Consider the following 144,179-nt stretch of genomic DNA (forward strand, 5'->3'; position numbering starts at 1 on the left):
TTATTTTTGGCTAGGAATTTCTGATTTGTAATCATTTATGAAAAAAGATTGCTTCTCCTAACCAAAGGAAGCAAAGCTGCCTATTACAATACTGTGAATTGATTGAGGGCATGCCCTAACCGCATGGAGGTGAGCACTGTTGAACTGAAACCAATATGTCCTCGTTAGTATAGTGGTCAGTATCCCCGCCTGTCACGCGGGAGACCTGGGTTCAATTCCCCGACGGGGAGACGATTCCTTTTATTCACACAATTAAATAAAATGATGTACTTAATAACATTGTAAACTATATTTGTCATTATCCTTGTCTATTACGATTGAGATAAACGTTGAATTCAGTGATGGCCAAATTGCTTACTGATGTGTTAACTAAAAGTCAGAATATGCTCTGAATATTTCAATCTGCACAGACCATACCATCAAAAACAATTTACATCTATAATCTAATGGAAAATGGAATGAAGCAGTGGGGAATCTTATGCTTCTGCTCAACTCTAGGGGCTAGATTTAGAAGTGGAGTGGATGCTTTTTGTTAGTAGTGACCCCTGGTGGTAAGTGGTTATAAGCTGCAAATGGTAAAGTGAGCTGATTGTATATATATATATATATATATACATATACATAGATAGATAGAAAGATAGATAGACAGATCGATAGATAGGTATTTATTTTAATCAATCATTTCTTATTAAAGCAGATTATTTTTGGCTAGGAATTTCTGATTTGTAATCATTTATGAAAAAAGATTGCTTCTCCTAACCAAAGGAAGCAAAGCTGCCTATTACAATACTGTGAATTGATTGAGGGCATGCCCTAACCGCATGGAGGTGAGCACTGTTGAACTGAAACCAATATGTCCTCGTTAGTATAGTGGTCAGTATCCCCGCCTGTCACGCGGGAGACCTGGGTTCAATTCCCCGACGGGGAGACGATTCCTTTTATTCACACAATTAAATAAAATGATGTACTTAATAACATTGTAAACTATATTTGTCATTATCCTTGTCTATTACGATTGAGATAAACGTTGAATTCAGTGATGGCCAAATTGCTTACTGATGTGTTAACTAAAAGTCAGAATATGCTCTGAATATTTCAATCTGCACAGACCATACCATCAAAAACAATTTACATCTATAATCTAATGGAAAATGGAATGAAGCAGTGGGGAATCTTATGCTTCTGCTCAACTCTAGGGGCTAGATTTAGAAGTGGAGTGGATGCTTTTTGTTAGTAGTGACCCCTGGTGGTAAGTGGTTATAAGCTGCAAATGGTAAAGTGAGCTGATTGTATATATATATATATATATATACATATACATAGATAGATAGAAAGATAGATAGACAGATCGATAGATAGGTATTTATTTTAATCAATCATTTCTTATTAAAGCAGATTATTTTTGGCTAGGAATTTCTGATTTGTAATCATTTATGAAAAAAGATTGCTTCTCCTAACCAAAGGAAGCAAAGCTGCCTATTACAATACTGTGAATTGATTGAGGGCATGCCCTAACCGCATGGAGGTGAGCACTGTTGAACTGAAACCAATATGTCCTCGTTAGTATAGTGGTCAGTATCCCCGCCTGTCACGCGGGAGACCTGGGTTCAATTCCCCGACGGGGAGACGATTCCTTTTATTCACACAATTAAATAAAATGATGTACTTAATAACATTGTAAACTATATTTGTCATTATCCTTGTCTATTACGATTGAGATAAACGTTGAATTCAGTGATGGCCAAATTGCTTACTGATGTGTTAACTAAAAGTCAGAATATGCTCTGAATATTTCAATCTGCACAGACCATACCATCAAAAACAATTTACATCTATAATCTAATGGAAAATGGAATGAAGCAGTGGGGAATCTTATGCTTCTGCTCAACTCTAGGGGCTAGATTTAGAAGTGGAGTGGATGCTTTTTGTTAGTAGTGACCCCTGGTGGTAAGTGGTTATAAGCTGCAAATGGTAAAGTGAGCTGATTGTATATATATATATATATATATACATATACATAGATAGATAGAAAGATAGATAGACAGATCGATAGATAGGTATTTATTTTAATCAATCATTTCTTATTAAAGCAGATTATTTTTGGCTAGGAATTTCTGATTTGTAATCATTTATGAAAAAAGATTGCTTCTCCTAACCAAAGGAAGCAAAGCTGCCTATTACAATACTGTGAATTGATTGAGGGCATGCCCTAACCGCATGGAGGTGAGCACTGTTGAACTGAAACCAATATGTCCTCGTTAGTATAGTGGTCAGTATCCCCGCCTGTCACGCGGGAGACCTGGGTTCAATTCCCCGACGGGGAGACGATTCCTTTTATTCACACAATTAAATAAAATGATGTACTTAATAACATTGTAAACTATATTTGTCATTATCCTTGTCTATTACGATTGAGATAAACGTTGAATTCAGTGATGGCCAAATTGCTTACTGATGTGTTAACTAAAAGTCAGAATATGCTCTGAATATTTCAATCTGCACAGACCATACCATCAAAAACAATTTACATCTATAATCTAATGGAAAATGGAATGAAGCAGTGGGGAATCTTATGCTTCTGCTCAACTCTAGGGGCTAGATTTAGAAGTGGAGTGGATGCTTTTTGTTAGTAGTGACCCCTGGTGGTAAGTGGTTATAAGCTGCAAATGGTAAAGTGAGCTGATTGTATATATATATATATATATATACATATACATAGATAGATAGAAAGATAGATAGACAGATCGATAGATAGGTATTTATTTTAATCAATCATTTCTTATTAAAGCAGATTATTTTTGGCTAGGAATTTCTGATTTGTAATCATTTATGAAAAAAGATTGCTTCTCCTAACCAAAGGAAGCAAAGCTGCCTATTACAATACTGTGAATTGATTGAGGGCATGCCCTAACCGCATGGAGGTGAGCACTGTTGAACTAAAGCCAATATGTCCTCGTTAGTATAGTGGTCAGTATCCCCACCTGTCACGTGGGAGACCGGGGTTCAATTCTTCGACGGGGAGACGATTCCTTTTATTCACACAATTAAATAAAATGATGTACTTAATAACATTGTAAACTATATTTGTCATTATCCTTGTCTATTACGATTGAGATAAACGTTGAATTCAGTGATGGCCAAATTGCTTACTGATGTGTTAACTAAAAGTCAGAATATGCTCTGAATATTTCAATCTGCACAGACCATACCATCAAAAACAATTTACATCTATAATCTAATGGAAAATGGAATGAAGCAGTGGGGAATCTTATGCTTCTGCTCAACTCTAGGGGCTAGATTTAGAAGTGGAGTGGATGCTTTTTGTTAGTAGTGACCCCTGGTGGTAAGTGGTTATAAGCTGCAAATGGTAAAGTGAGCTGATTGTATATATATATATATATATATACATATACATAGATAGATAGAAAGATAGATAGACAGATCGATAGATAGGTATTTATTTTAATCAATCATTTCTTATTAAAGCAGATTATTTTTGGCTAGGAATTTCTGATTTGTAATCATTTATGAAAAAAGATTGCTTCTCCTAACCAAAGGAAGCAAAGCTGCCTATTACAATACTGTGAATTGATTGAGGGCATGCCCTAACCGCATGGAGGTGAGCACTGTTGAACTAAAGCCAATATGTCCTCGTTAGTATAGTGGTCAGTATCCCCACCTGTCACGTGGGAGACCGGGGTTCAATTCTTCGACGGGGAGACGATTCCTTTTATTCACACAATTAAATAAAATGATGTACTTAATAACATTGTAAACTATATTTGTCATTATCCTTGTCTATTACGATTGAGATAAACGTTGAATTCAGTGATGGCCAAATTGCTTACTGATGTGTTAACTAAAAGTCAGAATATGCTCTGAATATTTCAATCTGCACAGACCATACCATCAAAAACAATTTACATCTATAATCTAATGGAAAATGGAATGAAGCAGTGGGGAATCTTATGCTTCTGCTCAACTCTAGGGGCTAGATTTAGAAGTGGAGTGGATGCTTTTTGTTAGTAGTGACCCCTGGTGGTAAGTGGTTATAAGCTGCAAATGGTAAAGTGAGCTGATTGTATATATATATATATATATATACATATACATAGATAGATAGAAAGATAGATAGACAGATCGATAGATAGGTATTTATTTTAATCAATCATTTCTTATTAAAGCAGATTATTTTTGGCTAGGAATTTCTGATTTGTAATCATTTATGAAAAAAGATTGCTTCTCCTAACCAAAGGAAGCAAAGCTGCCTATTACAATACTGTGAATTGATTGAGGGCATGCCCTAACCGCATGGAGGTGAGCACTGTTGAACTGAAGCCAATATGTCCTCGTTAGTATAGTGGTCAGTATCCCCACCTGTCACGCGGGAGACCGGGGTTCAATTCCCCGACGGGGAGACGATTCCTTTTATTCACACAATTAAATAAAATGATGTACTTAATAACATTGTAAACTATATTTGTCATTATCCATGTCTATTACGATTGAGATAAACGTTGAATTCAGTGATGGCCAAATTGCTTACTGATGTGTTAACTAAAAGTCAGAATATGCTCTGAATATTTCAATCTGCACAGACCATACCATCAAAAACAATTTACATCTATAATCTAATGGAAAATGGAATGAAGCAGTGGGGAATCTTATGCTTCTGCTCAACTCTAGGGGCTAGATTTAGAAGTGGAGTGGATGCTTTTTGTTAGTAGTGACCCCTGGTGGTAAGTGGTTATAAGCTGCAAATGGTAAAGTGAGCTGATTGTATATATATATATATATATATACATATACATAGATAGATAGAAAGATAGATAGACAGATCGATAGATAGGTATTTATTTTAATCAATCATTTCTTATTAAAGCAGATTATTTTTGGCTAGGAATTTCTGATTTGTAATCATTTATGAAAAAAGATTGCTTCTCCTAACCAAAGGAAGCAAAGCTGCCTATTACAATACTGTGAATTGATTGAGGGCATGCCCTAACCGCATGGAGGTGAGCACTGTTGAACTGAAGCCAATATGTCCTCGTTAGTATAGTGGTCAGTATCCCCGCCTGTCACGCGGGAGACCTGGGTTCAATTCCCCGACGGGGAGACGATTCCTTTTATTCACACAATTAAATAAAATGATGTACTTAATAACATTGTAAACTATATTTGTCATTATCCTTGTCTATTACGATTGAGATAAACGTTGAATTCAGTGATGGCCAAATTGCTTACTGATGTGTTAACTAAAAGTCAGAATATGCTCTGAATATTTCAATCTGCACAGACCATACCATCAAAAACAATTTACATCTATAATCTAATGGAAAATGGAATGAAGCAGTGGGGAATCTTATGCTTCTGCTCAACTCTAGGGGCTAGATTTAGAAGTGGAGTGGATGCTTTTTGTTAGTAGTGACCCCTGGTGGTAAGTGGTTATAAGCTGCAAATGGTAAAGTGAGCTGATTGTATATATATATATATATATATATACATATACATAGATAGATAGAAAGATAGATAGACAGATCGATAGATAGGTATTTATTTTAATCAATCATTTCTTATTAAAGCAGATTATTTTTGGCTAGGAATTTCCGATTTGTAATCATTTATGAAAAAAGATTGCTTCTCCTAACCAAAGGAAGCAAAGCTGCCTATTACAATACTGTGAATTGATTGAGGGCATGCCCTAACCGCATGGAGGTGAGCACTGTTGAACTGAAGCCAATATGTCCTCGTTAGTATAGTGGTCAGTATCCCCGCCTGTCACGCGGGAGACCTGGGTTCAATTCCCCGACGGGGAGACGATTCCTTTTATTCACACAATTAAATAAAATGATGTACTTAATAACATTGTAAACTATATTTGTCATTATCCTTGTCTATTACGATTGAGATAAACGTTGAATTCAGTGATGGCCAAATTGCTTACTGATGTGTTAACTAAAAGTCAGAATATGCTCTGAATATTTCAATCTGCACAGACCATACCATCAAAACAATTTACATCTATAATCTAATGGAAAATGGAATGAAGCAGTGGGGAATCTTATGCTTCTGCTCAACTCTAGGGGCTAGATTTAGAAGTGGAGTGGATGCTTTTTGTTAGTAGTGACCCCTGGTGGTAAGTGGTTATAAGCTGCAAATGGTAAAGTGAGCTGATTGTATATATATATATATATATATATATACATATACATAGATAGATAGAAAGATAGATAGACAGATCGATAGATAGGTATTTATTTTAATCAATCATTTCTTATTAAAGCAGATTATTTTTGGCTAGGAATTTCTGATTTGTAATCATTTATGAAAAAAGATTGCTTCTCCTAACCAAAGGAAGCAAAGCTGCCTATAACAATACTGTGAATTGATTGAGGGCATGCCCTAACCGCATGGAGGTGAGCACTGTTGAACTGAAGCCAATATGTCCTCGTTAGTATAGTGGTCAGTATCCCCGCCTGTCACGCGGGAGACCGGGGTTCAATTCCCCGACGGGGAGACGATTCCTTTTATTCACACAATTAAATAAAATGATGTACTTAATAACATTGTAAACTATATTTGTCATTATCCTTGTCTATTACGATTGAGATAAACGTTGAATTCAGTGATGGCCAAATTGCTTACTGATGTGTTAACTAAAAGTCAGAATATGCTCTGAATATTTCAATCTGCACAGACCATACCATCAAAAACAATTTACATCTATAATCTAATGGAAAATGGAATGAAGCAGTGGGGAATCTTATGCTTCTGCTCAACTCTAGGGGCTAGATTTAGAAGTGGAGTGGATGCTTTTTGTTAGTAGTGACCCCTGGTGGTAAGTGGTTATAAGCTGCAAATGGTAAAGTGAGCTGATTGTATATATATATATATATATATACATATACATAGATAGATAGAAAGATAGATAGACAGATCGATAGATAGGTATTTATTTTAATCAATCATTTCTTATTAAAGCAGATTATTTTTGGCTAGGAATTTCTGATTTGTAATCATTTATGAAAAAAGATTGCTTCTCCTAACCAAAGGAAGCAAAGCTGCCTATTACAATACTGTGAATTGATTGAGGGCATGCCCTAACCGCATGGAGGTGAGCACTGTTGAACTAAAGCCAATATGTCCTCGTTAGTATAGTGGTCAGTATCCCCACCTGTCACGTGGGAGACCGGGGTTCAATTCTTCGACGGGGAGACGATTCCTTTTATTCACACAATTAAATAAAATGATGTACTTAATAACATTGTAAACTATATTTGTCATTATCCTTGTCTATTACGATTGAGATAAACGTTGAATTCAGTGATGGCCAAATTGCTTACTGATGTGTTAACTAAAAGTCAGAATATGCTCTGAATATTTCAATCTGCACAGACCATACCATCAAAAACAATTTACATCTATAATCTAATGGAAAATGGAATGAAGCAGTGGGGAATCTTATGCTTCTGCTCAACTCTAGGGGCTAGATTTAGAAGTGGAGTGGATGCTTTTTGTTAGTAGTGACCCCTGGTGGTAAGTGGTTATAAGCTGCAAATGGTAAAGTGAGCTGATTGTATATATATATATATATATATACATATACATAGATAGATAGAAAGATAGATAGACAGATCGATAGATAGGTATTTATTTTAATCAATCATTTCTTATTAAAGCAGATTATTTTTGGCTAGGAATTTCTGATTTGTAATCATTTATGAAAAAAGATTGCTTCTCCTAACCAAAGGAAGCAAAGCTGCCTATTACAATACTGTGAATTGATTGAGGGCATGCCCTAACCGCATGGAGGTGAGCACTGTTGAACTGAAGCCAATATGTCCTCGTTAGTATAGTGGTCAGTATCCCCACCTGTCACGCGGGAGACCGGGGTTCAATTCCCCGACGGGGAGACGATTCCTTTTATTCACACAATTAAATAAAATGATGTACTTAATAACATTGTAAACTATATTTGTCATTATCCTTGTCTATTACGATTGAGATAAACGTTGAATTCAGTGATGGCCAAATTGCTTACTGATGTGTTAACTAAAAGTCAGAATATGCTCTGAATATTTCAATCTGCACAGACCATACCATCAAAAACAATTTACATCTATAATCTAATGGAAAATGGAATGAAGCAGTGGGGAATCTTATGCTTCTGCTCAACTCTAGGGGCTAGATTTAGAAGTGGAGTGGATGCTTTTTGTTAGTAGTGACCCCTGGTGGTAAGTGGTTATAAGCTGCAAATGGTAAAGTGAGCTGATTGTATATATATATATATATATATACATATACATAGATAGATAGAAAGATAGATAGACAGATCGATAGATAGGTATTTATTTTAATCAATCATTTCTTATTAAAGCAGATTATTTTTGGCTAGGAATTTCTGATTTGTAATCATTTATGAAAAAAGATTGCTTCTCCTAACCAAAGGAAGCAAAGCTGCCTATTACAATACTGTGAATTGATTGAGGGCATGCCCTAACCGCATGGAGGTGAGCACTGTTGAACTGAAGCCAATATGTCCTCGTTAGTATAGTGGTCAGTATCCCCACCTGTCACGCGGGAGACCGGGGTTCAATTCCCCGACGGGGAGACGATTCCTTTTATTCACACAATTAAATAAAATGATGTACTTAATAACATTGTAAACTATATTTGTCATTATCCTTGTCTATTACGATTGAGATAAACGTTGAATTCAGTGATGGCCAAATTGCTTACAGATGTGTTAACTAAAAGTCAGAATATGCTCTGAATATTTCAATCTGCACAGACCATACCATCAAAAACAATTTACATCTATAATCTAATGGAAAATGGAATGAAGCAGTGGGGAATCTTATGCTTCTGCTCAACTCTAGGGGCTAGATTTAGAAGTGGAGTGGATGCTTTTTGTTAGTAGTGACCCCTGGTGGTAAGTGGTTATAAGCTGCAAATGGTAAAGTGAGCTGATTGTATATATATATATATATATATACATATACATAGATAGATAGAAAGATAGATAGACAGATCGATAGATAGGTATTTATTTTAATCAATCATTTCTTATTAAAGCAGATTATTTTTGGCTAGGAATTTCTGATTTGTAATCATTTATGAAAAAAGATTGCTTCTCCTAACCAAAGGAAGCAAAGCTGCCTATTACAATACTGTGAATTGATTGAGGGCATGCCCTAACCGCATGGAGGTGAGCACTGTTGAACTAAAGCCAATATGTCCTCGTTAGTATAGTGGTCAGTATCCCCACCTGTCACGTGGGAGACCGGGGTTCAATTCTTCGACGGGGAGACGATTCCTTTTATTCACACAATTAAATAAAATGATGTACTTAATAACATTGTAAACTATATTTGTCATTATCCTTGTCTATTACGATTGAGATAAACGTTGAATTCAGTGATGGCCAAATTGCTTACTGATGTGTTAACTAAAAGTCAGAATATGCTCTGAATATTTCAATCTGCACAGACCATACCATCAAAAACAATTTACATCTATAATCTAATGGAAAATGGAATGAAGCAGTGGGGAATCTTATGCTTCTGCTCAACTCTAGGGGCTAGATTTAGAAGTGGAGTGGATGCTTTTTGTTAGTAGTGACCCCTGGTGGTAAGTGGTTATAAGCTGCAAATGGTAAAGTGAGCTGATTGTATATATATATATATATATATACATATACATAGATAGATAGAAAGATAGATAGACAGATCGATAGATAGGTATTTATTTTAATCAATCATTTCTTATTAAAGCAGATTATTTTTGGCTAGGAATTTCTGATTTGTAATCATTTATGAAAAAAGATTGCTTCTCCTAACCAAAGGAAGCAAAGCTGCCTATTACAATACTGTGAATTGATTGAGGGCATGCCCTAACCGCATGGAGGTGAGCACTGTTGAACTGAAGCCAATATGTCCTCGTTAGTATAGTGGTCAGTATCCCCACCTGTCACGCGGGAGACCGGGGTTCAATTCCCCGACGGGGAGACGATTCCTTTTATTCACACAATTAAATAAAATGATGTACTTAATAACATTGTAAACTATATTTGTCATTATCCTTGTCTATTACGATTGAGATAAACGTTGAATTCAGTGATGGCCAAATTGCTTACTGATGTGTTAACTAAAAGTCAGAATATGCTCTGAATATTTCAATCTGCACAGACCATACCATCAAAAACAATTTACATCTATAATCTAATGGAAAATGGAATGAAGCAGTGGGGAATCTTATGCTTCTGCTCAACTCTAGGGGCTAGATTTAGAAGTGGAGTGGATGCTTTTTGTTAGTAGTGACCCCTGGTGGTAAGTGGTTATAAGCTGCAAATGGTAAAGTGAGCTGATTGTATATATATATATATATATATACATATACATAGATAGATAGAAAGATAGATAGACAGATCGATAGATAGGTATTTATTTTAATCAATCATTTCTTATTAAAGCAGATTATTTTTGGCTAGGAATTTCTGATTTGTAATCATTTATGAAAAAAGATTGCTTCTCCTAACCAAAGGAAGCAAAGCTGCCTATTACAATACTGTGAATTGATTGAGGGCATGCCCTAACCGCATGGAGGTGAGCACTGTTGAACTGAAGCCAATATGTCCTCGTTAGTATAGTGGTCAGTATCCCCGCCTGTCACGCGGGAGACCTGGGTTCAATTCCCCGACGGGGAGACGATTCCTTTTATTCACACAATTAAATAAAATGATGTACTTAATAACATTGTAAACTATATTTGTCATTATCCTTGTCTATTACGATTGAGATAAACGTTGAATTCAGTGATGGCCAAATTGCTTACTGATGTGTTAACTAAAAGTCAGAATATGCTCTGAATATTTCAATCTGCACAGACCATACCATCAAAAACAATTTACATCTATAATCTAATGGAAAATGGAATGAAGCAGTGGGGAATCTTATGCTTCTGCTCAACTCTAGGGGCTAGATTTAGAAGTGGAGTGGATGCTTTTTGTTAGTAGTGACCCCTGGTGGTAAGTGGTTATAAGCTGCAAATGGTAAAGTGAGCTGATTGTATATATATATATATATATATACATATACATAGATAGATAGAAAGATAGATAGACAGATCGATAGATAGGTATTTATTTTAATCAATCATTTCTTATTAAAGCAGATTATTTTTGGCTAGGAATTTCCGATTTGTAATCATTTATGAAAAAAGATTGCTTCTCCTAACCAAAGGAAGCAAAGCTGCCTATTACAATACTGTGAATTGATTGAGGGCATGCCCTAACCGCATGGAGGTGAGCACTGTTGAACTGAAGCCAATATGTCCTCGTTAGTATAGTGGTCAGTATCCCCGCCTGTCACGCGGGAGACCTGGGTTCAATTCCCCGACGGGGAGACGATTCCTTTTATTCACACAATTAAATAAAATGATGTACTTAATAACATTGTAAACTATATTTGTCATTATCCTTGTCTATTACGATTGAGATAAACGTTGAATTCAGTGATGGCCAAATTGCTTACTGATGTGTTAACTAAAAGTCAGAATATGCTCTGAATATTTCAATCTGCACAGACCATACCATCAAAACAATTTACATCTATAATCTAATGGAAAATGGAATGAAGCAGTGGGGAATCTTATGCTTCTGCTCAACTCTAGGGGCTAGATTTAGAAGTGGAGTGGATGCTTTTTGTTAGTAGTGACCCCTGGTGGTAAGTGGTTATAAGCTGCAAATGGTAAAGTGAGCTGATTGTATATATATATATATATATATATATACATATACATAGATAGATAGAAAGATAGATAGACAGATCGATAGATAGGTATTTATTTTAATCAATCATTTCTTATTAAAGCAGATTATTTTTGGCTAGGAATTTCTGATTTGTAATCATTTATGAAAAAAGATTGCTTCTCCTAACCAAAGGAAGCAAAGCTGCCTATAACAATACTGTGAATTGATTGAGGGCATGCCCTAACCGCATGGAGGTGAGCACTGTTGAACTGAAGCCAATATGTCCTCGTTAGTATAGTGGTCAGTATCCCCGCCTGTCACGCGGGAGACCGGGGTTCAATTCCCCGACGGGGAGACGATTCCTTTTATTCACACAATTAAATAAAATGATGTACTTAATAACATTGTAAACTATATTTGTCATTATCCTTGTCTATTACGATTGAGATAAACGTTGAATTCAGTGATGGCCAAATTGCTTACTGATGTGTTAACTAAAAGTCAGAATATGCTCTGAATATTTCAATCTGCACAGACCATACCATCAAAACAATTTACATCTATAATCTAATGGAAAATGGAATGAAGCAGTGGGGAATCTTATGCTTCTGCTCAACTCTAGGGGCTAGATTTAGAAGTGGAGTGGATGCTTTTTGTTAGTAGTGACCCCTGGTGGTAAGTGGTTATAAGCTGCAAATGGTAAAGTGAGCTGATTGTATATATATATATATATATATATACATATACATAGATAGATAGAAAGATAGATAGACAGATCGATAGATAGGTATTTATTTTAATCAATCATTTCTTATTAAAGCAGATTATTTTTGGCTAGGAATTTCTGATTTGTAATCATTTATGAAAAAAGATTGCTTCTCCTAACCAAAGGAAGCAAAGCTGCCTATAACAATACTGTGAATTGATTGAGGGCATGCCCTAACCGCATGGAGGTGAGCACTGTTGAACTGAAGCCAATATGTCCTCGTTAGTATAGTGGTCAGTATCCCCGCCTGTCACGCGGGAGACCGGGGTTCAATTCCCCGACGGGGAGACGATTCCTTTTATTCACACAATTAAATAAAATGATGTACTTAATAACATTGTAAACTATATTTGTCATTATCCTTGTCTATTACGATTGAGATAAACGTTGAATTCAGTGATGGCCAAATTGCTTACAGATGTGTTAACTAAAAGTCAGAATATGCTCTGAATATTTCAATCTGCACAGACCATACCATCAAAAACAATTTACATCTATAATCTAATGGAAAATGGAATGAAGCAGTGGGGAATCTTATGCTTCTGCTCAACTCTAGGGGCTAGATTTAGAAGTGGAGTGGATGCTTTTTGTTAGTAGTGACCCCTGGTGGTAAGTGGTTATAAGCTGCAAATGGTAAAGTGAGCTGATTGTATATATATATATATATATTACCTACTGGCGGTCGCCAGTAGGTAGTTATAGTTAGGACCACGTTTCCATAGGAAAACCTCAACATTCTATTTTGAATAACTTTTGCGCCGGTCGACGAATCCTCGCGAATTTCTCAAAATAGGTGGGGCGCTACGCTCCGCTCCTACCCTGAAAGTCTCGGGGGGATCCGTCAAGCGGGGGCTGAGATAAAAGGGGGGCCCCAAAACGCGTTTTTCCCATGCATTTTTCCATAGGACCTTTAGAACGAGCTACAGCCCGAACGGCTGAACAGAATTACTCAAAATTTGGCAGAGAGGTAGTCCCTAGGTCAAGGAAGTGCCTTTTGTAGGTTTGGTGTAAATCTGTTCAGTAGATTCTGAGAAAATAGCCTTTAAATCAATATATATATCTGAGCCCGCTTACGGTACGCTTACCGTACGCTTACGGTAAGCGTACGGTGGCGTGCGCGAGCGCGATTCTGATTGGCTCTTAGATCTTAGTAAACATTCGAATCGGCCGAAACCAGGAAGCGGCGGCCGCCATTTTGTGTATTTCACTCTGAAAAAAAAGAGTGAAAACAAGGAAAGGGGGCAATGAGGAGAGTTACAGACCCCCTAACATTTGTAAGGGGGTCAAAGAAGGACAGAAAAGTACAAAAAAAACATTTATTGATTTTTAAAAAAATCACGGGGTACGCGTACGGTAAGCTTACGGTAAGCGTACGGTAAAAAAAATAAAAATAAATAAATGAAAAGCAGATTTAAGAGTTTAGATATTAGGGAGCTCTAAAAAGAGCTGTTGTGTTTATGAAGTCATTTTTTTAGTGGTACCTACAAGTAAGTACCGATGCAGAGTCTAAGGTTCAAGAGGAAGACTCTGTTCCCTTCATCATTGAAGTGCACACCATCTCCTCTATAAATGTCTTGCATGTCATAACGCAAGTTGTTGTGGTAAATGGCACCCACCATAGTCACGGAGGAAAGCAGAAACAGATTTGTTGACGTGCTTTCTTGCTTTGTCAATCTGTGGACAGAAATGATTGGACCAGTTCCATTTTTGCCGTTGGCATATGTTGGAAAACACAAAGGCAGTTTTAGGGAAAAGTGTAAACAGTTGTGCAAAGGTGTCCTTCATAAGCATTTCCAGACCTACCCCAGTCAAAGTGCCTAGGTCATTGCCACCACAGTGCACTATTATGAGGTCAGGGTGTTGGATTTGAATGAAGGATTTCACCAATGGCATCAATTGGTGCCACTTTAACCCTCTCTGACCAATCCATTTAATGTCTACATTTGGCAAAGCAAGGTCTCTCACCATACCTGTTTTCTCTGCAAACTTTTCACTCCAGAAGACATAGCTGTGCCCTACAATCCACACTGTGAACATCTTCAAAGGAGAACTGGATGCACTCAGGAGGTGTCTTTCAGTAGAATGGCAATATGAAAAGAAAGACAGTTTGGAAATGGAGGCATACATATTTTTTTCAAAACAAAAAGAACTGATTGGCTGTTTCATACCATTCTAGAATAAAAACTAGGCTGTATGTGTAAATTAATAGAAGCATGTTTTGTATTGGTAAAAAAAAATGTGTAGCCAAAGAACAGTACTATGGATTTGCTGTTAGGTTTGAAAAGTCAAGCACTCTTGCTCTGTGGAATTGAAACATTGTTTGGCGAACTTCTGACCTAACTCAACACAGCAGTGTTCCATGAGCTGTTGCTATGGTAGCAGGCAGAAGTCAAGTTGGGGGAAGGGTACTAGGCAGAAGTCAAGTTGGGGGACTTATAGATAGATAGAAAGATAGATAGACAGATCGATAGATAGGTATTTATTTTAATCAATCAATTTTAATCAATCATTTCTTATTAAAGCAGATTATTTTTGGCTAGGAATTTCTGATTTGTAATCATTTATGAAAAAAGATTGCTTCTCCTAACCAAAGGAAGCAAAGCTGCCTATTACAATACTGTGAATTGATTGAGGGCATGCCCTAACCGCATGGAGGTGAGCACTGTTGAACTGAAGCCAATATGTCCTCGTTAGTATAGTGGTCAGTATCCCCGCCTGTCACGCGGGAGACCTGGGTTCAATTCCCCGACGGGGAGACGATTCCTTTTATTCACACAATTAAATAAAATGATGTACTTAATAACATTGTAAACTATATTTGTCATTATCCTTGTCTATTACGATTGAGATAAACGTTGAATTCAGTGATGGCCAAATTGCTTACTGATGTGTTAACTAAAAGTCAGAATATGCTCTGAATATTTCAATCTGCACAGACCATACCATCAAAAACAATTTACATCTATAATCTAATGGAAAATGGAATGAAGCAGTGGGGAATCTTATGCTTCTGCTCAACTCTAGGGGCTAGATTTAGAAGTGGAGTGGATGCTTTTTGTTAGTAGTGACCCCTGGTGGTAAGTGGTTATAAGCTGCAAATGGTAAAGTGAGCTGATTGTATATATATATATATATATATACATATACATAGATAGATAGAAAGATAGATAGACAGATCGATAGATAGGTATTTATTTTAATCAATCATTTCTTATTAAAGCAGATTATTTTTGGCTAGGAATTTCTGATTTGTAATCATTTATGAAAAAAGATTGCTTCTCCTAACCAAAGGAAGCAAAGCTGCCTATTACAATACTGTGAATTGATTGAGGGCATGCCCCAACCGCATGGAGGTGAGCACTGTTGAACTGAAGCCAATATGTCCTCGTTAGTATAGTGGTCAGTATCCCCGCCTGTCACGCGGGAGACCAGGGATCAATTCCCCGACGGGGAGACGATTCCTTTTATTCACACAATTAAATAAAATGATGTACTTAATAACATTGTAAACTATATTTGTCATTATCCTTGTCTATTACGATTGAGATAAACGTTGAATTCAGTGATGGCCAAATTGCTTACTGATGTGTTAACTAAAAGTCAGAATATGCTCTGAATATTTCAATCTGCACAGACCATACCATCAAAAACAATTTACATCTATAATCTAATGGAAAATGGAATGAAGCAGTGGGGAATCTTATGCTTCTGCTCAACTCTAGGGGCTAGATTTAGAAGTGGAGTGGATGCTTTTTGTTAGTAGTGACCCCTGGTGGTAAGTGGTTATAAGCTGCAAATGGTAAAGTGAGCTGATTGTATATATATATATATATATATACATATACATAGATAGATAGAAAGATAGATAGACAGATCGATAGATAGGTATTTATTTTAATCAATCATTTCTTATTAAAGCAGATTATTTTTGGCTAGGAATTTCTGATTTGTAATCATTTATGAAAAAAGATTGCTTCTCCTAACCAAAGGAAGCAAAGCTGCCTATTACAATACTGTGAATTGATTGAGGGCATGCCCTAACCTCATGGAGGTGAGCACTGTTGAACTGAAGCCAATATGTCCTCGTTAGCATAGTGGTCAGTATCCCCGCCTGTCACGCGGGAGACCGGGGTTCAATTCCCCGACGGGGAGACGATTCCTTTTATTCACACAATTAAATAAAATGATGTACTTAATAACATTGTAAACTATATTTGTCATTATCCTTGTCTATTACGATTGAGATAAACGTTGAATTCAGTGATGGCCAAATTGCTTACAGATGTGTTAACTAAAAGTCAGAATATGCTCTGAATATTTCAATCTGCACAGACCATACCATCAAAAACAATTTACATCTATAATCTAATGGAAAATGGAATGAAGCAGTGGGGAATCTTATGCTTCTGCTCAACTCTAGGGGCTAGATTTAGAAGTGGAGTGGATGCTTTTTGTTAGTAGTGACCCCTGGTGGTAAGTGGTTATAAGCTGCAAATGGTAAAGTGAGCTGATTGTATATATATATATATATATATATACATATACATAGATAGATAGAAAGATAGATAGACAGATCGATAGATAGGTATTTATTTTAATCAATCATTTCTTATTAAAGCAGATTATTTTTGGCTAGGAATTTCTGATTTGTAATCATTTATGAAAAAAGATTGCTTCTCCTAACCAAAGGAAGCAAAGCTGCCTATTACAATACTGTGAATTGATTGAGGGCATGCCCTAACCTCATGAAGGTGAGCACTGTTAAACTGAAGCCAATATGTCCTCGTTAGTATAGTGGTCAGTATCCCCGCCTGTCACGCGGGAGACAGGGGTTCAATTCCCCGACGGGGAGACGATTCCTTTTATTCACACAATTAAATAAAATGATGTACTTAATAACATTGTAAACTATATTTGTCATTATCCTTGTCTATTACGATTGAGATAAACGTTGAATTCAGTGATGGCCAAATTGCTTACTGATGTGTTAACTAAAAGTCAGAATATGCTCTGAATATTTCAATCTGCACAGACCATACCATCAAAAACAATTTACATCTATAATCTAATGGAAAATGGAATGAAGCAGTGGGGAATCTTATGCTTCTGCTCAACTCTAGGGGCTAGATTTAGAAGTGGAGTGGATGCTTTTTGTTAGTAGTGACCCCTGGTGGTAAGTGGTTATAAGCTGCAAATGGTAAAGTGAGCTGATTGTATATATATATATATATATATACATATACATAGATAGATAGAAAGATAGATAGACAGATCGATAGATAGGTATTTATTTTAATCAATCATTTCTTATTAAAGCAGATTATTTTTGGCTAGGAATTTCTGATTTGTAATCATTTATGAAAAAAGATTGCTTCTCCTAACCAAAGGAAGCAAAGCTGCCTATTACAATACTGTGAATTGATTGAGGGCATGCCCTAACCGCATGGAGGTGAGCACTGTTGAACTGAAGCCAATATGTCCTCGTTAGTATAGTGGTCAGTATCCCCGCCTGTCACGCGGGAGACCTGGGTTCAATTCCCCGACGGGGAGACGATTCCTTTTATTCACACAATTAAATAAAATGATGTACTTAATAACATTGTAAACTATATTTGTCATTATCCTTGTCTATTACGATTGAGATAAACGTTGAATTCAGTGATGGCCAAATTGCTTACTGATGTGTTAACTAAAAGTCAGAATATGCTCTGAATATTTCAATCTGCACAGACCATACCATCAAAAACAATTTACATCTATAATCTAATGGAAAATGGAATGAAGCAGTGGGGAATCTTATGCTTCTGCTCAACTCTAGGGGCTAGATTTAGAAGTGGAGTGGATGCTTTTTGTTAGTAGTGACCCCTGGTGGTAAGTGGTTATAAGCTGCAAATGGTAAAGTGAGCTGATTGTATATATATATATATATATATACATATACATAGATAGATAGAAAGATAGATAGACAGATCGATAGATAGGTATTTATTTTAATCAATCATTTCTTATTAAAGCAGATTATTTTTGGCTAGGAATTTCCGATTTGTAATCATTTATGAAAAAAGATTGCTTCTCCTAACCAAAGGAAGCAAAGCTGCCTATTACAATACTGTGAATTGATTGAGGGCATGCCCTAACCGCATGGAGGTGAGCACTGTTGAACTGAAGCCAATATGTCCTCGTTAGTATAGTGGTCAGTATCCCCGCCTGTCACGCGGGAGATCTGGGTTCAATTCCCCGACGGGGAGACGATTCCTTTTATTCACACAATTAAATAAAATGATGTACTTAATAACATTGTAAACTATATTTGTCATTATCCTTGTCTATTACGATTGAGATAAACGTTGAATTCAGTGATGGCCAAATTGCTTACTGATGTGTTAACTAAAAGTCAGAATATGCTCTGAATATTTCAATCTGCACAGACCATACCATCAAAACAATTTACATCTATAATCTAATGGAAAATGGAATGAAGCAGTGGGGAATCTTATGCTTCTGCTCAACTCTAGGGGCTAGATTTAGAAGTGTAGTGGATGCTTTTTGTTAGTAGTGACCCCTGGTGGTAAGTGGTTATAAGCTGCAAATGGTAAAGTGAGCTGATTGTATATATATATATATATATATATATATACATATACATAGATAGATAGAAAGATAGATAGACAGATCGATAGATAGGTATTTATTTTAATCAATCATTTCTTATTAAAGCAGATTATTTTTGGCTAGGAATTTCTGATTTGTAATCATTTATGAAAAAAGATTGCTTCTCCTAACCAAAGGAAGCAGAGCTGCCTATAACAATACTGTGAATTGATTGAGGGCATGCCCTAACCGCATGGAGGTGAGCACTGTTGAACTGAAGCCAATATGTCCTCGTTAGTATAGTGGTCAGTATCCCCGCCTGTCACGCGGGAGACCGGGGTTCAATTCCCCGACGGGGAGACGATTCCTTTTATTCACACAATTAAATAAAATGATGTACTTAATAACATTGTAAACTATATTTGTCATTATCCTTGTCTATTACGATTGAGATAAACGTTGAATTCAGTGATGGCCAAATTGCTTACTGATGTGTTAACTAAAAGTCAGAATATGCTCTGAATATTTCAATCTGCACAGACCATACCATCAAAAACAATTTACATCTATAATCTAATGGAAAATGGAATGAAGCAGTGGGGAATCTTATGCTTCTGCTCAACTCTAGGGGCTAGATTTAGAAGTGGAGTGGATGCTTTTTGTTAGTAGTGACCCCTGGTGGTAAGTGGTTATAAGCTGCAAATGGTAAAGTGAGCTGATTGTATATATATATATATATATATATATATACATATACATAGATAGATAGATAGATAGATAGACAGATCGATAGATAGGTATTTATTTTAATCAATCATTTCTTATTAAAGCAGATTATTTTTGGCTAGGAATTTCTGATTTGTAATCATTTATGAAAAAAGATTGCTTCTCCTAACCAAAGGAAGCAAAGCTGCCTATTACAATACTGTGAATTGATTTAGGGCATGCCCTAACCGCATGGAGGTGAGCACTGTTGAACTGAAGCCAATATGTCCTCGTTAGTATAGTGGTCAGTATCCCCGCCTGTCACGCGGGAGACAGGGGTTCAATTCCCCGACGGGGAGACGATTCCTTTTATTCACACAATTAAATAAAATGATGTACTTAATAACATTGTAAACTATATTTGTCATTATCCTTGTCTATTACGATTGAGATAAACGTTGAATTCAGTGATGGCCAAATTGCTTACTGATGTGTTAACTAAAAGTCAGAATATGCTCTGAATATTTCAATCTGCACAGACCATACCATCAAAAACAATTTACATCTATAATCTAATGGAAAATGGAATGAAGCAGTGGGGAATCTTATGCTTCTGCTCAACTCTAGGGGCTAGATTTAGAAGTGGAGTGGATGCTTTTTGTTAGTAGTGACCCCTGGTGGTAAGTGTTTATAAGCTGCAAATGGTAAAGTGAGCTGATTGTATATATATATATATATATATACATATACATAGATAGATAGAAAGATAGATAGACAGATCGATAGATAGGTATTTATTTTAATCAATCATTTCTTATTAAAGCAGATTATTTTTGGCTAGGAATTTCTGATTTGTAATCATTTATGAAAAAAGATTGCTTCTCCTAACCAAATGAAGCAAAGCTGCCTATTACAATACTGTGAATTGATTGAGGGCATGCCCTAACCTCATGGAGGTGAGCACTGTTGAACTGAAGCCAATATGTCCTCGTTAGTATAGTGGTCAGTATCCCTGCCTGTCACGCGGGAGACCGGGGTTCAATTCCCCGACGGGGAGACGATTCCTTTTATTCACACAATTAAATAAAATGATGTACTTAATAACATTGTAAACTATATTTGTCATTATCCTTGTCTATTACGATTGAGATAAACGTTGAATTCAGTGATGGCCAAATTGCTTACTGATGTGTTAACTAAAAGTCAGAATATGCTCTGAATATTTCAATCTGCACAGACCATACCATCAAAAACAATTTACATCTATAATCTAATGGAAAATGGAATGAAGCAGTGGGGAATCTTATGCTTCTGCTCAACTCTAGGGGCTAGATTTAGAAGTGGAGTGGATGCTTTTTGTTAGTAGTGACCCCTGGTGGTAAGTGGTTATAAGCTGCAAATGGTAAAGTGAGCTGATTGTATATATATATATATATATATACATATACATAGATAGATAGAAAGATAGATAGACAGATCGATAGATAGGTATTTATTTTAATCAATCATTTCTTATTAAAGCAGATTATTTTTGGCTAGGAATTTCCGATTTGTAATCATTTATGAAAAAAGATTGCTTCTCCTAACCAAAGGAAGCAAAGCTGCCTATTACAATACTGTGAATTGATTGAGGGCATGCCCTAACCGCATGGAGGTGAGCACTGTTGAACTGAAGCCAATATGTCCTCGTTAGTATAGTGGTCAGTATCCCCGCCTGTCACGCGGGAGATCTGGGTTCAATTCCCCGACGGGGAGACGATTCCTTTTATTCACACAATTAAATAAAATGATGTACTTAATAACATTGTAAACTATATTTGTCATTATCCTTGTCTATTACGATTGAGATAAACGTTGAATTCAGTGATGGCCAAATTGCTTACTGATGTGTTAACTAAAAGTCAGAATATGCTCTGAATATTTCAATCTGCACAGACCATACCATCAAAACAATTTACATCTATAATCTAATGGAAAATGGAATGAAGCAGTGGGGAATCTTATGCTTCTGCTCAACTCTAGGGGCTAGATTTAGAAGTGTAGTGGATGCTTTTTGTTAGTAGTGACCCCTGGTGGTAAGTGGTTATAAGCTGCAAATGGTAAAGTGAGCTGATTGTATATATATATATATATATATATATATACATATACATAGATAGATAGAAAGATAGATAGACAGATCGATAGATAGGTATTTATTTTAATCAATCATTTCTTATTAAAGCAGATTATTTTTGGCTAGGAATTTCTGATTTGTAATCATTTATGAAAAAAGATTGCTTCTCCTAACCAAAGGAAGCAAAGCTGCCTATAACAATACTGTGAATTGATTGAGGGCATGCCCTAACCGCATGGAGGTGAGCACTGTTGAACTGAAGCCAATATGTCCTCGTTAGTATAGTGGTCAGTATCCCCGCCTGTCACGCGGGAGACCGGGGTTCAATTCCCCGACGGGGAGACGATTCCTTTTATTCACACAATTAAATAAAATGATGTACTTAATAACATTGTAAACTATATTTGTCATTATCCTTGTCTATTACGATTGAGATAAACGTTGAATTCAGTGATGGCCAAATTGCTTACTGATGTGTTAACTAAAAGTCAGAATATGCTCTGAATATTTCAATCTGCACAGACCATACCATCAAAAACAATTTACATCTATAATCTAATGGAAAATGGAATGAAGCAGTGGGGAATCTTATGCTTCTGCTCAACTCTAGGGGCTAGATTTAGAAGTGGAGTGGATGCTTTTTGTTAGTAGTGACCCCTGGTGGTAAGTGGTTATAAGCTGCAAATGGTAAAGTGAGCTGATTGTATATATATATATATATATATATATATACATATACATAGATAGATAGATAGATAGATAGACAGATCGATAGATAGGTATTTATTTTAATCAATCATTTCTTATTAAAGCAGATTATTTTTGGCTAGGAATTTCTGATTTGTAATCATTTATGAAAAAAGATTGCTTCTCCTAACCAAAGGAAGCAAAGCTGCCTATTACAATACTGTGAATTGATTGAGGGCATGCCCTAACCGCATGGAGGTGAGCACTGTTGAACTGAAGCCAATATGTCCTCGTTAGTATAGTGGTCAGTATCCCCGCCTGTCACGCGGGAGACAGGGGTTCAATTCCCCGACGGGGAGACGATTCCTTTTATTCACACAATTAAATAAAATGATGTACTTAATAACATTGTAAACTATATTTGTCATTATCCTTGTCTATTACGATTGAGATAAACGTTGAATTCAGTGATGGCCAAATTGCTTACTGATGTGTTAACTAAAAGTCAGAATATGCTCTGAATATTTCAATCTGCACAGACCATACCATCAAAAACAATTTACATCTATAATCTAATGGAAAATGGAATGAAGCAGTGGGGAATCTTATGCTTCTGCTCAACTCTAGGGGCTAGATTTAGAAGTGGAGTGGATGCTTTTTGTTAGTAGTGACCCCTGGTGGTAAGTGTTTATAAGCTGCAAATGGTAAAGTGAGCTGATTGTATATATATATATATATATATACATATACATAGATAGATAGAAAGATAGATAGACAGATCGATAGATAGGTATTTATTTTAATCAATCATTTCTTATTAAAGCAGATTATTTTTGGCTAGGAATTTCTGATTTGTAATCATTTATGAAAAAAGATTGCTTCTCCTAACCAAATGAAGCAAAGCTGCCTATTACAATACTGTGAATTGATTGAGGGCATGCCCTAACCTCATGGAGGTGAGCACTGTTGAACTGAAGCCAATATGTCCTCGTTAGTATAGTGGTCAGTATCCCTGCCTGTCACGCGGGAGACCGGGGTTCAATTCCCCGACGGGGAGACGATTCCTTTTATTCACACAATTAAATAAAATGATGTACTTAATAACATTGTAAACTATATTTGTCATTATCCTTGTCTATTACGATTGAGATAAACGTTGAATTCAGTGATGGCCAAATTGCTTACTGATGTGTTAACTAAAAGTCAGAATATGCTCTGAATATTTCAATCTGCACAGACCATACCATCAAAAACAATTTACATCTATAATCTAATGGAAAATGGAATGAAGCAGTGGGGAATCTTATGCTTCTGCTCAACTCTAGGGGCTAGATTTAGAAGTGGAGTGGATGCTTTTTGTTAGTAGTGACCCCTGGTGGTAAGTGGTTATAAGCTGCAAATGGTAAAGTGAGCTGATTGTATATATATATATATATATATACATATACATAGATAGATAGAAAGATAGATAGACAGATCGATAGATAGGTATTTATTTTAATCAATCATTTCTTATTAAAGCAGATTATTTTTGGCTAGGAATTTCTGATTTGTAATCATTTATGAAAAAAGATTGCTTCTCCTAACCAAAGGAAGCAAAGCTGCCTATTACAATACTGTGAATTGATTGAGGGCATGCCCTAAACTCATGGAGGTGAGCACTGTTGAACTGAAGCCAATATGTCCTCGTTAGCATAGTGGTCAGTATCCCCGCCTGTCACGCGGGAGACCGGGGTTCAATTCCCCGACGGGGAGACGATTCCTTTTATTCACACAATTAAATAAAATGATGTACTTAATAACATTGTAAACTATATTTGTCATTATCCTTGTCTATTATGATTGAGATAAACGTTGAATTCAGTGATGGCCAAATTGCTTACTGATGTGTTAACTAAAAGTCAGAATATGCTCTGAATATTTCAATCTGCACAGACCATACCATCAAAAACAATTTACATCTATAATCTAATGGAAAATGGAATGAAGCAGTGGGGAATCTTATGCTTCTGCTCAACTCTAGGGGCTAGATTTAGAAGTGGAGTGGATGCTTTTTGTTAGTAGTGACCCCTGGTGGTAAGTGGTTATAAGCTGCAAATGGTAAAGTGAGCTGATTGTATATATATATATATATATATACATATACATAGATAGATAGAAAGATAGATAGACAGATCGATAGATAGGTATTTATTTTAATCAATCATTTCTTATTAAAGCAGATTATTTTTGGCTAGGAATTTCTGATTTGTAATCATTTATGAAAAAAGATTGCTTCTCCTAACCAAAGGAAGCAAAGCTGCCTATTACAATACTGTGAATTGATTGAGGGCATGCCCTAACCGCATGGAGGTGAGCACTGTTGAACTGAAGCCAATATGTCCTCGTTAGTATAGTGGTCAGTATCCCCGCCTGTCACGCGGGAGACCGGGGTTCAATTCCCCGAAGGGGAGACGATTCCTTTTATTCACACAATTAAATAAAATGATGTACTTAATAACATTGTAAACTATATTTGTCATTATCCTTGTCTATTACGATTGAGATAAACGTTGAATTCAGTGATGGCCAAATTGCTTACTGATGTGTTAACTAAAAGTCAGAATATGCTCTGAATATTTCAATCTGCACAGACCATACCATCAAAAACAATTTACATCTATAATCTAATGGAAAATGGAATGAAGCAGTGGGGAATATTATGCTTCTGCTCAACTCTAGGGGCTAGATTTAGAAGTGGAGTGGATGCTTTTTGTTAGTAGTGACCCCTGGTGGTAAGTGGTTATAAGCTGCAAATGGTAAAGTGAGCTGATTGTATATATATATATATATATACATATACATAGATAGATAGAAAGATAGATAGACAGATCGATAGATAGGTATTTATTTTAATCAATCATTTCTTATTAAAGCAGATTATTTTTGGCTAGGAATTTCTGATTTGTAATCATTTATGAAAAAAGATTGCTTCTCCTAACCAAAGGAAGCAAAGCTGCCTATTACAATACTGTGAATTGATTGAGGGCATGCCCTAACCGCATGGAGGTGAGCACTGTTGAACTGAAGCCAATATGTCCTCGTTAGTATAGTGGTCAGTATCCCCCCTGTCACGCGGGAGACCGGGGTTCAATTCCCCGACGGGGAGACGATTCCTTTTATTCACACAATTAAATAAAATGATGTACTTAATAACATTGTAAACTATATTTGTCATTATCCTTGTCTATTACGATTGAGATAAACGTTGAATTCAGTGATGGCCAAATTGCTTACTGATGTGTTAACTAAAAGTCAGAATATGCTCTGAATATTTCAATCTGCACAGACCATACCATCAAAAACAATTTACATCTATAATCTAATGGAAAATGGAATGAAGCAGTGGGGAATCTTATGCTTCTGCTCAACTCTAGGGGCTAGATTTAGAAGTGGAGTGGATGCTTTTTGTTAGTAGTGACCCCTGGTGGTAAGTGGTTATAAGCTGCAAATGGTAAAGTGAGCTGATTGTATATATATATATATATATATATATACATATACATAGATAGATAGATAGATAGATAGATAGACAGATCGATAGATAGGTATTTATTTTAATCAATCATTTCTTATTAAAGCAGATTATTTTTGGCTAGGAATTTCTGATTTGTAATCATTTATGAAAAAAGATTGCTTCTCCTAACCAAAGGAAGCAAAGCTGCCTATTACAATACTGTGAATTGATTGAGGGCATGCCCTAACCGCATGGAGGTGAGCACTGTTGAACTGAAGCCAATATGTCCTCGTTAGTATAGTGGTCAGTATCCCCGCCTGTCACGCGGGAGACCGGGGTTCAATTCCCCGACGGGGAGACGATTCCTTTTATTCACACAATTAAAGAAAATGATGTACTTAATAACATTGTAAACTATATTTGTCATTATCCTTGTCTATTACGATTGAGATAAACGTTAAATTCAGTGATGGCCAAATTGCTTACTGATGTGTTAACTAAAAGTCAGAATATGCTCTGAATATTTCAATCTGCACAGACCATACCATCAAAAACAATTTACATCTATAATCTAATGGAAAATGGAATGAAGCAGTGGGGAATCTTATGCTTCTGCTCAACTCTAGGGGCTAGATTTAGAAGTGGAGTGGATGCTTTTTGTTAGTAGTGACCCCTGGTGGTAAGTGTTTATAAGCTGCAAATGGTAAAGTGAGCTGATTGTATATATATATATATATATATACATATACATAGATAGATAGAAAGATAGATAGACAGATCGATAGATAGGTATTTATTTTAATCAATCATTTCTTATTAAAGCAGATTATTTTTGGCTAGGAATTTCTGATTTGTAATCATTTATGAAAAAAGATTGCTTCTCCTAACCAAATGAAGCAAAGCTGCCTATTACAATACTGTGAATTGATTGAGGGCATGCCCTAACCTCATGGAGGTGAGCACTGTTGAACTGAAGCCAATATGTCCTCGTTAGTATAGTGGTCAGTATCCCTGCCTGTCACGCGGGAGACCGGGGTTCAATTCCCCGACGGGGAGACGATTCCTTTTATTCACACAATTAAATAAAATGATGTACTTAATAACATTGTAAACTATATTTGTCATTATCCTTGTCTATTACGATTGAGATAAACGTTGAATTCAGTGATGGCCAAATTGCTTACTGATGTGTTAACTAAAAGTCAGAATATGCTCTGAATATTTCAATCTGCACAGACCATACCATCAAAAACAATTTACATCTATAATCTAATGGAAAATGGAATGAAGCAGTGGGGAATCTTATGCTTCTGCTCAACTCTAGGGGCTAGATTTAGAAGTGGAGTGGATGCTTTTTGTTAGTAGTGACCCCTGGTGGTAAGTGGTTATAAGCTGCAAATGGTAAAGTGAGCTGATTGTATATATATATATATATATATACATATACATAGATAGATAGAAAGATAGATAGACAGATCGATAGATAGGTATTTATTTTAATCAATCATTTCTTATTAAAGCAGATTATTTTTGGCTAGGAATTTCTGATTTGTAATCATTTATGAAAAAAGATTGCTTCTCCTAACCAAAGGAAGCAAAGCTGCCTATTACAATACTGTGAATTGATTGAGGGCATGCCCTAACCTCATGGAGGTGAGCACTGTTGAACTGAAGCCAATATGTCCTCGTTAGCATAGTGGTCAGTATCCCCGCCTGTCACGCGGGAGACCGGGGTTCAATTCCCCGAAGGGGAGACGATTCCTTTTATTCACACAATTAAATAAAATGATGTACTTAATAACATTGTAAACTATATTTGTCATTATCCTTGTCTATTACGATTGAGATAAACGTTGAATTCAGTGATGGCCAAATTGCTTACTGATGTGTTAACTAAAAGTCAGAATATGCTCTGAATATTTCAATCTGCACAGACCATACCATCAAAAACAATTTACATCTATAATCTAATGGAAAATGGAATGAAGCAGTGGGGAATATTATGCTTCTGCTCAACTCTAGGGGCTAGATTTAGAAGTGGAGTGGATGCTTTTTGTTAGTAGTGACCCCTGGTGGTAAGTGGTTATAAGCTGCAAATGGTAAAGTGAGCTGATTGTATATATATATATATATATACATATACATAGATAGATAGAAAGATAGATAGACAGATCGATAGATAGGTATTTTTTTTAATCAATCATTTCTTATTAAAGCAGATTATTTTTGGCTAGGAATTTCTGATTTGTAATCATTTATGAAAAAAGATTGCTTCTCCTAACCAAAGGAAGCAAAGCTGCCTATTACAATACTGTGAATTGATTGAGGGCATGCCCTAACCGCATGGAGGTGAGCACTGTTGAACTGAAGCCATTATGTCCTCGTTAGTATAGTGGTCAGTATCCCCCCTGTCACGCGGGAGACCGGGGTTCAATTCCCCGACGGGGAGACGATTCCTTTTATTCACACAATTAAATAAAATGATGTACTTAATAACATTGTAAACTATATTTGTCATTATCCTTGTCTATTACGATTGAGATAAACGTTGAATTCAGTGATGGCCAAATTGCTTACAGATGTGTTAACTAAAAGTCAGAATATGCTCTGAATATTTCAATCTGCACAGACCATACCATCAAAAACAATTTACATCTATAATCTAATGGAAAATGGAATGAAGCAGTGGGGAATCTTATGCTTCTGCTCAACTCTAGGGGCTAGATTTAGAAGTGGAGTGGATGCTTTTTGTTAGTAGTGACCCCTGGTGGTAAGTGGTTATAAGCTGCAAATGGTAAAGTGAGCTGATTGTATATATATATATATATATACATATACATAGATAGATAGAAAGATAGATAGACAGATCGATAGATAGGTATTTATTTTAATCAATCATTTCTTATTAAAGCAGATTATTTTTGGCTAGGAATTTCTGATTTGTAATCATTTATGAAAAAAGATTGCTTCTCCTAACCAAAGGAAGCAAAGCTGCCTATTACAATACTGTGAATCGATTGAGGGCATGCCCTAACCACATGGAGGTGAGCACTGTTGAACTGAAGCCAATATGTCCTCGTTAGTATAGTGGTCAGTATCCCCGCCTGTCACGCGGGAGACCGGGGTTCAATTCCCCGACGGGGAGACGATTCCTTTTATTCACACAATTAAATAAAATGATGTACTTAATAACATTGTAAACTATATTTGTCATTATCCTTGTCTATTACGATTGAGATAAACGTTGAATTCAGTGATGGCCAAATTGCTTACAGATGTGTTAACTAAAAGTCAGAATATGCTCTGAATATTTCAATCTGCACAGACCATACCATCAAAAACAATTTACATCTATAATCTAATGGAAAATGGAATGAAGCAGTGGGGAATCTTATGCTTCTGCTCAACTCTAGGGGCTAGATTTAGAAGTGGAGTGGATGCTTTTTGTTAGTAGTGACCCCTGGTGGTAAGTGGTTATAAGCTGCAAATGGTAAAGTGAGCTGATTGTATATATATATATATATATATATATATATATATATACATATACATAGATAGATAGAAAGATAGATAGACAGATCGATAGATAGGTATTTATTTTAATCAATCATTTCTTATTAAAGCAGATTATTTTTGGCTAGGAATTTCTGATTTGTAATCATTTATGAAAAAAGATTGCTTCTCCTAACCAAAGGAAGCAAAGCTGCCTATTACAATACTGTGAATTGATTGAGGGCATGCCCTAACCGCATGGAGGTGAGCACTGTTGAACTGAAACCAATATGTCCTCGTTAGTATAGTGGTCAGTATCCCCGCCTGTCACGCGGGAGACCTGGGTTCAATTCCCCGACGGGGAGACGATTCCTTTTATTCACACAATTAAATAAAATGATGTACTTAATAACATTGTAAACTATATTTGTCATTATCCTTGTCTATTACGATTGAGATAAACGTTGAATTCAGTGATGGCCAAATTGCTTACAGATGTGTTAACTAAAAGTCAGAATATGCTCTGAATATTTCAATCTGCACAGACCATACCATCAAAAACAATTTACATCTATAATCTAATGGAAAATGGAATGAAGCAGTGGGGAATCTTATGCTTCTGCTCAACTCTAGGGGCTAGATTTAGAAGTGGAGTGGATGCTTTTTGTTAGTAGTGACCCCTGGTGGTAAGTGGTTATAAGCTGCAAATGGTAAAGTGAGCTGATTGTATATATATATATATATATACATATACATAGATAGATAGAAAGATAGATAGACAGATCGATAGATAGGTATTTATTTTAATCAATCATTTCTTATTAAAGCAGATTATTTTTGGCTAGGAATTTCTGATTTGTAATCATTTATGAAAAAAGATTGCTTCTCCTAACCAAAGGAAGCAAAGCTGCCTATTACAATACTGTGAATCGATTGAGGGCATGCCCTAACCGCATGGAGGTGAGCACTGTTGAACTGAAGCCAATATGTCCTCGTTAGTATAGTGGTCAGTATCCCCGCCTGTCACGCGGGATACCGGGGTTCAATTCCCCGACGGGGAGACGATTCCTTTTATTCACACAATTAAATAAAATGATGTACTTAATAACATTGTAAACTATATTTGTCATTATCCTTGTCTATTACGATTGAGATAAACGTTGAATTCAGTGATGGCCAAATTGCTTACAGATGTGTTAACTAAAAGTCAGAATATGCTCTGAATATTTCAATCTGCACAGACCATACCATCAAAAACAATTTACATCTATAATCTAATGGAAAATGGAATGAAGCAGTGGGGAATCTTATGCTTCTGCTCAACTCTAGGGGCTAGATTTAGAAGTGGAGTGGATGCTTTTTGTTAGTAGTGACCCCTGGTGGTAAGTGGTTATAAGCTGCAAATGGTAAAGTGAGCTGATTGTATATATATATATATATATATATACATATACATAGATAGATAGAAAGATAGATAGACAGATCGATAGATAGGTATTTATTTTAATCAATCATTTCTTATTAAAGCAGATTATTTTTGGCTAGGAATTTCTGATTTGTAATCATTTATGAAAAAAGATTGCTTCTCCTAACCAAAGGAAGCAAAGCTGCCTATTACAATACTGTGAATTGATTGAGGGCATGCCCTAACCGCATGGAGGTGAGCACTGTTGAACTGAAACCAATATGTCCTCGTTAGTATAGTGGTCAGTATCCCCGCCTGTCACGTGGGAGACCTGGGTTCAATTCCCCGACGGGGAGACGATTCCTTTTATTCACACAATTAAATAAAATGATGTACTTAATAACATTGTAAACTATATTTGTCATTATCCTTGTCTATTACGATTGAGATAAATGTTGAATTCAGTGATGGCCAAATTGCTTACTGATGTGTTAACTAAAAGTCAGAATATGCTCTGAATATTTCAATCTGCACAGACCATACCATCAAAAACAATTTACATCTATAATCTAATGGAAAATGGAATGAAGCAGTGGGGAATCTTATGCTTCTGCTCAACTCTAGGGGCTATATTTAGAAGTGGAGTGGATGCTTTTTGTTAGTAGTGACCCCTGGTGGTAAGTGGTTATAAGCTGCAAATGGTAAAGTGAGCTGATTGTATATATATATATATATATATACATATACATAGATAGATAGAAAGATAGATAGACAGATCGATAGATAGGTATTTATTTTAATCAATATTTTCTTATTAAAGCAGATTATTTTTGGCTAGGAATTTCTGATTTGTAATCATTTATGAAAAAAGATTGCTTCTCCTAACCAAAGGAAGCAAAGCTGCCTATTACAATACTGTGAATTGATTGAGGGCATGCCCTAACCGCATGGAGGTGAGCACTGTTGAACTGAAGCCAATATGTCCTCGTTAGTATAGTGGTCAGTATCCCCGCCTGTCACGCTTGAGACCGGGGTTCAATTCCCCGACGGGGAGACGATTCCTTTTATTCACACAATTAAATAAAATGATGTACTTAATAACATTGTAAACTATATTTGTCATTATCCTTGTCTATTACGATTGAGATAAACGTTGAATTCAGTGATGGCCAAATTGCTTACTGATGTGTTAACTAAAAGTCAGAATATGCTCTGAATATTTCAATCTGCACAGACCATACCATCAAAAACAATTTACATCTATAATCTAATGGAAAATGGAATGAAGCAGTGGGGAATCTTATGCTTCTGCTCAACTCTAGGGGCTAGATTTAGAAGTGGAGTGGATGCTTTTTGTTAGTAGTGACCCCTGGTGGTAAGTGGTTATAAGCTGCAAATGGTAAAGTGAGCTGATTGTATATATATATATATATATATATACATATACATAGATAGATAGAAAGATAGATAGACAGATCGATAGATAGGTATTTATTTTAATCAATCATTTCTTATTAAAGCAGATTATTTTTGGCTAGGAATTTCTGATTTGTAATCATTTATGAAAAAAGATTGCTTCTCCTAACCAAAGGAAGCAAAGCTGCCTATTACAATACTGTGAATTGATTGAGGGCATGCCCTAACCGCATGGAGGTGAGCACTGTTGAACTGAAGCCAATATGTCCTCGTTAGTATAGTGGTCAGTATCCCCGCCTGTCACGCGGGAGACCGGGGTTCAATTCCCCGACGGGGAGACGATTCCTTTTATTCACACAATTAAATAAAATGATGTACTTAATAACATTGTAAACTATATTTGTCATTATCCTTGTCTATTACGATTGAGATAAACGTTGAATTCAGTGATGGCCAAATTGCTTACAGATGTGTTAACTAAAAGTCAGAATATGCTCTGAATATTTCAATCTGCACAGACCATACCATCAAAAACAATTTACATCTATAATCTAATGGAAAATGGAATGAAGCAGTGGGGAATCTTATGCTTCTGCTCAACTCTAGGGGCTAGATTTAGAAGTGGAGTGGATGCTTTTTGTTAGTAGTGACCCCTGGTGGTAAGTGGTTATAAGCTGCAAATGGTAAAGTGAGCTGATTGTATATATATATATATATATACATATACATAGATAGATAGAAAGATAGATAGACAGATCGATAGATAGGTATTTATTTTAATCAATCATTTCTTATTAAAGCAGATTATTTTTGGCTAGGAATTTCTGATTTGTAATCATTTATGAAAAAAGATTGCTTCTCCTAACCAAAGGAAGCAAAGCTGCCTATTACAATACTGTGAATTGATTGAGGGCATGCCCTAACCGCATGGAGGTGAGCACTGTTGAACTGAAGCCAATATGTCCTCGTTAGTATAGTGGTCAGTATCCCCGCCTGTCACGCTTGAGACCGGGGTTCAATTCCCCGACGGGGAGACGATTCCTTTTATTCACACAATTAAATAAAATGATGTACTTAATAACATTGTAAACTATATTTGTCATTATCCTTGTCTATTACGATTGAGATAAACGTTGAATTCAGTGATGGCCAAATTGCTTACTGATGTGTTAACTAAAAGTCAGAATATGCTCTGAATATTTCAATCTGCACAGACCATACCATCAAAAACAATTTACATCTATAATCTAATGGAAAATGGAATGAAGCAGTGGGGAATCTTATGCTTCTGCTCAACTCTAGGGGCTAGATTTAGAAGTGGAGTGGATGCTTTTTGTTAGTAGTGACCCCTGGTGGTAAGTGGTTATAAGCTGCAAATGGTAAAGTGAGCTGATTGTATATATATATATATATATATATACATATACATAGATAGATAGAAAGATAGATAGACAGATCGATAGATAGGTATTTATTTTAATCAATCATTTCTTATTAAAGCAGATTATTTTTGGCTAGGAATTTCTGATTTGTAATCATTTATGAAAAAAGATTGCTTCTCCTAACCAAAGGAAGCAAAGCTGCCTATTACAATACTGTGAATTGATTGAGGGCATGCCCTAACCGCATGGAGGTGAGCACTGTTGAACTGAAGCCAATATGTCCTCGTTAGTATAGTGGTCAGTATCCCCGCCTGTCACGCGGGAGACCGGGGTTCAATTCCCCGACGGGGAGACGATTCCTTTTATTCACACAATTAAATAAAATGATGTACTTAATAACATTGTAAACTATATTTGTCATTATCCTTGTCTATTACGATTGAGATAAACGTTGAATTCAGTGATGGCCAAATTGCTTACAGATGTGTTAACTAAAAGTCAGAATATGCTCTGAATATTTCAATCTGCACAGACCATACCATCAAAAACAATTTACATCTATAATCTAATGGAAAATGGAATGAAGCAGTGGGGAATCTTATGCTTCTGCTCAACTCTAGGGGCTAGATTTAGAAGTGGAGTGGATGCTTTTTGTTAGTAGTGACCCCTGGTGGTAAGTGGTTATAAGCTGCAAATGGTAAAGTGAGCTGATTGTATATATATATATATATATATATACATATACATAGATAGATAGAAAGATAGATAGACAGATCGATAGATAGGTATTTATTTTAATCAATCATTTCTTATTAAAGCAGATTATTTTTGGCTAGGAATTTCTGATTTGTAATCATTTATGAAAAAAGATTGCTTCTCCTAACCAAAGGAAGCAAAGCTGCCTATTACAATACTGTGAATTGATTGAGGGCATGCCCTAACCGCATGGAGGTGAGCACTGTTGAACTGAAACCAATATGTCCTCGTTAGTATAGTGGTCAGTATCCCCGCCTGTCACGTGGGAGACCTGGGTTCAATTCCCCGACGGGGAGACGATTCCTTTTATTCACACAATTAAATAAAATGATGTACTTAATAACATTGTAAACTATATTTGTCATTATCCTTGTCTATTACGATTGAGATAAATGTTGAATTCAGTGATGGCCAAATTGCTTACTGATGTGTTAACTAAAAGTCAGAATATGCTCTGAATATTTCAATCTGCACAGACCATACCATCAAAAACAATTTACATCTATAATCTAATGGAAAATGGAATGAAGCAGTGGGGAATCTTATGCTTCTGCTCAACTCTAGGGGCTATATTTAGAAGTGGAGTGGATGCTTTTTGTTAGTAGTGACCCCTGGTGGTAAGTGGTTATAAGCTGCAAATGGTAAAGTGAGCTGATTGTATATATATATATATATATATACATATACATAGATAGATAGAAAGATAGATAGACAGATCGATAGATAGGTATTTATTTTAATCAATATTTTCTTATTAAAGCAGATTATTTTTGGCTAGGAATTTCTGATTTGTAATCATTTATGAAAAAAGATTGCTTCTCCTAACCAAAGGAAGCAAAGCTGCCTATTACAATACTGTGAATTGATTGAGGGCATGCCCTAACCGCATGGAGGTGAGCACTGTTGAACTGAAGCCAATATGTCCTCGTTAGTATAGTGGTCAGTATCCCCGCCTGTCACGCTTGAGACCGGGGTTCAATTCCCCGACGGGGAGACGATTCCTTTTATTCACACAATTAAATAAAATGATGTACTTAATAACATTGTAAACTATATTTGTCATTATCCTTGTCTATTACGATTGAGATAAACGTTGAATTCAGTGATGGCCAAATTGCTTACTGATGTGTTAACTAAAAGTCAGAATATGCTCTGAATATTTCAATCTGCACAGACCATACCATCAAAAACAATTTACATCTATAATCTAATGGAAAATGGAATGAAGCAGTGGGGAATCTTATGCTTCTGCTCAACTCTAGGGGCTAGATTTAGAAGTGGAGTGGATGCTTTTTGTTAGTAGTGACCCCTGGTGGTAAGTGGTTATAAGCTGCAAATGGTAAAGTGAGCTGATTGTATATATATATATATATATATATACATATACATAGATAGATAGAAAGATAGATAGACAGATCGATAGATAGGTATTTATTTTAATCAATCATTTCTTATTAAAGCAGATTATTTTTGGCTAGGAATTTCTGATTTGTAATCATTTATGAAAAAAGATTGCTTCTCCTAACCAAAGGAAGCAAAGCTGCCTATTACAATACTGTGAATTGATTGAGGGCATGCCCTAACCGCATGGAGGTGAGCACTGTTGAACTGAAGCCAATATGTCCTCGTTAGTATAGTGGTCAGTATCCCCGCCTGTCACGCGGGAGACCGGGGTTCAATTCCCCGACGGGGAGACGATTCCTTTTATTCACACAATTAAATAAAATGATGTACTTAATAACATTGTAAACTATATTTGTCATTATCCTTGTCTATTACGATTGAGATAAATGTTGAATTCATTGATGGCCAAATTGCTTACTGATGTGTTAACTAAAAGTCAGAATATGCTCTGAATATTTCAATCTGCACAGACCATACCATCAAAAACAATTTACATCTATAATCTAATGGAAAATGGAATGAAGCAGTGGGGAATCTTATGCTTCTGCTCAACTCTAGGGGCTAGATTTAGAAGTGGAGTGGATGCTTTTTGTTAGTAGTGACCCCTGGTGGTAAGTGGTTATAAGCTGCAAATGGTGAAGTGAGCTGATTGTATATATATATATATATATATACATATACATAGATAGATAGAAAGATAGATAGACAGATCGATAGATAGGTATTTATTTTAATCAATCATTTCTTATTAAAGCAGATTATTTTTGGCTAGGAATTTCTGATTTGTAATCATTTATGAAAAAAGATTGCTTCTCCTAACCAAAGGAAGCAAAGCTGCCTATTACAATACTGTGAATTGATTGAGGGCATGCCCTAACCGCATGGAGGTGAGCACTGTTGAACTGAAGCCAATATGTCCTCGTTAGTATAGTGGTCAGTATCCCCACCTGTCACACGGGAGACTGGGGTTCAATTCCCCGACGGGGAGACGATTCCTTTTATTCACACAATTAAATAAAATGATGTACTTAATAACATTGTAAACTATATTTGTCATTATCCTTGTCTATTACGATTGAGATAAACGTTGAATTCAGTGATGGCCAAATTGCTTACTGATGTGTTAACTAAAAGTCAGAATATGCTCTGAATATTTCAATCTGCACAGACCATACCATCAAAAACAATTTACATCTATAATCTAATGGAAAATGGAATGAAGCAGTGGGGAATCTTATGCTTCTGCTCAACTCTAGGGGCTAGATTTAGAAGTGGAGTGGATGCTTTTTGTTAGTAGTGACCCCTGGTGGTAAGTGGTTATAAGCTGCAAATGGTAAAGTGAGCTGATTGTATATATATATATACATATACATAGATAGATAGAAAGATAGATAGACAGATCGATAGATAGGTATTTATTTTAATCAATCATTTCTTATTAAAGCAGATTATTTTTGGCTAGGAATTTCTGATTTGTAATCATTTATGAAAAAAGATTGCTTCTCCTAACCAAAGGAAGCAAAGCTGCCTATTACAATACTGTGAATTGATTGAGGGCATGCCCTAACCGCATGGAGGTGAGCACTGTTGAACTGAAGCCAATATGTCCTCGTTAGTATAGTGGTCAGTATCCCCGCCTGTCATGCGGGAGACCGGGGTTCAATTCCCCGACGGGGAGACGATTCCTTTTATTCACACAATTAAATAAAATGATGTACTTAATAACATTGTAAACTATATTTGTCATTATCCTTGTCTATTACGATTGAGATAAACGTTGAATTCAGTGATGGCCAAATTGCTTACTGATGTGTTAACTAAAAGTCAGAATATGCTCTGAATATTTCAATCTGCACAGACCATACCATCAAAAACAATTTACATCTATAATCTAATGGAAAATGGAATGAAGCAGTGGGGAATCTTATGCTTCTGCTCAACTCTAGGGGCTAGATTTAGAAGTGGAGTGGATGCTTTTTGTTAGTAGTGACCCCTGGTGATAAGTGGTTATAAGCTGCAAATGGTAAAGTGAGCTGATTGTATATATATATATATATATATATATATACATATACATAGATAGATAGAAAGATAGATAGACAGATCGATAGATAGGTATTTATTTTAATCAATCATTTCTTATTAAAGCAGATTATTTTTGGCTAGGAATTTCTGATTTGTAATCATTTATGAAAAAAGATTGCTTCTCCTAACCAAAGGAAGCAAAGCTGCCTATTACAATACTGTGAATTGATTGAGGGCATGCCCTAACCGCATGGAGGTGAGCACTGTTGAACTGAAACCAATATGTCCTCGTTAGTATAGTGGTCAGTATCCCCGCCTGTCACGCGGGAGACCTGGGTTCAATTCCCCGACGGGGAGACGATTCCTTTTATTCACACAATTAAATAAAATGATGTACTTAATAACATTGTAAACTATATTTGTCATTATCCTTGTCTATTACGATTGAGATAAATGTTGAATTCAGTGATGGCCAAATTGCTTACTGATGTGTTAACTAAAAGTCAGAATATGCTCTGAATATTTCAATCTGCACAGACCATACCATCAAAAACAATTTACATCTATAATCTAATGGAAAATGGAATGAAGCAGTGGGGAATCTTATGCTTCTGCTCAACTCTAGGGGCTAGATTTAGAAGTGGAGTGGATGCTTTTTGTTAGTAGTGACCCCTGGTGGTAAGTGGTTATAAGCTGCAAATGGTAAAGTGAGCTGATTGTATATATATTTATATATATATATACATATACATAGATAGATAGAAAGATAGATAGACAGATCGATAGATAGGTATTTATTTTAATCAATCATTTCTTATTAAAGCAGATTATTTTTGGCTAGGAATTTCTGATTTGTAATCATTTATGAAAAAAGATTGCTTCTCCTAACCAAAGGAAGCAAAGCTGCCTATTACAATACTGTGAATTGATTGAGGGCATGCCCTAACCGCATGGAGGTGAGCACTGTTGAACTGAAGCCAATATGTCCTCGTTAGTATAGTGGTCAGTATCCCCACCTGTCACACGGGAGACTGGGGTTCAATTCCCCGACGGGGAGACGATTCCTTTTATTCACACAATTAAATAAAATGATGTACTTAATAACATTGTAAACTATATTTGTCATTATCCTTGTCTATTACGATTGAGATAAACGTTGAATTCAGTGATGGCCAAATTGCTTACTGATGTGTTAACTAAAAGTCAGAATATGCTCTGAATATTTCAATCTGCACAGACCATACCATCAAAAACAATTTACATCTATAATCTAATGGAAAATGGAATGAAGCAGTGGGGAATCTTATGCTTCTGCTCAACTCTAGGGGCTAGATTTAGAAGTGGAGTGGATGCTTTTTGTTAGTAGTGACCCCTGGTGGTAAGTGGTTATAAGCTGCAAATGGTAAAGTGAGCTGATTGTATATATATATATACATATACATAGATAGATAGAAAGATAGATAGACAGATCGATAGATAGGTATTTATTTTAATCAATCATTTCTTATTAAAGCAGATTATTTTTGGCTAGGAATTTCTGATTTGTAATCATTTATGAAAAAAGATTGCTTCTCCTAACCAAAGGAAGCAAAGCTGCCTATTACAATACTGTGAATTGATTGAGGGCATGCCCTAACCGCATGGAGGTGAGCACTGTTGAACTGAAGCCAATATGTCCTCGTTAGTATAGTGGTCAGTATCCCCGCCTGTCACGCGGGAGACCGGGGTTCAATTCCCCGACGGGGAGACGATTCCTTTTATTCACACAATTAAATAAAATGATGTACTTAATAACATTGTAAACTATATTTGTCATTATCCTTGTCTATTACGATTGAGATAAACGTTGAATTCAGTGATGGCCAAATTGCTTACTGATGTGTTAACTAAAAGTCAGAATATGCTCTGAATATTTCAATCTGCACAGACCATACCATCAAAAACAATTTACATCTATAATCTAATGGAAAATGGAATGAAGCAGTGGGGAATCTTATGCTTCTGCTCAACTCTAGGGGCTAGATTTAGAAGTGGAGTGGATGCTTTTTGTTAGTAGTGACCCCTGGTGATAAGTGGTTATAAGCTGCAAATGGTAAAGTGAGCTGATTGTATATATATATATATATATATATACATATACATAGATAGATAGAAAGATAGATAGACAGATCGATAGATAGGTATTTATTTTAATCAATCATTTCTTATTAAAGCAGATTATTTTTGGCTAGGAATTTCTGATTTGTAATCATTTATGAAAAAAGATTGCTTCTCCTAACCAAAGGAAGCAAAGCTGCCTATTACAATACTGTGAATTGATTGAGGGCATGCCCTAACCGCATGGAGGTGAGCACTGTTGAACTGAAACCAATATGTCCTCGTTAGTATAGTGGTCAGTATCCCCGCCTGTCACGCGGGAGACCTGGGTTCAATTCCCCGACGGGGAGACGATTCCTTTTATTCACACAATTAAATAAAATGATGTACTTAATAACATTGTAAACTATATTTGTCATTATCCTTGTCTATTACGATTGAGATAAATGTTGAATTCAGTGATGGCCAAATTGCTTACTGATGTGTTAACTAAAAGTCAGAATATGCTCTGAATATTTCAATCTGCACAGACCATACCATCAAAAACAATTTACATCTATAATCTAATGGAAAATGGAATGAAGCAGTGGGGAATCTTATGCTTCTGCTCAACTCTAGGGGCTAGATTTAGAAGTGGAGTGGATGCTTTTTGTTAGTAGTGACCCCTGGTGGTAAGTGGTTATAAGCTGCAAATGGTAAAGTGAGCTGATTGTATATATATATATATATATATATACATATACATAGATAGATAGAAAGATAGATAGACAGATCGATAGATAGGTATTTATTTTAATCAATCATTTCTTATTAAAGCAGATTATTTTTGGCTAGGAATTTCTGATTTGTAATCATTTATGAAAAAAGATTGCTTCTCCTAACCAAAGGAAGCAAAGCTGCCTATTACAATACTGTGAATTGATTGAGGGCATGCCCTAACCGCATGGAGGTGAGCACTGTTGAACTGAAGCCAATATGTCCTCGTTAGTATAGTGGTCAGTATCCCCGCCTGTCACGCGGGAGACCGGGGTTCAATTCCCCGACGGGGAGACGATTCCTTTTATTCACACAATTAAATAAAATGATGTGCTTAATAACATTGTAAACTATATTTGTCATTATCCTTGTCTATTACGATTGAGATAAATGTTGAATTCATTGATGGCCAAATTGCTTACTGATGTGTTAACTAAAAGTCAGAATATGCTCTGAATATTTCAATCTGCACAGACCATACCATCAAAAACAATTTACATCTATAATCTAATGGAAAATGGAATGAAGCAGTGGGGAATCTTATGCTTCTGCTCAACTCTAGGGGCTAGATTTAGAAGTGGAGTGGATGCTTTTTGTTAGTAGTGACCCCTGGTGGTAAGTGGTTATAAGCTGCAAATGGTGAAGTGAGCTGATTGTATATATATATATATATATATACATATACATAGATAGATAGAAAGATAGATAGACAGATCGATAGATAGGTATTTATTTTAATCAATCATTTCTTATTAAAGCAGATTATTTTTGGCTAGGAATTTCTGATTTGTAATCATTTATGAAAAAAGATTGCTTCTCCTAACCAAAGGAAGCAAAGCTGCCTATTACAATACTGTGAATTGATTGAGGGCATGCCCTAACCGCATGGAGGTGAGCACTGTTGAACTGAAGCCAATATGTCCTCGTTAGTATAGTGGTCAGTATCCCCACCTGTCACACGGGAGACTGGGGTTCAATTCCCCGACGGGGAGACGATTCCTTTTATTCACACAATTAAATAAAATGATGTACTTAATAACATTGTAAACTATATTTGTCATTATCCTTGTCTATTACGATTGAGATAAACGTTGAATTCAGTGATGGCCAAATTGCTTACTGATGTGTTAACTAAAAGTCAGAATATGCTCTGAATATTTCAATCTGCACAGACCATACCATCAAAAACAATTTACATCTATAATCTAATGGAAAATGGAATGAAGCAGTGGGGAATCTTATGCTTCTGCTCAACTCTAGGGGCTAGATTTAGAAGTGGAGTGGATGCTTTTTGTTAGTAGTGACCCCTGGTGGTAAGTGGTTATAAGCTGCAAATGGTAAAGTGAGCTGATTGTATATATATATATATATATATATATATATATACATATACATAGATAGATAGAAAGATAGATAGACAGATCGATAGATAGGTATTTATTTTAATCAATCATTTCTTATTAAAGCAGATTATTTTTGGCTAGGAATTTCTGATTTGTAATCATTTATGAAAAAAGATTGCTTCTCCTAACCAAAGGAAGCAAAGCTGCCTATTACAATACTGTGAATTGATTGAGGGCATGCCCTAACCGCATGGAGGTGAGCACTGTTGAACTGAAACCAATATGTCCTCGTTAGTATAGTGGTCAGTATCCCCGCCTGTCACGTGGGAGACCTGGGTTCAATTCCCCGACGGGGAGACGATTCCTTTTATTCACACAATTAAATAAAATGATGTACTTAATAACATTGTAAACTATATTTGTCATTATCCTTGTCTATTACGATTGAGATAAATGTTGAATTCAGTGATGGCCAAATTGCTTACTGATGTGTTAACTAAAAGTCAGAATATGCTCTGAATATTTCAATCTGCACAGACCATACCATCAAAAACAATTTACATCTATAATCTAATGGAAAATGGAATGAAGCAGTGGGGAATCTTATGCTTCTGCTCAACTCTAGGGGCTATATTTAGAAGTGGAGTGGATGCTTTTTGTTAGTAGTGACCCCTGGTGGTAAGTGGTTATAAGCTGCAAATGGTAAAGTGAGCTGATTGTATATATATATATATATATATACATATACATAGATAGATAGAAAGATAGATAGACAGATCGATAGATAGGTATTTATTTTAATCAATATTTTCTTATTAAAGCAGATTATTTTTGGCTAGGAATTTCTGATTTGTAATCATTTATGAAAAAAGATTGCTTCTCCTAACCAAAGGAAGCAAAGCTGCCTATTACAATACTGTGAATTGATTGAGGGCATGCCCTAACCGCATGGAGGTGAGCACTGTTGAACTGAAGCCAATATGTCCTCGTTAGTATAGTGGTCAGTATCCCCGCCTGTCACGCTTGAGACCGGGGTTCAATTCCCCGACGGGGAGACGATTCCTTTTATTCACACAATTAAATAAAATGATGTACTTAATAACATTGTAAACTATATTTGTCATTATCCTTGTCTATTACGATTGAGATAAACGTTGAATTCAGTGATGGCCAAATTGCTTACTGATGTGTTAACTAAAAGTCAGAATATGCTCTGAATATTTCAATCTGCACAGACCATACCATCAAAAACAATTTACATCTATAATCTAATGGAAAATGGAATGAAGCAGTGGGGAATCTTATGCTTCTGCTCAACTCTAGGGGCTAGATTTAGAAGTGGAGTGGATGCTTTTTGTTAGTAGTGACCCCTGGTGGTAAGAGGTTATAAGCTGCAAATGGTAAAGTGAGCTGATTGTATATATATATATATATATATATATACATATACATAGATAGATAGAAAGATAGATAGACAGATCGATAGATAGGTATTTATTTTAATCAATCATTTCTTATTAAAGCAGATTATTTTTGGCTAGGAATTTCTGATTTGTAATCATTTATGAAAAAAGATTGCTTCTCCTAACCAAAGGAAGCAAAGCTGCCTATTACAATACTGTGAATTGATTGAGGGCATGCCCTAACCGCATGGAGGTGAGCACTGTTGAACTGAAGCCAATATGTCCTCGTTAGTATAGTGGTCAGTATCCCCGCCTGTCACGCGGGAGACCGGGGTTCAATTCCCCGACGGGGAGACGATTCCTTTTATTCACACAATTAAATAAAATGATGTACTTAATAACATTGTAAACTATATTTGTCATTATCCTTGTCTATTACGATTGAGATAAATGTTGAATTCATTGATGGCCAAATTGCTTACTGATGTGTTAACTAAAAGTCAGAATATGCTCTGAATATTTCAATCTGCACAGACCATACCATCAAAAACAATTTACATCTATAATCTAATGGAAAATGGAATGAAGCAGTGGGGAATCTTATGCTTCTGCTCAACTCTAGGGGCTAGATTTAGAAGTGGAGTGGATGCTTTTTGTTAGTAGTGACCCCTGGTGGTAAGTGGTTATAAGCTGCAAATGGTGAAGTGAGCTGATTGTATATATATATATATATATATACATATACATAGATAGATAGAAAGATAGATAGACAGATCGATAGATAGGTATTTATTTTAATCAATCATTTCTTATTAAAGCAGATTATTTTTGGCTAGGAATTTCTGATTTGTAATCATTTATGAAAAAAGATTGCTTCTCCTAACCAAAGGAAGCAAAGCTGCCTATTACAATACTGTGAATTGATTGAGGGCATGCCCTAACCGCATGGAGGTGAGCACTGTTGAACTGAAACCAATATGTCCTCGTTAGTATAGTGGTCAGTATCCCCGCCTGTCACGCGGGAGACCTGGGTTCAATTCCCCGACGGGGAGACGATTCCTTTTATTCACACAATTAAATAAAATGATGTACTTAATAACATTGTAAACTATATTTGTCATTATCCTTGTCTATTACGATTGAGATAAATGTTGAATTCAGTGATGGCCAAATTGCTTACTGATGTGTTAACTAAAAGTCAGAATATGCTCTGAATATTTCAATCTGCACAGACCATACCATCAAAAACAATTTACATCTATAATCTAATGGAAAATGGAATGAAGCAGTGGGGAATCTTATGCTTCTGCTCAACTCTAGGGGCTAGATTTAGAAGTGGAGTGGATGCTTTTTGTTAGTAGTGACCCCTGGTGGTAAGTGGTTATAAGCTGCAAATGGTAAAGTGAGCTGATTGTATATATATATATATATATATATACATATACATAGATAGATAGAAAGATAGATAGACAGATCGATAGATAGGTATTTATTTTAATCAATCATTTCTTATTAAAGCAGATTATTTTTGGCTAGGAATTTCTGATTTGTAATCATTTATGAAAAAAGATTGCTTCTCCTAACCAAAGGAAGCAAAGCTGCCTATTACAATACTGTGAATTGATTGAGGGCATGCCCTAACCGCATGGAGGTGAGCACTGTTGAACTGAAGCCAATATGTCCTCGTTAGTATAGTGGTCAGTATCCCCGCCTGTCACGCGGGAGACCGGGGTTCAATTCCCCGACGGGGAGACGATTCCTTTTATTCACACAATTAAATAAAATGATGTGCTTAATAACATTGTAAACTATATTTGTCATTATCCTTGTCTATTACGATTGAGATAAATGTTGAATTCATTGATGGCCAAATTGCTTACTGATGTGTTAACTAAAAGTCAGAATATGCTCTGAATATTTCAATCTGCACAGACCATACCATCAAAAACAATTTACATCTATAATCTAATGGAAAATGGAATGAAGCAGTGGGGAATCTTATGCTTCTGCTCAACTCTAGGGGCTAGATTTAGAAGTGGAGTGGATGCTTTTTGTTAGTAGTGACCCCTGGTGGTAAGTGGTTATAAGCTGCAAATGGTGAAGTGAGCTGATTGTATATATATATATATATATATACATATACATAGATAGATAGAAAGATAGATAGACAGATCGATAGATAGGTATTTATTTTAATCAATCATTTCTTATTAAAGCAGATTATTTTTGGCTAGGAATTTCTGATTTGTAATCATTTATGAAAAAAGATTGCTTCTCCTAACCAAAGGAAGCAAAGCTGCCTATTACAATACTGTGAATTGATTGAGGGCATGCCCTAACCGCATGGAGGTGAGCACTGTTGAACTGAAGCCAATATGTCCTCGTTAGTATAGTGGTCAGTATCCCCACCTGTCACACGGGAGACTGGGGTTCAATTCCCCGACGGGGAGACGATTCCTTTTATTCACACAATTAAATAAAATGATGTACTTAATAACATTGTAAACTATATTTGTCATTATCCTTGTCTATTACGATTGAGATAAACGTTGAATTCAGTGATGGCCAAATTGCTTACTGATGTGTTAACTAAAAGTCAGAATATGCTCTGAATATTTCAATCTGCACAGACCATACCATCAAAAACAATTTACATCTATAATCTAATGGAAAATGGAATGAAGCAGTGGGGAATCTTATGCTTCTGCTCAACTCTAGGGGCTAGATTTAGAAGTGGAGTGGATGCTTTTTGTTAGTAGTGACCCCTGGTGGTAAGTGGTTATAAGCTGCAAATGGTAAAGTGAGCTGATTGTATATATATATATATATATATATATATATATACATATACATAGATAGATAGAAAGATAGATAGACAGATCGATAGATAGGTATTTATTTTAATCAATCATTTCTTATTAAAGCAGATTATTTTTGGCTAGGAATTTCTGATTTGTAATCATTTATGAAAAAAGATTGCTTCTCCTAACCAAAGGAAGCAAAGCTGCCTATTACAATACTGTGAATTGATTGAGGGCATGCCCTAACCGCATGGAGGTGAGCACTGTTGAACTGAAACCAATATGTCCTCGTTAGTATAGTGGTCAGTATCCCCGCCTGTCACGTGGGAGACCTGGGTTCAATTCCCCGACGGGGAGACGATTCCTTTTATTCACACAATTAAATAAAATGATGTACTTAATAACATTGTAAACTATATTTGTCATTATCCTTGTCTATTACGATTGAGATAAATGTTGAATTCAGTGATGGCCAAATTGCTTACTGATGTGTTAACTAAAAGTCAGAATATGCTCTGAATATTTCAATCTGCACAGACCATACCATCAAAAACAATTTACATCTATAATCTAATGGAAAATGGAATGAAGCAGTGGGGAATCTTATGCTTCTGCTCAACTCTAGGGGCTATATTTAGAAGTGGAGTGGATGCTTTTTGTTAGTAGTGACCCCTGGTGGTAAGTGGTTATAAGCTGCAAATGGTAAAGTGAGCTGATTGTATATATATATATATATATATACATATACATAGATAGATAGAAAGATAGATAGACAGATCGATAGATAGGTATTTATTTTAATCAATATTTTCTTATTAAAGCAGATTATTTTTGGCTAGGAATTTCTGATTTGTAATCATTTATGAAAAAAGATTGCTTCTCCTAACCAAAGGAAGCAAAGCTGCCTATTACAATACTGTGAATTGATTGAGGGCATGCCCTAACCGCATGGAGGTGAGCACTGTTGAACTGAAGCCAATATGTCCTCGTTAGTATAGTGGTCAGTATCCCCGCCTGTCACGCTTGAGACCGGGGTTCAATTCCCCGACGGGGAGACGATTCCTTTTATTCACACAATTAAATAAAATGATGTACTTAATAACATTGTAAACTATATTTGTCATTATCCTTGTCTATTACGATTGAGATAAACGTTGAATTCAGTGATGGCCAAATTGCTTACTGATGTGTTAACTAAAAGTCAGAATATGCTCTGAATATTTCAATCTGCACAGACCATACCATCAAAAACAATTTACATCTATAATCTAATGGAAAATGGAATGAAGCAGTGGGGAATCTTATGCTTCTGCTCAACTCTAGGGGCTAGATTTAGAAGTGGAGTGGATGCTTTTTGTTAGTAGTGACCCCTGGTGGTAAGAGGTTATAAGCTGCAAATGGTAAAGTGAGCTGATTGTATATATATATATATATATATATACATATACATAGATAGATAGAAAGATAGATAGACAGATCGATAGATAGGTATTTATTTTAATCAATCATTTCTTATTAAAGCAGATTATTTTTGGCTAGGAATTTCTGATTTGTAATCATTTATGAAAAAAGATTGCTTCTCCTAACCAAAGGAAGCAAAGCTGCCTATTACAATACTGTGAATTGATTGAGGGCATGCCCTAACCGCATGGAGGTGAGCACTGTTGAACTGAAGCCAATATGTCCTCGTTAGTATAGTGGTCAGTATCCCCGCCTGTCACGCGGGAGACCGGGGTTCAATTCCCCGACGGGGAGACGATTCCTTTTATTCACACAATTAAATAAAATGATGTACTTAATAACATTGTAAACTATATTTGTCATTATCCTTGTCTATTACGATTGAGATAAATGTTGAATTCATTGATGGCCAAATTGCTTACTGATGTGTTAACTAAAAGTCAGAATATGCTCTGAATATTTCAATCTGCACAGACCATACCATCAAAAACAATTTACATCTATAATCTAATGGAAAATGGAATGAAGCAGTGGGGAATCTTATGCTTCTGCTCAACTCTAGGGGCTAGATTTAGAAGTGGAGTGGATGCTTTTTGTTAGTAGTGACCCCTGGTGGTAAGTGGTTATAAGCTGCAAATGGTGAAGTGAGCTGATTGTATATATATATATATATATATACATATACATAGATAGATAGAAAGATAGATAGACAGATCGATAGATAGGTATTTATTTTAATCAATCATTTCTTATTAAAGCAGATTATTTTTGGCTAGGAATTTCTGATTTGTAATCATTTATGAAAAAAGATTGCTTCTCCTAACCAAAGGAAGCAAAGCTGCCTATTACAATACTGTGAATTGATTGAGGGCATGCCCTAACCGCATGGAGGTGAGCACTGTTGAACTGAAGCCAATATGTCCTCGTTAGTATAGTGGTCAGTATCCCCACCTGTCACGCGGGAGACTGGGGTTCAATTCCCCGACGGGGAGACGATTCCTTTTATTCACACAATTAAATAAAATGATGTACTTAATAACATTGTAAACTATATTTGTCATTATCCTTGTCTATTACGATTGAGATAAACGTTGAATTCAGTGATGGCCAAATTGCTTACTGATGTGTTAACTAAAAGTCAGAATATGCTCTGAATATTTCAATCTGCACAGACCATACCATCAAAAACAATTTACATCTATAATCTAATGGAAAATGGAATGAAGCAGTGGGGAATCTTATGCTTCTGCTCAACTCTAGGGGCTAGATTTAGAAGTGGAGTGGATGCTTTTTGTTAGTAGTGACCCCTGGTGGTAAGTGGTTATAAGCTGCAAATGGTAAAGTGAGCTGATTGTATATATATATATATATATATATATATATATATATACATATACATAGATAGATAGAAAGATAGATAGACAGATCGATAGATAGGTATTTATTTTAATCAATCATTTCTTATTAAAGCAGATTATTTTTGGCTAGGAATTTCTGATTTGTAATCATTTATGAAAAAAGATTGCTTCTCCTAACCAAAGGAAGCAAAGCTGCCTATTACAATACTGTGAATTGATTGAGGGCATGCCCTAACCGCATGGAGGTGAGCACTGTTGAACTGAAGCCAATATGTCCTCGTTAGTATAGTGGTCAGTATCCCCGCCTGTCACGCGGGAGACCTGGGTTCAATTCCCCGACGGGGAGATGATTCCTTTTATTCACACAATTAAATAAAATGATGTACTTAATAACATTGTAAACTATATTTGTCATTATCCTTGTCTATTACGATTGAGATAAACGTTGAATTCAGTGATGGCCAAATTGCTTACTGATGTGTTAACTAAAAGTCAGAATATGCTCTGAATATTTCAATCTGCACAGACCATACCATCAAAAACAATTTACATCTATAATCTAATGGAAAATGGAATGAAGCAGTGGGGAATCTTATGCTTCTGCTCAACTCTAGGGGCTAGATTTAGAAGTGGAGTGGATGCTTTTTGTTAGTAGTGACCCCTGGTGGTAAGTGGTTATAAGCTGCAAATGGTAAAGTGAGCTGATTGTATATATATATATACATATATATACATATACATAGATAGATAGAAAGATAGATAGACAGATCGATAGATAGGTATTTATTTTAATCAATATTTTCTTATTAAAGCAGATTATTTTTGGCTAGGAATTTCTGATTTGTAATCATTTATGAAAAAAGATTGCTTCTCCTAACCAAAGGAAGCAAAGCTGCCTATTACAATACTGTGAATTGATTGAGGGCATGCCCTAACCGCATGGAGGTGAGCACTGTTGAACTGAAGCCAATATGTCCTCGTTAGTATAGTGGTCTGTATCCCCGCCTGTCACGCGGGAGACCGGGGTTCAATTCCCCGACGGGGAGACGATTCCTTTTATTCACACAATTAAATAAAATGATGTACTTAATAACATTGTAAACTATATTTGTCATTATCCTTGTCTATTACGATTGAGATAAACGTTGAATTCAGTGATGGCCAAATTGCTTACTGATGTGTTAACTAAAAGTCAGAATATGCTCTGAATATTTCAATCTGCACAGACCATACCATCAAAAACAATTTACATCTATAATCTAATGGAAAATGGAATGAAGCAGTGGGGAATCTTATGCTTCTGCTCAACTCTAGGGGCTAGATTTAGAAGTGGAGTGGATGCTTTTTGTTAGTAGTGACCCCTGGTGGTAAGTGGTTATAAGCTGCAAATGGTAAAGTGAGCTGATTGTATATATATATATATATATATATATACATATACATAGATAGATAGAAAGATAGATAGACAGATCGATAGATAGGTATTTATTTTAATCAATCATTTCTTATTAAAGCAGATTATTTTTGGCTAGGAATTTCTGATTTGTAATCATTTATTAAAAAAGATTGCTTCTCCTAACCAAAGGAAGCAAAGCTGCCTATTACAATACTGTGAATTGATTGAGGGCATGCCCTAACCGCATGGAGGTGAGCACTGTTGAACTGAAGCCAATATGTCCTCGTTAGTATAGTGGTCAGTATCCCCGCCTGTCACGCGGGAGACCGGGGTTCAATTCCCCGACGGGGAGACGATTCCTTTTATTCACACAATTAAATAAAATGATGTACTTAATAACATTGTAAACTATATTTGTCATTATCCTTGTCTATTACGATTGAGATAAATGTTGAATTCATTGATGGCCAAATTGCTTACTGATGTGTTAACTAAAAGTCAGAATATGCTCTGAATATTTCAATCTGCACAGACCATACCATCAAAAACAATTTACATCTATAATCTAATGGAAAATGGAATGAAGCAGTGGGGAATCTTATGCTTCTGCTCAACTCTAGGGGCTAGATTTAGAAGTGGAGTGGATGCTTTTTGTTAGTAGTGACCCCTGGTGGTAAGTGGTTATAAGCTGCAAATGGTGAAGTGAGCTGATTGTATATATATATATATATATATACATATACATAGATAGATAGAAAGATAGATAGACAGATCGATAGATAGGTATTTATTTTAATCAATCATTTCTTATTAAAGCAGATTATTTTTGGCTAGGAATTTCTGATTTGTAATCATTTATGAAAAAAGATTGCTTCTCCTAACCAAAGGAAGCAAAGCTGCCTATTACAATACTGTGAATTGATTGAGGGCATGCCCTAACCGCATGGAGGTGAGCACTGTTGAACTGAAGCCAATATGTCCTCGTTAGTATAGTGGTCAGTATCCCCGCCTGTCACGCGGGAGACCTGGGTTCAATTCCCCGACGGGGAGATGATTCCTTTTATTCACACAATTAAATAAAATGATGTACTTAATAACATTGTAAACTATATTTGTCATTATCCTTGTCTATTACGATTGAGATAAACGTTGAATTCAGTGATGGCCAAATTGCTTACTGATGTGTTAACTAAAAGTCAGAATATGCTCTGAATATTTCAATCTGCACAGACCATACCATCAAAAACAATTTACATCTATAATCTAATGGAAAATGGAATGAAGCAGTGGGGAATCTTATGCTTCTGCTCAACTCTAGGGGCTAGATTTAGAAGTGGAGTGGATGCTTTTTGTTAGTAGTGACCCCTGGTGGTAAGTGGTTATAAGCTGCAAATGGTAAAGTGAGCTGATTGTATATATATATATACATATATATACATATACATAGATAGATAGAAAGATAGATAGACAGATCGATAGATAGGTATTTATTTTAATCAATCATTTCTTATTAAAGCAGATTATTTTTGGCTAGGAATTTCTGATTTGTAATCATTTATGAAAAAAGATTGCTTCTCCTAACCAAAGGAAGCAAAGCTGCCTATTACAATACTGTGAATTGATTGAGGGCATGCCCTAACCGCATGGAGGTGAGCACTGTTGAACTGAAGCCAATATGTCCTCGTTAGTATAGTGGTCAGTATCCCCGCCTGTCACGCGGGAGACCGGGGTTCAATTCCCCGACGGGGAGACGATTCCTTTTATTCACACAATTAAATAAAATGATGTACTTAATAACATTGTAAACTATATTTGTCATTATCCTTGTCTATTACGATTGAGATAAATGTTGAATTCATTGATGGCCAAATTGCTTACTGATGTGTTAACTAAAAGTCAGAATATGCTCTGAATATTTCAATCTGCACAGACCATACCATCAAAAACAATTTACATCTATAATCTAATGGAAAATGGAATGAAGCAGTGGGGAATCTTATGCTTCTGCTCAACTCTAGGGGCTAGATTTAGAAGTGGAGTGGATGCTTTTTGTTAGTAGTGACCCCTGGTGGTAAGTGGTTATAAGCTGCAAATGGTGAAGTGAGCTGATTGTATATATATATATATATATATACATATACATAGATAGATAGAAAGATAGATAGACAGATCGATAGATAGGTATTTATTTTAATCAATCATTTCTTATTAAAGCAGATTATTTTTGGCTAGGAATTTCTGATTTGTAATCATTTATGAAAAAAGATTGCTTCTCCTAACCAAAGGAAGCAAAGCTGCCTATTACAATACTGTGAATTGATTGAGGGCATGCCCTAACCGCATGGAGGTGAGCACTGTTGAACTGAAGCCAATATGTCCTCGTTAGTATAGTGGTCAGTATCCCCACCTGTCACGCGGGAGACTGGGGTTCAATTCCCCGACGGGGAGACGATTCCTTTTATTCACACAATTAAATAAAATGATGTACTTAATAACATTGTAAACTATATTTGTCATTATCCTTGTCTATTACGATTGAGATAAACGTTGAATTCAGTGATGGCCAAATTGCTTACTGATGTGTTAACTAAAAGTCAGAATATGCTCTGAATATTTCAATCTGCACAGACCATACCATCAAAAACAATTTACATCTATAATCTAATGGAAAATGGAATGAAGCAGTGGGGAATCTTATGCTTCTGCTCAACTCTAGGGGCTAGATTTAGAAGTGGAGTGGATGCTTTTTGTTAGTAGTGACCCCTGGTGGTAAGTGGTTATAAGCTGCAAATGGTAAAGTGAGCTGATTGTATATATATATATATATATATATATATATATATACATATACATAGATAGATAGAAAGATAGATAGACAGATCGATAGATAGGTATTTATTTTAATCAATCATTTCTTATTAAAGCAGATTATTTTTGGCTAGGAATTTCTGATTTGTAATCATTTATGAAAAAAGATTGCTTCTCCTAACCAAAGGAAGCAAAGCTGCCTATTACAATACTGTGAATTGATTGAGGGCATGCCCTAACCGCATGGAGGTGAGCACTGTTGAACTGAAGCCAATATGTCCTCGTTAGTATAGTGGTCAGTATCCCCGCCTGTCACGCGGGAGACCTGGGTTCAATTCCCCGACGGGGAGATGATTCCTTTTATTCACACAATTAAATAAAATGATGTACTTAATAACATTGTAAACTATATTTGTCATTATCCTTGTCTATTACGATTGAGATAAACGTTGAATTCAGTGATGGCCAAATTGCTTACTGATGTGTTAACTAAAAGTCAGAATATGCTCTGAATATTTCAATCTGCACAGACCATACCATCAAAAACAATTTACATCTATAATCTAATGGAAAATGGAATGAAGCAGTGGGGAATCTTATGCTTCTGCTCAACTCTAGGGGCTAGATTTAGAAGTGGAGTGGATGCTTTTTGTTAGTAGTGACCCCTGGTGGTAAGTGGTTATAAGCTGCAAATGGTAAAGTGAGCTGATTGTATATATATATATACATATATATACATATACATAGATAGATAGAAAGATAGATAGACAGATCGATAGATAGGTATTTATTTTAATCAATCATTTCTTATTAAAGCAGATTATTTTTGGCTAGGAATTTCTGATTTGTAATCATTTATGAAAAAAGATTGCTTCTCCTAACCAAAGGAAGCAAAGCTGCCTATTACAATACTGTGAATTGATTGAGGGCATGCCCTAACCGCATGGAGGTGAGCACTGTTGAACTGAAGCCAATATGTCCTCGTTAGTATAGTGGTCAGTATCCCCGCCTGTCACGCGGGAGACCGGGGTTCAATTCCCCGACGGGGAGACGATTGCTTTTATTCACACAATTAAATAAAATGATGTACTTAATAACATTGTAAACTATATTTGTCATTATCCTTGTCTATTACGATTGAGATAAATGTTGAATTCATTGATGGCCAAATTGCTTACTGATGTGTTAACTAAAAGTCAGAATATGCTCTGAATATTTCAATCTGCACAGACCATACCATCAAAAACAATTTACATCTATAATCTAATGGAAAATGGAATGAAGCAGTGGGGAATCTTATGCTTCTGCTCAACTCTAGGGGCTAGATTTAGAAGTGGAGTGGATGCTTTTTGTTAGTAGTGACCCCTGGTGGTAAGTGGTTATAAGCTGCAAATGGTGAAGTGAGCTGATTGTATATATATATATATATATATACATATACATAGATAGATAGAAAGATAGATAGACAGATCGATAGATAGGTATTTATTTTAATCAATCATTTCTTATTAAAGCAGATTATTTTTGGCTAGGAATTTCTGATTTGTAATCATTTATGAAAAAAGATTGCTTCTCCTAACCAAAGGAAGCAAAGCTGCCTATTACAATACTGTGAATTGATTGAGGGCATGCCCTAACCGCATGGAGGTGAGCACTGTTGAACTGAAGCCAATATGTCCTCGTTAGTATAGTGGTCAGTATCCCCACCTGTCACGCGGGAGACTGGGGTTCAATTCCCCGACGGGGAGACGATTCCTTTTATTCACACAATTAAATAAAATGATGTACTTAATAACATTGTAAACTATATTTGTCATTATCCTTGTCTATTACGATTGAGATAAACGTTGAATTCAGTGATGGCCAAATTGCTTACTGATGTGTTAACTAAAAGTCAGAATATGCTCTGAATATTTCAATCTGCACAGACCATACCATCAAAAACAATTTACATCTATAATCTAATGGAAAATGGAATGAAGCAGTGGGGAATCTTATGCTTCTGCTCAACTCTAGGGGCTAGATTTAGAAGTGGAGTGGATGCTTTTTGTTAGTAGTGACCCCTGGTGGTAAGTGGTTATAAGCTGCAAATGGTAAAGTGAGCTGATTGTATATATATATATATATATATATATATATATATACATATGCATAGATAGATAGAAAGATAGATAGACAGATCGATAGATAGGTATTTATTTTAATCAATCATTTCTTATTAAAGCAGATTATTTTTGGCTAGGAATTTCTGATTTGTAATCATTTATGAAAAAAGATTGCTTCTCCTAACCAAAGGAAGCAAAGCTGCCTATTACAATACTGTGAATTGATTGAGGGCATGCCCTAACCGCATGGAGGTGAGCACTGTTGAACTGAAGCCAATATGTCCTCGTTAGTATAGTGGTCAGTATCCCCGCCTGTCACGCGGGAGACCTGGGTTCAATTCCCCGACGGGGAGATGATTCCTTTTATTCACACAATTAAATAAAATGATGTACTTAATAACATTGTAAACTATATTTGTCATTATCCTTGTCTATTACGATTGAGATAAACGTTGAATTCAGTGATGGCCAAATTGCTTACTGATGTGTTAACTAAAAGTCAGAATATGCTCTGAATATTTCAATCTGCACAGACCATACCATCAAAAACAATTTACATCTATAATCTAATGGAAAATGGAATGAAGCAGTGGGGAATCTTATGCTTCTGCTCAACTCTAGGGGCTAGATTTAGAAGTGGAGTGGATGCTTTTTGTTAGTAGTGACCCCTGGTGGTAAGTGGTTATAAGCTGCAAATGGTAAAGTGAGCTGATTGTATATATATATATATATATATATACATATACATAGATAGATAGAAAGATAGATAGACAGATCGATAGATAGGTATTTATTTTAATCAATCATTTCTTATTAAAGCAGATTATTTTTGGCTAGGAATTTCTGATTTGTAATCATTTATTAAAAAAGATTGCTTCTCCTAACCAAAGGAAGCAAAGCTGCCTATTACAATACTGTGAATTGATTGAGGGCATGCCCTAACCGCATGGAGGTGAGCACTGTTGAACTGAAGCCAATATGTCCTCGTTAGTATAGTGGTCAGTATCCCCGCCTGTCACGCGGGAGACCGGGGTTCAATTCCCCGACGGGGAGACGATTCCTTTTATTCACACAATTAAATAAAATGATGTACTTAATAACATTGTAAACTATATTTGTCATTATCCTTGTCTATTACGATTGAGATAAATGTTGAATTCATTGATGGCCAAATTGCTTACTGATGTGTTAACTAAAAGTCAGAATATGCTCTGAATATTTCAATCTGCACAGACCATACCATCAAAAACAATTTACATCTATAATCTAATGGAAAATGGAATGAAGCAGTGGGGAATCTTATGCTTCTGCTCAACTCTAGGGGCTAGATTTAGAAGTGGAGTGGATGCTTTTTGTTAGTAGTGACCCCTGGTGGTAAGTGGTTATAAGCTGCAAATGGTGAAGTGAGCTGATTGTATATATATATATATATATATACATATACATAGATAGATAGAAAGATAGATAGACAGATCGATAGATAGGTATTTATTTTAATCAATCATTTCTTATTAAAGCAGATTATTTTTGGCTAGGAATTTCTGATTTGTAATCATTTATGAAAAAAGATTGCTTCTCCTAACCAAAGGAAGCAAAGCTGCCTATTACAATACTGTGAATTGATTGAGGGCATGCCCTAACCGCATGGAGGTGAGCACTGTTGAACTGAAGCCAATATGTCCTCGTTAGTATAGTGGTCAGTATCCCCACCTGTCACACGGGAGACTGGGGTTCAATTCCCCGACGGGGAGACGATTCCTTTTATTCACACAATTAAATAAAATGATGTACTTAATAACATTGTAAACTATATTTGTCATTATCCTTGTCTATTACGATTGAGATAAACGTTGAATTCAGTGATGGCCAAATTGCTTACTGATGTGTTAACTAAAAGTCAGAATATGCTCTGAATATTTCAATCTGCACAGACCATACCATCAAAAACAATTTACATCTATAATCTAATGGAAAATGGAATGAAGCAGTGGGGAATCTTATGCTTCTGCTCAACTCTAGGGGCTAGATTTAGAAGTGGAGTGGATGCTTTTTGTTAGTAGTGACCCCTGGTGGTAAGTGGTTATAAGCTGCAAATGGTAAAGTGAGCTGATTGTATATATATATATATATATATATATATATACATATACATAGATAGATAGAAAGATAGATAGACAGATCGATAGATAGGTATTTATTTTAATCAATCATTTCTTATTAAAGCAGATTATTTTTGGCTAGGAATTTCTGATTTGTAATCATTTATGAAAAAAGATTGCTTCTCCTAACCAAAGGAAGCAAAGCTGCCTATTACAATACTGTGAATTGATTGAGGGCATGCCCTAACCGCATGGAGGTGAGCACTGTTGAACTGAAGCCAATATGTCCTCGTTAGTATAGTGGTCAGTATCCCCGCCTGTCACGCGGGAGACCTGGGTTCAATTCCCCGACGGGGAGATGATTCCTTTTATTCACACAATTAAATAAAATGATTTACTTAATAACATTGTAAACTATATTTGTCATTATCCTTGTCTATTACGATTGAGATAAACGTTGAATTCAGTGATGGCCAAATTGCTTACTGATGTGTTAACTAAAAGTCAGAATATGCTCTGAATATTTCAATCTGCACAGACCATACCATCAAAAACAATTTACATCTATAATCTAATGGAAAATGGAATGAAGCAGTGGGGAATCTTATGCTTCTGCTCAACTCTAGGGGCTAGATTTAGAAGTGGAGTGGATGCTTTTTGTTAGTAGTGACCCCTGGTGGTAAGTGGTTATAAGCTGCAAATGGTGAAGTGAGCTGATTGTATATATATATATATATATATACATATACATAGATAGATAGAAAGATAGATAGACAGATCGATAGATAGGTATTTATTTTAATCAATCATTTCTTATTAAAGCAGATTATTTTTGGCTAGGAATTTCTGATTTGTAATCATTTATGAAAAAAGATTGCTTCTCCTAACCAAAGGAAGCAAAGCTGCCTATTACAATACTGTGAATTGATTGAGGGCATGCCCTAACCGCATGGAGGTGAGCACTGTTGAACTGAAGCCAATATGTCCTCGTTAGTATAGTGGTCAGTATCCCCACCTGTCACGCGGGAGACTGGGGTTCAATTCCCCGACGGGGAGACGATTCCTTTTATTCACACAATTAAATAAAATGATGTACTTAATAACATTGTAAACTATATTTGTCATTATCCTTGTCTATTACGATTGAGATAAACGTTGAATTCAGTGATGGCCAAATTGCTTACTGATGTGTTAACTAAAAGTCAGAATATGCTCTGAATATTTCAATCTGCACAGACCATACCATCAAAAACAATTTACATCTATAATCTAATGGAAAATGGAATGAAGCAGTGGGGAATCTTATGCTTCTGCTCAACTCTAGGGGCTAGATTTAGAAGTGGAGTGGATGCTTTTTGTTAGTAGTGACCCCTGGTGGTAAGTGGTTATAAGCTGCAAATGGTAAAGTGAGCTGATTGTATATATATATATATATATATATATATATATATACATATACATAGATAGATAGAAAGATAGATAGACAGATCGATAGATAGGTATTTATTTTAATCAATCATTTCTTATTAAAGCAGATTATTTTTGGCTAGGAATTTCTGATTTGTAATCATTTATGAAAAAAGATTGCTTCTCCTAACCAAAGGAAGCAAAGCTGCCTATTACAATACTGTGAATTGATTGAGGGCATGCCCTAACCGCATGGAGGTGAGCACTGTTGAACTGAAGCCAATATGTCCTCGTTAGTATAGTGGTCAGTATCCCCGCCTGTCACGCGGGAGACCGGGGTTCAATTCCCCGACGGGGAGACGATTCCTTTTATTCACACAATTAAATAAAATGATGTACTTAATAACATTGTAAACTATATTTGTCATTATCCTTGTCTATTACGATTGAGATAAACGTTGAATTCAGTGATGGCCAAATTGCTTACTGATGTGTTAACTAAAAGTCAGAATATGCTCTGAATATTTCAATCTGCACAGACCATACCATCAAAAACAATTTACATCTATAATCTAATGGAAAATGGAATGAAGCAGTGGGGAATCTTATGCTTCTGCTCAACTCTAGGGGCTAGATTTAGAAGTGGAGTGGATGCTTTTTGTTAGTAGTGACCCCTGGTGGTAAGTGGTTATAAGCTGCAAATGGTAAAGTGAGCTGATTGTATATATATATATACATATATATACATATACATAGATAGATAGAAAGATAGATAGACAGATCGATAGATAGGTATTTATTTTAATCAATCATTTCTTATTAAAGCAGATTATTTTTGGCTAGGAATTTCTGATTTGTAATCATTTATGAAAAAAGATTGCTTCTCCTAACCAAAGGAAGCAAAGCTGCCTATTACAATACTGTGAATTGATTGAGGGCATGCCCTAACCGCATGGAGGTGAGCACTGTTGAACTGAAGCCAATATGTCCTCGTTAGTATAGTGGTCAGTATCCCCGCCTGTCACGCGGGAGACCGGGGTTCAATTCCCCGACGGGGAGACGATTCCTTTTATTCACACAATTAAATAAAATGATGTACTTAATAACATTGTAAACTATATTTGTCATTATCCTTGTCTATTACGATTGAGATAAACGTTGAATTCAGTGATGGCCAAATTGCTTACTGATGTGTTAACTAAAAGTCAGAATATGCTCTGAATATTTCAATCTGCACAGACCATACCATCAAAAACAATTTACATCTATAATCTAATGGAAAATGGAATGAAGCAGTGGGGAATCTTATGCTTCTGCTCAACTCTAGGGGCTAGATTTAGAAGTGGAGTGGATGCTTTTTGTTAGTAGTGACCCCTGGTGGTAAGTGGTTATAAGCTGCAAATGGTAAAGTGAGCTGATTGTATATATATATATATATATATATACATATACATAGATAGATAGAAAGATAGATAGACAGATCGATAGATAGGTATTTATTTTAATCAATCATTTCTTATTAAAGCAGATTATTTTTGGCTAGGAATTTCTGATTTGTAATCATTTATTAAAAAAGATTGCTTCTCCTAACCAAAGGAAGCAAAGCTGCCTATTACAATACTGTGAATTGATTGAGGGCATGCCCTAACCGCATGGAGGTGAGCACTGTTGAACTGAAGCCAATATGTCCTCGTTAGTATAGTGGTCAGTATCCCCGCCTGTCACGCGGGAGACCGGGGTTCAATTCCCCGACGGGGAGACGATTCCTTTTATTCACACAATTAAATAAAATGATGTACTTAATAACATTGTAAACTATATTTGTCATTATCCTTGTCTATTACGATTGAGATAAATGTTGAATTCATTGATGGCCAAATTGCTTACTGATGTGTTAACTAAAAGTCAGAATATGCTCTGAATATTTCAATCTGCACAGACCATACCATCAAAAACAATTTACATCTATAATCTAATGGAAAATGGAATGAAGCAGTGGGGAATCTTATGCTTCTGCTCAACTCTAGGGGCTAGATTTAGAAGTGGAGTGGATGCTTTTTGTTAGTAGTGACCCCTGGTGGTAAGTGGTTATAAGCTGCAAATGGTGAAGTGAGCTGATTGTATATATATATATATATATATACATATACATAGATAGATAGAAAGATAGATAGACAGATCGATAGATAGGTATTTATTTTAATCAATCATTTCTTATTAAAGCAGATTATTTTTGGCTAGGAATTTCTGATTTGTAATCATTTATGAAAAAAGATTGCTTCTCCTAACCAAAGGAAGCAAAGCTGCCTATTACAATACTGTGAATTGATTGAGGGCATGCCCTAACCGCATGGAGGTGAGCACTGTTGAACTGAAGCCAATATGTCCTCGTTAGTATAGTGGTCAGTATCCCCACCTGTCACACGGGAGACTGGGGTTCAATTCCCCGACGGGGAGACGATTCTTTTTATTCACACAATTAAATAAAATGATGTACTTAATAACATTGTAAACTATATTTGTCATTATCCTTGTCTATTACGATTGAGATAAACGTTGAATTCAGTGATGGCCAAATTGCTTACTGATGTGTTAACTAAAAGTCAGAATATGCTCTGAATATTTCAATCTGCACAGACCATACCATCAAAAACAATTTACATCTATAATCTAATGGAAAATGGAATGAAGCAGTGGGGAATCTTATGCTTCTGCTCAACTCTAGGGGCTAGATTTAGAAGTGGAGTGGATGCTTTTTGTTAGTAGTGACCCCTGGTGGTAAGTGGTTATAAGCTGCAAATGGTAAAGTGAGCTGATTGTATATATATATATATATATATATATATATACATATACATAGATAGATAGAAAGATAGATAGACAGATCGATAGATAGGTATTTATTTTAATCAATCATTTCTTATTAAAGCAGATTATTTTTGGCTAGGAATTTCTGATTTGTAATCATTTATGAAAAAAGATTGCTTCTCCTAACCAAAGGAAGCAAAGCTGCCTATTACAATACTGTGAATTGATTGAGGGCATGCCCTAACCGCATGGAGGTGAGCACTGTTGAACTGAAGCCAATATGTCCTCGTTAGTATAGTGGTCAGTATCCCCGCCTGTCACGCGGGAGACCTGGGTTCAATTCCCCGACGGGGAGATGATTCCTTTTATTCACACAATTAAATAAAATGATGTACTTAATAACATTGTAAACTATATTTGTCATTATCCTTGTCTATTACGATTGAGATAAACGTTGAATTCAGTGATGGCCAAATTGCTTACTGATGTGTTAACTAAAAGTCAGAATATGCTCTGAATATTTCAATCTGCACAGACCATACCATCAAAAACAATTTACATCTATAATCTAATGGAAAATGGAATGAAGCAGTGGGGAATCTTATGCTTCTGCTCAACTCTAGGGGCTAGATTTAGAAGTGGAGTGGATGCTTTTTGTTAGTAGTGACCCCTGGTGGTAAGTGGTTATAAGCTGCAAATGGTAAAGTGAGCTGATTGTATATATATATATACATATATATACATATACATAGATAGATAGAAAGATAGATAGACAGATCGATAGATAGGTATTTATTTTAATCAATCATTTCTTATTAAAGCAGATTATTTTTGGCTAGGAATTTCTGATTTGTAATCATTTATGAAAAAAGATTGCTTCTCCTAACCAAAGGAAGCAAAGCTGCCTATTACAATACTGTGAATTGATTGAGGGCATGCCCTAACCGCATGGAGGTGAGCACTGTTGAACTGAAGCCAATATGTCCTCGTTAGTATAGTGGTCAGTATCCCCGCCTGTCACGCGGGAGACCGGGGTTCAATTCCCCGACGGGGAGACGATTCCTTTTATTCACACAATTAAATAAAATGATGTACTTAATAACATTGTAAACTATATTTGTCATTATCCTTGTCTATTACGATTGAGATAAACGTTGAATTCAGTGATGGCCAAATTGCTTACTGATGTGTTAACTAAAAGTCAGAATATGCTCTGAATATTTCAATCTGCACAGACCATACCATCAAAAACAATTTACATCTATCATCTAATGGAAAATGGAATGAAGCAGTGGGGAATCTTATGCTTCTGCTCAACTCTAGGGGCTAGATTTAGAAGTGGAGTGGATGCTTTTTGTTAGTAGTGACCCCTGGTGGTAAGTGGTTATAAGCTGCAAATGGTAAAGTGAGCTGATTGTATATATATATATATATATATATACATATACATAGATAGATAGAAAGATAGATAGACAGATCGATAGATAGGTATTTATTTTAATCAATCATTTCTTATTAAAGCAGATTATTTTTGGCTAGGAATTTCTGATTTGTAATCATTTATGAAAAAAGATTGCTTCTCCTAACCAAAGGAAGCAAAGCTGCCTATTACAATACTGTGAATTGATTGAGGGCATGCCCTAACCGCATGGAGGTGAGCACTGTTGAACTGAAGCCAATATGTCCTCGTTAGTATAGTGGTCAGTATCCCCGCCTGTCACGCGGGAGACCGGGGTTCAATTCCCCGACGGGGAGACGATTCCTTTTATTCACACAATTAAATAAAATGATGTACTTAATAACATTGTAAACTATATTTGTCATTATCCTTGTCTATTACGATTGAGATAAACGTTGAATTCAGTGATGGCCAAATTGCTTACTGATGTGTTAACTAAAAGTCAGAATATGCTCTGAATATTTCAATCTGCACAGACCATACCATCAAAAACAATTTACATCTATAATCTAATGGAAAATGGAATGAAGCAGTGGGGAATCTTATGCTTCTGCTCAACTCTAGGGGCTAGATTTAGAAGTGGAGTGGATGCTTTTTGTTAGTAGTGACCCCTGGTGGTAAGTGGTTATAAGCTGCAAATGGTAAAGTGAGCTGATTGTATATATATATATATATATATATACATATACATAGATAGATAGAAAGATAGATAGACAGATCGATAGATAGGTATTTATTTTAATCAATCATTTCTTATTAAAGCAGATTATTTTTGGCTAGGAATTTCTGATTTGTAATCATTTATTAAAAAAGATTGCTTCTCCTAACCAAAGGAAGCAAAGCTGCCTATTACAATACTGTGAATTGATTGAGGGCATGCCCTAACCGCATGGAGGTGAGCACTGTTGAACTGAAGCCAATATGTCCTCGTTAGTATAGTGGTCAGTATCCCCGCCTGTCACGCGGGAGACCGGGGTTCAATTCCCCGACGGGGAGACGATTCCTTTTATTCACACAATTAAATAAAATGATGTACTTAATAACATTGTAAACTATATTTGTCATTATCCTTGTCTATTACGATTGAGATAAATGTTGAATTCATTGATGGCCAAATTGCTTACTGATGTGTTAACTAAAAGTCAGAATATGCTCTGAATATTTCAATCTGCACAGACCATACCATCAAAAACAATTTACATCTATAATCTAATGGAAAATGGAATGAAGCAGTGGGGAATCTTATGCTTCTGCTCAACTCTAGGGGCTAGATTTAGAAGTGGAGTGGATGCTTTTTGTTAGTAGTGACCCCTGGTGGTAAGTGGTTATAAGCTGCAAATGGTGAAGTGAGCTGATTGTATATATATATATATATATATATATACATATACATAGATAGATAGAAAGATAGATAGACAGATCGATAGATAGGTATTTATTTTAATCAATCATTTCTTATTAAAGCAGATTATTTTTGGCTAGGAATTTCTGATTTGTAATCATTTATGAAAAAAGATTGCTTCTCCTAACCAAAGGAAGCAAAGCTGCCTATTACAATACTGTGAATTGATTGAGGGCATGCCCTAACCGCATGGAGGTGAGCACTGTTGAACTGAAGCCAATATGTCCTCGTTAGTATAGTGGTCAGTATCCCCGCCTGTCACGCGGGAGACCGGGGTTCAATTCCCCGACGGGGAGACGATTCCTTTTATTCACACAATTAAATAAAATGATGTACTTAATAACATTGTAAACTATATTTGTCATTATCCTTGTCTATTACGATTGAGATAAATGTTGAATTCATTGATGGCCAAATTGCTTACTGATGTGTTAACTAAAAGTCAGAATATGCTCTGAATATTTCAATCTGCACAGACCATACCATCAAAAACAATTTACATCTATAATCTAATGGAAAATGGAATGAAGCAGTGGGGAATCTTATGCTTCTGCTCAACTCTAGGGGCTAGATTTAGAAGTGGAGTGGATGCTTTTTGTTAGTAGTGACCCCTGGTGGTAAGTGGTTATAAGCTGCAAATGGTGAAGTGAGCTGATTGTATATATATATATATATATATATATACATATACATAGATAGATAGAAAGATAGATAGACAGATCGATAGATAGGTATTTATTTTAATCAATCATTTCTTATTAAAGCAGATTATTTTTGGCTAGGAATTTCTGATTTGTAATCATTTATGAAAAAAGATTGCTTCTCCTAACCAAAGGAAGCAAAGCTGCCTATTACAATACTGTGAATTGATTGAGGGCATGCCCTAACCGCATGGAGGTGAGCACTGTTGAACTGAAGCCAATATGTCCTCGTTAGTATAGTGGTCAGTATCCCCACCTGTCACACGGGAGACTGGGGTTCAATTCCCCGACGGGGAGACGATTCCTTTTATTCACACAATTAAATAAAATGATGTACTTAATAACATTGTAAACTATATTTGTCATTATCCTTGTCTATTACGATTGAGATAAACGTTGAATTCAGTGATGGCCAAATTGCTTACTGATGTGTTAACTAAAAGTCAGAATATGCTCTGAATATTTCAATCTGCACAGACCATACAGTCAAAAACAATTTACATCTATAATCTAATGGAAAATGGAATGAAGCAGTGGGGAATCTTATGCTTCTGCTCAACTCTAGGGGCTAGATTTAGAAGTGGAGTGGATGCTTTTTGTTAGTAGTGACCCCTGGTGGTAAGTGGTTATAAGCTGCAAATGGTAAAGTGAGCTGATTGTATATATATATATATATATATATATATATATACATATACATAGATAGATAGAAAGATAGATAGACAGATCGATAGATAGGTATTTATTTTAATCAATCATTTCTTATTAAAGCAGATTATTTTTGGCTAGGAATTTCTGATTTGTAATCATTTATGAAAAAAGATTGCTTCTCCTAACCAAAGGAAGCAAAGCTGCCTATTACAATACTGTGAATTGATTGAGGGCATGCCCTAACCGCATGGAGGTGAGCACTGTTGAACTGAAGCCAATATGTCCTCGTTAGTATAGTGGTCAGTATCCCCGCCTGTCACGCGGGAGACCTGGGTTCAATTCCCCGACGGGGAGATGATTCCTTTTATTCACACAATTAAATAAAATGATGTACTTAATAACATTGTAAACTATATTTGTCATTATCCTTGTCTATTACGATTGAGATAAACGTTGAATTCAGTGATGGCCAAATTGCTTACTGATGTGTTAACTAAAAGTCAGAATATGCTCTGAATATTTCAATCTGCACAGACCATACCATCAAAAACAATTTACATCTATAATCTAATGGAAAATGGAATGAAGCAGTGGGGAATCTTATGCTTCTGCTCAACTCTAGGGGCTAGATTTAGAAGTGGAGTGGATGCTTTTTGTTAGTAGTGACCCCTGGTGGTAAGTGGTTATAAGCTGCAAATGGTAAAGTGAGCTGATTGTATATATATATATACATATATATACATATACATAGATAGATAGAAAGATAGATAGACAGATCGATAGATAGGTATTTATTTTAATCAATCATTTCTTATTAAAGCAGATTATTTTTGGCTAGGAATTTCTGATTTGTAATCATTTATGAAAAAAGATTGCTTCTCCTAACCAAAGGAAGCAAAGCTGCCTATTACAATACTGTGAATTGATTGAGGGCATGCCCTAACCGCATGGAGGTGAGCACTGTTGAACTGAAGCCAATATGTCCTCGTTAGTATAGTGGTCAGTATCCCCGCCTGTCACGCGGGAGACCGGGGTTCAATTCCCCGACGGGGAGACGATTCCTTTTATTCACACAATTAAATAAAATGATGTACTTAATAACATTGTAAACTATATTTGTCATTATCCTTGTCTATTACGATTGAGATAAACGTTGAATTCAGTGATGGCCAAATTGCTTACTGATGTGTTAACTAAAAGTCAGAATATGCTCTGAATATTTCAATCTGCACAGACCATACCATCAAAAACAATTTACATCTATAATCTAATGGAAAATGGAATGAAGCAGTGGGGAATCTTATGCTTCTGCTCAACTCTAGGGGCTAGATTTAGAAGTGGAGTGGATGCTTTTTGTTAGTAGTGACCCCTGGTGGTAAGTGGTTATAAGCTGCAAATGGTAAAGTGAGCTGATTGTATATATATATATATATATATATACATATACATAGATAGATAGAAAGATAGATAGACAGATCGATAGATAGGTATTTATTTTAATCAATCATTTCTTATTAAAGCAGATTATTTTTGGCTAGGAATTTCTGATTTGTAATCATTTATTAAAAAAGATTGCTTCTCCTAACCAAAGGAAGCAAAGCTGCCTATTACAATACTGTGAATTGATTGAGGGCATGCCCTAACCGCATGGAGGTGAGCACTGTTGAACTGAAGCCAATATGTCCTCGTTAGTATAGTGGTCAGTATCCCCGCCTGTCACGCGGGAGACCGGGGTTCAATTCCCCGACGGGGAGACGATTCCTTTTATTCACACAATTAAATAAAATGATGTACTTAATAACATTGTAAACTATATTTGTCATTATCCTTGTCTATTACGATTGAGATAAATGTTGAATTCATTGATGGCCAAATTGCTTACTGATGTGTTAACTAAAAGTCAGAATATGCTCTGAATATTTCAATCTGCACAGACCATACCATCAAAAACAATTTACATCTATAATCTAATGGAAAATGGAATGAAGCAGTGGGGAATCTTATGCTTCTGCTCAACTCTAGGGGCTAGATTTAGAAGTGGAGTGGATGCTTTTTGTTAGTAGTGACCCCTGGTGGTAAGTGGTTATAAGCTGCAAATGGTAAAGTGAGCTGATTGTATATATATATATATATATATATACATATACATAGATAGATAGAAAGATAGATAGACAGATCGATAGATAGGTATTTATTTTAATCAATCATTTCTTATTAAAGCAGATTATTTTTGGCTAGGAATTTCTGATTTGTAATCATTTATGAAAAAAGATTGCTTCTCCTAACCAAAGGAAGCAAAGCTGCCTATTACAATACTGTGAATTGATTGAGGGCATGCCCTAACCGCATGGAGGTGAGCACTGTTGAACTGAAGCCAATATGTCCTCGTTAGTATAGTGGTCAGTATCCCCGCCTGTCACGCGGGAGACCTGGGTTCAATTCCCCGACGGGGAGACGATTCCTTTTATTCACACAATTAAATAAAATGATGTACTTAATAACATTGTAAACTATATTTGTCATTATCCTTGTCTATTACGATTGAGATAAATGTTGAATTCAGTGATGGCCAAATTGCTTACTGATGTGTTAACTAAAAGTCAGAATATGCTCTGAATATTTCAATCTGCACAGACCATACCATCAAAAACAATTTACATCTATAATCTAATGGAAAATGGAATGAAGCAGTGGGGAATCTTATGCTTCTGCTCAACTCTAGGGGCTAGATTTAGAAGTGGAGTGGATGCTTTTTGTTAGTAGTGACCCCTGGTGGTAAGTGGTTATAAGCTGCAAATGGTAAAGTGAGCTGATTGTATATATATATATATATATATATACATATACATAGATAGATAGAAAGATAGATAGACAGATCGATAGATAGGTATTTATTTTAATCAATCATTTCTTATTAAAGCAGATTATTTTTGGCTAGGAATTTCTGATTTGTAATCATTTATGAAAAAAGATTGCTTCTCCTAACCAAAGGAAGCAAAGCTGCCTATTACAATACTGTGAATTGATTGAGGGCATGCCCTAACCGCATGGAGGTGAGCACTGTTGAACTGAAGCCAATATGTCCTCGTTAGTATAGTGGTCAGTATCCCCGCCTGTCACGCGGGAGACCGGGGTTCAATTCCCCGACGGGGAGACGATTCCTTTTATTCACACAATTAAATAAAATGATGTACTTAATAACATTGTAAACTATATTTGTCATTATCCTTGTCTATTACGATTGAGATAAATGTTGAATTCATTGATGGCCAAATTGCTTACTGATGTGTTAACTAAAAGTCAGAATATGCTCTGAATATTTCAATCTGCACAGACCATACCATCAAAAACAATTTACATCTATAATCTAATGGAAAATGGAATGAAGCAGTGGGGAATCTTATGCTTCTGCTCAACTCTAGGGGCTAGATTTAGAAGTGGAGTGGATGCTTTTTGTTAGTAGTGACCCCTGGTGGTAAGTGGTTATAAGCTGCAAATGGTGAAGTGAGCTGATTGTATATATATATATATATATATATATACATATACATAGATAGATAGAAAGATAGATAGACAGATCGATAGATAGGTATTTATTTTAATCAATCATTTCTTATTAAAGCAGATTATTTTTGGCTAGGAATTTCTGATTTGTAATCATTTATGAAAAAAGATTGCTTCTCCTAACCAAAGGAAGCAAAGCTGCCTATTACAATACTGTGAATTGATTGAGGGCATGCCCTAACCGCATGGAGGTGAGCACTGTTGAACTGAAGCCAATATGTCCTCGTTAGTATAGTGGTCAGTATCCCCGCCTGTCACGCGGGAGACCGGGGTTCAATTCCCCGACGGGGAGACGATTCCTTTTATTCACACAATTAAATAAAATGATGTACTTAATAACATTGTAAACTATATTTGTCATTATCCTTGTCTATTACGATTGAGATAAACGTTGAATTCAGTGATGGCCAAATTGCTTACTGATGTGTTAACTAAAAGTCAGAATATGCTCTGAATATTTCAATCTGCACAGACCATACCATCAAAAACAATTTACATCTATCATCTAATGGAAAATGGAATGAAGCAGTGGGGAATCTTATGCTTCTGCTCAACTCTAGGGGCTAGATTTAGAAGTGGAGTGGATGCTTTTTGTTAGTAGTGACCCCTGGTGGTAAGTGGTTATAAGCTGCAAATGGTAAAGTGAGCTGATTGTATATATATATATATATATATATACATATACATAGATAGATAGAAAGATAGATAGACAGATCGATAGATAGGTATTTATTTTAATCAATCATTTCTTATTAAAGCAGATTATTTTTGGCTAGGAATTTCTGATTTGTAATCATTTATGAAAAAAGATTGCTTCTCCTAACCAAAGGAAGCAAAGCTGCCTATTACAATACTGTGAATTGATTGAGGGCATGCCCTAACCGCATGGAGGTGAGCACTGTTGAACTGAAGCCAATATGTCCTCGTTAGTATAGTGGTCAGTATCCCCGCCTGTCACGCGGGAGACCGGGGTTCAATTCCCCGACGGGGAGACGATTCCTTTTATTCACACAATTAAATAAAATGATGTACTTAATAACATTGTAAACTATATTTGTCATTATCCTTGTCTATTACGATTGAGATAAACGTTGAATTCAGTGATGGCCAAATTGCTTACTGATGTGTTAACTAAAAGTCAGAATATGCTCTGAATATTTCAATCTGCACAGACCATACCATCAAAAACAATTTACATCTATAATCTAATGGAAAATGGAATGAAGCAGTGGGGAATCTTATGCTTCTGCTCAACTCTAGGGGCTAGATTTAGAAGTGGAGTGGATGCTTTTTGTTAGTAGTGACCCCTGGTGGTAAGTGGTTATAAGCTGCAAATGGTAAAGTGAGCTGATTGTATATATATATATATATATATATACATATACATAGATAGATAGAAAGATAGATAGACAGATCGATAGATAGGTATTTATTTTAATCAATCATTTCTTATTAAAGCAGATTATTTTTGGCTAGGAATTTCTGATTTGTAATCATTTATTAAAAAAGATTGCTTCTCCTAACCAAAGGAAGCAAAGCTGCCTATTACAATACTGTGAATTGATTGAGGGCATGCCCTAACCGCATGGAGGTGAGCACTGTTGAACTGAAGCCAATATGTCCTCGTTAGTATAGTGGTCAGTATCCCCGCCTGTCACGCGGGAGACCGGGGTTCAATTCCCCGACGGGGAGACGATTCCTTTTATTCACACAATTAAATAAAATGATGTACTTAATAACATTGTAAACTATATTTGTCATTATCCTTGTCTATTACGATTGAGATAAATGTTGAATTCATTGATGGCCAAATTGCTTACTGATGTGTTAACTAAAAGTCAGAATATGCTCTGAATATTTCAATCTGCACAGACCATACCATCAAAAACAATTTACATCTATAATCTAATGGAAAATGGAATGAAGCAGTGGGGAATCTTATGCTTCTGCTCAACTCTAGGGGCTAGATTTAGAAGTGGAGTGGATGCTTTTTGTTAGTAGTGACCCCTGGTGGTAAGTGGTTATAAGCTGCAAATGGTGAAGTGAGCTGATTGTATATATATATATATATATATATATACATATACATAGATAGATAGAAAGATAGATAGACAGATCGATAGATAGGTATTTATTTTAATCAATCATTTCTTATTAAAGCAGATTATTTTTGGCTAGGAATTTCTGATTTGTAATCATTTATGAAAAAAGATTGCTTCTCCTAACCAAAGGAAGCAAAGCTGCCTATTACAATACTGTGAATTGATTGAGGGCATGCCCTAACCGCATGGAGGTGAGCACTGTTGAACTGAAGCCAATATGTCCTCGTTAGTATAGTGGTCAGTATCCCCGCCTGTCACGCGGGAGACCTGGGTTCAATTCCCCGACGGGGAGACGATTCCTTTTATTCACACAATTAAATAAAATGATGTACTTAATAACATTGTAAACTATATTTGTCATTATCCTTGTCTATTACGATTGAGATAAATGTTGAATTCAGTGATGGCCAAATTGCTTACTGATGTGTTAACTAAAAGTCAGAATATGCTCTGAATATTTCAATCTGCACAGACCATACCATCAAAAACAATTTACATCTATAATCTAATGGAAAATGGAATGAAGCAGTGGGGAATCTTATGCTTCTGCTCAACTCTAGGGGCTAGATTTAGAAGTGGAGTGGATGCTTTTTGTTAGTAGTGACCCCTGGTGGTAAGTGGTTATAAGCTGCAAATGGTAAAGTGAGCTGATTGTATATATATATATATATATATATACATATACATAGATAGATAGAAAGATAGATAGACAGATCGATAGATAGGTATTTATTTTAATCAATCATTTCTTATTAAAGCAGATTATTTTTGGCTAGGAATTTCTGATTTGTAATCATTTATGAAAAAAGATTGCTTCTCCTAACCAAAGGAAGCAAAGCTGCCTATTACAATACTGTGAATTGATTGAGGGCATGCCCTAACCGCATGGAGGTGAGCACTGTTGAACTGAAGCCAATATGTCCTCGTTAGTATAGTGGTCAGTATCCCCGCCTGTCACGCGGGAGACCGGGGTTCAATTCCCCGACGGGGAGACGATTCCTTTTATTCACACAATTAAATAAAATGATGTACTTAATAACATTGTAAACTATATTTGTCATTATCCTTGTCTATTACGATTGAGATAAACGTTGAATTCAGTGATGGCCAAATTGCTTACTGATGTGTTAACTAAAAGTCAGAATATGCTCTGAATATTTCAATCTGCACAGACCATACCATCAAAAACAATTTACATCTATAATCTAATGGAAAATGGAATGAAGCAGTGGGGAATCTTATGCTTCTGCTCAACTCTAGGGGCTAGATTTAGAAGTGGAGTGGATGCTTTTTGTTAGTAGTGACCCCTGGTGGTAAGTGGTTATAAGCTGCAAATGGTAAAGTGAGCTGATTGTATATATATATATATATATATATACATATACATAGATAGATAGAAAGATAGATAGACAGATCGATAGATAGGTATTTATTTTAATCAATCATTTCTTATTAAAGCAGATTATTTTTGGCTAGGAATTTCTGATTTGTAATCATTTATTAAAAAAGATTGCTTCTCCTAACCAAAGGAAGCAAAGCTGCCTATTACAATACTGTGAATTGATTGAGGGCATGCCCTAACCGCATGGAGGTGAGCACTGTTGAACTGAAACCAATATGTCCTCGTTAGTATAGTGGTCAGTATCCCCGCCTGTCACGCGGGAGACCTGGGTTCAATTCCCCGACGGGGAGACGATTCCTTTTATTCACACAATTAAATAAAATGATGTACTTAATAACATTGTAAACTATATTTGTCATTATCCTTGTCTATTACGATTGAGATAAATGTTGAATTCAGTGATGGCCAAATTGCTTACTGATGTGTTAACTAAAAGTCAGAATATGCTCTGAATATTTCAATCTGCACAGACCATACCATCAAAAACAATTTACATCTATAATCTAATGGAAAATGGAATGAAGCAGTGGGGAATCTTATGCTTCTGCTCAACTCTAGGGGCTAGATTTAGAAGTGGAGTGGATGCTTTTTGTTAGTAGTGACCCCTGGTGGTAAGTGGTTATAAGCTGCAAATGGTAAAGTGAGCTGATTGTATATATATATATATATATATATACATATACATAGATAGATAGAAAGATAGATAGACAGATCGATAGATAGGTATTTATTTTAATCAATCATTTCTTATTAAAGCAGATTATTTTTGGCTAGGAATTTCTGATTTGTAATCATTTATGAAAAAAGATTGCTTCTCCTAACCAAAGGAAGCAAAGCTGCCTATTACAATACTGTGAATTGATTGAGGGCATGCCCTAACCGCATGGAGGTGAGCACTGTTGAACTGAAGCCAATATGTCCTCGTTAGTATAGTGGTCAGTATCCCCGCCTGTCACGCGGGAGACCGGGGTTCAATTCCCCGACGGGGAGACGATTCCTTTTATTCACACAATTAAATAAAATGATGTACTTAATAACATTGTAAACTATATTTGTCATTATCCTTGTCTATTACGATTGAGATAAATGTTGAATTCATTGATGGCCAAATTGCTTACTGATGTGTTAACTAAAAGTCAGAATATGCTCTGAATATTTCAATCTGCACAGACCATACCATCAAAAACAATTTACATCTATAATCTAATGGAAAATGGAATGAAGCAGTGGGGAATCTTATGCTTCTGCTCAACTCTAGGGGCTAGATTTAGAAGTGGAGTGGATGCTTTTTGTTAGTAGTGACCCCTGGTGGTAAGTGGTTATAAGCTGCAAATGGTGAAGTGAGCTGATTGTATATATATATATATATATATACATATACATAGATAGATAGAAAGATAGATAGACAGATCGATAGATAGGTATTTATTTTAATCAATCATTTCTTATTAAAGCAGATTATTTTTGGCTAGGAATTTCTGATTTGTAATCATTTATGAAAAAAGATTGCTTCTCCTAACCAAAGGAAGCAAAGCTGCCTATTACAATACTGTGAATTGATTGAGGGCATGCCCTAACCGCATGGAGGTGAGCACTGTTGAACTGAAGCCAATATGTCCTCGTTAGTATAGTGGTCAGTATCCCCACCTGTCACACGGGAGACTGGGGTTCAATTCCCCGACGGGGAGACGATTCCTTTTATTCACACAATTAAATAAAATGATGTACTTAATAACATTGTAAACTATATTTGTCATTATCCTTGTCTATTACGATTGAGATAAACGTTGAATTCAGTGATGGCCAAATTGCTTACTGATGTGTTAACTAAAAGTCAGAATATGCTCTGAATATTTCAATCTGCACAGACCATACCATCAAAAACAATTTACATCTATAATCTAATGGAAAATGGAATGAAGCAGTGGGGAATCTTATGCTTCTGCTCAACTCTAGGGGCTAGATTTAGAAGTGGAGTGGATGCTTTTTGTTAGTAGTGACCCCTGGTGGTAAGTGGTTATAAGCTGCAAATGGTAAAGTGAGCTGATTGTATATATATATATATATATATATATATATACATATACATAGATAGATAGAAAGATAGATAGACAGATCGATAGATAGGTATTTATTTTAATCAATCATTTCTTATTAAAGCAGATTATTTTTGGCTAGGAATTTCTGATTTGTAATCATTTATGAAAAAAGATTGCTTCTCCTAACCAAAGGAAGCAAAGCTGCCTATTACAATACTGTGAATTGATTGAGGGCATGCCCTAACCGCATGGAGGTGAGCACTGTTGAACTGAAGCCAATATGTCCTCGTTAGTATAGTGGTCAGTATCCCCGCCTGTCACGCGGGAGACCGGGGTTCAATTCCCCGACGGGGAGACGATTCCTTTTATTCACACAATTAAATAAAATGATGTACTTAATAACATTGTAAACTATATTTGTCATTATCCTTGTCTATTACGATTGAGATAAACGTTGAATTCAGTGATGGCCAAATTGCTTACTGATGTGTTAACTAAAAGTCAGAATATGCTCTGAATATTTCAATCTGCACAGACCATACCATCAAAAACAATTTACATCTATAATCTAATGGAAAATGGAATGAAGCAGTGGGGAATCTTATGCTTCTGCTCAACTCTAGGGGCTAGATTTAGAAGTGGAGTGGATGCTTTTTGTTAGTAGTGACCCCTGGTGGTAAGTGGTTATAAGCTGCAAATGGTAAAGTGAGCTGATTGTATATATATATATATATATATACATATACATAGATAGATAGAAAGATAGATAGACAGATCGATAGATAGGTATTTATTTTAATCAATCATTTCTTATTAAAGCAGATTATTTTTGGCTAGGAATTTCTGATTTGTAATCATTTATGAAAAAAGATTGCTTCTCCTAACCAAAGGAAGCAAAGCTGCCTATTACAATACTGTGAATTGATTGAGGGCATGCCCTAACCGCATGGAGGTGAGCACTGTTGAACTGAAACCAATATGTCCTCGTTAGTATAGTGGTCAGTATCCCCGCCTGTCACGCGGGAGACCTGGGTTCAATTCCCCGACGGGGAGACGATTCCTTTTATTCACACAATTAAATAAAATGATGTACTTAATAACATTGTAAACTATATTTGTCATTATCCTTGTCTATTACGATTGAGATAAACGTTGAATTCAGTGATGGCCAAATTGCTTACTGATGTGTTAACTAAAAGTCAGAATATGCTCTGAATATTTCAATCTGCACAGACCATACCATCAAAAACAATTTACATCTATAATCTAATGGAAAATGGAATGAAGCAGTGGGGAATCTTATGCTTCTGCTCAACTCTAGGGGCTAGATTTAGAAGTGGAGTGGATGCTTTTTGTTAGTAGTGACCCCTGGTGGTAAGTGGTTATAAGCTGCAAATGGTAAAGTGAGCTGATTGTATATATATATATATATATATACATATACATAGATAGATAGAAAGATAGATAGACAGATCGATAGGTAGGTATTTATTTTAATCAATCATTTCTTATTAAAGCAGATTATTTTTGGCTAGGAATTTCTGATTTGTAATCATTTATGAAAAAAGATTGCTTCTCCTAACCAAAGGAAGCAAAGCTGCCTATTACAATACTGTGAATTGATTGAGGGCATGCCCTAACCGCATGGAGGTGAGCACTGTTGAACTGAAGCCAATATGTCCTCGTTAGTATAGTGGTCAGTATCCCCGCCTGTCACGCGGGAGACCGGGGTTCAATTCCCCGACGGGGAGACGATTCCTTTTATTCACACAATTAAATAAAATGATGTACTTAATAACATTGTAAACTATATTTGTCATTATCCTTGTCTATTACGATTGAGATAAATGTTGAATTCATTGATGGCCAAATTGCTTACTGATGTGTTAACTAAAAGTCAGAATATGCTCTGAATATTTCAATCTGCACAGACCATACCATCAAAAACAATTTACATCTATAATCTAATGGAAAATGGAATGAAGCAGTGGGGAATCTTATGCTTCTGCTCAACTCTAGGGGCTAGATTTAGAAGTGGAGTGGATGCTTTTTGTTAGTAGTGACCCCTGGTGGTAAGTGGTTATAAGCTGCAAATGGTGAAGTGAGCTGATTGTATATATATATATATATATATACATATACATAGATAGATAGAAAGATAGATAGACAGATCGATAGATAGGTATTTATTTTAATCAATCATTTCTTATTAAAGCAGATTATTTTTGGCTAGGAATTTCTGATTTGTAATCATTTATGAAAAAAGATTGCTTCTCCTAACCAAAGGAAGCAAAGTTGCCTATTACAATACTGTGAATTGATTGAGGGCATGCCCTAACCGCATGGAGGTGAGCACTGTTGAACTGAAGCCAATATGTCCTCGTTAGTATAGTGGTCAGTATCCCCACCTGTCACACGGGAGACTGGGGTTCAATTCCCCGACGGGGAGACGATTCCTTTTATTCACACAATTAAATAAAATGATGTACTTAATAACATTGTAAACTATATTTGTCATTATCCTTGTCTATTACGATTGAGATAAACGTTGAATTCAGTGATGGCCAAATTGCTTACTGATGTGTTAACTAAAAGTCAGAATATGCTCTGAATATTTCAATCTGCACAGACCATACCATCAAAAACAATTTACATCTATAATCTAATGGAAAATGGAATGAAGCAGTGGGGAATCTTATGCTTCTGCTCAACTCTAGGGGCTAGATTTAGAAGTGGAGTGGATGCTTTTTGTTAGTAGTGACCCCTGGTGGTAAGTGGTTATAAGCTGCAAATGGTAAAGTGAGCTGATTGTATATATATATATATATATATATATATATATATATATATACATATACATAGATAGATAGAAAGATAGATAGACAGATCGATAGATAGGTATTTATTTTAATCAATCATTTCTTATTAAAGCAGATTATTTTTGGCTAGGAATTTCTGATTTGTAATCATTTATGAAAAAAGATTGCTTCTCCTAACCAAAGGAAGCAAAGCTGCCTATTACAATACTGTGAATTGATTGAGGGCATGCCCTAACCGCATGGAGGTGAGCACTGTTGAACTGAAGCCAATATGTCCTCGTTAGTATAGTGGTCAGTATCCCCGCCTGTCACGCGGGAGACCGGGGTTCAATTCCCCGACGGGGAGACGATTCCTTTTATTCACACAATTAAATAAAATGATGTACTTAATAACATTGTAAACTATATTTGTCATTATCCTTGTCTATTACGATTGAGATAAACGTTGAATTCAGTGATGGCCAAATTGCTTACTGATGTGTTAACTAAAAGTCAGAATATGCTCTGAATATTTCAATCTGCACAGACCATACCATCAAAAACAATTTACATCTATAATCTAATGGAAAATGGAATGAAGCAGTGGGGAATCTTATGCTTCTGCTCAACTCTAGGGGCTAGATTTAGAAGTGGAGTGGATGCTTTTTGTTAGTAGTGACCCCTGGTGGTAAGTGGTTATAAGCTGCAAATGGTAAAGTGAGCTGATTGTATATATATATATATATATACATATACATAGATAGATAGAAAGATAGATAGACAGATCGATAGATAGGTATTTATTTTAATCAATCATTTCTTATTAAAGCAGATTATTTTTGGCTAGGAATTTCTGATTTGTAATCATTTATGAAAAAAGATTGCTTCTCCTAACCAAAGGAAGCAAAGCTGCCTATTACAATACTGTGAATTGATTGAGGGCATGCCCTAACCGCATGGAGGTGAGCACTGTTGAACTGAAACCAATATGTCCTCGTTAGTATAGTGGTCAGTATCCCCGCCTGTCACGCGGGAGACCTGGGTTCAATTCCCCGAAGGGGAGACGATTCCTTTTATTCACACAATTAAATAAAATGATGTACTTAATAACATTGTAAACTATATTTGTCATTATCCTTGTCTATTACGATTGAGATAAACGTTGAATTCAGTGATGGCCAAATTGCTTACTGATGTGTTAACTAAAAGTCAGAATATGCTCTGAATATTTCAATCTGCACAGACCATACCATCAAAAACAATTTACATCTATAATCTAATGGAAAATGGAATGAAGCAGTGGGGAATCTTATGCTTCTGCTCAACTCTAGGGGCTAGATTTAGAAGTGGAGTGGATGCTTTTTGTTAGTAGTGACCCCTGGTGGTAAGTGGTTATAAGCTGCAAATGGTAAAGTGAGCTGATTGTATATATATATATATATATATACATATACATAGATAGATAGAAAGATAGATAGACAGATCGATAGATAGGTATTTATTTTAATCAATCATTTCTTATTAAAGCAGATTATTTTTGGCTAGGAATTTCTGATTTGTAATCATTTATGAAAAAAGATTGCTTCTCCTAACCAAAGGAAGCAAAGCTGCCTATTACAATACTGTGAATTGATTGAGGGCATGCCCTAACCGCATGGAGGTGAGCACTGTTGAACTGAAGCCAATATGTCCTCGTTAGTATAGTGGTCAGTATCCCCGCCTGTCACGCGGGAGACCGGGGTTCAATTCCCCGACGGGGAGACGATTCCTTTTATTCACACAATTAAATAAAATGATGTACTTAATAACATTGTAAACTATATTTGTCATTATCCTTGTCTATTACGATTGAGATAAACGTTGAATTCAGTGATGGCCAAATTGCTTACTGATGTGTTAACTAAAAGTCAGAATATGCTCTGAATATTTCAATCTGCACAGACCATACCATCAAAAACAATTTACATCTATAATCTAATGGAAAATGGAATGAAGCAGTGGGGAATCTTATGCTTCTGCTCAACTCTAGGGGCTAGATTTAGAAGTGGAGTGGATGCTTTTTGTTAGTAGTGACCCCTGGTGGTAAGTGGTTATAAGCTGCAAATGGTAAAGTGAGCTGATTGTATATATATATATATATATATATACATATACATAGATAGATAGAAAGATAGATAGACAGATCGATAGATAGGTATTTATTTTAATCAATCATTTCTTATTAAAGCAGATTATTTTTGGCTAGGAATTTCTGATTTGTAATCATTTATGAAAAAAGATTGCTTCTCCTAACCAAAGGAAGCAAAGCTGCCTATTACAATACTGTGAAATGATTGAGGGCATGCCCTAACCGCATGGAGGTGAGCACTGTTGAACTGAAGCCAATATGTCCTCGTTAGTATAGTGGTCAGTATCCCCGCCTGTCACGCGGGAGACCGGGGTTCAATTCCCCGACGGGGAGACGATTACTTTTATCCACACAATTAAATAAAATGATGTACTTAATAACATTGTAAACTATATTTGTCATTATCCTTGTCTATTACGATTGAGATAAATGTTGAATTCAGTGATGGCCAAATTGCTTACTGATGTGTTAACTAAAAGTCAGAATATGCTCTGAATATTTCAATCTGCACAGACCATACCATCAAAAACAATTTACATCTATAATCTAATGGAAAATGGAATGAAGCAGTGGGGAATCTTATGCTTCTGCTCAACTCTAGGGGCTAGATTTAGAAGTGGAGTGGATGCTTTTTGTTAGTAGTGACCCCTGGTGGTAAGTGGTTATAAGCTGCAAATGGTGAAGTGAGCTGATTGTATATATATATATATATATATACATATACATAGATAGATAGAAAGATAGATAGACAGATCGATAGATAGGTATTTATTTTAATCAATCATTTCTTATTAAAGCAGATTATTTTTGGCTAGGAATTTCTGATTTGTAATCATTTATGAAAAAAGATTGCTTCTCCTAACCAAAGGAAGCAAAGCTGCCTATTACAATACTGTGAATTGATTGAGGGCATGCCCTAACCGCATGGAGGTGAGCACTGTTGAACTGAAGCCAATATGTCCTCGTTAGTATAGTGGTCAGTATCCCCACCTGTCACGCGGGAGACTGGGGTTCAATTCCCCGACGGGGAGACGATTCCTTTTATTCACACAATTAAATAAAATGATGTACTTAATAACATTGTAAACTATATTTGTCATTATCCTTGTCTATTACGATTGAGATAAACGTTGAATTCAGTGATGGCCAAATTGCTTATTGATGTGTTAACTAAAAGTCAGAATATGCTCTGAATATTTCAATCTGCACAGACCATACCATCAAAAACAATTTACATCTATAATCTAATGGAAAATGGAATGAAGCAGTGGGGAATCTTATGCTTCTGCTCAACTCTAGGGGCTAGATTTAGAAGTGGAGTGGATGCTTTTTGTTAGTAGTGACCCCTGGTGGTAAGTGGTTATAAGCTGCAAATGGTAAAGTGAGCTGATTGTATATATATATATATATATTACCTACTGGCGGTCGCCAGTAGGTAGTTATAGTTAGGACCACGTTTCCATAGGAAAACCTCAACATTCTATTTTGAATAACTTTGGCGCCGGTCGACGAATCCTCGCGAATTTCTCAAAATAGGTGGGGCGCTACGCTCCGCTCCTACCCTGAAAGTCTCGGGGGGATCCGTCAAGCGGGGGCTGAGATAAAAGGGGGGTCCCAAAACGCGTTTTTCCCATGCATTTTTCCATAGGACCTTTAGAACGAGCTACAGCCCGAACGGCTGAACAGAATTACTCAAAATTTGGCAGAGAGGTAGTCCCTAGGTCAAGGAAGTGCCTTTTGTAGGTTTGGTGTAAATCTGTTCAGTAGATTCTGAGAAAATAGCCTTTAAATCAATATATATATCTGAGCCCGCTTACGGTACGCTTACCGTACGCTTACGGTAAGCGTACGGCGGCGTGCGCGAGCGCGATTCTGATTGGCTGTTAGATCTTAGTAAACATTCGAATCGGTCGAAACCAGGAAGCGGCGGCCGCCATTTTGTGTATTTCACTCTGAAAAAAAAGAGTGAAAACAAGGAAAGGGGGCAATGAGGAGAGTTACAGACCCCCCAACATTTGTAAGGGGGTCAAAGAAGGACAGAAAAGTACAAAAAAAACATTTATTGATTTAAAAAAAAATCACGGGGTACGCGTACGGTAAGCTTACGGTAAGCGTACGGTAAAAAAAAAAAAAATAGATAAATGAAAAGCAGATTTAAGAGTTTAGAAATTAGGGAGCTCTAAAAAGAGCTGTTGTGTTTATGAAGTCATTTTTTTAGTGGTACCTACAAGTAAGTACCGATGCAGAGTCTAAGGTTCAAGAGGAAGACTCTGTTCCCTTCATCATTGAAGTGCACACCATCTCCTCTATAAATGTCTTGCATGTCATAACGCAAGTTGTTGTGGTAAATGGCACCCATACCATAGTCACGGAGGAAAGCAGAAACAGATTTGTTGACGTGCTTTCTTGCTTTGTCAATCTGTGGACAGAAATGATTGGACCAGTTCCATTTTTGCCTTTGGCATATGTTGGAAAACACAAAGGCAGTTTTAGGGAAAAGTGTAAACAGTTGTGCAAAGGTGTCCTTCATAAGCATTTCCAGACCTACCCCAGTCAAAGTGCCTAGGTCATTGCCACCACAGTGCACTATTATGAGGTCAGGGTGTTGGATTTGAATGAAGGATTTCACCAATGGCATCAATTGGTGCCACTTTAACCCTCTCTGACCAATCCATTTAATGTCTACATTTGGCAAAGCAAGGTCTCTCACCATATCTGTTTTCTCTGCAAACTTTTCACTCCAGAAGACATAGCTGTGCCCTACAATCCACACTGTGAACATCTTCAAAGGAGAACTGGATGCACTCAGGAGGTGTCTTTCAGTAGAATGGCAATAAGAAAAGAAAGACAGTTTGGAAATGGAGGCATACATATTTTTTTAAAACAAAAAGAACTGATTGGCTGTTTCATACCATTCTAGAATAAAAACTAGGCTGTATGTGAAAATTAATAGAAGCATGTTTTGTATTGGTACAAAAAAATGTGTAACCAAAGAACAGTACTATGGATTTGCTGTAAGGTTTGAAAAGTCAAGCACTCTTGCTCTGTGGAATTGAAAATTGTGTGTCGAACTTCTGACCTAACTGCACACAGCAGTGTTCCATGAGCTGTTGCTATGGTAGCAGGCAGAAGTCAAGTTGGGGGAAGGGTACTAGGCAGAAGTCAAGTTGGGGGCAGGGTACTTTTGGAAAAGGGTTGGTTTTCAACCAATAGAAATGTGTGATTACATTTGAAAAAAAGGGGGAAGCACTGAGATTTGAAACTTACATGTATATGTGTGGAAAAATAGAGGGAAAGTTTGCCATTATCTGGTTCTGCTGAGAGGAGAGAGGTGAACACAACAGAGATCCTGGCTCTGATAATCTGCTGTTTGAGTGTCACATTTCTTTCACAACTAACTAATTTTAAAGGTGAGTTTACAGTTTGAGAGGGGATGTATGTGGTAACTTAAGAAATGAATAATAGAAATGGGAATTGTTTTTGTTGTAGTTACACATGGTGGTTTCATAATGTGTCAGTCTGTAAAAGTGATTTTCACTCGGCCCGAAAAAAAAAGAGCAGTAAATGTGCTTTCAAATTGGGACTAATGTGAAAACATGACTCTGTGTGCATAGAAGAATTATAGGCAGAGATTTATTGCGTCTTGCTCTGGTGATTTCACAGTTGCATTAGATGGAAAGGGGGAGCGAATTTTTTGGGGAAGAAGCAGAGGCTTAGCACACACCCATGTGCTTGCCATGTATAGTCATGCACAGTATTTAGAAGCCAGTGGGGTTTTCAGGTTTAAGTCTGTAATGCAAATACATTCAGCATCACTAAGGCTGGTTGCCCTTGCTGGAGTGTAGGCAGACACAGAGAATACACATGGTGGTGGTCTGAAAAAAAAACAGTTTGTACAGGTGCAATTAAATAAATCAAAAATAGTGGTTTCATAATGTGTCAGTCTGTAAAAGTGTTTTCAAATTGTAAAAAGAGATTTTCACTTGGCCCTAAAAAAAAAGAGCAGTAAGTGTGCTTTCAAATTGGCAAAGAAATTTCGTTTTAGGACTAATGTGAAAACATGACTCTGTGTGCATAGAGGAATTATAGGCAGAGATTTATTGCGTCTTGCTCTGGTGATTTCACAGTTGCATTAGATGGAAAGGGGGAGCGAATTTTTGGGGGAAGAAGCAGAGGCTTAGCACACACCCATGTGCTTGCCATGTATAGTCATGCACAGTATTTAGAAGCCAGTGGGGTTTTCAGGTTTAAGTCTGTAATGCAAATACATTCAGCATCACTAAGGCTGGTTGCCCTTGGTGGAGTGTAGGCAGTCACAGAGAATGCACATGGTGGTGGTCTGAAAAAACAGCTTGGACATGTGCATTTAAATAAAAGAAAAAAAAGTGGTTTCATAATGTGTCAGTCTGTAAAAGTGATTTCAAATTGTAAAAAGAGATTTTCACTTGGCCCGAAAAAAAAAAGAGCAGTAAGTGTGCTTTCAAATTGGCAAAGAAATTTCGTTTTAGGACTAATGTGAAAACATGACTCTGTGTGCATAGAGGAATTATAGGCAGAGATTTATTGCGTCTTGCTCTGGTGATCTCACAGTTGCATTAGATGGAAAGGGGGAGCGAATTTTTGGGGGAAGAAGCAGAGTCTTAGCACACACCCATGTGCTTGCCGTGTATAGTCATGCAAAGTATTTACAAGCGAGTGGGGTTTTCAGGTTTCAGTCTGTAATGCAAATACATTCAGCATCACTAAGGCTGGTTGCCCTTGCTGGAGTGTAGGCAGACACAGAGAATACACATGGTGGTGGTCTGAAAAAAAAAAAGCTTGGACATGTGCAATTAAATAAATTTTTAAAAAAGGTTTCATAATGTGTCAGTCTGTAAAAGTGATTTTCACTCGGCCCGAAAAAAAAAGAGCAGTAAGTGTGCTTTCAAAATGGCAAAGAAATTTCGTTTTGGGACTAATGTGAAAACATGACTCTGTGTGCATAGAGGAATTATAGGCAGAGATTTATTGCGTCTTGCTCTGGTGATTTCACAGTTGCATTAGATGGAAAGGGGGAGCGAATTTTTTGGGGAAGAAGCAGAGGCTTAGCACACACCCATGTGCTTGCCATGTATAGTCATGCACAGTATTTAGAAGCCAGTGGGGTTTTCAGGTTTAAGTCTGTAATGCAAATACATTCAGCATCACTAAGGCTGGTTGCCCTTGCTGGAGTGTAGGCAGACACAGAGAATACACATGGTGGTGGTCTGAAAAAAAAACAGTTTGTACAGGTGCAATTAAATAAATCAAAAATAGTGGTTTCATAATGTGTCAGTCTGTAAAAGTGTTTTCAAATTGTAAAAAGAGATTTTCACTTGGCCCTAAAAAAAAAGAGCAGTAAGTGTGCTTTCAAATTGGCAAAGAAATTTCGTTTTAGGACTAATGTGAAAACATGACTCTGTGTGCATAGAGGAATTATAGGCAGAGATTTATTGCGTCTTGCTCTGGTGATTTCACAGTTGCATTAGATGGAAAGGGGGAGCGAATTTTTGGGGGAAGAAGCAGAGGCTTAGCACACACCCATGTGCTTGCCATGTATAGTCATGCACAGTATTTAGAAGCCAGTGGGGTTTTCAGGTTTAAGTCTGTAATGCAAATACATTCAGCATCACTAAGGCTGGTTGCCCTTGGTGGAGTGTAGGCAGTCACAGAGAATGCACATGGTGGTGGTCTGAAAAAGCAGCTTGGACATGTGCATTTAAATAAAAGAAAAAAAAGTGGTTTCATAATGTGTCAGTCTGTAAAAGTGATTTCAAATTGTAAAAAGAGATTTTCACTTGGCCCGAAAAAAAAAAGAGCAGTAAGTGTGCTTTCAAATTGGCAAAGAAATTTCGTTTTAGGACTAATGTGAAAACATGACTCTGTGTGCATAGAGGAATTATAGGCAGAGATTTATTGCGTCTTGCTCTGGTGATCTCACAGTTGCATTAGATGGAAAGGGGGAGCGAATTTTTGGGGGAAGAAGCAGAGGCTTAGCACACACCCATGTGCTTGCCATGTATAGTCATTCACAGTATTTAGAAGCCAGTGGGGTTTTCAGGTTTAAGTCTGTAATGCAAATACATTCAGCATCACTAAGGCTGGTTGCCCTTCGTGGAGTGTAGGCAGTCACAGAGAATGCACATGGTGGTGGTCTGAAAAAACAGCTTGGACATGTGCATTTAAATAAAAGAAAAAAAAGTGGTTTCATAATGTGTCAGTCTGTAAAAGTGATTTCAAATTGTAAAAAGAGATTTTCACTTGGCCCGAAAAAAAAAAGAGCAGTAAGTGTGCTTTCAAATTGGCAAAGAAATTTCGTTTTAGGACTAATGTGAAAACATGACTCTGTGTGCATAGAGGAATTATAGGCAGAGATTTATTGCGTCTTGCTCTGGTGATCTCACAGTTGCATTAGATGGAAAGGGGGAGCGAATTTTTGGGGGAAGAAGCAGAGTCTTAGCACACACCCATGTGCTTGCCGTGTATAGTCATGCAAAGTATTTACAAGCGAGTGGGGTTTTCAGGTTTCAGTCTGTAATGCAAATACATTCAGCATCACTAAGGCTGGTTGCCCTTGCTGGAGTGTAGGCAGACACAGAGAATACACATGGTGTTGGTCTGAAAAAAAAACAGCTTGGACATGTGCAATTAAATAAATTTTTAAAAAAGGTTTCATAATGTGTCAGTCTGTAAAAGTGATTTTCACTCGGCCCGAAAAAAAAAGAGCAGTAAGTGTGCTTTCAAAATGGCAAAGAAATTTCGTTTTGGGACTAATGTGAAAACATGACTCTGTGTGCATTGAGGAATTATAGGCAGAGATTTATTGCGTCTTGCTCTGGTGATTTCACAGTTGCATTAGATGGAAAGGGGGAGCGAATTTTTTGGGGAAGAAGCAGAGGCTTAGCACACACCCATGTGCTTGCCATGTATAGTCATGCACAGTATTTAGAAGCCAGTGAGGTTTTCAGGTTTAAGTCTGTAATGCAAATACATTCAGCATCACTAAGGCTGGTTGCCCTTGCTGGAGTGTAGGCAGACACAGAGAATACACATGGTGGTGGTCTGAAAAAAAAACAGCTTGGACATGTGCAATTAAATAAATTTTTAAAAAAGGTTTCATAATGTGTCAGTCTGTAAAAGTGATTTTCACTCGGCCCGAAAAAAAAAGAGCAGTAAGTGTGCTTTCAAAATGGCAAAGAAATTTCGTTGTGGGACTAATGTGAAAACATGACTCTGTGTGCATAGAGGAATTATAGGCAGAGATTTATTGCGTCTTGCTCTGGTGATTTCACAGTTGCATTAGATGGAAAGGGGGAGCGAATTTTTGGGGGAAGAAGCAGAGTCTTAGCACACACCCATGTGCTTGCCGTGTATAGTCATGCACAGTATTTAGAAGCCAGTGAGGTTTTCAGGTTTAAGTCTGTAATGCAAATACATTCAGCATCACTAAGGCTGGTTGCCCTTGGTGGAGTGTAGGCAGTCACAGAGAATGCACATGGTGGTGGTCTGAAAAAACAGCTTGGACATGTGCATTTAAATAAAAGAAAAAAAAGTGGTTTCATAATGTGTCAGTCTGTAAAAGTGATTTCAAATTGTAAAAAGAGATTTTCACTTGGCCCGAAAAAAAAAAGAGCAGTAAGTGTGCTTTCAAATTGGCAAAGAAATTTCGTTTTAGGACTAATGTGAAAACATGACTCTGTGTGCATAGAGGAATTATAGGCAGAGATTTATTGCGTCTTGCTCTGGTGATCTCACAGTTGCATTAGATGGAAAGGGGGAGCGAATTTTTGGGGGAAGAAGCAGAGTCTTAGCACACACCCATGTGCTTGCCGTGTATAGTCATGCAAAGTATTTACAAGCGAGTGGGGTTTTCAGGTTTCAGTCTGTAATGCAAATACATTCAGCATCACTAAGGCTGGTTGCCCTTGCTGGAGTGTAGGCAGACACAGAGAATACACATGGTGGTGGTCTGAAAAAAAAAAAGCTTGGACATGTGCAATTAAATAAATTTTTAAAAAAGGTTTCATAATGTGTCAGTCTGTAAAAGTGATTTTCACTCGGCCCGAAAAAAAAGAGCAGTAAGTGTGCTTTCAAAATGGCAAAGAAATTTCGTTTTGGGACTAATGTGAAAACATGACTCTGTGTGCATAGAGGAATTATAGGCAGAGATTTATTGCGTCTTGCTCTGGTGATTTCACAGTTGCATTAGATGGAAAGGGGGAGCGAATTTTTTGGGGAAGAAGCAGAGGCTTAGCACACACCCATGTGCTTGCCATGTATAGTCATGCACAGTATTTAGAAGCCAGTGGGGTTTTCAGGTTTAAGTCTGTAATGCAAATACATTCAGCATCACTAAGGCTGGTTGCCCTTGCTGGAGTGTAGGCAGACACAGAGAATACACATGGTGGTGGTCTGAAAAAAAAACAGTTTGTACAGGTGCAATTAAATAAATCAAAAATAGTGGTTTCATAATGTGTCAGTCTGTAAAAGTGTTTTCAAATTGTAAAAAGAGATTTTCACTTGGCCCTAAAAAAAAAGAGCAGTAAGTGTGCTTTCAAATTGGCAAAGAAATTTCGTTTTAGGACTAATGTGAAAACATGACTCTGTGTGCATAGAGGAATTATAGGCAGAGATTTATTGCGTCTTGCTCTGGTGATTTCACAGTTGCATTAGATGGAAAGGGGGAGCGAATTTTTGGGGGAAGAAGCAGAGGCTTAGCACACACCCATGTGCTTGCCATGTATAGTCATGCACAGTATTTAGAAGCCAGTGGGGTTTTCAGGTTTAAGTCTGTAATGCAAATACATTCAGCATCACTAAGGCTGGTTGCCCTTGGTGGAGTGTAGGCAGTCACAGAGAATGCACATGGTGGTGGTCTGAAAAAGCAGCTTGGACATGTGCATTTAAATAAAAGAAAAAAAAGTGGTTTCATAATGTGTCAGTCTGTAAAAGTGATTTCAAATTGTAAAAAGAGATTTTCACTTGGCCCGAAAAAAAAAAGAGCAGTAAGTGTGCTTTCAAATTGGCAAAGAAATTTCGTTTTAGGACTAATGTGAAAACATGACTCTGTGTGCATAGAGGAATTATAGGCAGAGATTTATTGCGTCTTGCTCTGGTGATCTCACAGTTGCATTAGATGGAAAGGGGGAGCGAATGTTTGGGGGAAGAAGCTGAGGCTTAGCACACACCCATGTGCTTGCCATGTATAGTCATTCACAGTATTTAGAAGCCAGTGGGGTTTTCAGGTTTAAGTCTGTAATGCAAATACATTCAGCATCACTAAGGCTGGTTGCCCTTCGTGGAGTGTAGGCAGTCACAGAGAATGCACATGGTGGTGGTCTGAAAAAACAGCTTGGACATGTGCATTTAAATAAAAGAAAAAAAAGTGGTTTCATAATGTGTCAGTCTGTAAAAGTGATTTCAAATTGTAAAAAGAGATTTTCACTTGGCCCGAAAAAAAAAAGAGCAGTAAGTGTGCTTTCAAATTGGCAAAGAAATTTCGTTTTAGGACTAATGTGAAAACATGACTCTGTGTGCATAGAGGAATTATAGGCAGAGATTTATTGCGTCTTGCTCTGGTGATCTCACAGTTGCATTAGATGGAAAGGGGGAGCGAATTTTTGGGGGAAGAAGCAGAGTCTTAGCACACACCCATGTGCTTGCCGTGTATAGTCATGCAAAGTATTTACAAGCGAGTGGGGTTTTCAGGTTTCAGTCTGTAATGCAAATACATTCAGCATCACTAAGGCTGGTTGCCCTTGCTGGAGTGTAGGCAGACACAGAGAATACACATGGTGTTGGTCTGAAAAAAAAACAGCTTGGACATGTGCAATTAAATAAATTTTTAAAAAAGGTTTCATAATGTGTCAGTCTGTAAAAGTGATTTTCACTCGGCCCGAAAAAAAAAGAGCAGTAAGTGTGCTTTCAAAATGGCAAAGAAATTTCGTTTTGGGACTAATGTGAAAACATGACTCTGTGTGCATTGAGGAATTATAGGCAGAGATTTATTGCGTCTTGCTCTGGTGATTTCACAGTTGCATTAGATGGAAAGGGGGAGCGAATTTTTTGGGGAAGAAGCAGAGGCTTAGCACACACCCATGTGCTTGCCATGTATAGTCATGCACAGTATTTAGAAGCCAGTGAGGTTTTCAGGTTTAAGTCTGTAATGCAAATACATTCAGCATCACTAAGGCTGGTTGCCCTTGCTGGAGTGTAGGCAGACACAGAGAATACACATGGTGGTGGTCTGAAAAAAAAACAGCTTGGACATGTGCAATTAAATACATTTTTAAAAAAGGTTTCATAATGTGTCAGTCTGTAAAAGTGATTTTCACTCGGCCCGAAAAAAAAAGAGCAGTAAGTGTGCTTTCAAAATGGCAAAGAAATTTCGTTGTGGGACTAATGTGAAAACATGACTCTGTGTGCATAGAGGAATTATAGGCAGAGATTTATTGCGTCTTGCTCTGGTGATTTCACAGTTGCATTAGATGGAAAGGGGGAGCGAATTTTTGGGGGAAGAAGCAGAGTCTTAGCACACACCCATGTGCTTGCCGTGTATAGTCATGCAAAGTATTTACAAGCGAGTGGGGTTTTCAGGTTTCAGTCTGTAATGCAAATACATTGAGCTTCACTAAGGCTGGTTGCCCTTGCTGGAGTGTAGCACTGTGGACATGGGCTTTTTAAAAAATCTGAAAAGTGGTTTCATAATGTGACAGTTTGTAAAAGAGATTTTCACTTGCTCAAAAAAAAGAGCAGTTTGTGTGCATTCAAATTGGCAAAGAAATTTTGTTTTATGACTATTGTGAAAACAAATGTAGTAATATATTTAAATACAATAAAGGATTTTTTTTTTAGTTTTTTTCAGGTATTGCTGAAGAACAGTGAACAAAATTTAAGATGCCTACAAAATCTCGAGCTCAAAAAACGCTAAAAAAAAAACTATATTTGAAGACAACTGGAGGACCAAAGTTAGTAGAAGATGCTCATGTTGGGAAAAAGAAAAAATCTTCTGGTAAGCAGAAAAAAGAATTTCTAAACAAAATATTCAAAACAAAGAAAAATGTACAAAATGTCTGTCCTCGGAAAAATGTAACAAAACATAGAGAACAGCAAAAAATTGAGAATTTAGTTAATGCAAATATACCTTCTGCAATTGAAAAGTTTAACATAAACAGAAAAACAGCGTTTAAAGAGATACGTAGAAAAATGTTTCAGAGAAGAGTTATGTCCAATTTGATAAAGGATGTAAAGAAATATAAGCAAAAGGCAAAATATTTCAAGAGAAAAAAAGAAATTGAAGCCATTGCAGCAAAAGCATTAGAATTAAAAAGGAAACTATTCATATTAATTTTGAATAGGATGCGTACATTAGATAAAATGGTTAATGTACTGAAATCACAAAGCAAAAGCAAAAGAGTAGTGAACAGAACAAACTTTTGTAAAGTGTTTTTAGGAAAGTGGATGCATAGTTCAAGTAGTGAACCTTTTTTTAATGAAGAGAGCTATTTTCAAAGTAATAGTTTGCTGCATGCAGTTGACACCAGAGGTCGTTCATACGAAGTAAAAAATGGTTGCATAATGGAGAAGGAGATAATGGTTCCAAGAGATGAGGTACAAGTGATGGCAGATGAGGCAATGGGGAGACGTCCTAAAGCCCCAGTGTACACTTGGAATTGTAGTAGTATTTGCACTGTGCGTCAGGAATCTATTGACAGATTTCGAGAGTTTCTAAGAGAATATAGTAAAAAAAGTGTAAAACAAAAGATTAAGGTGCTTCAAAGTCTGGATCCATGCAGAGTGAGAGAGAATACTGGTTTGCAGGGTCATTCTCTTGCTTGTCTATCTAGAAAAGTGTGCAATAGTGTTTTCCATCATTTTAGGATGCTGGCTGTTCATCATACTGAAATGAGAAAGTTTGTGAGACGGTTGTATTTTGCCAAAAGTCCAGCAATAAAGTTAAATGAATTGAATAGGGCTCTGTTCCGAGGAACGGTATCAGATGTAGAGAAGGTTGTTGATGAAATTCAGTTTTGTTACTTTGGTCCTGAACAAAACAGTGCAGAGAAGGACACAGTAAATGAGGCAGAAGTGGAAGAGAATGTAGAACCCTCTGTAAGTAACACATTTAATAATCACATAACAAAATTTGCAATAGTCTCTAATGAAAGACCAAATGTTACTTGTATTTGTTGCCGCAGAACTCATTATAGAAAACAAACTAGGAATGTTGATCTCTACAGAAAGAGTGAAAATGAAGATAATTATAAGTGGATGGATTTTGCCACATATATATTTCTTGAAAATTGTTTTGAATTGGGTGAAGATCAGCGTATTTGTAAATACTGTTACAACAAGTTAGAGGAAAATAGAATGCCGACCAGAGCTGTACATAATAATTTAGAATTGGATGCTATTCCTGCTGAACTTTCTGAATTAAATACATATGAGTCTATACTCATTCAATGTGTTCATCCGTTCCAGACCATAGTACGTATGGAGCCCAAAACTGGTAAATTACCTCCTTCAGATTTACTGAGAGGTTTAAAAGGTAGAGTGGTGTATTTGCCCTTGGATTTGAAAAACAATATGGAAACTATTGATGCGGATACTTTGGAAACTGAACCATTAATTATTCTGGTTAATGGTGTACCTACAAAGAATAAGAAGATTTGGCAGGAGCTGGTAGATGTGCGGAAAGTACAAAGAGCAAATTTGTATTTGAAAAAAAATAACAAATGGTATGAATCAATTTATATTGAAGAAGAAGAAGAAGAAGAAGATTTTCAAGAACACACAGAAACACCAACTGGACAAATTGAAAAAGTGGACAAGTCAAAGGAAGAAGAAATTTATGAACATTTTAGCATACATCCTCTCCATTCGAAAGAAGTTATGGGAGACAATATTGATCTCTTTCAGATGAAGAAAGCAAAAGGAAATCCCGTGAGTGTATGGGAGGAGAGCTTGGAAGCTCGATGTTTTCCCCAGCTGTTTCCTAAAGGAAAAGGAGGACGATACGATGAACGTCCAGAACAGATTCCAGCTTCAGAGTATCGGACTACAAGACTATATGCTGAAGATCCCAGATTTCGACAAAGTATTCCTTATTTGTTCCATCTTTTATTTGAAAGCGACTTGTCTGCACTGTCTTATGCAGTAAATCACATTTTAAAAAGTGGAGTACATTTACAAAATGTGTCTGCTAAGGATTTTATGGAGAAAGTGCAGCACCGAGATGATCATTTGGAAACACAACTGATCAATCTGATGGCTTGTCAGCGTGGGACAAATGAATATTGGTACTGACGCCATGGTGAACTAAAATGCATGTTACGCAATTTAGGAACACCAACATGGTTCCTTACCCTAAGCTGTGCCGAGTACGCTTGGGATGATTTACTGGATTTTCTACGAGAGGCCAATTCAAACATTAAAAACATCGAATACAAGACAGCAGGAGAACTGTGCTCATTGGATCCGGTTAATGTTTGCAGATATTTCAATCATAGATTTGAGGCTATGATGTCCTTCATCTGCAATAAAAAAAATCCACCCCTTGGAGAAGTAGTGGATTTCTTTTGGAGAAAAGAGTACCAGGCAAGAGGTGCTCCTCATATTCATATGCTGCTGTGGATCAAGGATGCCCCAAAGTTTGGAACAGATACTGATGAAGCAGTGTTATCTTACATTGAAGAATATGCAACATGTGGTATACCAAAAAGCAAAGAAGAGAACAAGTTAAAGGAGCAAGTTCTACGTTTCCAAAGTCATCGGTGTGGAAAATACTGTCGACGGAAATACAAGAGCAAAGAAAAATACTACACTAAATGTCGATTTGGATTTCCTAGACCTGTTCTTTCAAATGGAAGAGTCAACAGTTTTATGTCAGCTGTGAGACATACTATCACAAGAAAATCACCTAAGAATACCTACAACCTTAAAAGAAAAGAAGAATCAAAAAATATAAATGACTACAACCCAGTCATTTTATCCATGTGGAACGCTAACATGGATATACAGTATGTAGCTGACAATTCCATTGCTGTTGCACGATATGTAACGTCTTACATTACGAAATCAGAAAAAACAGAATTGAAGGAAATGTGGGAAGAGATTTCTCACGAGAAGACTGTCAGTAAGAAGCTGTACAGTTTCAGTTTGAAGATGTTATCGCATCGAGAAATTGGATCCTACGAATGTTCAGATAGGTTATCTTCTGCAAGTCTCTACTCGAAGTCAAGAAGAATAATTTGGGCAAGTTTAGGCCTTGCAGCAATGAGAAATCGGGTACTGAAATCTGTTGGAGAAATTGAATATTTGGCCGAGAATGACCCAGAAAGTACAGATATATTGAAAACAAACATGTTGGACACATATTATCCCAAGAGAAGTCATCATCTGGAGAACATGTGTCTCTATGAAGTGCTGCAGAACTACATTTATTCACGGAAAGCTGCAGAAGACATCAACAGTGGAAAATATAAAGTTGTTGGTGAAGAAGGATGTTTGGTGAAGCAAACCAAAGGAAGTTTGATAAATCACCGGAAGCTGAGTTGCGACACAACCGACAAGAAAGAATTTTACTACTTGGCTCTTTTACAGTTGTTTAAACCATGGCGTACAGAGGATGAACTACTGGGAGAATTCCAGAGCTATGAAGATTCTTTTAATGCTTGCAAAGACAGCATACAATGCAGTACATTCTCAACTTATCTGCAAATGTTAAATGAAGAAATAGAACAGGAAACTACAATTGCAGCAGAAATAGCTAGAGACAGTTCTCAGGACAGCCAAAGTTCAGGAACATACAGTCAAGATCCCCTAGGACAACCAATCGTTGAAAATGAAGCATCAATAGCCATGAATGAAGTGGAAACGGCTATGAATCAAGCTCAAGAAGAATTTATAGACTTACAAAATTTGGAAAGACAACTGAATCAAGAGCAGCAACACATTTATGAAGAGATCAAAAACAAAATTGATCACGGATTTCTACATATAAAAAAAGAGTGCTCATGCACATCATTTCATCCAATCAGGATGTATGTAAGCGGACAAGCTGGCACTGGAAAAAGTTTCCTAATTAAAGTCATCAGAAGCTACCTAAAGCAAAAAACGGATTCTACTTTGTCTTGTGTGGTTACTGCTCCAACTGGGTTAGCAGCATATAACATAAAAGGAATCACCTTACATCGTTTGCTAATGTTACCAGTGGAGCATGAGAACAAAATACAATTCAACAAGCTAACTGGAGAAGCATCCTTGGAAGTTTCAAGAGTATTGAAGAAGATGCAAGTTCTCATTATTGATGAGGTGAGCATGGTATCAAACTTAATGCTTGCCTTTGTGCATTTAAGAATGCAGCAAATTTTGAAGACAGACTATGACGTGTTATTTGGTGGAAAACACGTCATAGTTTTTGGGGATCTTTTGCAACTTACTCCAGTTAAAGGACAACCAGTGTTTAATACTGTGACACATGAAGACACGAAGAAGTCATTGGGAAGCATTGGAAATACAAATATTTGGTCCTTCTTTGAGTACAAGGAACTTACAACTAATATGAGGCAAGCAAACGATGAAGAATATGGAAGTATTCTGAAAGATATCAGAATTGGACTACTCACAGAAGTTGGGAAAAAAGCATTACAGAGTCGGCTGCTACATAATTTATTTCCAAAGGAAGAAATAGTTGCAGAGAAAATATACAAGAATATTGCAGAAAACAAAAGTGTCATCTGCTTAATGCCAACTCTACGTGAATGCTCAATATTTAATGAGGAGCTTTTGAAATTGGAAAAGGAAGAGATCAAGAAATTGGAAGCAGTGGACAAAATTGAGGATGGAAGAATTACTGTCACAGTAACAGGCAAATTGAAAAATAAATTGGACTCACTAGAGAAGAACATCTCCAAAACAGCAGGATTAGAAAAAAATCTATATGTTTGCATGAACTGTAGAGTATTTTTAAGGAGAAATTTGGATGTTGAGAAAGGCTTAGTGAATGGAGCGATGGGAAGAGTTGTGGGTTTTATTAATTATCAGAAAAAAGAAGGAATTGAATGTTTACAGATAAAATTTGATCAGATAGATGAAGTTAAAGATATTTGTCGTTGTACAGTTCGTTTTATGCTTGTGAAAGACTTATATGTACGTAGGAAGCAGTTTCCGTTTTCTCTAGCATATGCTGTAACTATCCACAAGTCTCAAGGATTGACTGTAGATTGTGCATTTGTGAACATTGGTTCAACTGTGTTCAAAGAAGGTATGGCATATGTAGCTTTGTCACGAGTCAAAACATTATCAGGTTTATTCATGATAGACTTTGATGACTCAAAAGTTAGTGCTGATACAAACTGTGTAAAGGAGTATAATAGATTAAGAAGAAGCTATGCTCCTCATTTAGGTCAGTATCCTGTGTTGGAGAAACGTGTAGTTTCTCGTAAAAGGAGAAATGAGAATATCTGTAATGAAGATATAGAGAAGAGGAAAAAAAAGAGGAGTGATGTAATTGCAAGCAAAAAGAAAAAGGACAATGAAGAACAGGTTGTAGGATGTCATTTTGAAAATAGCTCTGGTGTCAACTGCTACGCTAATGTAGTGCTGAATGTTGCATTTTATCTGGAAAGTTTGCAAGAGCAGATAATAGTAAATCAGGGAAAAAGATTCTGTTCAGAGCTGAGTCTCCTTTTTCAAAAGCTGAGTAAAGATAAAACTCAAATAGAAAGTGCTACTGATATTAGAAAACTTTTAGATGTATGTTCAGGGCGAACACAGTTTTCTCAAAATGAACAGCAAGATGCACACGAATTTTTGATGTATTTTCTTCAGGTAGTGGAAGAAGAAGGAGTTCCCATTGACATTTTTTTTGGTCTCTCTTATAAATGGGAACATAGTTGTGATAATTGTTATAATATATGTGGCTCTATTGTTGATAATGAAAGGTTTATTTATTTGACATTGCCAGAGAGTAAAACAGTCACTTTTGCAAAATTAGTTAAAGATGCTAATCATAGCATGAAATGTGGTGAGTGTAATTCTGACATGTTTTCAACATTAATTTTAAGGGAATACGGACAGTATGTAATTTTAATGATGCAACGATGTAGAGCTGATGGTTCAAAATTGGATACTTTAATAAAGAAGTTTACAGGACAGCAATTATCAATTTCAGGAAAAACTTTTGTAACTGTTGCAATAATTTTCCATGATGGACCTACTGTTACTTCTGGACATTACACAGTTTATCTAAAATGTGAAAAAGGCTGGACACTGTGTAATGATTCCCAATTGATTTTCAAACAACGTTTGCCTTTTGATTTAGCAAATTCCTATCTAATCTTCCTGAAACCTAAATTTTAGAGAGACTTGGCAAGATCTGGACAAAATAATGTTACCATTTTACTGGATTACCATTGCAATTTTGTAGAAAAAATATTTTTAAAATTATCATTTGGCCTAAAGGAAAGATAACCAATTGTAATGTGGACTTTTTAAATTTTTAATGCAATTTAGAAAAACCAATAATTTTTAGATAATCGGTAACTTCTGCATATTTTAAATTTTGGAATGCTATTGGAATGCCATTGGAAATTTTTTCAAAAATGATTTAAAAAATTACTATTTGGCCATGTGGAAAAGTAAGCAATTCTATTGTGGACTAAATAAATTATTCAAAAAATTTTCGTGAACCAAAATGTTACAGAGAATCGGTGAGATCTGGACAGATTAAACTTTAGAATTTTAATGGATTTCCCTTGGAAATTTATTCCAAAAAAAAAAAAAAAATACTATTTGGCCTAAAGGAAATGAAATCAGATGTATTTTGGAGTTATTTGAGATATAATATTGTGATTATACTTCTGAAACAAACATATCAGACGGTATTTTAAAGAAATAAGTATTGTTTTTAGATGATATTTTTTTAGAATAATATGCATTTCTGTAATGATAAGTTTAAGTGAGAAGAGATTCTGGGCTTTTTTAATACAATCTTTGAGATTGTTATTTTTTTTTGCCCGCTGTAAAATGATGAATGCAATTGCTTTCACAATTTATAGTGAAATGCAATATATTCTGAAAACAGCAAAAATAAGGCAAAAATATTTTTTTGAAAAAAATGTAAATATGTATACTGTATTATAAATTGTTAAAAAAATATTAATACTTTTTTCTTTTTTTTCAGATCGATATAGAAAATTTTCGAAAACTACAACCATTTTTAAAACTATTTTTTAAAAAAACAAATGAATAAATATTTTTTTGAGTGAGTATGGTAAGTCAATAATAATAATTGTAGTCTCTCAAGGACCTTGTAATTTGATAATTGATTTTTAGTGGTTTTTTTTAAAAATATAAAAAAGGTACGCGCACCGTACGCGTACGGTAAAAAAAAAAAAAAAAAGGTTTTAAAAAACATATGTAAAAAAAAGATGAAAGATAAGGTTGGCTCTTAAAAGAACCGTTGTGTTCATGCAGGGACAGAGGAAAGGAAGCATGGGAAAATCATTCAAAGCTACAAATGTGCTGATCTATTTTGTTGTTCACTAGGGAAACACTGGTCTCCCTATGACAAATTAGACCTTTACAAAATGTGCAATGAATATCAACCTTCCGAAATCGAAGGTTCATTTCCAGAGGGCCAGCAAAAGGCGATTCTCCCCCCACAGATGAAGGGCTCACCTGACCTGCAGAAGAAGGAGTCAGCCCTGCAGATGATGGTCCAGGCTGAGCTGCTGTGGATGTACTGGCTCGTCTTTCTGAAGAGGTACCTCCAAAAAGATGACCATGTGTCCTTCTGTGTACATCCTGGAGGTGTCTCTTCATGGTGTGATTCCCAAAGGAATACTTCCTGTTAGGATTACCTCTAGAAAGTACACGCTTACACAGCTTGCAAGTAACTAAGGGTGCATTCACCTTTTGCTGGCCTTCTGGAAAAGTAAAATAATCCCAAACATAAGAAGGCTTTTGTTTCCTCGATCTCTGCCTCAAGACAGTGCTGCTGGTGCTAGCCTCACTCTCAGAAGAGCTCTGCTGTTCTGCCATCGTATCCCAAAGACAAACCAGCTCCTTCTCCCAAGGGATCACAAGCAGAAATGAGGGGAATGGGTGTGGTGTAGGAGAGTTCTAGAACTGAAAGTAGTTTCAACCAATCAAAAGTTGTGTTTCAAGATCACATGACCTACCGTACGCTTACGGTACGCTTACGGTACGCTTACGGCAAAAAGTACGCGTGCGCGTAAAAAAGACACGCGCTTGCGCGCATGCGCATAACAGTCACTCCCCGGCACTTCCGCGTAACGTGCGCGTGTGGCGTAAGCGCGCACGCGTCCCTCGCGTAGTACGCGCGGCTACGCAAAGTGCGTAACTATACGCAAGCAGCGTAGATAGATTACGGACGTTGCGTAAACCGTACGCTTACCGTGAGCTTACGGTACGCGTACTATAAAAAACAAAAAAAAAAAAAAACAAAAAAATCTGGTAATAAATTTGACATGTTTATTTTAAAAAATATATTAAAAAAAAATATTTAAGGATTTTAAAAATTTAAGCATAGTCTTTATAAAATGAAAGAAAATTAAATTAAAAATATGTTTGAAAAAAATGAAGAATAAAAAAAAAAATTAGCATTTAAAAAACCTTGCAAATTCACTGAAAAAACCATGGGTTACACACACGTTATAGTTAGGAATTAGCATTTAAAAAACCTTAGAAATTCACTGAAAAAACCATAGGTTTCACACACGTTATAGTTAGGAATTAGCATTTAAAAAACCTTAGAAATTCAGTGAAAAAACCATAGGTTTCACACATGTTATAGTTAGCTGGACATTTTACTCGTAAAAAACCAATGAAATTGCCCCGTTATAGTTAGTTCAGCTAACTATAACTCACGCGCCCGCAATGCACTGCTGATGACGTCACATATTACATCACTCATGACATGGTCAGTGACATCACTCATGACATCACTGATGACATCTCAAATGACATCACTGATGACATCACTGATGACATCATCCTTGTGATAGAGTGGCAGACCTCCTCTCACCTTAATATAAGCTTTGATACACACATTCAAAAATAGAGACTAAAATTTTCAAAAAAATGGACATACCAATACCAGTTACAACAAGCTCTTCAGTAATTCTAAGATCCACATACACATCCACTCATTCACCAACAGTCCTATACAGTCACTCATACATGTACTCACTCATCATATGTACTCATACACCTATACATCCTGTTACATAATGCCACTCATCCATAGAGTTACTCACACACATAGTCACTCATGCTAATAAAGAATCAAACATACATTCACCTGCATATACAGTTATACACACACCACCACACTTACTTCTACGGAAAATTACACATACTTAGTCTTTTAAACAATCACTTATAGAAACACATACTTATTCATACAGGAACTCTTTCAATCTCTCCCTCTCACATATACTCACATATATACACCAATAGTCACATATACTAGTTTAAAACATATGTAGTTACTCCTGAAGACACTATTGGGACAGTCATTCACTCACTAACACACCCATACACACACTCATCCACCCATACAGTCCTGCACACATGCTGTCTTCAACACATACAAACAGTGAGTCACTCATTCATGCACCTATGCACTACGTAATACCCCCCACCGAACCATACAGACACTCAGGCTGATACTCAAAAAAACAACTACTAACCTATATAGATACCCATGTAGCTACTCACCAACCCATGCAGCCACTTATACACAAAGTGAGAGATACACTTAATCAGTCAGTTACACAATCAATTTTTTAAAAACAAATCATCCATTTAGACACTTATATACCCATTTATTCTTCCATCGACCTTGAGATATACATATATAAAACAAATTTAATTTTCAGAAAAACACACATTCACTGGATGATGTCATCAGTGATGTCATCAGTGATGTCATTTGAGATGTCATCAGTGATGTCATGAGTGATGTCACTGACCATGTCATGAGTGATGTAATATGTGACGTCATCAGCAGTGCATTGCGGGCGCGTGAGTTATAGTTAGCTGAACTAACTATAACGGGGCAATTTCATTGGTTTTTTACGAGTAAAATGTCCAGCTAACTATAACATGTGTGAAACCTATGGTTTTTTCACTGAATTTCTAAGGTTTTTTAAATGCTAATTCCTAACTATAACGTGTGTGAAACCTATGGTTTTTTCAGTGAATATACATATACATAGATAGATAGAAAGATAGATAGACAGATCGATAGATAGGTATTTATTTTAATCAATCATTTCTTATTAAAGCAGATTATTTTTGGCTAGGAATTTCTGATTTGTAATCATTTATGAAAAAAGATTGCTTCTCCTAACCAAAGGAAGCAAAGCTGCCTATTACAATACTGTGAATTGATTGAGGGCATGCCCTAACCGCATGGAGGTGAGCACTGTTGAACTGAAGCCAATATGTCCTCGTTAGTATAGTGGTCAGTATCCCCGCCTGTCACGCGGGAGACCGGGGTTCAATTCCCCGACGGGGAGACGATTCCTTTTATTCACACAATTAAATAAAATGATGTACTTAATAACATTGTAAACTATATTTGTCATTATCCTTGTCTATTACGATTGAGATAAACGTTGAATTCAGTGATGGCCAAATTGCTTACTGATGTGTTAACTAAAAGTCAGAATATGCTCTGAATATTTCAATCTGCACAGACCATACCATCAAAAACAATTTACATCTATAATCTAATGGAAAATGGAATGAAGCAGTGGGGAATCTTATGCTTCTGCTCAACTCTAGGGGCTAGATTTAGAAGTGGAGTGGATGCTTTTTGTTAGTAGTGAACCCTGGTGGTAAGTGGTTATAAGCTGCAAATGGTAAAGTGAGCTGATTGTATATATATATATATATATATATATATATATATATATATACATATACATAGATAGATAGAAAGATAGATAGACAGATCGATAGATAGGTATTTATTTTAATCAATCATTTCTTATTAAAGCAGATTATTTTTGGCTAGGAATTTCTGATTTGTAATCATTTATGAAAAAAGATTGCTTCTCCTAACCAAAGGAAGCAAAGCTGCCTATTACAATACTGTGAATTGATTGAGGGCATGCCCTAACCGCATGGAGGTGAGCACTGTTGAACTGAAGCCAATATGTCCTCGTTAGTATAGTGGTCAGTATCCCCACCTGTCACGTGGGAGACCGGGGTTCAATTCTTCGACGGGGAGACGATTCCTTTTATTCACACAATTAAATAAAATGATGTACTTAATAACATTGTAAACTATATTTGTCATTATCCTTGTCTATTACGATTGAGATAAACGTTGAATTCAGTGATGGCCAAATTGCTTACTGATGTGTTAACTAAAAGTCAGAATATGCTCTGAATATTTCAATCTGCACAGACCATACCATCAAAAACAATTTACATCTATAATCTAATGGAAAATGGAATGAAGCAGTGGGGAATCTTATGCTTCTGCTCAACTCTAGGGGCTAGATTTAGAAGTGGAGTGGATGCTTTTTGTTAGTAGTGACCCCTGGTGGTAAGTGGTTATAAGCTGCAAATGGTAAAGTGAGCTGATTGTATATATATATATATATATATATACATATACATAGATAGATAGAAAGATAGATAGACAGATCGATAGATAGGTATTTATTTTAATCAATCATTTCTTATTAAAGCAGATTATTTTTGGCTAGGAATTTCTGATTTGTAATCATTTATGAAAAAAGATTGCTTCTCCTAACCAAAGGAAGCAAAGCTGCCTATTACAATACTGTGAATTGATTGAGGGCATGCCCTAACCGCATGGAGGTGAGCACTGTTGAACTGAAGCCAATATGTCCTCGTTAGTATAGTGGTCAGTATCCCCACCTGTCACGCGGGAGACCGGGGTTCAATTCCCCGACGGGGAGACGATTCCTTTTATTCACACAATTAAATAAAATGATGTACTTAATAACATTGTAAACTATATTTGTCATTATCCTTGTCTATTACGATTGAGATAAACGTTGAATTCAGTGATGGCCAAATTGCTTACTGATGTGTTAACTAAAAGTCAGAATATGCTCTGAATATTTCAATCTGCACAGACCATACCATCAAAAACAATTTACATCTATAATCTAATGGAAAATGGAATGAAGCAGTGGGGAATCTTATGCTTCTGCTCAACTCTAGGGGCTAGATTTAGAAGTGGAGTGGATGCTTTTTGTTAGTAGTGACCCCTGGTGGTAAGTGGTTATAAGCTGCAAATGGTAAAGTGAGCTGATTGTATATATATATATATATATATATATACATATACATAGATAGATAGAAAGATAGATAGACAGATCGATAGATAGGTATTTATTTTAATCAATCATTTCTTATTAAAGCAGATTATTTTTGGCTAGGAATTTCTGATTTGTAATCATTTATGAAAAAAGATTGCTTCTCCTAACCAAAGGAAGCAAAGCTGCCTATTACAATACTGTGAATTGATTGAGGGCATGCCCTAACCGCATGGAGGTGAGCACTGTTGAACTGAAGCCGATATGTCCTCGTTAGTATAGTGGTCAGTATCCCCGCCTGTCACGCGGGAGACCTGGGTTCAATTCCCCGACGGGGAGACGATTCCTTTTATTCACACAATTAAATAAAATGATGTACTTAATAACATTGTAAACTATATTTGTCATTATCCTTGTCTATTACGATTGAGATAAACGTTGAATTCAGTGATGGCCAAATTGCTTACTGATGTGTTAACTAAAAGTCAGAATATGCTCTGAATATTTCAATCTGCACAGACCATACCATCAAAAACAATTTACATCTATAATCTAATGGAAAATGGAATGAAGCAGTGGGGAATCTTATGCTTCTGCTCAACTCTAGGGGCTAGATTTAGAAGTGGAGTGGATGCTTTTTGTTAGTAGTGACCCCTGGTGGTAAGTGGTTATAAGCTGCAAATGGTAAAGTGAGCTGATTGTATATATATATATATATATATATATACATATACATAGATAGATAGAAAGATAGATAGACAGATCGATAGATAGGTATTTATTTTAATCAATCATTTCTTATTAAAGCAGATTATTTTTGGCTAGGAATTTCTGATTTGTAATCATTTATGAAAAAAGATTGCTTCTCCTAACCAAAGGAAGCAAAGCTGCCTATTACAATACTGTGAATTGATTGAGGGCATGCCCTAACCGCATGGAGGTGAGCACTGTTGAACTGAAGCCGATATGTCCTCGTTAGTATAGTGGTCAGTATCCCCGCCTGTCACGCGGGAGACCTGGGTTCAATTCCCCGACGGGGAGACGATTCCTTTTATTCACACAATTAAATAAAATGATGTACTTAATAACATTGTAAACTATATTTGTCATTATCCTTGTCTATTACGATTGAGATAAACGTTGAATTCAGTGATGGCCAAATTGCTTACTGATGTGTTAACTAAAAGTCAGAATATGCTCTGAATATTTCAATCTGCACAGACCATACCATCAAAAACAATTTACATCTATAATCTAATGGAAAATGGAATGAAGCAGTGGGGAATCTTATGCTTCTGCTCAACTCTAGGGGCTAGATTTAGAAGTGGAGTGGATGCTTTTTGTTAGTAGTGACCCCTGGTGGTAAGTGGTTATAAGCTGCAAATGGTAAAGTGAGCTGATTGTATATATATATATATATATATATATATATATACATATACATAGATAGATAGAAAGATAGATAGACAGATCGATAGATAGGTATTTATTTTAATCAATCATTTCTTATTAAAGCAGATTATTTTTGGCTAGGAATTTCTGATTTGTAATCATTTATGAAAAAAGATTGCTTCTCCTAACCAAAGGAAGCAAAGCTGCCTATTACAATACTGTGAATTGATTGAGGGCATGCCCTAACCGCATGGAGGTGAGCACTGTTGAACTGAATCCAATATGTCCTCGTTAGTATAGTGGTCAGTATCCCCACCTGTCACGCGGGAGACCGGGGTTCAATTCCCCGACGGGGAGACGATTCCTTTTATTCACACAATTAAATAAAATGATGTACTTAATAACATTGTAAACTATATTTGTCATTATCCTTGTCTATTACGATTGAGATAAACGTTGAATTCAGTGATGGCCAAATTGCTTACTAATGTGTTAACTAAAAGTCAGAATATGCTCTGAATATTTCAATCTGCACAGACCATACCATCAAAAACAATTTACATCTATAATCTAATGGAAAATGGAATGAAGCAGTGGGGAATCTTATGCTTCTGCTCAACTCTAGGGGCTAGATTTAGAAGTGGAGTGGATGCTTTTTGTTAGTAGTGACCCCTGGTGGTAAGTGGTTATAAGCTGCAAATGGTAAAGTGAGCTGATTGTATATATATATATATATATATATATACATATACATAGATAGATAGAAAGATAGATAGACAGATCGATAGATAGGTATTTATTTTAATCAATCATTTCTTATTAAAGCAGATTATTTTTGGCTAGGAATTTCTGATTTGTAATCATTTATGAAAAAAGATTGCTTCTCCTAACCAAAGGAAGCAAAGCTGCCTATTACAATACTGTGAATTGATTGAGGGCATGCCCTAACCGCATGGAGGTGAGCACTGTTGAACTGAAGCCGATATGTCCTCGTTAGTATAGTGGTCAGTATCCCCGCCTGTCACGCGGGAGACCTGGGTTCAATTCCCCGACGGGGAGACGATTCCTTTTATTCACACAATTAAATAAAATGATGTACTTAATAACATTGTAAACTATATTTGTCATTATCCTTGTCTATTACGATTGAGATAAACGTTGAATTCAGTGATGGCCAAATTGCTTACTGATGTGTTAACTAAAAGTCAGAATATGCTCTGAATATTTCAATCTGCACAGACCATACCATCAAAAACAATTTACATCTATAATCTAATGGAAAATGGAATGAAGCAGTGGGGAATCTTATGCTTCTGCTCAACTCTAGGGGCTAGATTTAGAAGTGGAGTGGATGCTTTTTGTTAGTAGTGACCCCTGGTGGTAAGTGGTTATAAGCTGCAAATGGTAAAGTGAGCTGATTGTATATATATATATATATATATACATATACATAGATAGATAGAAAGATAGATAGACAGATCGATAGATAGGTATTTATTTTAATCAATCATTTCTTATTAAAGCAGATTATTTTTGGCTAGGAATTTCTGATTTGTAATCATTTATGAAAAAAGATTGCTTCTCCTAACCAAAGGAAGCAAAGCTGCCTATTACAATACTGTGAATTGATTGAGGGCATGCCCTAACCGCATGGAGGTGAGCACTGTTGAACTGAAGCCAATATGTCCTCGTTAGTATAGTGGTCAGTATCCCCGCCTGTCACGCGGGAGACCTGGGTTCAATTCCCCGACGGGGAGACGATTCCTTTTATTCACACAATTAAATAAAATGATGTACTTAATAACATTGTAAACTATATTTGTCATTATCCTTGTCTATTACGATTGAGATAAACGTTGAATTCAGTGATGGCCAAATTGCTTACTGATGTGTTAACTAAAAGTCAGAATATGCTCTGAATATTTCAATCTGCACAGACCATACCATCAAAAACAATTTACATCTATAATCTAATGGAAAATGGAATGAAGCAGTGGGGAATCTTATGCTTCTGCTCAACTCTAGGGGCTAGATTTAGAAGTGGAGTGGATGCTTTTTGTTAGTAGTGACCCCTGGTGGTAAGTGGTTATAAGCTGCAAATGGTAAAGTGAGCTGATTGTATATATATATATATATATATATATACATATACATAGATAGATAGAAAGATAGATAGACAGATCGATAGATAGGTATTTATTTTAATCAATCATTTCTTATTAAAGCAGATTATTTTTGGCTAGGAATTTCTGATTTGTAATCATTTATGAAAAAAGATTGCTTCTCCTAACCAAAGGAAGCAAAGCTGCCTATTACAATACTGTGAATTGATTGAGGGCATGCCCTAACCGCATGGAGGTGAGCACTGTTGAACTGAAGCCAATATGTCCTCGTTAGTATAGTGGTCAGTATCCCCGCCTGTCACGCGGGAGACCTGGGTTCAATTCCCCGACGGGGAGACGATTCCTTTTATTCACACAATTAAATAAAATGATGTACTTAATAACATTGTAAACTATATTTGTCATTATCCTTGTCTATTACGATTGAGATAAACGTTGAATTCAGTGATGGCCAAATTGCTTACTGATGTGTTAACTAAAAGTCAGAATATGCTCTGAATATTTCAATCTGCACAGACCATACCATCAAAAACAATTTACATCTATAATCTAATGGAAAATGGAATGAAGCAGTGGGGAATCTTATGCTTCTGCTCAACTCTAGGGGCTAGATTTAGAAGTGGAGTGGATGCTTTTTGTTAGTAGTGACCCCTGGTGGTAAGTGGTTATAAGCTGCAAATGGTAAAGTGAGCTGATTGTATATATATATATATATATATATATATATACATATACATAGATAGATAGAAAGATAGATAGACAGATCGATAGATAGGTATTTATTTTAATCAATCATTTCTTATTAAAGCAGATTATTTTTGGCTAGGAATTTCTGATTTGTAATCATTTATGAAAAAAGATTGCTTCTCCTAACCAAAGGAAGCAAAGCTGCCTATTACAATACTGTGAATTGATTGAGGGCATGCCCTAACCGCATGGAGGTGAGCACTGTTGAACTGAAGCCGATATGTCCTCGTTAGTATAGTGGTCAGTATCCCCGCCTGTCACGCGGGAGACCTGGGTTCAATTCCCCGACGGGGAGACGATTCCTTTTATTCACACAATTAAATAAAATGATGTACTTAATAACATTGTAAACTATATTTGTCATTATCCTTGTCTATTACGATTGAGATAAACGTTGAATTCAGTGATGGCCAAATTGCTTACTGATGTGTTAACTAAAAGTCAGAATATGCTCTGAATATTTCAATCTGCACAGACCATACCATCAAAAACAATTTACATCTATAATCTAATGGAAAATGGAATGAAGCAGTGGGGAATCTTATGCTTCTGCTCAACTCTAGGGGCTAGATTTAGAAGTGGAGTGGATGCTTTTTGTTAGTAGTGACCCCTGGTGGTAAGTGGTTATAAGCTGCAAATGGTAAAGTGAGCTGATTGTATATATATATATATATATATATATACATATACATAGATAGATAGAAAGATAGATAGACAGATCGATAGATAGGTATTTATTTTAATCAATCATTTCTTATTAAAGCAGATTATTTTTGGCTAGGAATTTCTGATTTGTAATCATTTATGAAAAAAGATTGCTTCTCCTAACCAAAGGAAGCAAAGCTGCCTATTACAATACTGTGAATTGATTGAGGGCATGCCCTAACCGCATGGAGGTGAGCACTGTTGAACTGAAGCCGATATGTCCTCGTTAGTATAGTGGTCAGTATCCCCGCCTGTCACGCGGGAGACCTGGGTTCAATTCCCCGACGGGGAGACGATTCCTTTTATTCACACAATTAAATAAAATGATGTACTTAATAACATTGTAAACTATATTTGTCATTATCCTTGTCTATTACGATTGAGATAAACGTTGAATTCAGTGATGGCCAAATTGCTTACTGATGTGTTAACTAAAAGTCAGAATATGCTCTGAATATTTCAATCTGCACAGACCATACCATCAAAAACAATTTACATCTATAATCTAATGGAAAATGGAATGAAGCAGTGGGGAATCTTATGCTTCTGCTCAACTCTAGGGGCTAGATTTAGAAGTGGAGTGGATGCTTTTTGTTAGTAGTGACCCCTGGTGGTAAGTGGTTATAAGCTGCAAATGGTAAAGTGAGCTGATTGTATATATATATATATATATATACATATACATAGATAGATAGAAAGATAGATAGACAGATCGATAGATAGGTATTTATTTTAATCAATCATTTCTTATTAAAGCAGATTATTTTTGGCTAGGAATTTCTGATTTGTAATCATTTATGAAAAAAGATTGCTTCTCCTAACCAAAGGAAGCAAAGCTGCCTATTACAATACTGTGAATTGATTGAGGGCATGCCCTAACCGCATGGAGGTGAGCACTGTTGAACTGAAGCCAATATGTCCTCGTTAGTATAGTGGTCAGTATCCCCGCCTGTCACGCGGGAGACCTGGGTTCAATTCCCCGACGGGGAGACGATTCCTTTTATTCACACAATTAAATAAAATGATGTACTTAATAACATTGTAAACTATATTTGTCATTATCCTTGTCTATTACGATTGAGATAAACGTTGAATTCAGTGATGGCCAAATTGCTTACTGATGTGTTAACTAAAAGTCAGAATATGCTCTGAATATTTCAATCTGCACAGACCATACCATCAAAAACAATTTACATCTATAATCTAATGGAAAATGGAATGAAGCAGTGGGGAATCTTATGCTTCTGCTCAACTCTAGGGGCTAGATTTAGAAGTGGAGTGGATGCTTTTTGTTAGTAGTGACCCCTGGTGGTAAGTGGTTATAAGCTGCAAATGGTAAAGTGAGCTGATTGTATATATATATATATATATATATATACATATACATAGATAGATAGAAAGATAGATAGACAGATCGATAGATAGGTATTTATTTTAATCAATCATTTCTTATTAAAGCAGATTATTTTTGGCTAGGAATTTCTGATTTGTAATCATTTATGAAAAAAGATTGCTTCTCCTAACCAAAGGAAGCAAAGCTGCCTATTACAATACTGTGAATTGATTGAGGGCATGCCCTAACCGCATGGAGGTGAGCACTGTTGAACTGAAGCCAATATGTCCTCGTTAGTATAGTGGTCAGTATCCCCGCCTGTCACGCGGGAGACCTGGGTTCAATTCCCCGACGGGGAGACGATTCCTTTTATTCACACAATTAAATAAAATGATGTACTTAATAACATTGTAAACTATATTTGTCATTATCCTTGTCTATTACGATTGAGATAAACGTTGAATTCAGTGATGGCCAAATTGCTTACTGATGTGTTAACTAAAAGTCAGAATATGCTCTGAATATTTCAATCTGCACAGACCATACCATCAAAAACAATTTACATCTATAATCTAATGGAAAATGGAATGAAGCAGTGGGGAATCTTATGCTTCTGCTCAACTCTAGGGGCTAGATTTAGAAGTGGAGTGGATGCTTTTTGTTAGTAGTGACCCCTGGTGGTAAGTGGTTATAAGCTGCAAATGGTAAAGTGAGCTGATTGTATATATATATATATATATATATATATATACATATACATAGATAGATAGAAAGATAGATAGACAGATCGATAGATAGGTATTTATTTTAATCAATCATTTCTTATTAAAGCAGATTATTTTTGGCTAGGAATTTCTGATTTGTAATCATTTATGAAAAAAGATTGCTTCTCCTAACCAAAGGAAGCAAAGCTGCCTATTACAATACTGTGAATTGATTGAGGGCATGCCCTAACCGCATGGAGGTGAGCACTGTTGAACTGAAGCCGATATGTCCTCGTTAGTATAGTGGTCAGTATCCCCGCCTGTCACGCGGGAGACCTGGGTTCAATTCCCCGACGGGGAGACGATTCCTTTTATTCACACAATTAAATAAAATGATGTACTTAATAACATTGTAAACTATATTTGTCATTATCCTTGTCTATTACGATTGAGATAAACGTTGAATTCAGTGATGGCCAAATTGCTTACTGATGTGTTAACTAAAAGTCAGAATATGCTCTGAATATTTCAATCTGCACAGACCATACCATCAAAAACAATTTACATCTATAATCTAATGGAAAATGGAATGAAGCAGTGGGGAATCTTATGCTTCTGCTCAACTCTAGGGGCTAGATTTAGAAGTGGAGTGGATGCTTTTTGTTAGTAGTGACCCCTGGTGGTAAGTGGTTATAAGCTGCAAATGGTAAAGTGAGCTGATTGTATATATATATATATATATATATATACATATACATAGATAGATAGAAAGATAGATAGACAGATCGATAGATAGGTATTTATTTTAATCAATCATTTCTTATTAAAGCAGATTATTTTTGGCTAGGAATTTCTGATTTGTAATCATTTATGAAAAAAGATTGCTTCTCCTAACCAAAGGAAGCAAAGCTGCCTATTACAATACTGTGAATTGATTGAGGGCATGCCCTAACCGCATGGAGGTGAGCACTGTTGAACTGAAGCCGATATGTCCTCGTTAGTATAGTGGTCAGTATCCCCGCCTGTCACGCGGGAGACCTGGGTTCAATTCCCCGACGGGGAGACGATTCCTTTTATTCACACAATTAAATAAAATGATGTACTTAATAACATTGTAAACTATATTTGTCATTATCCTTGTCTATTACGATTGAGATAAACGTTGAATTCAGTGATGGCCAAATTGCTTACTGATGTGTTAACTAAAAGTCAGAATATGCTCTGAATATTTCAATCTGCACAGACCATACCATCAAAAACAATTTACATCTATAATCTAATGGAAAATGGAATGAAGCAGTGGGGAATCTTATGCTTCTGCTCAACTCTAGGGGCTAGATTTAGAAGTGGAGTGGATGCTTTTTGTTAGTAGTGACCCCTGGTGGTAAGTGGTTATAAGCTGCAAATGGTAAAGTGAGCTGATTGTATATATATATATATATATATATATATATACATATACATAGATAGATAGAAAGATAGATAGACAGATCGATAGATAGGTATTTATTTTAATCAATCATTTCTTATTAAAGCAGATTATTTTTGGCTAGGAATTTCTGATTTGTAATCATTTATGAAAAAAGATTGCTTCTCCTAACCAAAGGAAGCAAAGCTGCCTATTACAATACTGTGAATTGATTGAGGGCATGCCCTAACCGCATGGAGGTGAGCACTGTTGAACTGAAGCCGATATGTCCTCGTTAGTATAGTGGTCAGTATCCCCGCCTGTCACGCGGGAGACCTGGGTTCAATTCCCCGACGGGGAGACGATTCCTTTTATTCACACAATTAAATAAAATGATGTACTTAATAACATTGTAAACTATATTTGTCATTATCCTTGTCTATTACGATTGAGATAAACGTTGAATTCAGTGATGGCCAAATTGCTTACTGATGTGTTAACTAAAAGTCAGAATATGCTCTGAATATTTCAATCTGCACAGACCATACCATCAAAAACAATTTACATCTATAATCTAATGGAAAATGGAATGAAGCAGTGGGGAATCTTATGCTTCTGCTCAACTCTAGGGGCTAGATTTAGAAGTGGAGTGGATGCTTTTTGTTAGTAGTGACCCCTGGTGGTAAGTGGTTATAAGCTGCAAATGGTAAAGTGAGCTGATTGTATATATATATATATATATATACATATACATAGATAGATAGAAAGATAGATAGACAGATCGATAGATAGGTATTTATTTTAATCAATCATTTCTTATTAAAGCAGATTATTTTTGGCTAGGAATTTCTGATTTGTAATCATTTATGAAAAAAGATTGCTTCTCCTAACCAAAGGAAGCAAAGCTGCCTATTACAATACTGTGAATTGATTGAGGGCATGCCCTAACCGCATGGAGGTGAGCACTGTTGAACTGAAGCCAATATGTCCTCGTTAGTATAGTGGTCAGTATCCCCGCCTGTCACGCGGGAGACCTGGGTTCAATTCCCCGACGGGGAGACGATTCCTTTTATTCACACAATTAAATAAAATGATGTACTTAATAACATTGTAAACTATATTTGTCATTATCCTTGTCTATTACGATTGAGATAAACGTTGAATTCAGTGATGGCCAAATTGCTTACTGATGTGTTAACTAAAAGTCAGAATATGCTCTGAATATTTCAATCTGCACAGACCATACCATCAAAAACAATTTACATCTATAATCTAATGGAAAATGGAATGAAGCAGTGGGGAATCTTATGCTTCTGCTCAACTCTAGGGGCTAGATTTAGAAGTGGAGTGGATGCTTTTTGTTAGTAGTGACCCCTGGTGGTAAGTGGTTATAAGCTGCAAATGGTAAAGTGAGCTGATTGTATATATATATATATATATATATATACATATACATAGATAGATAGAAAGATAGATAGACAGATCGATAGATAGGTATTTATTTTAATCAATCATTTCTTATTAAAGCAGATTATTTTTGGCTAGGAATTTCTGATTTGTAATCATTTATGAAAAAAGATTGCTTCTCCTAACCAAAGGAAGCAAAGCTGCCTATTACAATACTGTGAATTGATTGAGGGCATGCCCTAACCGCATGGAGGTGAGCACTGTTGAACTGAAGCCAATATGTCCTCGTTAGTATAGTGGTCAGTATCCCCGCCTGTCACGCGGGAGACCTGGGTTCAATTCCCCGACGGGGAGACGATTCCTTTTATTCACACAATTAAATAAAATGATGTACTTAATAACATTGTAAACTATATTTGTCATTATCCTTGTCTATTACGATTGAGATAAACGTTGAATTCAGTGATGGCTAAATTGCTTACTGATGTGTTAACTAAAAGTCAGAATATGCTCTGAATATTTCAATCTGCACAGACCATACCATCAAAAACAATTTACATCTATAATCTAATGGAAAATGGAATGAAGCAGTGGGGAATCTTATGCTTCTGCTCAACTCTAGGGGCTAGATTTAGAAGTGGAGTGGATGCTTTTTGTTAGTAGTGACCCCTGGTGGTAAGTGGTTATAAGCTGCAAATGGTAAAGTGAGCTGATTGTATATATATATATATATATATATATATATATACATATACATAGATAGATAGAAAGATAGATAGACAGATCGATAGATAGGTATTTATTTTAATCAATCATTTCTTATTAAAGCAGATTATTTTTGGCTAGGAATTTCTGATTTGTAATCATTTATGAAAAAAGATTGCTTCTCCTAACCAAAGGAAGCAAAGCTGCCTATTACAATACTGTGAATTGATTGAGGGCATGCCCTAACCGCATGGAGGTGAGCACTGTTGAACTGAAGCCGATATGTCCTCGTTAGTATAGTGGTCAGTATCCCCGCCTGTCACGCGGGAGACCTGGGTTCAATTCCCCGACGGGGAGACGATTCCTTTTATTCACACAATTAAATAAAATGATGTACTTAATAACATTGTAAACTATATTTGTCATTATCCTTGTCTATTACGATTGAGATAAACGTTGAATTCAGTGATGGCCAAATTGCTTACTGATGTGTTAACTAAAAGTCAGAATATGCTCTGAATATTTCAATCTGCACAGACCATACCATCAAAAACAATTTACATCTATAATCTAATGGAAAATGGAATGAAGCAGTGGGGAATCTTATGCTTCTGCTCAACTCTAGGGGCTAGATTTAGAAGTGGAGTGGATGCTTTTTGTTAGTAGTGACCCCTGGTGGTAAGTGGTTATAAGCTGCAAATGGTAAAGTGAGCTGATTGTATATATATATATATATATATACATATACATAGATAGATAGAAAGATAGATAGACAGATCGATAGATAGGTATTTATTTTAATCAATCATTTCTTATTAAAGCAGATTATTTTTGGCTAGGAATTTCTGATTTGTAATCATTTATGAAAAAAGATTGCTTCTCCTAACCAAAGGAAGCAAAGCTGCCTATTACAATACTGTGAATTGATTGAGGGCATGCCCTAACCGCATGGAGGTGAGCACTGTTGAACTGAAGCCAATATGTCCTCGTTAGTATAGTGGTCAGTATCCCCGCCTGTCACGCGGGAGACCTGGGTTCAATTCCCCGACGGGGAGACGATTCCTTTTATTCACACAATTAAATAAAATGATGTACTTAATAACATTGTAAACTATATTTGTCATTATCCTTGTCTATTACGATTGAGATAAACGTTGAATTCAGTGATGGCCAAATTGCTTACTGATGTGTTAACTAAAAGTCAGAATATGCTCTGAATATTTCAATCTGCACAGACCATACCATCAAAAACAATTTACATCTATAATCTAATGGAAAATGGAATGAAGCAGTGGGGAATCTTATGCTTCTGCTCAACTCTAGGGGCTAGATTTAGAAGTGGAGTGGATGCTTTTTGTTAGTAGTGACCCCTGGTGGTAAGTGGTTATAAGCTGCAAATGGTAAAGTGAGCTGATTGTATATATATATATATATATATATATATACATATACATAGATAGATAGAAAGATAGATAGACAGATCGATAGATAGGTATTTATTTTAATCAATCATTTCTTATTAAAGCAGATTATTTTTGGCTAGGAATTTCTGATTTGTAATCATTTATGAAAAAAGATTGCTTCTCCTAACCAAAGGAAGCAAAGCTGCCTATTACAATACTGTGAATTGATTGAGGGCATGCCCTAACCGCATGGAGGTGAGCACTGTTGAACTGAAGCCAATATGTCCTCGTTAGTATAGTGGTCAGTATCCCCGCCTGTCACGCGGGAGACCTGGGTTCAATTCCCCGACGGGGAGACGATTCCTTTTATTCACACAATTAAATAAAATGATGTACTTAATAACATTGTAAACTATATTTGTCATTATCCTTGTCTATTACGATTGAGATAAACGTTGAATTCAGTGATGGCCAAATTGCTTACTGATGTGTTAACTAAAAGTCAGAATATGCTCTGAATATTTCAATCTGCACAGACCATACCATCAAAAACAATTTACATCTATAATCTAATGGAAAATGGAATGAAGCAGTGGGGAATCTTATGCTTCTGCTCAACTCTAGGGGCTAGATTTAGAAGTGGAGTGGATGCTTTTTGTTAGTAGTGACCCCTGGTGGTAAGTGGTTATAAGCTGCAAATGGTAAAGTGAGCTGATTGTATATATATATATATATATATATATATATATACATATACATAGATAGATAGAAAGATAGATAGACAGATCGATAGATAGGTATTTATTTTAATCAATCATTTCTTATTAAAGCAGATTATTTTTGGCTAGGAATTTCTGATTTGTAATCATTTATGAAAAAAGATTGCTTCTCCTAACCAAAGGAAGCAAAGCTGCCTATTACAATACTGTGAATTGATTGAGGGCATGCCCTAACCGCATGGAGGTGAGCACTGTTGAACTGAAGCCGATATGTCCTCGTTAGTATAGTGGTCAGTATCCCCGCCTGTCACGCGGGAGACCTGGGTTCAATTCCCCGACGGGGAGACGATTCCTTTTATTCACACAATTAAATAAAATGATGTACTTAATAACATTGTAAACTATATTTGTCATTATCCTTGTCTATTACGATTGAGATAAACGTTGAATTCAGTGATGGCCAAATTGCTTACTGATGTGTTAACTAAAAGTCAGAATATGCTCTGAATATTTCAATCTGCACAGACCATACCATCAAAAACAATTTACATCTATAATCTAATGGAAAATGGAATGAAGCAGTGGGGAATCTTATGCTTCTGCTCAACTCTAGGGGCTAGATTTAGAAGTGGAGTGGATGCTTTTTGTTAGTAGTGACCCCTGGTGGTAAGTGGTTATAAGCTGCAAATGGTAAAGTGAGCTGATTGTATATATATATATATATATATACATATACATAGATAGATAGAAAGATAGATAGACAGATCGATAGATAGGTATTTATTTTAATCAATCATTTCTTATTAAAGCAGATTATTTTTGGCTAGGAATTTCTGATTTGTAATCATTTATGAAAAAAGATTGCTTCTCCTAACCAAAGGAAGCAAAGCTGCCTATTACAATACTGTGAATTGATTGAGGGCATGCCCTAACCGCATGGAGGTGAGCACTGTTGAACTGAAGCCAATATGTCCTCGTTAGTATAGTGGTCAGTATCCCCGCCTGTCACGCGGGAGACCTGGGTTCAATTCCCCGACGGGGAGACGATTCCTTTTATTCACACAATTAAATAAAATGATGTACTTAATAACATTGTAAACTATATTTGTCATTATCCTTGTCTATTACGATTGAGATAAACGTTGAATTCAGTGATGGCCAAATTGCTTACTGATGTGTTAACTAAAAGTCAGAATATGCTCTGAATATTTCAATCTGCACAGACCATACCATCAAAAACAATTTACATCTATAATCTAATGGAAAATGGAATGAAGCAGTGGGGAATCTTATGCTTCTGCTCAACTCTAGGGGCTAGATTTAGAAGTGGAGTGGATGCTTTTTGTTAGTAGTGACCCCTGGTGGTAAGTGGTTATAAGCTGCAAATGGTAAAGTGAGCTGATTGTATATATATATATATATATATATATATATATATATACATATACATAGATAGATAGAAAGATAGATAGACAGATCGATAGATAGGTATTTATTTTAATCAATCATTTCTTATTAAAGCAGATTATTTTTGGCTAGGAATTTCTGATTTGTAATCATTTATGAAAAAAGATTGCTTCTCCTAACCAAAGGAAGCAAAGCTGCCTATTACAATACTGTGAATTGATTGAGGGCATGCCCTAACCGCATGGAGGTGAGCACTGTTGAACTGAAGCCAATATGTCCTCGTTAGTATAGTGGTCAGTATCCCCGCCTGTCACGCGGGAGACCTGGGTTCAATTCCCCGACGGGGAGACGATTCCTTTTATTCACACAATTAAATAAAATGATGTACTTAATAACATTGTAAACTATATTTGTCATTATCCTTGTCTATTACGATTGAGATAAACGTTGAATTCAGTGATGGCCAAATTGCTTACTGATGTGTTAACTAAAAGTCAGAATATGCTCTGAATATTTCAATCTGCACAGACCATACCATCAAAAACAATTTACATCTATAATCTAATGGAAAATGGAATGAAGCAGTGGGGAATCTTATGCTTCTGCTCAACTCTAGGGGCTAGATTTAGAAGTGGAGTGGATGCTTTTTGTTAGTAGTGACCCCTGGTGGTAAGTGGTTATAAGCTGCAAATGGTAAAGTGAGCTGATTGTATATATATATATATATATATATATATATACATATACATAGATAGATAGAAAGATAGATAGACAGATCGATAGATAGGTATTTATTTTAATCAATCATTTCTTATTAAAGCAGATTATTTTTGGCTAGGAATTTCTGATTTGTAATCATTTATGAAAAAAGATTGCTTCTCCTAACCAAAGGAAGCAAAGCTGCCTATTACAATACTGTGAATTGATTGAGGGCATGCCCTAACCGCATGGAGGTGAGCACTGTTGAACTGAAACCAATATGTCCTCGTTAGTATAGTGGTCAGTATCCCCGGCTGTCACGCGGGAGACCTGGGTTCAATTCCCCGACGGGGAGACGATTCCTTTTATTCACACAATTAAATAAAATGATGTACTTAATAACATTGTAATTTATATTTGTCATTATCCTTGTCTATTACGATTGAGATAAACGTTGAATTCAGTGATGGCCAAATTGCTTACTGATGTGTTAACTAAAAGTCAGAATATGCTCTGAATATTTCAATCTGCACAGACCATACCATCAAAAACAATTTACATCTATAATCTAATGGAAAATGGAATGAAGCAGTGGGGAATCTTATGCTTCTGCTCAACTCTAGGGGCTAGATTTAGAAGTGGAGTGGATGCTTTTTGTTAGTAGTTACCCCTGGTGGTAAGTGGTTATAAGCTGCAAATGGTAAAGTGAGCTGATTGTATATATATATATATATATATACATATACATAGATAGATAGAAAGATAGATAGACAGATCGATAGATAGGTATTTATTTTAATCAATCATTTCTTATTAAAGCAGATTATTTTTGGCTAGGAATTTCTGATTTGTAATCATTTATGAAAAAAGATTGCTTCTCCTAACCAAAGGAAGCAAAGCTGCCTATTACAATACTGTGAATTGATTGAGGGCATGCCCTACCCTCATGGAGGTGAGCACTGTTGAACTGAAGCCAATATGTCCTCGTTAGTATAGTGGTCAGTATCCCCGCCTGTCACGCGGTAGACCGGGGTTCAATTCCCCGACGGGGAGACGATTCCTTTTATTCACACAATTAAATAAAATGATGTACTTAATAACATTGTAAACTATATTTGTCATTATCCTTGTCTATTACGATTGAGATAAACGTTGAATTCAGTGATGGCCAAATTGCTTACAGATGTGTTAACTAAAAGTCAGAATATGCTCTGAATATTTCAATCTGCACAGACCATACCATCAAAAACAATTTACATCTATAATCTAATGGAAAATGGAATGAAGCAGTGGGGAATCTTATGCTTCTGCTCAACTCTAGGGGCTAGATTTAGAAGTGGAGTGGATGCTTTTTGTTAGTAGTGACCCCTGGTGGTAAGTGGTTATAAGCTGCAAATGGTAAAGTGAGCTGATTGTATATATATATATATATATATATATATATACATATACATAGATAGATAGAAAGATAGATAGACAGATCGATAGATAGGTATTTATTTTAATCAATCATTTCTTATTAAAGCAGATTATTTTTGGCTAGGAATTTCTGATTTGTAATCATTTATGAAAAAAGATTGCTTCTCCTAACCAAAGGAAGCAAAGCTGCCTATTACAATACTGTGAATTGATTGAGGGCATGCCCTAACCTCATGGAGGTGAGCACTGTTGAACTGAAGCCAATATGTCCTCGTTAGTATAGTGGTCAGTATCCCCGCCTGTCACGCGAGAGACCGGGGTTCAATTCCCCGACGGGGAGACGATTCCTTTTATTCACACAATTAAATAAAATGATGTACTTAATAACATTGTAAACTATATTTGTCATTATCCTTGTCTATTACGATTGAGATAAACGTTGAATTCAGTGATGGCCAAATTGCTTACAGATGTGTTAACTAAAAGTCAGAATATGCTCTGAATATTTCAATCTGCACAGACCATACCATCAAAAACAATTTACATCTATAATCTAATGGAAAATGGAATGAAGCAGTGGGGAATCTTATGCTTCTGCTCAACTCTAGGGGCTAGATTTAGAAGTGGAGTGGATGCTTTTTGTTAGTAAGGACCCCTGGTGGTAAGTGGTTATAAGCTGCAAATGGTAAAGTGAGCTGATTGTATATATATATATATATATATATACATATACATAGATAGATAGAAAGATAGATAGACAGATCGATAGATAGGTATTTATTTTAATCAATCATTTCTTATTAAAGCAGATTATTTTTGGCTAGGAATTTCTGATTTGTAATCATTTATGAAAAAAGATTGCTTCTCCTAACCAAAGGAAGCAAAGCTGCCTATTACAATACTGTGAATTGATTGAGGGCATGCCCTAACCTCATGGAGGTGAGCACCGTTGAACTGAAGCCAATATGTCCTCGTTAGTATAGTGGTCAGTATCCCCGCCTGTCACGCGGGAGACCGGGGTTCAATTCCCCGACGGGGAGACGATTCCTTTTATTCACACAATTAAATAAAATGATGTACTTAATAACATTGTAAACTATATTTGTCATTATCCTTGTCTATTACGATTGAGATAAACGTTGAATTCAGTGATGGCCAAATTGCTTACAGATGTGTTAACTAAAAGTCAGAATATGCTCTGAATATTTCAATCTGCACACACCATACCATCAAAAACAATTTACATCTATAATCTAATGGAAAATGGAATGAAGCAGTGGGGAATCTTATGCTTCTGCTCAACTCTAGGGGCTAGATTTAGAAGTGGAGTGGATGCTTTTTGTTAGTAAGGACCCCTGGTGGTAAGTGGTTATAAGCTGCAAATGGTAAAGTGAGCTGATTGTATATATATATATATATATATATATATATATACATATACATAGATAGATAGAAAGATAGATAGACAGATCGATAGATAGGTATTTATTTTAATCAATCATTTCTTATTAAAGCAGATTATTTTTGGCTAGGAATTTCTGATTTGTAATCATTTATGAAAAAAGATTGCTTCTCCTAACCAAAGGAAGCAAAGCTGCCTATTACAATACTGTGAATTGATTGAGGGCATGCCCTAACCTCATGGAGGTGAGCACTGTTAAACTGAAGCCAATATGTCCTCGTTAGTATAGTGGTCAGTATCCCCGCCTGTCACGCGGGAGACCGGGGTTCAATTCCCCGACGGGGAGACGACTCCTTTTATTCACACAATTAAATAAAATGATGTACTTAATAACATTGTAAACTATATTTGTCATTATCCTTGTCTATTACGATTGAGATAAACGTTGAATTCAGTGATGGCCAAATTGCTTACAGATGTGTTAACTAAAAGTCAGAATATGCTCTGAATATTTCAATCTGCACAGACCATACCATCAAAAACAATTTACATCTATAATCTAATGGAAAATGGAATGAAGCAGTGGGGAATCTTATGCTTCTGCTCAACTCTAGGGGCTAGATTTAGAAGTGGAGTGGATGCTTTTTGTTAGTAGTGACCCCTGGTGGTAAGTGGTTATAAGCTGCAAATGGTAAAGTGAGCTGATTGTATATATATATATATATATATATATATATATACATATACATAGATAGATAGAAAGATAGATAGACAGATCGATAGATAGGTATTTATTTTAATCAATCATTTCTTATTAAAGCAGATTATTTTTGGCTAGGAATTTCTGATTTGTAATCATTTATGAAAAAAGATTGCTTCTCCTAACCAAAGGAAGCAAAGCTGCCTATTACAATACTGTGAATTGATTGAGGGCATGCCCTAACCTCATGGAGGTGAGCACTGTTAAACTGAAGCCAATATGTCCTCGTTAGTATAGTGGTCAGTATCCCCGCCTGTCACGCGGGAGACCGGGGTTCAATTCCCCGACGGGGAGACGACTCCTTTTATTCACACAATTAAATAAAATGATGTACTTAATAACATTGTAAACTATATTTGTCATTATCCTTGTCTATTACGATTGAGATAAACGTTGAATTCAGTGATGGCCAAATTGCTTACAGATGTGTTAACTAAAAGTCAGAATATGCTCTGAATATTTCAATCTGCACAGACCATACCATCAAAAACAATTTACATCTATAATCTAATGGAAAATGGAATGAAGCAGTGGGGAATCTTATGCTTCTGCTCAACTCTAGGGGCTAGATTTAGAAGTGGAGTGGATGCTTTTTGTTAGTAGTGACCCCTGGTGGTAAGTGGTTATAAGCTGCAAATGGTAAAGTGAGCTGATTGTATATATATATATATATATATATATATACATATACATAGATAGATAGAAAGATAGATAGACAGATCGATAGATAGGTATTTATTTTAATCAATCATTTCTTATTAAAGCAGATTATTTTTGGCTAGGAATTTCTGATTTGTAATCATTTATGAAAAAAGATTGCTTCTCCTAACCAAAGGAAGCAAAGCTGCCTATTACAATACTGTGAATTGATTGAGGGCATGCCCTAACCTCATGGAGGTGAGCACTGTTAAACTGAAGCCAATATGTCCTCGTTAGTATAGTGGTCAGTATCCCCGCCTGTCACGCGGGAGACCGGGGTTCAATTCCCCGACGGGGAGACGATTCCTTTTATTCACACAATTAAATAAAATGATGTTCTTAATAACATTGTAAACTATATTTGTCATTATCCTTGTCTATTACGATTGAGATAAACGTTGAATTCAGTGATGGCCAAATTGCTTACAGATGTGTTAACTAAAAGTCAGAATATGCTCTGAATATTTCAATCTGCACAGACCATACCATCAAAAACAATTTACATCTATAATCTAATGGAAAATGGAATGAAGCAGTGGGGAATCTTATGCTTCTGCTCAACTCTAGGGGCTAGATTTAGAAGTGGAGTGGATGCTTTTTGTTAGTAGTGACCCCTGGTGGTAAGTGGTTATAAGCTGCAAATGGTAAAGTGAGCTGATTGTATATATATATATATATATATATACATATACATAGATAGATAGAAAGATAGATAGACAGATCGATATATAGGTATTTATTTTAATCAATCATTTCTTATTAAAGCAGATTATTTTTGGCTAGGAATTTCTGATTTGTAATCATTTATGAAAAAAGATTGCTTCTCCTAACCAAAGGAAGCAAAGCTGCCTATTACAATACTGTGAATTGATTGAGGGCATGCCCTAACCTCATGGAGGTGAGCACCGTTGAACTGAAGCCAATATGTCCTCGTTAGTATAGTGGTCAGTATCCCCGCCTGTCACGCGGGAGACCGGGGTTCAATTCCCCGACGGGGAGACGATTCCTTTTATTCACACAATTAAATAAAATGATGTACTTAATAACATTGTAAACTATATTTGTCATTATCCTTGTCTATTACGATTGAGATAAACGTTGAATTCAGTGATGGCCAAATTGCTTACAGATGTGTTAACTAAAAGTCAGAATATGCTCTGAATATTTCAATCTGCACACACCATACCATCAAAAACAATTTACATCTATAATCTAATGGAAAATGGAATGAAGCAGTGGGGAATCTTATGCTTCTGCTCAACTCTAGGGGCTAGATTTAGAAGTGGAGTGGATGCTTTTTGTTAGTAAGGACCCCTGGTGGTAAGTGGTTATAAGCTGCAAATGGTAAAGTGAGCTGATTGTATATATATATATATATATATATATATATATACATATACATAGATAGATAGAAAGATAGATAGACAGATCGATAGATAGGTATTTATTTTAATCAATCATTTCTTATTAAAGCAGATTATTTTTGGCTAGGAATTTCTGATTTGTAATCATTTATGAAAAAAGATTGCTTCTCCTAACCAAAGGAAGCAAAGCTGCCTATTACAATACTGTGAATTGATTGAGGGCATGCCCTAACCTCATGGAGGTGAGCACTGTTAAACTGAAGCCAATATGTCCTCGTTAGTATAGTGGTCAGTATCCCCGCCTGTCACGCGGGAGACCGGGGTTCAATTCCCCGACGGGGAGACGACTCCTTTTATTCACACAATTAAATAAAATGATGTACTTAATAACATTGTAAACTATATTTGTCATTATCCTTGTCTATTACGATTGAGATAAACGTTGAATTCAGTGATGGCCAAATTGCTTACAGATGTGTTAACTAAAAGTCAGAATATGCTCTGAATATTTCAATCTGCACAGACCATACCATCAAAAACAATTTACATCTATAATCTAATGGAAAATGGAATGAAGCAGTGGGGAATCTTATGCTTCTGCTCAACTCTAGGGGCTAGATTTAGAAGTGGAGTGGATGCTTTTTGTTAGTAAGGACCCCTGGTGGTAAGTGGTTATAAGCTGCAAATGGTAAAGTGAGCTGATTGTATATATATATATATATATATATACATATACATAGATAGATAGAAAGATAGATAGACAGATCGATAGATAGGTATTTATTTTAATCAATCATTTCTTATTAAAGCAGATTATTTTTGGCTAGGAATTTCTGATTTGTAATCATTTATGAAAAAAGATTGCTTCTCCTAACCAAAGGAAGCAAAGCTGCCTATTACAATACTGTGAATTGATTGAGGGCATGCCCTAACCTCATGGAGGTGAGCACCGTTGAACTGAAGCCAATATGTCCTCGTTAGTATAGTGGTCAGTATCACCGCCTGTCACGCGGGAGACCGGGGTTCAATTCCCCGACGGGGAGACGATTCCTTTTATTCACACAATTAAATAAAATGATGTACTTAATAACATTGTAAACTATATTTGTCATTATCCTTGTCTATTACGATTGAGATAAACGTTGAATTCAGTGATGGCCAAATTGCTTACAGATGTGTTAACTAAAAGTCAGAATATGCTCTGAATATTTCAATCTGCACACACCATACCATCAAAAACAATTTACATCTATAATCTAATGGAAAATGGAATGAAGCAGTGGGGAATCTTATGCTTCTGCTCAACTCTAGGGGCTAGATTTAGAAGTGGAGTGGATGCTTTTTGTTAGTAAGGACCCCTGGTGGTAAGTGGTTATAAGCTGCAAATGGTAAAGTGAGCTGATTGTATATCTATATATATATATATATACATATACATAGATAGATAGAAAGATAGATAGACAGATCGATAGATAGGTATTTATTTTAATCAATCATTTCTTATTAAAGCAGATTATTTTTGGCTAGGAATTTCTGATTTGTAATCATTTATGAAAAAAGATTGCTTCTCCTAACCAAAGGAAGCAAAGCTGCCTATTACAATACTGTGAATTGATTGAGGGCATGCCCTAACCTCATGGAGGTGAGCACTGTTGAACTGAAGCCAATATGTCCTCGTTAGTATAGTGGTCAGTATCCCCGCCTGTCACGCGGGAGACCGGGGTTCAATTCCCCGACGGGGAGACGATTCCTTTTATTCACACAATTAAATAAAATGATGTACTTAATAACATTGTAAACTATATTTGTCATTATCCTTGTCTATTACGATTGAGATAAACGTTGAATTCAGTGATGGCCAAATTGCTTACAGATGTGTTAACTAAAAGTCAGAATATGCTCTGAATATTTCAATCTGTACACACCATACCATCAAAAACAATTTACATCTATAATCTAATGGAAAATGGAATGAAGCAGTGGGGAATCTTATGCTTCTGCTCAACTCTAGGGGCTAGATTTAGAAGTGGAGTGGATGCTTTTTGTTAGTAGTGACCCCTGGTGGTAAATGGTTATAAGCTGCAAATGGTAAAGTGAGCTGATTGTATATATATATATATATATATATATATATACATATGCATAGATAGATAGAAAGATAGATAGACAGATCGATAGATAGGTATTTATTTTAATCAATCATTTCTTATTAAAGCAGATTATTTTTGGCTAGGAATTTCTGATTTGTAATCATTTATGAAAAAAGATTGCTTCTCCTAACCAAAGGAAGCAAAGCTGCCTATTACAATACTGTGAATTGATTGAGGGCATGCCCTAACCTCATGGAGGTGAGCACTGTTGAACTGAAGCCAATATGTCCTCGTTAGTATAGTGGTCAGTATCCCCGCCTGTCACGCGGGAGACCGGGGTTCAATTCCCCGACGGGGAGACGATTCCTTTTATTCACACAATTAAATAAAATGATGTACTTAATAACATTGTAAACTATATTTGTCATTATCCTTGTCTATTACGATTGAGATAAACGTTGAATTCAGTGATGGCCAAATTGCTTACAGATGTGTTAACTAAAAGTCAGAATATGCTCTGAATATTTCAATCTGTACACACCATACCATCAAAAACAATTTACATCTATAATCTAATGGAAAATGGAATGAAGCAGTGGGGAATCTTATGCTTCTGCTCAACTCTAGGGGCTAGATTTAGAAGTGGAGTGGATGCTTTTTGTTAGTAGTGACCCCTGGTGGTAAATGGTTATAAGCTGCAAATGGTAAAGTGAGCTGATTGTATATATATATATATATATATATATATATATATACATATGCATAGATAGATAGAAAGATAGATAGACAGATCGATAGATAGGTATTTATTTTAATCAATCATTTCTTATTAAAGCAGATTATTTTTGGCTAGGAATTTCTGATTTGTAATCATTTATGAAAAAAGATTGCTTCTCCTAACCAAAGGAAGCAAAGCTGCCTATTACAATACTGTGAATTGATTGAGGGCATGCCCTAACCTCATGGAGGTGAGCACTGTTAAACTGAAGCCAATATGTCCTCGTTAGTATAGTGGTCAGTATCCCCGCCTGTCACGCGGGAGACCGGGGTTCAATTCCCCGACGGGGAGACGATTCCTTTTATTCACACAATTAAATAAAATGATGTTCTTAATAACATTGTAAACTATATTTGTCATTATCCTTGTCTATTACGATTGAGATAAACGTTGAATTCAGTGATGGCCAAATTGCTTACAGATGTGTTAACTAAAAGTCAGAATATGCTCTGAATATTTCAATCTGCACAGACCATACCATCAAAAACAATTTACATCTATAATCTAATGGAAAATGGAATGAAGCAGTGGGGAATCTTATGCTTCTGCTCAACTCTAGGGGCTAGATTTAGAAGTGGAGTGGATGCTTTTTGTTAGTAGTGACCCCTGGTGGTAAGTGGTTATAAGCTGCAAATGGTAAAGTGAGCTGATTGTATATATATATATATATATATATACATATACATAGATAGATAGAAAGATAGATAGACAGATCGATATATAGGTATTTATTTTAATCAATCATTTCTTATTAAAGCAGATTATTTTTGGCTAGGAATTTCTGATTTGTAATCATTTATGAAAAAAGATTGCTTCTCCTAACCAAAGGAAGCAAAGCTGCCTATTACAATACTGTGAATTGATTGAGGGCATGCCCTAACCTCATGGAGGTGAGCACTGTTGAACTGAAGCCAATATGTCCTCGTTAGTATAGTGGTCAGTATCCCCGCCTGTCACGCGGGAGACCGGGGTTCAATTCCCCGACGGGGAGACGACTCCTTTTATTCACACAATTAAATAAAATGATGTACTTAATAACATTGTAAACTATATTTGTCATTATCCTTGTCTATTACGATTGAGATAAACGTTGAATTCAGTGATGGCCAAATTGCTTACAGATGTGTTAACTAAAAGTCAGAATATGCTCTGAATATTTCAATCTGCACACACCATACCATCAAAAACAATTTACATCTATAATCTAATGGAAAATGGAATGAAGCAGTGGGGAATCTTATGCTTCTGCTCAACTCTAGGGGCTAGATTTAGAAGTGGAGTGGATGCTTTTTGTTAGTAGTGACCCCTGGTGGTAAGTGGTTATAAGCTGCAAATGGTAAAGTGAGCTGATTGTATATATATATATATATATATATATATATATATATATATATATACATACACATAGATAGATAGATAGAAAGATAGATAGACAGATCGATAGATAGGTATTTATTTTAATCAATCATTTCTTATTAAAGCAGATTATTTTTGGCTAGGAATTTCTGATTTGTAATCATTTATGAAAAAAGATTGCTTCTCCTAACCAAAGGAAGCAAAGCTGCCTATTACAATACTGTGAATTGATTGAGGGCATGCCCTAACCTCATGGAGGTGAGCACTGTTAAACTGAAGCCAATATGTCCTCGTTAGTATAGTGGTCAGTATCCCCGCCTGTCACGCGGGAGACCGGGGTTCAATTCCCCGACGGGGAGACGATTCCTTTTATTCACACAATTAAATAAAATGATGTACTTAATAACATTGTAAACTATATTTGTCATTATCCTTGTCTATTACGATTGAGATAAACGTTGAATTCAGTGATGGCCAAATTGCTTACAGATGTGTTAACTAAAAGTCAGAATATGCTCTGAATATTTCAATCTGCACAGACCATACCATCAAAAACAATTTACATCTATAATCTAATGGAAAATGGAATGAAGCAGTGGGGAATCTTATGCTTCTGCTCAACTCTAGGGGCTAGATTTAGAAGTGGAGTGGATGCTTTTTGTTAGTAAGGACCCCTGGTGGTAAGTGGTTATAAGCTGCAAATGGTAAAGTGAGCTGATTGTATATATATATATATATATATATACATATACATAGATAGATAGAAAGATAGATAGACAGATCGATAGATAGGTATTTATTTTAATCAATCATTTCTTATTAAAGCAGATTATTTTTGGCTAGGAATTTCTGATTTGTAATCATTTATGAAAAAAGATTGCTTCTCCTAACCAAAGGAAGCAAAGCTGCCTATTACAATACTGTGAATTGATTGAGGGCATGCCCTAACCTCATGGAGGTGAGCACCGTTGAACTGAAGCCAATATGTCCTCGTTAGTATAGTGGTCAGTATCCCCGCCTGTCACGCGGGAGACCGGGGTTCAATTCCCCGACGGGGAGACGATTCCTTTTATTCACACAATTAAATAAAATGATGTACTTAATAACATTGTAAACTATATTTGTCATTATCCTTGTCTATTACGATTGAGATAAACGTTGAATTCAGTGATGGCCAAATTGCTTACAGATGTGTTAACTAAAAGTCAGAATATGCTCTGAATATTTCAATCTGCACACACCATACCATCAAAAACAATTTACATCTATAATCTAATGGAAAATGGAATGAAGCAGTGGGGAATCTTATGCTTCTGCTCAACTCTAGGGGCTAGATTTAGAAGTGGAGTGGATGCTTTTTGTTAGTAAGGACCCCTGGTGGTAAGTGGTTATAAGCTGCAAATGGTAAAGTGAGCTGATTGTATATATATATATATATATATATATATATATACATATACATAGATAGATAGAAAGATAGATAGACAGATCGATAGATAGGTATTTATTTTAATCAATCATTTCTTATTAAAGCAGATTATTTTTGGCTAGGAATTTCTGATTTGTAATCATTTATGAAAAAAGATTGCTTCTCCTAACCAAAGGAAGCAAAGCTGCCTATTACAATACTGTGAATTGATTGAGGGCATGCCCTAACCTCATGGAGGTGAGCACTGTTAAACTGAAGCCAATATGTCCTCGTTAGTATAGTGGTCAGTATCCCCGCCTGTCACGCGGGAGACCGGGGTTCAATTCCCCGACGGGGAGACGACTCCTTTTATTCACACAATTAAATAAAATGATGTACTTAATAACATTGTAAACTATATTTGTCATTATCCTTGTCTATTACGATTGAGATAAACGTTGAATTCAGTGATGGCCAAATTGCTTACAGATGTGTTAACTAAAAGTCAGAATATGCTCTGAATATTTCAATCTGCACAGACCATACCATCAAAAACAATTTACATCTATAATCTAATGGAAAATGGAATGAAGCAGTGGGGAATCTTATGCTTCTGCTCAACTCTAGGGGCTAGATTTAGAAGTGGAGTGGATGCTTTTTGTTAGTAAGGACCCCTGGTGGTAAGTGGTTATAAGCTGCAAATGGTAAAGTGAGCTGATTGTATATATATATATATATATATATACATATACATAGATAGATAGAAAGATAGATAGACAGATCGATAGATAGGTATTTATTTTAATCAATCATTTCTTATTAAAGCAGATTATTTTTGGCTAGGAATTTCTGATTTGTAATCATTTATGAAAAAAGATTGCTTCTCCTAACCAAAGGAAGCAAAGCTGCCTATTACAATACTGTGAATTGATTGAGGGCATGCCCTAACCTCATGGAGGTGAGCACCGTTGAACTGAAGCCAATATGTCCTCGTTAGTATAGTGGTCAGTATCACCGCCTGTCACGCGGGAGACCGGGGTTCAATTCCCCGACGGGGAGACGATTCCTTTTATTCACACAATTAAATAAAATGATGTACTTAATAACATTGTAAACTATATTTGTCATTATCCTTGTCTATTACGATTGAGATAAACGTTGAATTCAGTGATGGCCAAATTGCTTACAGATGTGTTAACTAAAAGTCAGAATATGCTCTGAATATTTCAATCTGCACACACCATACCATCAAAAACAATTTACATCTATAATCTAATGGAAAATGGAATGAAGCAGTGGGGAATCTTATGCTTCTGCTCAACTCTAGGGGCTAGATTTAGAAGTGGAGTGGATGCTTTTTGTTAGTAAGGACCCCTGGTGGTAAGTGGTTATAAGCTGCAAATGGTAAAGTGAGCTGATTGTATATATATATATATATATATATATATATACATATACATAGATAGATAGAAAGATAGATAGACAGATCGATAGATAGGTATTTATTTTAATCAATCATTTCTTATTAAAGCAGATTATTTTTGGCTAGGAATTTCTGATTTGTAATCATTTATGAAAAAAGATTGCTTCTCCTAACCAAAGGAAGCAAAGCTGCCTATTACAATACTGTGAATTGATTGAGGGCATGCCCTAACCTCATGGAGGTGAGCACTGTTGAACTGAAGCCAATATGTCCTCGTTAGTATAGTGGTCAGTATCCCCGCCTGTCACGCGGGAGACCGGGGTTCAATTCCCCGACGGGGAGACGATTCCTTTTATTCACACAATTAAATAAAATGATGTACTTAATAACATTGTAAACTATATTTGTCATTATCCTTGTCTATTACGATTGAGATAAACGTTGAATTCAGTGATGGCCAAATTGCTTACAGATGTGTTAACTAAAAGTCAGAATATGCTCTGAATATTTCAATCTGTACACACCATACCATCAAAAACAATTTACATCTATAATCTAATGGAAAATGGAATGAAGCAGTGGGGAATCTTATGCTTCTGCTCAACTCTAGGGGCTAGATTTAGAAGTGGAGTGGATGCTTTTTGTTAGTAGTGACCCCTGGTGGTAAATGGTTATAAGCTGCAAATGGTAAAGTGAGCTGATTGTATATATATATATATATATATATATATATACATATGCATAGATAGATAGAAAGATAGATAGACAGATCGATAGATAGGTATTTATTTTAATCAATCATTTCTTATTAAAGCAGATTATTTTTGGCTAGGAATTTCTGATTTGTAATCATTTATGAAAAAAGATTGCTTCTCCTAACCAAAGGAAGCAAAGCTGCCTATTACAATACTGTGAATTGATTGAGGGCATGCCCTAACCTCATGGAGGTGAGCACTGTTGAACTGAAGCCAATATGTCCTCGTTAGTATAGTGGTCAGTATCCCCGCCTGTCACGCGGGAGACCGGGGTTCAATTCCCCGACGGGGAGACGACTCCTTTTATTCACACAATTAAATAAAATGATGTACTTAATAACATTGTAAACTATATTTGTCATTATCCTTGTCTATTACGATTGAGATAAACGTTGAATTCAGTGATGGCCAAATTGCTTACAGATGTGTTAACTAAAAGTCAGAATATGCTCTGAATATTTCAATCTGCACACACCATACCATCAAAAACAATTTACATCTATAATCTAATGGAAAATGGAATGAAGCAGTGGGGAATCTTATGCTTCTGCTCAACTCTAGGGGCTAGATTTAGAAGTGGAGTGGATGCTTTTTGTTAGTAAGGACCCCTGGTGGTAAGTGGTTATAAGCTGCAAATGGTAAAGTGAGCTGATTGTATATATATATATATATATATATATATATACATATACATAGATAGATAGAAAGATAGATAGACAGATCGATAGATAGGTATTTATTTTAATCAATCATTTCTTATTAAAGCAGATTATTTTTGGCTAGGAATTTCTGATTTGTAATCATTTATGAAAAAAGATTGCTTCTCCTAACCAAAGGAAGCAAAGCTGCCTATTACAATACTGTGAATTGATTGAGGGCATGCCCTAACCTCATGGAGGTGAGCACTGTTGAACTGAAGCCAATATGTCCTCGTTAGTATAGTGGTCAGTATCCCCGCCTGTCACGCGGGAGACCGGGGTTCAATTCCCCGACGGGGAGACGATTCCTTTTATTCACACAATTAAATAAAATGATGTACTTAATAACATTGTAAACTATATTTGTCATTATCCTTGTCTATTACGATTGAGATAAACGTTGAATTCAGTGATGGCCAAATTGCTTACAGATGTGTTAACTAAAAGTCAGAATATGCTCTGAATATTTCAATCTGTACACACCATACCATCAAAAACAATTTACATCTATAATCTAATGGAAAATGGAATGAAGCAGTGGGGAATCTTATGCTTCTGCTCAACTCTAGGGGCTAGATTTAGAAGTGGAGTGGATGCTTTTTGTTAGTAGTGACCCCTGGTGGTAAATGGTTATAAGCTGCAAATGGTAAAGTGAGCTGATTGTATATATATATATATATATATATATATATACATATGCATAGATAGATAGAAAGATAGATAGACAGATCGATAGATAGGTATTTATTTTAATCAATCATTTCTTATTAAAGCAGATTATTTTTGGCTAGGAATTTCTGATTTGTAATCATTTATGAAAAAAGATTGCTTCTCCTAACCAAAGGAAGCAAAGCTGCCTATTACAATACTGTGAATTGATTGAGGGCATGCCCTAACCTCATGGAGGTGAGCACTGTTGAACTGAAGCCAATATGTCCTCGTTAGTATAGTGGTCAGTATCCCCGCCTGTCACGCGGGAGACCGGGGTTCAATTCCCCGACGGGGAGACGACTCCTTTTATTCACACAATTAAATAAAATGATGTACTTAATAACATTGTAAACTATATTTGTCATTATCCTTGTCTATTACGATTGAGATAAACGTTGAATTCAGTGATGGCCAAATTGCTTACAGATGTGTTAACTAAAAGTCAGAATATGCTCTGAATATTTCAATCTGCACAGACCATACCATCAAAAACAATTTACATCTATAATCTAATGGAAAATGGAATGAAGCAGTGGGGAATCTTATGCTTCTGCTCAACTCTAGGGGCTAGATTTAGAAGTGGAGTGGATGCTTTTTGTTAGTAAGGACCCCTGGTGGTAAGTGGTTATAAGCTGCAAATGGTAAAGTGAGCTGATTGTATATCTATATATATATATATATACATATACATAGATAGATAGAAAGATAGATAGACAGATCGATAGATAGGTATTTATTTTAATCAATCATTTCTTATTAAAGCAGATTATTTTTGGCTAGGAATTTCTGATTTGTAATCATTTATGAAAAAAGATTGCTTCTCCTAACCAAAGGAAGCAAAGCTGCCTATTACAATACTGTGAATTGATTGAGGGCATGCCCTAACCTCATGGAGGTGAGCACTGTTGAACTGAAGCCAATATGTCCTCGTTAGTATAGTGGTCAGTATCCCCGCCTGTCACGCGGGAGACCGGGGTTCAATTCCCCGACGGGGAGACGATTCCTTTTATTCACACAATTAAATAAAATGATGTACTTAATAACATTGTAAACTATATTTGTCATTATCCTTGTCTATTACGATTGAGATAAACGTTGAATTCAGTGATGGCCAAATTGCTTACAGATGTGTTAACTAAAAGTCAGAATATGCTCTGAATATTTCAATCTGTACACACCATACCATCAAAAACAATTTACATCTATAATCTAATGGAAAATGGAATGAAGCAGTGGGGAATCTTATGCTTCTGCTCAACTCTAGGGGCTAGATTTAGAAGTGGAGTGGATGCTTTTTGTTAGTAGTGACCCCTGGTGGTAAATGGTTATAAGCTGCAAATGGTAAAGTGAGCTGATTGTATATATATATATATATATATATATATATATACATATGCATAGATAGATAGAAAGATAGATAGACAGATCGATAGATAGGTATTTATTTTAATCAATCATTTCTTATTAAAGCAGATTATTTTTGGCTAGGAATTTCTGATTTGTAATCATTTATGAAAAAAGATTGCTTCTCCTAACCAAAGGAAGCAAAGCTGCCTATTACAATACTGTGAATTGATTGAGGGCATGCCCTAACCTCATGGAGGTGAGCACTGTTAAACTGAAGCCAATATGTCCTCGTTAGTATAGTGGTCAGTATCCCCGCCTGTCACGCGGGAGACCGGGGTTCAATTCCCCGACGGGGAGACGATTCCTTTTATTCACACAATTAAATAAAATGATGTTCTTAATAACATTGTAAACTATATTTGTCATTATCCTTGTCTATTACGATTGAGATAAACGTTGAATTCAGTGATGGCCAAATTGCTTACAGATGTGTTAACTAAAAGTCAGAATATGCTCTGAATATTTCAATCTGCACAGACCATACCATCAAAAACAATTTACATCTATAATCTAATGGAAAATGGAATGAAGCAGTGGGGAATCTTATGCTTCTGCTCAACTCTAGGGGCTAGATTTAGAAGTGGAGTGGATGCTTTTTGTTAGTAGTGACCCCTGGTGGTAAGTGGTTATAAGCTGCAAATGGTAAAGTGAGCTGATTGTATATATATATATATATATATATACATATACATAGATAGATAGAAAGATAGATAGACAGATCGATATATAGGTATTTATTTTAATCAATCATTTCTTATTAAAGCAGATTATTTTTGGCTAGGAATTTCTGATTTGTAATCATTTATGAAAAAAGATTGCTTCTCCTAACCAAAGGAAGCAAAGCTGCCTATTACAATACTGTGAATTGATTGAGGGCATGCCCTAACCTCATGGAGGTGAGCACTGTTGAACTGAAGCCAATATGTCCTCGTTAGTATAGTGGTCAGTATCCCCGCCTGTCACGCGGGAGACCGGGGTTCAATTCCCCGACGGGGAGACGACTCCTTTTATTCACACAATTAAATAAAATGATGTACTTAATAACATTGTAAACTATATTTGTCATTATCCTTGTCTATTACGATTGAGATAAACGTTGAATTCAGTGATGGCCAAATTGCTTACAGATGTGTTAACTAAAAGTCAGAATATGCTCTGAATATTTCAATCTGCACACACCATACCATCAAAAACAATTTACATCTATAATCTAATGGAAAATGGAATGAAGCAGTGGGGAATCTTATGCTTCTGCTCAACTCTAGGGGCTAGATTTAGAAGTGGAGTGGATGCTTTTTGTTAGTAGTGACCCCTGGTGGTAAGTGGTTATAAGCTGCAAATGGTAAAGTGAGCTGATTGTATATATATATATATATATATATATATATATATATATATATATATATACATACACATAGATAGATAGATAGAAAGATAGATAGACAGATCGATAGATAGGTATTTATTTTAATCAATCATTTCTTATTAAAGCAGATTATTTTTGGCTAGGAATTTCTGATTTGTAATCATTTATGAAAAAAGATTGCTTCTCCTAACCAAAGGAAGCAAAGCTGCCTATTACAATACTGTGAATTGATTGAGGGCATGCCCTAACCTCATGGAGGTGAGCACTGTTAAACTGAAGCCAATATGTCCTCGTTAGTATAGTGGTCAGTATCCCCGCCTGTCACGCGGGAGACCGGGGTTCAATTCCCCGACGGGGAGACGATTCCTTTTATTCACACAATTAAATAAAATGATGTACTTAATAACATTGTAAACTATATTTGTCATTATCCTTGTCTATTACGATTGAGATAAACGTTGAATTCAGTGATGGCCAAATTGCTTACAGATGTGTTAACTAAAAGTCAGAATATGCTCTGAATATTTCAATCTGCACAGACCATACCATCAAAAACAATTTACATCTATAATCTAATGGAAAATGGAATGAAGCAGTGGGGAATCTTATGCTTCTGCTCAACTCTAGGGGCTAGATTTAGAAGTGGAGTGGATGCTTTTTGTTAGTAAGGACCCCTGGTGGTAAGTGGTTATAAGCTGCAAATGGTAAAGTGAGCTGATTGTATATATATATATATATATATATACATATACATAGATAGATAGAAAGATAGATAGACAGATCGATAGATAGGTATTTATTTTAATCAATCATTTCTTATTAAAGCAGATTATTTTTGGCTAGGAATTTCTGATTTGTAATCATTTATGAAAAAAGATTGCTTCTCCTAACCAAAGGAAGCAAAGCTGCCTATTACAATACTGTGAATTGATTGAGGGCATGCCCTAACCTCATGGAGGTGAGCACCGTTGAACTGAAGCCAATATGTCCTCGTTAGTATAGTGGTCAGTATCCCCGCCTGTCACGCGGGAGACCGGGGTTCAATTCCCCGACGGGGAGACGATTCCTTTTATTCACACAATTAAATAAAATGATGTACTTAATAACATTGTAAACTATATTTGTCATTATCCTTGTCTATTACGATTGAGATAAACGTTGAATTCAGTGATGGCCAAATTGCTTACAGATGTGTTAACTAAAAGTCAGAATATGCTCTGAATATTTCAATCTGCACACACCATACCATCAAAAACAATTTACATCTATAATCTAATGGAAAATGGAATGAAGCAGTGGGGAATCTTATGCTTCTGCTCAACTCTAGGGGCTAGATTTAGAAGTGGAGTGGATGCTTTTTGTTAGTAAGGACCCCTGGTGGTAAGTGGTTATAAGCTGCAAATGGTAAAGTGAGCTGATTGTATATATATATATATATATATATATATATATACATATACATAGATAGATAGAAAGATAGATAGACAGATCGATAGATAGGTATTTATTTTAATCAATCATTTCTTATTAAAGCAGATTATTTTTGGCTAGGAATTTCTGATTTGTAATCATTTATGAAAAAAGATTGCTTCTCCTAACCAAAGGAAGCAAAGCTGCCTATTACAATACTGTGAATTGATTGAGGGCATGCCCTAACCTCATGGAGGTGAGCACTGTTAAACTGAAGCCAATATGTCCTCGTTAGTATAGTGGTCAGTATCCCCGCCTGTCACGCGGGAGACCGGGGTTCAATTCCCCGACGGGGAGACGACTCCTTTTATTCACACAATTAAATAAAATGATGTACTTAATAACATTGTAAACTATATTTGTCATTATCCTTGTCTATTACGATTGAGATAAACGTTGAATTCAGTGATGGCCAAATTGCTTACAGATGTGTTAACTAAAAGTCAGAATATGCTCTGAATATTTCAATCTGCACAGACCATACCATCAAAAACAATTTACATCTATAATCTAATGGAAAATGGAATGAAGCAGTGGGGAATCTTATGCTTCTGCTCAACTCTAGGGGCTAGATTTAGAAGTGGAGTGGATGCTTTTTGTTAGTAAGGACCCCTGGTGGTAAGTGGTTATAAGCTGCAAATGGTAAAGTGAGCTGATTGTATATATATATATATATATATATACATATACATAGATAGATAGAAAGATAGATAGACAGATCGATAGATAGGTATTTATTTTAATCAATCATTTCTTATTAAAGCAGATTATTTTTGGCTAGGAATTTCTGATTTGTAATCATTTATGAAAAAAGATTGCTTCTCCTAACCAAAGGAAGCAAAGCTGCCTATTACAATACTGTGAATTGATTGAGGGCATGCCCTAACCTCATGGAGGTGAGCACCGTTGAACTGAAGCCAATATGTCCTCGTTAGTATAGTGGTCAGTATCACCGCCTGTCACGCGGGAGACCGGGGTTCAATTCCCCGACGGGGAGACGATTCCTTTTATTCACACAATTAAATAAAATGATGTACTTAATAACATTGTAAACTATATTTGTCATTATCCTTGTCTATTACGATTGAGATAAACGTTGAATTCAGTGATGGCCAAATTGCTTACAGATGTGTTAACTAAAAGTCAGAATATGCTCTGAATATTTCAATCTGCACACACCATACCATCAAAAACAATTTACATCTATAATCTAATGGAAAATGGAATGAAGCAGTGGGGAATCTTATGCTTCTGCTCAACTCTAGGGGCTAGATTTAGAAGTGGAGTGGATGCTTTTTGTTAGTAAGGACCCCTGGTGGTAAGTGGTTATAAGCTGCAAATGGTAAAGTGAGCTGATTGTATATATATATATATATATATATATATATACATATACATAGATAGATAGAAAGATAGATAGACAGATCGATAGATAGGTATTTATTTTAATCAATCATTTCTTATTAAAGCAGATTATTTTTGGCTAGGAATTTCTGATTTGTAATCATTTATGAAAAAAGATTGCTTCTCCTAACCAAAGGAAGCAAAGCTGCCTATTACAATACTGTGAATTGATTGAGGGCATGCCCTAACCTCATGGAGGTGAGCACTGTTGAACTGAAGCCAATATGTCCTCGTTAGTATAGTGGTCAGTATCCCCGCCTGTCACGCGGGAGACCGGGGTTCAATTCCCCGACGGGGAGACGATTCCTTTTATTCACACAATTAAATAAAATGATGTACTTAATAACATTGTAAACTATATTTGTCATTATCCTTGTCTATTACGATTGAGATAAACGTTGAATTCAGTGATGGCCAAATTGCTTACAGATGTGTTAACTAAAAGTCAGAATATGCTCTGAATATTTCAATCTGTACACACCATACCATCAAAAACAATTTACATCTATAATCTAATGGAAAATGGAATGAAGCAGTGGGGAATCTTATGCTTCTGCTCAACTCTAGGGGCTAGATTTAGAAGTGGAGTGGATGCTTTTTGTTAGTAGTGACCCCTGGTGGTAAATGGTTATAAGCTGCAAATGGTAAAGTGAGCTGATTGTATATATATATATATATATATATATATATACATATGCATAGATAGATAGAAAGATAGATAGACAGATCGATAGATAGGTATTTATTTTAATCAATCATTTCTTATTAAAGCAGATTATTTTTGGCTAGGAATTTCTGATTTGTAATCATTTATGAAAAAAGATTGCTTCTCCTAACCAAAGGAAGCAAAGCTGCCTATTACAATACTGTGAATTGATTGAGGGCATGCCCTAACCTCATGGAGGTGAGCACTGTTGAACTGAAGCCAATATGTCCTCGTTAGTATAGTGGTCAGTATCCCCGCCTGTCACGCGGGAGACCGGGGTTCAATTCCCCGACGGGGAGACGACTCCTTTTATTCACACAATTAAATAAAATGATGTACTTAATAACATTGTAAACTATATTTGTCATTATCCTTGTCTATTACGATTGAGATAAACGTTGAATTCAGTGATGGCCAAATTGCTTACAGATGTGTTAACTAAAAGTCAGAATATGCTCTGAATATTTCAATCTGCACAGACCATACCATCAAAAACAATTTACATCTATAATCTAATGGAAAATGGAATGAAGCAGTGGGGAATCTTATGCTTCTGCTCAACTCTAGGGGCTAGATTTAGAAGTGGAGTGGATGCTTTTTGTTAGTAAGGACCCCTGGTGGTAAGTGGTTATAAGCTGCAAATGGTAAAGTGAGCTGATTGTATATCTATATATATATATATATACATATACATAGATAGATAGAAAGATAGATAGACAGATCGATAGATAGGTATTTATTTTAATCAATCATTTCTTATTAAAGCAGATTATTTTTGGCTAGGAATTTCTGATTTGTAATCATTTATGAAAAAAGATTGCTTCTCCTAACCAAAGGAAGCAAAGCTGCCTATTACAATACTGTGAATTGATTGAGGGCATGCCCTAACCTCATGGAGGTGAGCACTGTTGAACTGAAGCCAATATGTCCTCGTTAGTATAGTGGTCAGTATCCCCGCCTGTCACGCGGGAGACCGGGGTTCAATTCCCCGACGGGGAGACGATTCCTTTTATTCACACAATTAAATAAAATGATGTACTTAATAACATTGTAAACTATATTTGTCATTATCCTTGTCTATTACGATTGAGATAAACGTTGAATTCAGTGATGGCCAAATTGCTTACAGATGTGTTAACTAAAAGTCAGAATATGCTCTGAATATTTCAATCTGTACACACCATACCATCAAAAACAATTTACATCTATAATCTAATGGAAAATGGAATGAAGCAGTGGGGAATCTTATGCTTCTGCTCAACTCTAGGGGCTAGATTTAGAAGTGGAGTGGATGCTTTTTGTTAGTAGTGACCCCTGGTGGTAAATGGTTATAAGCTGCAAATGGTAAAGTGAGCTGATTGTATATATATATATATATATATATATATATACATATGCATAGATAGATAGAAAGATAGATAGACAGATCGATAGATAGGTATTTATTTTAATCAATCATTTCTTATTAAAGCAGATTATTTTTGGCTAGGAATTTCTGATTTGTAATCATTTATGAAAAAAGATTGCTTCTCCTAACCAAAGGAAGCAAAGCTGCCTATTACAATACTGTGAATTGATTGAGGGCATGCCCTAACCTCATGGAGGTGAGCACTGTTGAACTGAAGCCAATATGTCCTCGTTAGTATAGTGGTCAGTATCCCCGCCTGTCACGCGGGAGACCGGGGTTCAATTCCCCGACGGGGAGACGATTCCTTTTATTCACACAATTAAATAAAATGATGTACTTAATAACATTGTAAACTATATTTGTCATTATCCTTGTCTATTACGATTGAGATAAACGTTGAATTCAGTGATGGCCAAATTGCTTACAGATGTGTTAACTAAAAGTCAGAATATGCTCTGAATATTTCAATCTGTACACACCATACCATCAAAAACAATTTACATCTATAATCTAATGGAAAATGGAATGAAGCAGTGGGGAATCTTATGCTTCTGCTCAACTCTAGGGGCTAGATTTAGAAGTGGAGTGGATGCTTTTTGTTAGTAGTGACCCCTGGTGGTAAATGGTTATAAGCTGCAAATGGTAAAGTGAGCTGATTGTATATATATATATATATATATATATATATATATACATATGCATAGATAGATAGAAAGATAGATAGACAGATCGATAGATAGGTATTTATTTTAATCAATCATTTCTTATTAAAGCAGATTATTTTTGGCTAGGAATTTCTGATTTGTAATCATTTATGAAAAAAGATTGCTTCTCCTAACCAAAGGAAGCAAAGCTGCCTATTACAATACTGTGAATTGATTGAGGGCATGCCCTAACCTCATGGAGGTGAGCACTGTTAAACTGAAGCCAATATGTCCTCGTTAGTATAGTGGTCAGTATCCCCGCCTGTCACGCGGGAGACCGGGGTTCAATTCCCCGACGGGGAGACGATTCCTTTTATTCACACAATTAAATAAAATGATGTTCTTAATAACATTGTAAACTATATTTGTCATTATCCTTGTCTATTACGATTGAGATAAACGTTGAATTCAGTGATGGCCAAATTGCTTACAGATGTGTTAACTAAAAGTCAGAATATGCTCTGAATATTTCAATCTGCACAGACCATACCATCAAAAACAATTTACATCTATAATCTAATGGAAAATGGAATGAAGCAGTGGGGAATCTTATGCTTCTGCTCAACTCTAGGGGCTAGATTTAGAAGTGGAGTGGATGCTTTTTGTTAGTAGTGACCCCTGGTGGTAAGTGGTTATAAGCTGCAAATGGTAAAGTGAGCTGATTGTATATATATATATATATATATATACATATACATAGATAGATAGAAAGATAGATAGACAGATCGATATATAGGTATTTATTTTAATCAATCATTTCTTATTAAAGCAGATTATTTTTGGCTAGGAATTTCTGATTTGTAATCATTTATGAAAAAAGATTGCTTCTCCTAACCAAAGGAAGCAAAGCTGCCTATTACAATACTGTGAATTGATTGAGGGCATGCCCTAACCTCATGGAGGTGAGCACTGTTGAACTGAAGCCAATATGTCCTCGTTAGTATAGTGGTCAGTATCCCCGCCTGTCACGCGGGAGACCGGGGTTCAATTCCCCGACGGGGAGACGACTCCTTTTATTCACACAATTAAATAAAATGATGTACTTAATAACATTGTAAACTATATTTGTCATTATCCTTGTCTATTACGATTGAGATAAACGTTGAATTCAGTGATGGCCAAATTGCTTACAGATGTGTTAACTAAAAGTCAGAATATGCTCTGAATATTTCAATCTGCACACACCATACCATCAAAAACAATTTACATCTATAATCTAATGGAAAATGGAATGAAGCAGTGGGGAATCTTATGCTTCTGCTCAACTCTAGGGGCTAGATTTAGAAGTGGAGTGGATGCTTTTTGTTAGTAGTGACCCCTGGTGGTAAGTGGTTATAAGCTGCAAATGGTAAAGTGAGCTGATTGTATATATATATATATATATATATATATATATATATATATATATACATACACATAGATAGATAGATAGAAAGATAGATAGACAGATCGATAGATAGGTATTTATTTTAATCAATCATTTCTTATTAAAGCAGATTATTTTTGGCTAGGAATTTCTGATTTGTAATCATTTATGAAAAAAGATTGCTTCTCCTAACCAAAGGAAGCAAAGCTGCCTATTACAATACTGTGAATTGATTGAGGGCATGCCCTAACCTCATGGAGGTGAGCACTGTTAAACTGAAGCCAATATGTCCTCGTTAGTATAGTGGTCAGTATCCCCGCCTGTCACGCGGGAGACCGGGGTTCAATTCCCCGACGGGGAGACGATTCCTTTTATTCACACAATTAAATAAAATGATGTACTTAATAACATTGTAAACTATATTTGTCATTATCCTTGTCTATTACGATTGAGATAAACGTTGAATTCAGTGATGGCCAAATTGCTTACAGATGTGTTAACTAAAAGTCAGAATATGCTCTGAATATTTCAATCTGCACAGACCATACCATCAAAAACAATTTACATCTATAATCTAATGGAAAATGGAATGAAGCAGTGGGGAATCTTATGCTTCTGCTCAACTCTAGGGGCTAGATTTAGAAGTGGAGTGGATGCTTTTTGTTAGTAGTGACCCCTGGTGGTAAGTGGTTATAAGCTGCAAATGGTAAAGTGAGCTGATTGTATATATATATATATATATATATATACATATACATAGATAGATAGAAAGATAGATAGACAGATCTATATATAGGTATTTATTTTAATCAATCATTTCTTATTAAAGCAGATTATTTTTGGCTAGGAATTTCTGATTTGTAATCATTTATGAAAAAAGATTGTTTCTCCTAACCAAAGGAAGCAAAGCTGCCTATTACAATACTGTGAATTGATTGAGGGCATGCCCTAACCTCATGGAGGTGAGCACTGTTGAACTGAAGCCAATATGTCCTCGTTAGTATAGTGGTCAGTATCCCCGCCTGTCACGCGGGAGACCGGGGTTCAATTCCCCGACGGGGAGACGACTCCTTTTATTCACACAATTAAATAAAATGATGTACTTAATAACATTGTAAACTATATTTGTCATTATCCTTGTCTATTACGATTGAGATAAACGTTGAATTCAGTGATGGCCAAATTGCTTACAGATGTGTTAACTAAAAGTCAGAATATGCTCTGAATATTTCAATCTGCACAGACCATACCATCAAAAACAATTTACATCTATAATCTAATGGAAAATGGAATGAAGCAGTGGGGAATCT

This window comes from Triturus cristatus, chromosome 4_1, assembly GCF_964204655.1.
Source record: "Triturus cristatus chromosome 4_1, aTriCri1.1, whole genome shotgun sequence".
NCBI classification, from domain to species: Eukaryota; Metazoa; Chordata; class Amphibia; order Caudata; family Salamandridae; genus Triturus; species Triturus cristatus.